The sequence below is a fragment of the Sinohyriopsis cumingii genome, chromosome 8 (assembly GCF_028554795.1).
Source record: "Sinohyriopsis cumingii isolate HCF-2022 chromosome 8, ASM2855479v2, whole genome shotgun sequence".
NCBI lineage: Eukaryota > Metazoa > Mollusca > Bivalvia > Unionida > Unionidae > Sinohyriopsis > Sinohyriopsis cumingii.
In genome coordinates, this window is record NC_142968.1 from 101,073,112 (window position 1) to 101,195,007 (window position 121,896).

Here is a 121,896-nt window from a genome sequence, read left to right on the forward strand (position 1 = left end):
GTACGTGACATAAACTCGATCACGTGACCCCTCCCTTTCGATTTCGAAATTCCATTATTGCACATTTTGTTAGATTTAATAGAGATGCGTAGAGAGAGATTTATCAGTTTGGGGCTTTTTACACTGACATCGAGTTATTTTGTTGATGACAGATTCTGAGTTAAAAGTTTCTTCAGATCAGTTGGATTTCAAAAGGATTAATTCTTTTTTCTCTGGAAATATTCTGAGGAGTGCTCACACAAAAGTTTTGGAAAGATATTGCTTACAAATTTAATTTGGATTTCCATCACCGGGGTGTCATTATTTGTATTTCTACAAGGAACTGTAAAAGACAACACAGTACAGACTACAGCATACGTCATCGTCATCCATCTTGGATTTTCCATCAGAATTCGAACTTGAAATTATTAGAACATTTATTACTAGGACATTTGCAATTTAATTCATGGATTATTCTTGAATTATTTTTGGATTTGATTCTTGAAACCGTAAGTTTTTGTCCTTTTTTCATTTTTACTGTTTATTCGAGTCTAAACACGTAACAATATATATATAGGAAGACAGATAAATAGACACATAGACTGATTGGCTGTTTGACTAGTGGATTGTATAGAGTAATCAAGCACAGACATACATACAGACAGACAAGCAGATATATAGATAGATAGATTTTATTGGAGTAATTAAGTACTAATAGATCACTCAATAATGTAAATGGGCGTTCGGATCCATATGTTGAGGGCAGAAAACACTATTAAATAATCTCGTTTGTCTCAAAAATTAATTTATTTTGGGTACTGAATGCTAAATGAATTGTTTGAAGCGTCCGATTTGATAATTCTATAATGTATATTGAAATTGTAAATAAAATGTGTAGTTTTGAGTATTCGTTATCGTTCTATCCAGGGACTTAGCTGCTATATAGCAAGAGTATGCAAGACATACGGACCCACGATTATTGTTTTTTTACACTGGAGATTAGGCAGGGGCCCATCGGCAAGCTTTGCACAGGTGCCCGCATTTGAGCCCAAATATCCTAGCTCGTTTTGCATTGTCAGCCCGGTTGGGACAATGCGACAAACTCCATTTGTTTACAGCCATGATTACTTCCATGAAATGATTGTAAAGTCATTTTGTTCCAATGATTTACATAGATGTGAAGTAGACGATACGAAGCTTGCTTGAAAGACTTGCAAGTGATGTAAAGTAGTCGGGTTCTTGTATATCAATGCATTTTCTTATCAAACGTCAGAGGGAATATTGCAATTAACATTTAGAGATATAAAGTATCAAAAATAATTAATGGAACGTACCCAACCCCCCAACCCCCAAAGAAACTAACACCAACCCAATAAATAACTCTGAAATTGTATATTCGATGTAAGAAGTATTTAAATACCAAAGCAGAAAGAAAATAAGTAGTCACGGACGAAGATTATTATTCATGTATGGATGTACTGCACTCATCCCATTTGTTTGTAACCTCGCCAAATATTTTAAAAGCAAAAAGCCTCTAAAATAATGCACAACACTTAGTCACTTCATTCACTCATTTATAATTTCTTACCTGTATGTCGCCAAGGGGCCACTAACACAGCTGACTTACTGGTGTTTCAAAGCAAATACATGCTCTCGATGTAAACAGGCAGGCAGACTGATCATTTTTTTTCCGGTTTCGAGAAGAGTCCGTTTAAACAAAAACTGCATCGCTTGCGTCCACTGTTTGAAATGTCTAGTTTTAATATTTCTAAAACAAACTGAAAGTGTTAACAGAAGGAACTCTTGTATTCGTGTGTTCAAGGAGACGTAACTCCAACATTTATGGAATTACTGGGATTATCAAACTACATCACGTCTGTTGCTTGAAAACATAGAGCCTCCTGTGCAAATATGGCGACCGTGTTACAAACGAAACTCCCGTTTCATTCGAAACGCCAACCATTTGACAGAGTTTGTTACCCCCCTGGCGACAATCAGGTTAGAAATTATAAATCAATGTATAAAAGGACTAAGTTTTGTGCATTTGCTTATATTCTTGAAGCTTTTTGTTTTTTAAATCGATAAAGTGTACAAACAAACGGCGGGGTCAAATGTGACATTATTCTATTAGAAATGATTTAGTTATATAACATATTGGAGTTTATTATTTAGGACAATTGTGTAATGTGATGATTAAAGCTTAATTTTAAAATATTAACATACTAGAGAGTCTGTTGTCTTCAATGTGTGAGCCGATATATTACAAAGACAAACGTATTATTTTTTATATCAGTTCCGAACCTTCGCAAAGTAACGAATTCAGTCTGGATCATCATTTATACGTCATCTTGGCGACATACCAGCACAGTATTCTATAAATTGTTACTCAGTCTCTCTTCTATCCCTCCCCCCCCCCCCACTTTAGATCAGTCACACAGGATATTCTAACTGACATATAACATGTGATTGTTCTGGTATTCCGATTCTATAAAAGCTGGCACATGCAGGAATCAGCTGGGTTAACTAGGGGTACTTTCTCTCCTTTTGACGCCATCTGTACCGCGTGGACAACCTGCAATAATGAATTGCATCTGCTAGAAAAAGTCATTCCAAGGCTCTGATATAAAGAACAACCCAGACCAGGCTATTACACCTTGACAATGGCACATGAGTCTACAACAAGCCAGACTAGACTATTACACCTTGACAATGGCACACTAGTCTACAACAACCCAGACTAGACTATTACACCTTGACAATGGCACACGAGTCTAAAATATTACACCTTAGACTTGACAATGGCACACGAGTCTACAACAGACAATGCACGCCGTGAAAAACAAAACGTAATTTGACTAAACTAGACCTTGTATTGTCGAAATAGTATGTAGCAAGAAACAAAAGCTTCATCTGTAAAACCTATTCATATTCAGATATGATAGCTGGAATATATTTACTTCACTGAAATATAGTAAACAAAGAGAGAGACTCGAGTTAAGAAACAAAATCCACTGGCAAAATGTTTGAACTTAAGGACGAGCTTGAATTTTTCTTTCGAAAAAAGTTTCAAGAAAACGGTGCCATAACTGTTACTACAACGGATCGGATCAAACGAAGAGACAGGAATAACCTCTTATATATATATATATATATATATATATATATATATATATATATATATATATATATATATATATAGGAACCATTCTCTTTTACATAACACAAAGACATTTCGGTCAGACTGTGAGAGGGTCATTTAAGGCCAGGCATGAGAGGGGTTCGGAATGCAGAAGATACAGTGGACAAATTAAAGCAGGCACGTGTCTTTATGCATACGGGGTTTAAACAACTAGAAAAGTGTAATTCTAGCCATCCATTGCACGTGTTATCTCTACTAAACAAATAAATATAAATAGTCGGTGCCAGTGTCAGTTGCAAAGAACAATCTATAAAAAAGAGTTCCGATATATATATATATATATATATATATATATATATATATATATATATATATATATAGAGAGAGAGAGAGAGAGAGAGAGAGAGAGAGAGAGAGATTAAAGAGGAATCCAAATATTGAAAAATGTTAACGAGATATTCAAACAAGAAGTATGTATACAATTAATAGCAAACATCATCTGATAAGTTTTTATAGCAGAAATATATTACCGTGTACTTAAAAGGAGACCTATAAAAAATGATGGTTACGGGTGGTAATGGTGGTAATGGTGGTGCGTGATGTGTGTATGTAATAGACTATTACTTTCATCTCAGGTATTATGCAGTAATTAGATACGTATTTGAGATACATCAGGTGTGTTTTTGAATATATAAATAATGCTTATGCAATTCTCTTAGTTATTACTATGTACATTTTGACAGTCTTAAAATAGTGTTAACTTGAGCATCTGCCATGAGTTACCCACTTTAGCGATGAAATTATTATGGGAAAATGTTCCAATTGTTCGGTTTCTGATAGTGAGATATTTTGAACATTTTCTGGTTCACTACACAAAGACCTATTTATAATTGACACGTGCCTAAAAATATTCTCCTTTAATAAGCCACAACCTACCAGAAGTCTTGTTCACTTAATCAGGGCTAATCTCTGAACTTGATGTAATAGAATCTTTTCTAGATAACAGTTATGTGGACTAAAAAGAGTGTAACGAAGGGTTGTTCCAGATTTACAAAGGAAGGAGATTCCATTCCGCAACAAATTTTGATAAAAATGAATGTTAGTATGGCTTTATATGTGGAATTTAGTTTCATGGCGAAGTATTCTATTAACAGCTGGACACGTGGTTAGGTTAGGATCCACGATTTAATGCATTTTAAAAAAAAAGTGTTACCATACTATGTTTGCATCTGTTTTTAGTCTTTCCCTATTTGTCTGCTTCCATTCTAGCACATCCTGCAGATTATCTTGCCCTATAAACGATTATACCCGCTTTAGTTTGTATTTGTTTGATTTCATCTTTTTCTTACAGTGATCCAGATAGTACTCCAAAATAGATATTACGGAGAGGAAATAAAGAAGTTCTATTTTGTTTTCTACCAGATTTGATTGTCAAATTTTGAAGCATATTTAACTTTCTCCAGGCTCTTGTAGTTATTTCCTGTACAGTGTTTATAGGTTACTGCATTTGTATGGGAAAATATGAACGAGTTTTCGGATGGATACTGCACGAATTTGTGAGTGCAGTATATCCTTCCGACAAAACGAGTTCATATTTTCCCATACAAATGCAGTAACCTTTTTATTATATGCTCATTTTTTTTTATTCTACTTAAGGTTTAATTATATAAACAAAATACACTACAAGAAACAACGTAAATGAATGAATGCCGTATTCCAAACTAAATACACAAGCGCAGATATGACATTACAAAATGACATCATTATTAATGCGCACATAGCTCCGCCCAGATAAATTTGAACTTAGTCGCGCGGTCGACATAACTTTCGAAAGAAAATGGCGTGTCTAGTTAAAATTGAAATGTGCAGTCATATTGTGAATGAATGCGCATTGGAACGACTTTTCCATTTGATCTGGAGTGAATATATTTTGGTATTTTGTTTCGATTCGACGAAAGTTTGTGATTTTGGACTGGATTCATCTGAGCAAATTATACATGAAATACATCGGATTGAAGTGGCGCGGGAGCAGCGTGTTTACGTCTGCAAATGTGTTTCTGTTTCTGTCACTGAATGTTTGAAATCATAATGTGGGAAAAATATGAAGTCTTTCAATTGCAATTATCAAAAAGACGCTATGGAATTTAATGTGTATTTCATTTTGAGTGCAGTAAGGGGGATGCAATTGCACTTATCATCGAAATTACAGCACAGTTATGAAATGTGTAATCCAGATTGAAAATCTATGACATGGCTCATGTAATTCGGATTTGCAGAATTAAGGAAAAATATTTTGAGGAAATTCAGGATGTAAAACTGTAAGTATATTTTATTTTGCCATTCTTATCACCAGATAAAGAAGACAGTATATGCCTTGTCACTTGTATGTTATTTGCAAGGACATAATCGTCCGTCTTTTATATAATGTAGCTAGCCTAAATCCGTAACATTGTATCAACGCGGAATGTGCCAAAACAGCTGTTTGTTTTTTTTTTGTTTTTTTTTTTTGTTTGTTTTTTTTTGCAGTGCACGAAACATGTTTCAGTTCATTCAGAAACAAATTTAAATAACCACAACGTAAAGAGCCTCTTACGCGAGTGTATATGATTTGTTTTCAAATCAAAAGTGCTGGTGTCTGCGTCATTGTTTGTTTACAATAGAAAGTAGTTCCTTTATTCACGTGAATGCTATATGTGTATTGTCGCGCGCGTTCAGTATCGGGGAATATTGAACGATTCTGACAATGTAAAGTTAACGGGGGAAAAAAAATGAGCATATAATAAATATTAATATACCAGGATCATGTTTCATCCGGTGCTAGGTACAAGTGTTTAAAAGAATTCTCATTCCTGATAATCGCTTCATTCATTAAAAGTTATGGATGATATTTCTTTCGAAATTTTCTGAATGTGTTCATTAATAATACAGATTTGTTACCTGCAGTACATATTATATTCGAAATGGCGTTACCTCAAGGGGAAAAGCAATGCATAAACATTACATTTAGATAAAGTATTCAGAGGAAGAAAGGTAATTCACGAGTAGAATCACATTCCTTGATATTGAAACTCGAAAAGAAAAACGTCTTAGACGACTCAATTTTGTCGTCTGCATTAGCCATACCTCTCATGCATAATCTGAAAGTCCTCTTTAACATTTTTATTGGCATAACATAGTGTTATGCGTCAGAAAGATGGGTATCCATGAAATAAATGTAATATCAGGTCGGAACAATTTTTTTCTGTCCTTCTTACTATTAATTTTTTTATATAACAAACTTTGTTCTTGTTTGCAAATGCATATAATGTCGATTCTCGTGAGAACAATGTTATACGATTTCTCCTAAAGTAAAAGAAGAAATATGAATTTCGATCTTTTACAAACAAAGCAAGGATTCTATGAAAATAGTAAGAAGACGTCATCATGAAGAAACATTTCAATTCGGAACGTGATCAAGAAAGCGTCTTTAACGTCAACCACTCGGAACGTGGTCAAGACAGCGTCTTTAATGTCAACCAAATGAAACGTGATTAAGACAGCGTCTTTGACGCCAGCCAGACGAGTCACCGATTGGGATATGTTGACATGGCCGTGCAGGCATGAGGCCCACTTTTCATATTTAGTTAAATACATGAGGACGTTTGAAGCGTCATGGGCATGACAATATATATATATATTTAACATATTTTTCAAGATGACGTTTCTATATCAACAGGACGAATCACCGATTGCAATGTGTTGACATAATTATGCAGATATGACGACAAATTAATATATCTGTGTTTTCTTACTGTCATGTTGCCACAATATCATATCTACGATATGTGAATGTTTTGTCTACACGATGGACTCAACATATTTCAATTCATAACACTTCAAGGGGACGTTAAAGACGCATGCTATATACATACATTTTCATGGCAACCCAATGTTTCCATAAATTTATGAACTTGATCAGATAACATCGATTTTTTTATATCACATGATCATATAAATACTTTGCAATAATAGATGTTGTGGAAGACAGCTCAAATTTGTAGATAGGATGCGTTTACCATAAAAGACTGAATATAGAAATTTATACTTTAGCAAGTTTATTATATAAAACAAAGAAACTATATACACTACAGTACGTATGTCCCAGTATGCCAAATACAGCCTCCTATTAATAAAACAAAAGAAGAGAAAAGCTCACCTCTTCTTCAACAGGATAGAAACCAGTTCTCCGCTTGGAAAAGATCATTCTGTCATCGATGTAGATTTCGAATGACCCTGTATACATAGGAAATAGTAACGCCATTGATTGATTGAGTACTTGGATTTACGTCGCGTGCGCCCAAAAGGGCATGTGCGACGGTAACGCCATTACATAATTTGAAAATATAAATATTTGCATCTCCTCAGTTTATATATAAAAGTATATGTATTTTATCTTTCCTCATATTGAGGATTGAAGCAACTAATCCAATGCATAAATGCTGTTGGCATCCATAAATAGCAGACCAGAAACTAGTTTAAAAAGTACTTAAATAAATAACTTTATTTATGAGCGTAAATGCTGGCCGTTGACACAGATCAGTAAAAAGATTTATACAAAATTTCATTATTTCCGATTCATTACTATCAATATCATTCACGATTCTGAGACTCTGACTTACAAATTATTGATGAAATATGCAATTAAAACGTGTGTGTGTGTGTGTGTGTGTGTGTGTGTGTGTGTGTGTGGAGGAGTCAGGTCAAGACGTACTTACTTGGACGGCCTATTTTTTCCTTGACCTTGGTTCCGGGGCAATAGGTGTGTATGGCGTAGCGGAGATTGTCAAACACACCTTGATTTATTCATCCTAACCTAAAATGAAAATTTTATGACCATATTTGGCACATGTATGTTTCAACTTTGCACAGTTTACACAGGCACACACACACACACACACACACACACACACACACACACACATATATATATATATATATATATATATATATATATATATATATATATATATATATATATATATATATATATATATATATATATATATATCGTAAATAATGAGTAAAGAAAGAGGATTGCAAATATTTAAAATGTTAACTAGATATTAAAACAAGAAGTATATAAAAAAAATATTCTAAAAATATCAAACATTACCTGATACGTTTTTATAGAAGAAATATGTTACTGTGTATGTAAAAGGCAAAATACAAAATATACATAGATACATACATACATACGCGCGCTTTAGGTCAAGTTTAAATTATTTATTCATTTCAAACATATTTTATAAATCATGCACAGCCATCCTGAAATCATGTCAATTTGCTTTACCAGTATTGTTGAGTACACACACTAGAATCTGTAATCTAATGAATACATTAGGTTTAAATGTGACACTATAGGGTGATACATGGTAGAATGATGATTGGCTTCGCATTGCTAATTCAAGTCTTTCGTTAAAGTCGTTAACCTTAAAATCTACAGCACAAAAACCCAAATTATATTTCAAATTTAACAATGCTGAAACAAGACGCGTGGAAACTTTTGTACATATTTCCTTCTTGATAGAATATCCGTTGTTAATGACACAAAATGAGCCCTCTGTGTGCGTATATGTGAGAGAGAGAGAGAGAGAGAGAGAGAGAGACGTACCCATGTTCAATTTCTACAAAAACTGTTTTTGGACCCCAAGACATTACTTTCCTTCTCTGATATATCAGTAAATCAGAACGACCTTTACGCGGAGACCGATATAACTAAACTAAAATGTCTTATACAATGCATTATATCTAGAGCACTTGACGGGAATAATTGTATAGACTCATTCTCAAAAGATACAAGTTATTTTACAGAGTATCCATGCATTGGTTGTGTATGAATTATCAATTAGCATTGGTTGTGTATGAATTATCAATTAGCATTGGTTGTGTATGAATTATCAATTAGCATTGGTTGTGTATGAATTATCAATTATCATTGGTTGTGTATGAATTATCAATTAGCATTGGTTGTGTGTGCATTATCAATTAGCATTGGTTGTGTATGCATTATCAATTAGCATTGGCTGTGTATGAATTATCAATTAGCATTGGTTATGTATGCATTATCAATTAGCATTGGTTGTGTATGCATTATCAGTTAGCATTGGTTGTGTATGAATTTTCAATTAGCATTGCGTAAGATGTTTCATTTGTTGCTGAAGTGTACAACATAATTCCACAAAAAGTAACCAATGTGACCTATGATTCAGTGACTTTTTTAGTTTTGTGTAGTCAAGTTCTTGTCCTATCCCCTCTTTATTTTTGTTGCTGCAGGGTGATTCAACCTCGTGTATGGAAACCTCTTGGCAAGTTCAACACCCTTTCCTCGAGGGACTTACGTTCTGCTGCCCGAAAACAATTTCCATAAAATCAGTATAACATCATTTATTCATTGTGACTGATGAGTGTTGAAATCATGGCTGATATTCTTGAACGAAAAGATTTTCCAAAATTAGCCGCTGTGGCAGTCAAATCCGATGGCAACTTTGGATGTAAGATTGTTATCATTTTCATATTGGAACAATTAGACATGGTAAGAAGTGTTCTGGCAAACCCCTATATCAATATGACGTCCCATTTAGGAGCAGTAGCGACAAGATCTTCAAGATGGCTACCATGGCAGCGATATTTGAGTTCAGATCGGCAATATTTTCATTCAAGTCCAACTGGATATCATAATTATTTTTCTGGTAGAAACACATGTCGACATGACTTTCCATCTAGGAGGAGCAGCAATAATATTTAAAGATGGCCACTGAGGCTGACCTCTCAATTTTCATTTATTCCTAACTTGACATCATAAGACGTTTCCTGGTGAAAAACCCATTCTGATATGAATCCGCTCAGGAGGAGTGACAATAACAAGATTTCCAAGATGGCTGATATGTCGCCATATTGATGCCAGATTGACACCCATTTGTATTTATGACCACCTATGCATCATATGAAGTTTTTAGCAAATACCCTTAGTTAGTATGACTTTTCACTCAGGTTGAGTAGCGACAACAAAAAATTTAAAGATGGCCGCTGCGTGGCCAAGAACCAACTAGACCTAAGGAATAGTTTTTAAATGAAAACAACAGGTTGATACAAGTTTCCAGTCAGACAACCGATAACAAGACGTTCAAAATAGCTGTCGTGGGGCCATATTGATGTCTGATCGGCAATACTTTTGTTTAGCGTCAACTTCCTGTTGGGATAAATGCGTGTACAAAGTTCCATGGCAATCCAGACCTGTTCTCACGGACGGAAGACAGCAAACATTCCATCCCATGATCTCTTCTTTGACACGTAGAGCTAAAAGTGTGTAAGTATGGCCTATACTTTGTAACAGTCTCAATTTCTTAAAGAAAGGATGGTGAATTATCAGCTTTCTATGAAAATGTCTACTTGAAATACGAAATTTCCTTAACAAAACGTTAAAAATGTAACCTACAGTAAAAAATAAACAAGTGAATATCAGTGTAGCAGAGATAAAGAAACCCTAAGGTAAATTTCAGATATATTTTGATTTTATTTCCCGTTAAAAGAATTGTATAATGTTGATTTTAGTCAGACACGTTTGAGAATTAAACCAGATAGATATAACACGCACCTTTTGGCCCGCAGTGTAGACTATTTCATGATTGTTCTGTAATTTGAAAAGAAAAATCAAACTGTGCTCTACCTCGTCTATAGAAAGTCAGCAGATTTACTTACATACCGATGCGAACATCGAATAAAGCATTCAATACAATAAACATGTGTGATCGATTATAGAAAGTCAATATCATATTAAGATCAGTCTTTGCTCCCCTTTGAAATAAAATGTGTGAAAGCCGAAATTACTGGACCATTTCCATAATCACAAGCCAAGGTACACATACTATGCACTACTTCAACAGTGCAGGTAATTTAACCCATCATGGTGATGATTTTTTATTTAATGACTTCTGAAATAAATAGAAGCGACAAAAGAGATCTGAATATTACAGATGAAACATCGCCCACGGGGACCAAATGAGATTGTTCAGTTTAAGGCAATCTAACATTTTAACGGGTCGTTTGTTTACTTTTAGGTGCGAGTCTAAAAATGGAGTCTTGTTATGTATTGTATAGAATCGTACAATATAAATGAAAACAAGTCGAGGTGGTTGATGATTTAAAAGATTTAAGAATTTAAACATATATCAGTGTATATACATCCACAAATTCCATATACATGTATATGGACTTTGTTGATCTATTCCGGTTCTCGTGTGGTCAAACTGCCGTACTACCATGTCTCGCGATTAAAGTACCTCAAAGTATTAGGCGACTGGGTTGTCAAAGGAAGAAACTGAGATGTTCTACCAATCAGGAAAGGAGTCATTAAGCAACCATCATAACGACTGGAAGACTCGAACTCGGGTCTCCAAAAAGTTGAGCAAGAATATCAAAGCACAGGGCTATGCAAAGTCGTTGCTTGTTATTAATATTCAATACAAACACTACAAACGTATTACCTGGTATATCAAAATAAATCCTCATCAGAGAGATGTTAAACTTACTGATGAATCCGATTAAACACAAAATGGTTAAGGAAAAGAATATTCTATTAATTCTAGTGGCATGCCTTTGTCTGACTAAGGGTACGGAGATGATATAGATGTGTTCTTTAATTTAAAAAAGTAATTACTCCCCGTACCACTATACATATTTCCAAATATAAACTTGTTCAGATTGATCTGCGATATTGAAGTTTGTCCAAATGTCTGTGCAGTTTGTGCGAGCTCTATAAAGATGTTATAGATACTAATGCTGCAAAGAAACATATTTATATTTTTAAAAATTCCAAGAGAAATCCGAAATTTATACTAGTCCTGAAATCGAAGGACAATATTTTGCACAGCCTGCATACCGTATTTGACCGTCTATTACGCTTCCAACAGTCCGGAATCTAACCTGCTGCAGCATAATGCGCAGACAAATCAGGGTCAACGCTGATTGAAATCACAAATGGAACGAACAGTCTAGACCCTAACTACTGGAAATTTGCGTACGGTATATCTGGATCTATGCGAATTATAGTTTGGTACACGTTATAAATAACCAGCATTATGTAAATTATATGTATTAAATATTAAGGTTCATGGATCTAAGCAACACAACAGCACGCCAACGTCTGAACCGTCACGAGTACGAAGTTATGATAAAATAATTTCTTACACAATCATCGTAAAATAGAGAAATTTTTTATTTTAAAAGGAAATTCCAGGAATTGATGTTACCCGTTGTTTATTGAAACAAGAAGAGTGTAGCATTTTAGGGGATTTTTGTTGTTGTAGGGTTTAACGCCATTTTTCAGCACACGATAGGCTATACATGGCGGCCAGTATTAATGGTGGAGGAAGAACCCAGGAAAACCCCGGAAAGAACCACCGACCCTCGAGAAGCTACTGGCAAGCTTTCTCACATACCCACATTGGCCTTTTTAGAGGAAGGTACATTGATAAAGGGAGACATTAACTAATGACAGAAAATACTGATAAGCAAACTCATGCGAGATCTCGTCAATATAAAGACGCGTGTAAAATTAAAATGACAACAATTTAAAAAATTATACCAGGAGAGTTAATGTGCTCAAAACAAAAGTATGTGGATTGAAACTTGTGCGTCATTAAAATTCTCAAAATGTATATCAATATAAATCTGTATTTAAAATTGGGAGAGATTGTCCGGAAACAAAAGTAGGTGGGTCGGGTCGGGTGAAATGCTGCAGAACAACGTAAGTCTACGCCAGTAAAGGTGCTATTAATATATATTTCCACATAATTTTTTGTTGAAATACAATACGAATAAAGTGAGCCACCAGGAAAGTGGGAAAAGTAACATAATTCGGGTCACTAACTTTGCTACATGATGATGTAGCATACAGAAAAATTATTGCGGAAACACTGACAACGTTACTTGTCCGAAATGAAAGTGGGCGGGTCTTGCATTAGAGGCCGTAACACTGCTAAACGATTCGGTAAAATATGGAAATCAATCTTGGCCGAGGTCCTGTCCTTATCAGTTTGAATTCTAAATTTTGTTGAAATATAGCCATAAATAAATGGTTTATTGCATGGAAATATAAGTGTGCGTGTGATTTGAATTTGTAACGTTGCTTTAACATTTTTTCAGTCATCCGATGTGTGGCAGTTCATAGTGATGTCTAGCACTGAAGCAGCATGCCATAGACATGTAGCACGATCTCCCACCCAGTCACATTATCCTCACACCAGGCCGACCAGTCCTAACATTAACCTCTTAATGCTGAGCACCTAGCGAGGCAGCTTTAAGTACCATTTTTATAAGTCTCTGGTATGACTCAACTCTGGTTCGAACCTGCGACCTCCTGCATCCAAGGCGGACGCTCTAACCACTAGGCCACCGGAGCGGACCGAAAGTGGGTGGGTCCCATCATCAGGGACTATCACTCTGACAAAGGATGACGTTGGAAACTGTCAACCAATCTCAGAATAGATCTTGTCAATATCAAAGCTCCGCACAAAATGTTGAGACTTATTGTGCAGATTTGGCCTGACCGTCATGTACTGTAACTTCGTTTTGCGATGACGTAGAAAGCTGACAATCTAATGCAGCCAAGACCTCATCTGTATCAAGCTACATTTAAATTCTGGTAGAAATCTAATAATAAAGGAGTTTCTTTTGCAGAATGAAAGTGAAAGGATTTAAAACCAGGTGCTATAACTCCGCCAAATGCTAACAGTCCAGTTAGTCAAGATTTAATCAGAATCATGTTGTGTACCAAATTTGCTTGAAAATCCATTATTAATGAAAGGAGTTATTGTACAGAGACGAAAGTTGGCGAGTATAACAATCGGCTATACGGAGATGTACAATGCTGACAATCAAACTCAGTCAAGGTCTTAACAATATCAAACAGTATATCGAACTTGCTAGAACGAAATAAAAACCCAAATACCGTAAAAACAATTCATTCTACACCCACCATGAGGCGACAAGTATTATATCCTTCAGTCAAGAAATTCCATTTGTCATTGGTCAATACTCGGCTATCCCGTTCAACTTATACACCAGGTAACTGTCGCGGTGACCTTTTTTTGTTTATCCCTTGACCACAAAATCAGCGTTTTCCTTCATCCTCTTCAAATCAGTCAAAACAGTTAACAAAAAATGCAAGCTTCTAATACCCTTTGGACAAAGTACTTGATTTAAAAACGATTATCTTGTAGTCTTAATGACTATGACATTCTACTGGTTTGATTCCGAAAGCGATTGGACTCGTCTTAAATGCAGATCAACAACTGAATGTCACCAAGGTAGAAGGCACAGAAGCCATTTTTCTTTAACTCTGAGAGATCTTGAGCTTTTACCTACTGACCCAATGTTTGATTGATGCCTTTATTGTCTCAAATGCAAAGAAATGCACACAGGTTGGTCATGGCTTGTGGTATAGACCTTTATTTTGTGGAAACTGCTTTCCTTCTTTGAATTCCAATGACCATGACTATTCAACCATGAAATCAATAGGTGTTTCCCTTGTCTCACATGTAACCCATCTGCAAAGTTCAGTCATGTGGCACAGAACTTGAGCACTTTTGTGAAAATTGCTGATCCTTTTCTCCAGTCTCTGAAACGTTTACCACTGACTTCTTGACCCCAAAATAAATGTCTTATTCATCTGTGTGCCATCCAAAGAGCTTGGTCAAAGTAGGTGATCAATTAAAACAAGACGCCCATATGAAAGTTTTTCTTCTTAGACTCTGATGTCCTTTTGACCTCAGTAATAACAGATGTCTTTTACATCTCATGTCATTCAGAAAATTTGATCTAGGTATGTTACACTAGTCATTGCTTGAGAAGTTTTCCTTCTTTTAGTCCTCATGACCTTGACCTATCACTTATAAGCCCAACATTGTCAGGTCTCTTCCTTGCCAATGTGCAACTTAAGTCTGAAAAGATTGGTAGCAACAGATGCTGAGATACTAGAGTTATTGTGCAGTAAAAAACAGAACAGATGGATGGGCATCACAATATATGTTCTGCAGCATGGTCAGCACGGCAATCTGGAGCTATACTAAGCAAATAAAACACAAAAAGGTCTCAATGTACTATAATTATTTGATGTTAGCCCCGCATTTGTTTGGTCCTTGGAAGTTTGCATTTAGCGCCGACTTCAATAACACATGCACCCTTCATCAATGCGTGCCCACTACACCATTCAATAAAAACAAAGCACCTTTCATCAAATGAAGTCAGTACCAAACTTTAAAAAAATAAATGATTATGCTTATGATCACGGCATAAAAAGCAAATTACATTTCAAATATTTTGAAACCATAGATATTTAAACACAAAATGTTAAACTGTTTAAATTTATTAATTTCCTTATTACCAACTTGTTGTATTAACAACTTGTTGTATCTCATTTGAATGATATTACATTAAATTTCACAATATATAGAAGCCACATTAAATTTCAAGGAAAAGATGTAACAGCACAGTCATTAGAATTTCATGATCCATGCAGAGATGATGTTTTAATTAAACTTTTCTTAAATTTATCTTAAGAAAATACCGATTTTGTACTTCTGAAACAAAATAAATCAACTGCAAAATGAACATTATTTATTTATGACAGAATAGAACATAAAAGAGTCTACAAAATACAAGTCATAAACATCCTGATTTTTCCTGTGCTTTCAATTGGATTAATGATGCATCCAGCATGATCATTTGTTCTTATATCATTATCAATTACTTAAAAAGCAATTTAGGTGAATACAATCTATGCTTTCTTATAAGTACAGATTACTGGCATTTCTTGAGCATACAACAAGAATCCTACCACCCAAAACTCTCACAGCATTAGGCAGATCCTTTTACTGCAAAAGAAGAACACAAAAGAACCAAGAACACATTCACGTTATAGGGATCTATTTATTTTATTTGCTTTTTTTTCCAAAATAAAAAAGTACTTTTTGTAATAAATATACTACTCTGAAATAAAAAAAACATTTACATAGATATACTGTGGATCCAACTTACAATAAAACATGGTTTTAGAACCTTCCAAGACACAAAACTGTGACAATTTCGATCACAATTGTTTCAGTATAATATTTTATCATATTATAAAAAATCAGTGTTATGCTGAGACATTAAATCTGGCAAGATCACACAGAACCTGTGTCAGAGCAGTTTTCAATGTTATTTGAGATACAGAATCTCCAACCTGTGTTAATCTGTTGAATAACACAATATACCACTAGCTACAAAGAGCTGTGGCATATCAATTTATTCAACTTTATAAATATCATACCAAATGAACACCAAATGTGAAATCCTCCAAACGATTCCATAAGCAGTTCATAAAATTTTGATGAGTTCCACCATATATATATATATCTTCTTGAGCTATACAAAAAACCCAAACATCCAAAGTGTAAATAATTATTACAAAAAATATTGATATCGAATGTTACTGATATTGAATTATTTGCATGACATTGATGCTGTATTTGCCAAATTTCATCAAAACTCATCAATAATTTCAGAGTCACATCCAATGTAATATCAGACAGACAATTAAGCAGCATGTACTTTTGGATTGACTGTCATCATAAAGGAAATAACTCTTCATTCATAAACAGGTTAGAGATGAAACATGAGAAAAACCTCCAGAAACACAATTATTGATACTGTTACTATTTGTCCACACACAGACACCATACTTTGTAACAACAAAAATGTAAACAAAAATCTAAACAAACATGATTTTACAGTCAAACCCGTTTCTTACCATCAATCTTGAGATATGTACAACAAAATCTGGCCTCTATATTGGCCCTTTATATTATTTAAGTATACTACTTTCTGTATAAATGGGGCCTTTGTAGCTGATCTGTGTACACAGATGGCTGTAAGTTGGAGGAGGTAGATCAAAACATTCTGACTGCACGAAGGACAGGTTGCAAAAAAAACTAACCTGACTGAACCAGTGCTCTTATCATTTCAAACAATAAGTGCTGAACATATTAGAATGTAGGCTTTTCTGGAAAATATTAAGCAGGAAATTTTACACTGGAAAAAGTTCATCTAAATTTCTAAATGACTTACATCATTCCAAATCTGACAGCAAAACATTAGCTTATGACTAACTGATTTAACAATCCATTAAATTATATTTTTAAACATGTTCAAGTAGAAAACAGAAAAGAAAATCTCCAACTTTTTGTATAACCATTAAACTAATGACTAGCAAATGAATAAGCTATAAATTTGGTTCAGTCTGTGATTCTGGAGTTGCATCCCTTGGGTCATGGATGGTATTACAAGAGGTTACATCCAGGACTTTCTGAATCCACTATCTCCTCTGCTTTCCCTCCAGCAGCAACTTTCCTGACCTCTTCCACTACCTATAAGAAAATATTGGAAATGATAAGCATTCAAATAAGTATAAAGAAAGATGACTGACAAGAATAGTTGACAAACTTACGACATAATCATGTGACTGAAAGCTGGCACCATGTTTGCTTTGCTGCAACATTTGTACATTCTCAACATGTACCAAAAAAAAACACCGACAATATATTGTGCTGCAAGAAATATATTTGTGTTAATAATGTTTAAATTTTACATGTCAAAATATTTATTTATTATATATAGCAAGCAATCTAAATAGTAAAAGTAACCTCGGTGACAATAGCATTCACAATAACTCAAATATTTGTGGAAATGTTATATGTAGCAAGCAATACAAATAATCAAAGTAATCTTAGTGACAATGGTCTTATGTTACGTGTTTAGGATCTAATAAACAGTAACAAAAAAGTGAAAACAATAAGCTTGAAAAAATAATAAATATATTACTTCCCTGGAAAAATGAAGAAAAAAAATAATCCAAGAATAATCCACAAATTAAATTGTAGAAGTCCTAGTAATGAAAAGTTCTAATGAAGTTCAAGTCCCGATGAAAAATCCAAAACGGAAGGCGATGACATATGCTATATCCTTTGTAGTACAGACATGTTAACAGTTCTATGCTGATTCACAAACAATATTCTGGTATTAGAATTTCCAAATAAGATTTAGAGAAATGTCTTTGTTCAAGAATTCCACATGAGCACTCAAATATTTCCAGGAAAAAGAATTAATCTTTTAGAATCGAAATTAAAATATAACTCCAAACTGGTCATAAACAAACACTTTCCAGTGTAAAGCCCAACTGAGAAAAATCTCTATAAACAAAGGTTATACAGAACTTGAGACGCAAAACACATTCCCTGATGAGGGTCGCCTGACCACGAGAAGCTACTGGCAAGCTTTCTCACATACCTATACTGGCTGAATCCGAGACTCAAACCGTTGCAGACAGAGGTGTCATACATATGAAGGAGGAAATACTGGATACAATTTCTATTGTTATCAGTACTGGAGCTTGATGCATCCATAGTTTGCTTCTTACTGGGAAACAAAAATTTAATTTTTTTCCACTCTTTTTTCAAGATCACTAGCAAACATTTGGCAGGATTTCTGTAGATAGCAATTTAATATCTGGTGTTAAATGATCATCAAATTAGTCCTATGTCATTATGGCACATAAAATGTGTTTCTCTTTCTAGCTTTTTCTCTGAAGTGAAAATAGACACAAACTTCAGAAGTTTATATTGATTATTAATGCATTAATTAATTATCAACTGAAACAAAAGGATGTTTTGAAACCAACCCAAGGCAAAGAAAACTTCATTTTTTTCCTTCTCTTTCTCAAGTTAATGACAGACTTGATGACTATTTTGCCTGAATTTACCCTCATTACATGGATCCTGGGCTATCAATTTATTTTAATGTCCCAAAAATTCCTTCCTTCACCAATGTGTGAATTAAAAGTGTATCAAGAATTTCAGGCAGAGGTCTTGCAGGATTTTAAAACTAGGAGTCCAGGACTCCCATTTTGGTAAAACTAGGAGTCCAGGACTCCCATTTTGGTAAAACTAGGAGTCTCACCATCAAAAGATGCAGTTCCTTCTTTTCTACAGAATCAACACAGATGTGAGAGCATCTCTTTTTAGATGGAGAGGTTTTCATAATGTAATCACTCACTTTAATATAGCTTCATCACAACAGTCCATTGACAGGATTGCAAATTAATGGTTTATTTATTTGTTTACGTCCTTGTAGTAATTTTAGGCAATGGTTAAATAGTATCTGATTTGCTGTTTTTTCCCTGTATTTTCACAAATATGTGTCAGGTCGGAAAACATCTTAGACCTTAAAGCGCATCTTGTGAATTCCACAACATAGCATTGTCCCATACGTTTCTGACCTATATAATTTGCATTGTAAAGTTAAATCTTTAAAAAAAATAATACCTAGGCTTTGCTTTCAATGATCTGTATATTTTTCTGAAAATATCTGCCCAATGAATTACGATAACTGACAATCTAATAAACTGGTACATCCCAGACTTAGCGAAGTCGGACACTGTTTCCTGTTAGGCCTACTGGTTCACTTTCAAACCAATTTTATGATGAAATAGTGTACAAGAGGCAGTTTATATATATATATATATATATATATATATATATATATATATATATATATATATATATATCCAGATTCTGATCTTAAAACACATGTTTCTATGTTTTAAAATCAAAGGATATCATGCAGGAAATTGATAGTTGCTACCTTACTCGGAAAAGGGTTAATGGTCAATCAGCTATCAAAACACGCTTGTGAATGGGCAAGAGTTTGTTTGTCAACATAATTGATATTCAAACTAGGCCTAGCTACAGATGTACTGATGAATACATTTCGCTACAACACTAGAACTAACCGGGCTAAGGCGAGCTGCATTTAAAATATGGTATGGTCAGTCAATGTACCTCTTAAATTGCTCTTGTTCGTCCATCAGAGTGATACTGAATTTGGTCAATCCAAGTAAGGACTTATTCCAAACACTAAGCTAGGCATCATGCACTTTATTACACTTAGCTACTGACCCATCTTAACTATCAATTCTAGCAGCGATAGCTCTGTTCGCACTCTCGTTACAATCTTCGTAAGTTTGCCATTTAACCCCAAAATACGTATTCAAATTTATGAATGGCATTTTGTCTAAGTCTCAACATGTCTTGATTCTGAGGTCATGTGCACTGCTTATTCCACTACATTTGGAAATGAACACAATAACAAAAGCTGAAGTTGTTTATTTGATGTACTTTTATAAATGACCACATGTACATCTCTGGGTCATTCTGACTCTGAATTCAATCACTGTAAATATCAGTACATTTTCGCATCTGCCAGCCAGTCAAAGCCTTTGAACTTGCTGCCCAGCTATTGCATCATGTTCTTCTTAATGTACTCTTATAATGGCAACAAATATGTACATTAAGGGGACTTTCAGTCGCTTAATTCTGTCATTGTTGTAGGGTTTAATGCCATTTTTCAGCACACCATAGGCTATACACGGCAGCCAGTATCAATGGTGGAGAAAGAACCAGTGAAATCCCAGGAAATGTTTCATACACTATATCAAATTCATTTATTACCCAAACTTGTTACACACAATAAAATTATGCAACCATAGATATTAAGCCTATGCTTTTGGCAGTTTTGTGTGCACTATGCATGGTTAAATATAATATTTAAGTACACATCTGGAATGGTCATCACATTATATTAATACCTACCTTCTTGGAATCTGGAAATCCATGAAGCTTCAGCTTGGAAAAGATGAGATGACCATTGACAGAAATTTCAAAAGAGGCTGTAAGAAAGAAATTTGAAAAAAGGAATAAGTAACAGATTAAAAATATGTAGTAATGTTAAATACTGTGAAATACATGCAGAAGCTCTAGTTTAAAAAGTATCTGAACATGTGAAAAGTATTGCATTCTTTGTCTTCAGTGGTAAATTATGCAAGTATCCCACGTTGGTGGCTGACAAGGTATGTGAACATCCCACATTGGTGGCTGATAAGTTAGATGAACATCTCATTGGTGGCTGGTAAATTATATGAACATTTCATACTGGTGGCTGGTAAGCTATCTAACATTCCTTAAGTCATGTCATATGAGCATGCCACAAATACATGAGTATTATTTTCATTGCAAAACTGTTCCAACTATAAAACTCAAGTTTACTGCTGCTTTTTATCCCCATTATGCACCACACAAAACAAACATGAGGCATAAAATACATATCTTGCTGCATTTTATTTTGAATCCAATCTTTACATACATACATACTCATATATACATATATGTGTGTACACATATCTACCAGAACCAGATATTAATTTTACCAGCTTTCTAAAATGAAATTAAGTAGCATAGTGTCCTTGAGATGAAATTTTATCAATATAACACACTATAGCTATAAATCATGTGTTATGTAGTTTCAAAGTTTCTGTGATAAGAAATATGGTGAACCTGATTTCCAAATGTTGAAAGCCCAGATATAGATACTCTGACAATATAAAATGTTTGTTTCTATTACGATGTAGCAGGAAATGATAATATTGAAGCCATGTGTAAAACAAGAACAGTATGATTAACCAAGTTCAGCACAGGAGCTAGTAGAATGGTTGGTTGAAACATTTTTACCGAGTGGGCTATAACATGATTCCATAACTTGTATGATTTTTTTTCAAAATACAATACTAATAAAAACTATTTTAAAAAGGATTATATAGATCTTGACTTGCATTGATAATAAATATATACATTTACTGCCTTGATTATTTTGTCATGGCTGTAGAAACACGCTAGTAAAAACTACAATCTTCACCTTCCCCAGCCCAAAAGTTAAACCATTATACATGACCTTGAACTATAACTTTTTAATCCCAGGATATATTTTATATCATATGGTATTTTTTTGGTTAATTTGTGATGTCAGTATGCATGGCAATGGAAGAAATACCAGATAAAAATCAATTAAATGACTGACCATCAACTTGAAACAAGTGTCTCCCATACATGCCAACCCTGAGAGATATGCCTAATTTTTGGTAATATAAGTGGCACAGAAAGTGTAATCTAAGCATAAAAAGTGAAATTTATACATTACATGCCATAATTACAGTAGACTGTATGAAAAATGTACATTTATTTTTGCTGCTTACCTGCATCTGCAGGTCAAAGCTCTTGGCAAATGGTCAAGCTCCATGTGGATTACAACCAGAATATAAACACAATACACAAATTATTTATATTCAAACCTCAACTACTATACATGTCTTATTTTCATTGAATGATCCTGAAGCCATCCACAAAATTCTTTTCACTCAATCTAAGTGCTGTATTATGTAATCCACGTACAGGTGAACATACAGGTAATCACTCATAATTGGTTGACAAAAACGCATAATGATTGTGCCAAAAGCAGAATGGTTGGCATGTATGGGCACCCTGTGACCATGATCTCTATGACATTTTCAGTTTTTGGGAGGTTACTTTTGTCCCATTGTACTTGTGGGCCAAGTCTGATAATAATCAACTGATGCAAACAAATGATTTTACTCTTTAAAAAAACCCAGAACAAGAACAAAAAAAACTTCCAACCAAGAGTTAAAGCTGGATGGGTGGAAGGATATTGTAGATACGCTTTTCTTCATTTTTCGGTTTTAACAGCAGGCAATGGAAAAAGGGGAATTTTAAAGCTGAATGTTTGATACATGGTTCCTAGGTGATTCTGAAATTCGTCAACCCTGAATCAAATAGACGCTAGCCAGACTATATATGTACTACAAATAACTTGAACTTACTTCCCCGCCCCACCTCTCCTGTGACTTCTGCACTCGGCACAGCCGACACAATTTCTTGCATCAAGGCTTCATACCGAGGATAGTAACCTCATCTGCCACTGAAATAATATATTAGAACTTAAATACAACAAAATAAAATAACCATGATCATTTTTATCTGCTAATGAAATACTGAAACCCTGCTGGTGACCTTGTATGCGTTCAAATATTTTCATGTTACTTCCCACATTTTCCTATGATTCAGGATCTAAATGCAATAAATCCACTGAAATAAGACAGATTACCAGACATTTTTCACATTATGTCATGGTTCACAAAGGTTGCTACAATATACATGTAAATCAGAGACAGAAGTTTGTGTGAACCAAAAATGTATGGTTCCTAGACATGGTTTGGCAGTACATCCGTGTTTCTCTCCGTACCAGAAACTGAAGGGTATTCACATCAGCATTTCTCTCCATACCAGAAACTCAAGGGTATTCACATCAGCGTTTCTCTCCGTACCAGAAACTCAAGGGTATTCACATCAGCGTTTTTCTCCGTACCAGAAACTCAAGGGTACTGATTCCAGAGCTGAAATTTCCAAGAGTCAAACTCCGAATACAAGTCAAAATCTTACACCAAAGAGTCACAAGAACATCATGGAAAAAGAAAACTTTCAACATTCATTTACATTTATTGCCAATCACAGAAAACACCAAAGATTAGTCTTTGATACACAAACAATTACATAACACAATATATTAAGAGACAAAATGGAAATTTGAACAACACAGATCATGCTGAAATACAGGAATTATAAACCACAACAGAAAACATTTGACTTCATATAGTATAATTGTTAATCACTAATAACAAGGCAAAACACACAAATCACTCAATTTTCTTTCATGCATCCCTGAGTTTTCTAAAACATTATGAAGGAGTGTTTTCTTTCCATTTTTGTTTAGATCCATGTTCATTGTCACAGTCTGATTTAGTGTCAATGCTAAATTTTTGCTGAAAAATAACTCAAATTATTTCTTTTATACATAATACTTAGATTTGAGGTTGGAGTTTTATAACATGCAAAATAAACAACAGAACAGCGTACACAGTGAAACTCTAATCTTATAAATGAGCAAATAGGATATAAATCCTGCATAGAGCAGAATCGGGGCCCCTAATATAGACCAGAAAGGTTATCTCACATATAGACTAGAAGCAAAACCAATTAATAGATAATACATTGAAATATTAAGTACATGAAGTTTTTGGGCATAAAGTAAAGCATTATCAACTCAAACATGTCATACTCAACCTAATCACATTTCATTTCTTTTCCATCCTTCATTTTCAATTGAGTCATCACAAGTCAAAATATATAACTTTTGTACTATAAGATGAAATGTATATGGTACTGATGTAGAAGAAAAAAAATTTTAATGACTCACATGCCAAACTTGCTCCTGAATAAAATCTTAAACTTCCTCTTCAGCACACCACACACACCCTCCTTTTTGTAATTTCATCTTACTTTTAACCATATGAATTTCACTGGGTCATCAATTATTTTTAACTTGTGATGACAGTATGATTGGGATGACCCAATTAAACTTTTTATATTTTGTCAACCATATGACCCTTTTTTTAAAACACAAACTGAGTGTAATTCAGCATTACTACAGATTTGTCAAGGTAGAAAGGAGTGTGCATGATTTGAACTTTTAATGCAGCTTTAACAAATTTTCAGTCATATCGCTACAATGTCTGCAGTGTGGCAGTTTATAGTGATGTCTAGCACTGGGGCATCATGCCGCAGACATGTAGCATCATGTCCCACCCAGTCCCATTTTCCTGATACTAGGCCGACCAGTCCTAATACGAACCTCTTAATGCTGAGCACCAAGCGAGGCAACTATCAGTGCCATTTTTATAAGTCTTTGACTTGGCCAGGGACTAAACCCACAGCCTCCTGCATCAGAGGCAGATGCTCTAACCACTAGGCCACCAGAGCGGTTCCAAGGTAGAAAGGAAAAAAAACCTTTACAAAGATAAACGTGGGCATGATGTCAAATTTCTTCAGAAAAATAACTGAGGTCTGTTTTTGCTTACATTGTGATTGGGGGCCCCGAGTGGCCGAGTGGGCTAACGTGCTCTCCGATATGGATCACTGCCATATCACCTCTGTTTGCGTGGGTTCGAGTCTAGGATTTGGCCAATGTGGGTACACGAGAAAGCTTGCCAGTAGCTTCTCGTGGGTCAGTGGTTCTTTTCGGGGTTTTCCCGGGTTCTTCCTCCACCATTAATACTGGCCACCATGCATAGCCTATCGTGTGCTGAAAAATGGCGTTAAACCCCACAACAACAACAACATTGTGCTTGCTATATGTAATGCAGGAACACACAATCCAGCATCATATGGCATGGTTTGAATTCATATTTTCACATGTGAAATACAAGATATTTCAAATGTGAAACTCTTGCCATGATCAAAAAATAATTTAGCCCATCGTTTTCTACATTTTTCATTTAAGTATACATAACACTAATCAACTTTCCTTGTTATAGCACCCTTCATTATAACGATTCCAGATGTAACACGGTCACACCATGAACCATCACAAAAAATTTAGAAAAAAGACCCAACTATTTCTCTTTACCCTCATTTGGGCCTAACACACACACACCCACAACTGTAATTTGACCCTGTTTTTTCTTTACTCAATCTAACCCCCAAAGTTCTGATAAATATGGAAATTTTTACTCTCTTCTCAACACTCCTTCATCTCCTGGCACCTAGCAATCACGTTGATGGAAATAATATTTTATGTTAGTCCTACAACGTAAGACGTGTCACAAGATATTTTTGTTTTGGTGCTACCAAAACAAAAATAATATGTAATACATCTTACCTTGCAGGACTAGGTTTATGTATCTACAAAGAGAACAATGTGAAATAAATGCATATTATAATGTCTGTAACAGCAGAGGAATCAGTGTGATTTCTAACCTTATATTTACTATATTATTTTCAGACTTGTCTCTATCAAGTATGTGAACTGTAATGCTACTTTGAAATCTCTTGTATTTATATTTGTGTATTCACTGGAAATTCAAAAATACTCGAGTTGAGTTTTGTGAATATGGAGTTACGAATTGGACAAAATATGTTCCATTTTGATGATCCCTGCAAATAATATTAAGGGACTGGTAAAACAAATTGGCCTAATGGGTCGGTAGGTGTGGTATAGTACAATATCACATATAGTACATAATGAGTTAAAGGTATTATTAACTTTAAAATAGTCATCTCAATGTTAAGTAACATTTTTTTTAATTTTTTTTTTTGGGGGGATGTATTTATATGAGCTAAAATAGGCAATTTAATATTGTATTTTATGCACAATAGATAATGGCATTAGGATAGTACAAAGCTATTGCACTATAATTATCTTGTTGCACGATGATTAATCAAGATGTAACGAGCGTTACTTTTTTCGTATTAATTTGGGCATTGCATACAATGCATGTGGCAAACATCATGATGCATTCATTGTAATGGAGGCTGCCATATTGGTCATCTTCCAGTCAACCTGGTCCCATGACTGACAGGCATATTAAAAAATGATCAGGTAAAATATGTGAGTAGTTGCATAGTTTACAAGACGGTACTTCGTAGAGCTCCAGTGGATGTTATGATCATCACCACAATCTTAACTGTTAAATGAAGTACCACAATCTTAACTGTTAAATGAAGTATAGCACAGCATGCTTAATGAATATAACATGTATTCATGCATATTTCCATTTGCTTTTCTATACTGAATTATATGGTGTGTCAAACAGGCAACATATCAATAAAGAATTGGTACTTATTTGTACAGTTAGTTATGCACCAGTTAGTGGTGATTTAGTTAGTTCTGCCTTCAATCCATTAACAGGATACCAAGAGAGTGGTTAGAGATTGAGGCTCAAGATTCAATAATTAATAAAGTTTAGAAAACTAACTAATAAGTTCAGTCAAGTATAAAAAGACACATGTGCAGTGACAATGCATACTCTAACTATTCATTTTAGGGAACATCACATTTGGGACTAGCATTATGTCACTATTATTGTTATTATTGCCAAAATACATGGAGAACTCTACTATTGTCTTTATCATAACGTGCTACTTATGGCCAATACAGGTCTTCATAGCTTTTTTAAATAATTACTGTCAAGGTTGTTCAGGACTAGAATCCATTATATTTACAAATGATATCTACAGAAAAACAGCTCATACTGAATTTCTCCAAGTTTTATTATAAATCCACTTCTACTTGCCACTACATGGATTATTCATAAGTGTTGGTGTCATTTCATACTCACTACATGAAACTCCCATATTGCTGTACACTGCATCAAAGTTTGATGAAAAAAGGTACGGATTTGTATTTATTATAAGATATTCTTTCACACACTCATTGTTAATTTCTTCTGACCATTGCCACCCCATTTTTTATATTTGGACATTTCTGTTGAGGTGCAGTGTCAGACACTGCCTATCGAAAAGTTGGAACTTGAAGACACCATTTGGTGTTGGCATAAGGTAGCCACTTACTAGTTGGCCACGCAAATGTAACTGACCTTTCATCAAGATATACCTGAATGAAATCATTAGAAATATAATTCATTTCCTCAGAAATTTTGAGTATATCAATCGTTACATCTTTAATCTGCTGACAGACTAGCCAAAATTATAGCGTTGATTAAATCTGGTCTGGACCCTGCCATCTGCATTCAGAGTCAAACGACTTCACAAATCTCACAAGTTACAAGTCAATCACAACAGAGTTCAAATAGTCAAGTGATATACTGTTGTTGCTGTTGTAGGGTTTAATGCAATTTTTCAGCACACGATAGGCTATACATGGAGGCCAGTATTAATGGTGGAGGAAAAACCCCAGAAAGAACCACCAACCCACAAGAAGCTACTGGCAAGCTATCTCACATACCCACATTGGCTGAAGTCACGCGATATCAACAATAAACCATTTCGAAAGATGCTTTATGAAAACAAATTGAACATATAAATAAAAGTCATGCAATATTTATTGAAAAATGAAAGAACATAAACTTCTTAAAATATCTGCTCTGAAAACAACCAGAAATCTAAATGTTGCAGCAATGTGGAGGAAACCAGATTCACAAGTGGAGAGAACAGGTAAATATGTGGTCACCTGATAATAACAAAATACACTGCTGACACGTGCTTTGTACTTGATGAATCTAGTTTTCTCCACCTTGCTGAATACAGTCAGGTTTCTGGTTGTTGTTTTCAGAATATATTGAGAATTAAGTTTGCCTTACATTTATGTACAAACATATTGTGACTTTTATTTAATATTTTCGAATTCTATGTACAACAACTCTGGAAATGGTTTATTCTTGATATCATGTGACTTTTTGACCTCTGTTGTCACTGACATGCAGGTTGCGATATGTGTGTAGTCATGTGACTTTGAATGCAAATGACGAGTTCCAGGTCAAATTTCATCAATGCTGTAGTTTCGGCTGATCTGTCTGTGCATTAATGGCATAACAAAGGTTACACTTGCAATGTCTGAGGAAATAAATCACATTCCTATAGAGTTCATTCAGGTATATCTTCATGAAAGGTCGTTAAAGTTTGCTAGTAAGCGGCTACCCAATACTAAATGATGTCGGCAAATCCAACTTTTCGATAGGCAGTGGACTCTGACCATACACAAACATAAATGTCCAAATATCAAAAATGGAGTGGCAAGGGTCAAAGGAAAGTCGGACTAACACAATCACTGTTAAACAGAGCATGATACTTAGCTGAAAGAGATGGCACATACCATAATTTGTAGCCATTTCTTCACAGAGCACTATACCCCACGCCCCACCCATCTGTCTTGAATTGTGCATTACCAATACTGTAGTCCTTGAATATACACTTTATCAGGTCGAAATTCGAGTTGAGAAAATGTGGGCGTGATACATTAGAGAAACCTTCGTCCTTAGTTAAGGGTAAATCCTTCATCTTAGGCTAACACGTTGTTCTCCGCCTTATTTTTGTTCTCACATGACTCAGCTTGCGCCATTAATCATTTGAAAATAATTAAAAAAGGCGAACATGTTTGTCTACCTTCATCTATACACATAATTTTCCCAACGTTAACAATTCATAAAAATATATTCAAACAGGCGAGGAATATATGGAAGCACAAATTATGTTACTGGTGTTAATCATAATAATACGCACCAATATTCCACATGTACCTTCACCGCCGCCATGTTGCATAAATTACAGCGCAAACATGACAAACCAACTCTTTATGTATAAAGCAGAGGACACCCCTAAGAAAGAAATAAAAACAACCACCCGAAAAAGAGGCTGGTGTAAACAATGTAAAAACCAGTACATGATCAATAGTGTATATTAACTGCAGCCTTTTTTTATGGTAGAAATTATAACAGTCAGTTGTTTAACAGGATCGTTTAAATAAAGTACTAAACTTAACTGCAAAAGAAGTAAAAGCTCATGTATCAAGACGGGGAAACAGTGTTATTAGTGTTAGTAGAAATTTGAAATCCCGGCCATTTTTTGACAGAGATTGTTAAGTGTGACAAAAATATTGACTCTAGATTTTGTTAAACACAACAGTTGAATAATTTGAAGGATGCATGTTTCTTCGTAATGCTTATCAAGTGACGTGCGAAGCAAAATACCGCCCCCCCCCCCCCGAAAAAAAACCCACACTAAACAAAAATAATCTAAAAATGTGCGAAAAGATATATTCAAACATGCATTGTGTGAAAATGATATAAGGCACGTTTGGTCGTTACTCAAGCGCCCTGTGCCAAATGTACATACTAGCCACCCACCTTTTCAGCCAGGTATTCATGTTATTCTGTTCTTTTCAATCCAACATACGAAGTTAAATATATCCAATATATCAGAGGAAGAGGTGAGAATCGCACTATCAAACCTGGAAAAACGAAAAAAATATGTAAAATAGATACTTAATCGATTGATTTGTTTTTAAACTAGCCATATTATTACTCCAATACTTACAAAATTATTTCGTAAATTATTTTATATTGGTTACTTGCCAATAAAACTGCTCAACATCAATAGTAACTCAAAGTTTCAAAGCAGGTACCACAAGGAACTCATCCAAGCAGACTGCATTAACACATAGGCTAATTTTTTATTCATAGACGTATGCCCTCTTTTTGTCCCTCCCTACTGAAGTAACAGCTAAGTGACCCTCCTTCCTACTAACCTTAGGCACTCATAACCTTAATCCGACTGTGAATCCTAATATAGAGAAATACATTAGTAGTATATGGGGATCTTATAGGGTCAATGGGACTTATCATTACAAATACCCTTGGGAACATATAGGGTCTATGTAAATTTAACATGGAGAAAAATCGTGGGAACATATAGGGTCTATGGGAATTAACATGGCCAAAAACCTATGGGACTGTATAGGGTCTATGTATAGTTTACATGGTCAAAAACCCTTGGGACTGTATAGGGTCTATGTAAAATTGAAACAGGGAGGGTCTCTATTTTTTTTTTAAAAAAATAAAAAAAATAAAATAAAAAAAGGGGTAGGCAATTCAAAGACTATCTCTTTTCGAGAAATATGGCTGGCCCTGAAAAGGGCCTTTGGTTTATGTTAATATGCCCTTAACATAAAGGGCATTTGCGACATCTTCTTGTCCTCAAACTTCGTCTTACAGCAGGGCCATACATCAGAGTCCTCTTGAGGCAACCTTGTCTCTCTATATAGACTCTTCTTATCCACAGGCTGCTGCTGGTCCTGTGGACAACGGTCCACTTGGATCGGACATACATGAGCATGTCCGTCCTGAACATCATTGTTGACACAAGGGTTGAAGATTCAACGTCGGTCCACATGTTGAGGCTCCTACAATAGGTGAATCAATGCACTGAACTGCGCTTATTTATAGGGACAGGTAGGATTGAAACGGATTGAGTTCATTCACCAATCCGAACACGCGTTACAGAATTCAGTCAGCCCGCATCCAATCCGAAGAGAGCAGTCTGTGACGTCACGTAGTCAATATAGATCTGCTAGCGCTTGTGTGCAGTCAATCTATGCGACAGTGATTCAACATGACGGAAACTCAGAAAACGATCCAATGGGGTGCACCAGCAGCGGAGACCGCCCAAGGGAACCCGGACTTACTTTCAGAAGAGGTGAATTGGGATTTTGTCGATTTTCTCTCCTCGCAAGAATTTGTTCCGGAACCTTCGTTACCTTCTTCATTACCGCAAGTGGAGAATTTTAGACAGAGACAGAAAGAAGAATTGGAGAAATTTATGCAACGACAAAAGGAAGCGGAACAGACTTTTCTCTTACAGCAACAGCAACAAGAAGAAGAGGTAAGAAAAAAACAACAGCAAGAAGAAGTAGCAGCAAAGAAACAAGAGGGTGAAAATCAAACGGTCACGGTACTGTTGGATATTTTAGCGGAGTTAAGAAGTCTGAAACAAATGTATCAGACTTCTTTATCACGACCGAAGAGAATACGACCTTCCCGAGCTAAACACGTCAACCCTGTGACTAAGCCTACCGTACCACCCTTAGTGATTTCAACCCAATCATTATCATCATCATCAACATTACGCAGTCCAGAAGTAGGCCTTGGCCGTGGCAAAGGCATAAGGCAGTTAAAGTTGATTGCTTAAACTCACCCCTACATCGTAAAAAAAGGCCCTTTTCAGGGCCACCCACATATCTCGAAAAGAAATACAATTTCAATTTGCCAATAACTCAAAAAAAAATAACCCACCCATTTTACCCTTATAGTACGTGTCTGTGTATGAGTGCGTGAGTGTAGCTTCTTATTTTAAAATCATAACTCAAAGACTCTTACCTTATATCATTCATTTATTCTTTTCTCCATTTTTTACAATCCAATTCACAATTCACATCACAACACTTTAATAAAAAGTTCATTTGATTTCTTCTTTTCTCCTTGTTTAGTCTCTCTGTTTTTTGAATTTCTTCACTGTCACACTCTTTTCCTCTTCTTCCTCCTCGCTTTCTTCCCTTCTTCTTTTTTTCTCCTGTTTCTTTTTCTTCACCTGTCTTCTTTCTTCCTCAGAAGAATCCCTCTCTTCCTCTGAAGAATTCCTCTCTTCTTCTGAAGAATCCTTCTTTTCTTCTGACTCCTCTTGTTTCTTTTTTGGGCAATCTGGAGACCAATGTCCTTTTTCTTTACAATAATAACAGGTATCTTTACTTTTGTCTTTTTTAGCTCCTGTTTTTTGACGGTCTGGACACTCTGAAGACCAATGCCCTTTCTTCTGACAGATATAGCAAGTATCTTGACTTTTATCTCGAAAGGAAGGAGAGTAGTCCGTAGGCTGGTCTGAAGAGAATTTTCTAATGACCCCTCGCAAAGCTCTGACGAAACGTTCCATCTGGTTAGTCTCTTCCATCGTTGTGCTCGGCTTGAGAGTGAAATGAATAGTGAAAGGACAAGACACACACCCTTTTATATACGCTGGTCTGCTATGACTATAAAGTAGTTTATGGTGTTTGAACTTGAGTCATTTGACTTTTTGCTTTCAAGATGAAACGATCCCATTCATTCGAGAAGAAAGAAGAAAGTAAGAGGCAGAAACGTGATCTATTGCCTCGAACCAGGGCTGAAATCTTGGCACAAATTCATGCCAGTGATTTTGAAGAGGACATGAGTGAACCAGAATTTGAAACCTCTAAACCAAGTTTACCACCCTTAGTCAACCCTGAAAAATACTATTCCATTCGAGAGACGGAAAAGCGCTCCTCTAGAAAATTTAGAACCACGGCTTACAAATACACGGTGAAGTTTAAAGATTTCAAGTCCGAAGTACCGTTAGAGAAAGCAGAAGGGTTCATCACCGGAGTGTGGGATTCTCTGCTCACTGCACTCAAGCGACAATGTCAACCCAAAGAAGACGATCGCTTGAGACTTTCCATACAACACGACGGTTTGAAATCCCCTGTTTGGATCGAGTTTAGCACCCCTGCAGAATTGACCGCTTCCAAAGTCATGGACAAGATTCAACACGTGCAACAATCTAATGACCAGTTTGACATCACCGATGGAAAAGCCACATTGGACATGACCCACGTCTCTCCTCCTCAAGGGACCGGACGCAAAAAGATGTTATTGGTGAACGACCTTCGCAGCATTAAGCGTAGCCTTGTCCAAATTCACAATCCTCATGACCAGATGTGTTTAGCCCGTGCCATCGTGGTGGGACGAACCTATGCCAACAAGAACGACACGGTAGAATGGAAAAGAGACTGGGAGAACATTCGACAATCGGACCGAGCCAAACAACGAAGTGAAGCAGAACTCCTGTTACGACAAGCTGGCATGTCCAAAGACACACCCTGTGGCATTCCTGAGATGCAAAAATTGCAAGATGCCCTAGCTCCACGATACACCTTGAAAGTGTACCCTCAAGAAGTGCGCGGGTCTCTGTTGTTTCGAGGGCAAGATTTTAAGGACGGAAAATACATTCACGTTTATCATCACGATGACCATTTCGATACCATTACCAGTATCACCGGATTCCTGGGATACGGTTATTACTGTGAGAAATGTGACCATGGTTATAATAATCGAGAGCAACACAAGCATTGTGGATCGAAATGCTCAGGATGTTTGGCCTCTTCACCCTGTCTGAGCGAAGAACCAGTGCCTTGTTCAACTTGTCTGCGCACGTTTGTCAGCCCTACCTGTTACCAACAACATCTGAAAACGCAAGGTTCACAGAAGAAATGCGCTTGTCAACTCCTGAGATTGTGCCCTACGTGTGGACAAGGCATACGTACCAATAGTGCCAAGGCACACGTATGTTCAGGAAAGAAAAAATGTCACATTTGTCACCACATCGTGGACTTGAAACATCAATGTTACATGCAAAAATACCAACCCCCACCAGAGGAAGATGACGGTCACAAGAAGAAGAAGAAAGGCAATTTCATCTTTTTCGATTTCGAATGCATGCAAGAGACTGGCATTCACATTCCTAATTTCTGCGTGGCTCATCGAGCGTGCGAGAAGTGTATTCAAGAACCTATCTTCAGTTATTGCCCTCACTGCAGCAAGATTCCTGGAGGGCGTGAAAAAATCTTTCGAGGACCAAAGACGCTAGACGATTTTGCCAAATGGGTCTTAGACCCCATCGACAAGACGTGGAGCCAAGAGGACATCGAACGTTACGGAGATTGTCATCGTCATGCCACGGTGATGGCTCACAATTTCTCCGGATACGATGGACAGTTTCTTCTCAGATACTATACGGAACATGGCACCGAACGTCCTAAAGTGACTTTGAACGGAGCCAAAATCATTTTCATGCAAGTGGGACAAGTACAGTTTAAAGATTCGATGAGCTATTTGGCCATGCCTTTGAGTCGAATGCCTAAAACGTTTGGAATGACAGAAATGGCTAAAGGGTACTTTCCACACTTTTTCAATACGGAAGCCAATCAACATGCCGTTCTACCCCATTTGCCTGAGGCTCACTATTACGACCCCGACAACATGCGTACCGAACAACGAGAAGCTTTCTACGCTTGGTACCAGGCTCATGCCTCTGACCCCTTCGACTTTCAGGAAGAAATGCTAAAGTATTGTCGTTCCGACGTGGACATTTTACGGCGTTGCTGTGGAAAATTTCGAGAACTGTTCATGGAACACGGAGGGGTCGATCCTTTGAAAGAAGCTTGCACCATTGCCAAAGCGTGTTCCTTAGTGTACCGCCAACGATTCATGCTTGAAAACACCGTGGCTGTCATCAGTCCTCAATCGACCCACTATGTCAAGCGTCAATACTCGGTCAAAGCCCTACGTTGGTTACATTCCTTGTGCGACAAGGAAGACAAGTGGATTCAGCATGCCCGCAACGGAGGGGGCGAAAAGACCATCGGAACGTATTCGGTCGATGGCTGGGACTTAGAAAACCCCAAGATCGTGTACGAGTTTAACGGTTGCTTATTTCACGGATGTCCCGTTTGTTATCCTGACCGTGGCACTAAAAATCAGTTTTTGCAACGAACCATGGAAGACTTGTACCAGGACACTTGTCAGCGACGCCTAAAGTTAGAACAGCAAGGATACCAAGTGGTGGAAATGTGGGAACACGAGTACGATCACCGTATGAAAACCGATCCCGAGTTTAAACGCCTCGTGGAAAGTTACCAGTTCATGGACCCGCTGAACCCGAGGGATAGTTTGTACGGAGGAAGGACCAATGCCACCTGTTTGCTGTACCAAGCCGACGAAGAGAACGGAGAAGAAATCAAATACTTGGACGTGTGTTCGCTGTATCCCTACGTGTGCAAATATTGTCGCTTTCCTGTAGGGCACCCGCAATTGTTCACGGAACACATCGACCTGGTCAACATTCGACAATACGAAGGCTTGATCAAGTGTAAAGTTTTGCCTCCCACGAACCTATACCATCCCGTCTTACCTCACCATTGTCAAGGCAAACTGATGTTTCCCTTGTGCCGTACTTGTGCCGAAACGTGCAACCAAGACCAGCCTTGTCATCACAGCCAGGAAGAACGGGCCTTGACGGGAACCTGGGTCAGCGTAGAATTGTTCAAAGCTATGGACATGGGATACCAACTGTTAGAAGTGTACGAAATTTGCCACTTTCCCAAGACACAACAATACCACAAGGGTGACCCCACTCAGAAAGGCATTTTCGCAGACTACGTGGATGCCTTTTTGAAACTGAAGCAAGAAGCCAGTGGCTATCCTTCCTGGTGTCACACTCCCGAAGACCAAATACAATTCAAAGAGAAATACTACGAACAAGAAGGCATCACTTTAGACCACATCGAGAAAAACGAAGGCAGGCGATCGTTTGCCAAAGTGATGTTAAATTGCTTGTGGGGTAAAATGGCACAACGCCCGTGTTTACCCAAGACGGAATATTTGACAGAACCTTCCCGCTACTTTCAGATGATTCACGACAAAACCAAATTCATGAAACACGTGGACGTCGTTCGCGAGGATTTGATCTTAGTCAATTACGAAGAAGATCTGAACTTTGTACAAGACGACCCCTTTGGAAATGTCATCATTGCGGCTTACGTGACAGCCCATGCTCGCTTAAAATTGTACGAAGCTTTAGAACTGTTAGAAGAACGCGTCCTGTACTTTGACACGGACAGTTGCATTTACATCCATCACCCGATTCAACATCACCCTGACATCGAAGGAGACCGTTTAGGAGCCTGGACAGACGAGCATCCCGACGACAAGATTCTAAGTTTCGTCAGTGGCGGTCCCAAAAATTACGGCTACGAATACCGGGACAAACAAGGAGAAGTGCACACGACGTGCAAAGTGAAAGGACTGACTCTGAATTATCGTACCAGTCGAGTGGTCAACTTTGGGGTATTGAAAGAAGCCTTGCAATCGGGAGAGGATGGAAACTTTAAAGTGACCACCTATCAACCGAACAAGATTGTACGTTTACCCACTCACCACATCGTCAGTCGACCTTTGGAAAAAGTTTATCAAATCGTGTACCAGAAGCGAGTTCGACTTCCCAATCATTTCACCTTACCGTACGGTCACGTCGGTATTGGTCTGTATATAAAAAGGAACCCTAGGCAAGATCGATAGTTCATTGTGACTACCAAGACCGAGCAAACAAGATGAATACTTTGAAAGAGACATCGTTCCAGTTTGGGGATTGTAAAAAGTTGTATCTTCCTCTAGTGTGACTAATACTGGATGGATAAGACCCAGGCATTGCGACGGAAAATGTCCGGAAGGAGACTGCGATTGTCCATGTGGTTACCATTGTAATTGCGTAACGGAGTTTGCAGACGAGTGCGATTGTGAGCCTTGCGATGGATACGATGCTGTACGTTGTGACCTGAGCGATGCCGTAAAGCATCATGGGAACTTTAGTACCCCTACCCCTATCATGGAAAGTGATGCTGTGCGTGTCAAACCTGTCGGATGCGAAAGTGATGCCGCTCGTCCTCTTGGACATTTTACTGGGTTTCGTTTTAAAGGGGAATGTTCACCTTCACGTCTACCCCCCTACGGATGTCATCCAGCCTTGAGCAAACTCCTACCCATGTCACTCAACCCTCATCGAAACGAACCTGTGAAAAACGAATATTCGTTTCCTGTGCGTTTGTCGGAATACTGCGACTTTGAAAATCGTCTTCAATCGTTCAAAGGAAAATGGCCAAAGTATCTGGGAGGACCGACCCCCGAAGAATTAGCCAGAGCCGGATTTTTCTACTTGGGCGAAGGAGATAAAGTCAGGTGCTTCAGTTGCGATGTGACACTTCACCACTGGGAACCGCAAGATTCGGCCTACGTAGAACATGCTCGATGGTCACCGAATTGTCATTACTTACCCTTAGTGGGACCGAGACATTGAAGTAACTTCTTACCATAATAATCTGTTCATGGATACTTTACAAGAGAACATTCGTGCTTTGCCTGTGGAGTTGAGAGAACGCATTTACCGAGAGCTGGTCAAAATACAAGTGAAACGTAAAGAACAATTGCATCCGTTACGTCACCGGTGTTTGAACCACTGGTACCTGAAGGCTATACAAGGATTGATTCAATTGAAAGTGTTCCATCGGACAGACATTGATCAACGATCCTCTAGTTTTAAAAAGGATTGGTTTGGTATGGACGATTCTACCTACATCATTGTAAACGTACTGCATCGAATTCCAGAGGAAGAGTTAACGAATTACCAACATCTTGAACACAATGTCAACTTAGTGAAAGAGGAAACTTCTGAACGAATTGTAATGTGTAGATTAGTGACTCAACGATTTAAATTCGACACTGAAGTGAAACCATGTTTGTGCAAAGAGTACATTTCTTGTGTCAGACCAAAGAGGATTTAGTATGACCTATTCATGGATACTTTGCAAGAGAACATTCGTGCTTTGCCTGTGGAGTTGAGAGAACGCATTTACCGAGAGCTGGTGAAAATACAAGTCAAACGTAAAGAACAATTGCATCCGTTACGTCACCAGATCTTTAACCACTGGTACCTGAATGGTATAAGAGAACTGATTCGTCAGAAATTGTTTCAGTGGTCAGACCTTGTTCAACACTTTGAGTTAGTGAATGATCGAAATGTTCATTATTTTGGTTACTTCGAGATTCACCTACAGCAATACATTGAGGAAGACAAGTTAAAGGATTATCAACATATTTTACGTGGAATCTACTTAGAGGAAGAGGAAACTTCTAAACGAACTCTGAAGTTTCGGTTACAGTATGCAAGATTTAGATTCCCTACTGGAGAACGAAGATCTCTGGCTAGAAAGTACGTGTATTGTTTCCGAAACAAAGAGACTATAAAAACAGGCTGTCATGCCACGACTTATGTCACATGTCATCCAACAGATTCCGTGGAAGGAACTCAATGACCATATTCAAACCGTGGATCATTACCATCGATTATTACAAGAACTGTATCCATTCAATTTGGGACGACAAGTGGTGTGTGTCTTAGTGACTTGTTTTTTGGGATTTCGTTTACCAGCCGATTCTTTGTGGACTCTTTACGATCAGTACTTACCACCTCCATGGCCTTAAATGGTCACGAAAAACTCCTTTTGCTCAAAGCCTTGCGTTTTCATCTGGATACTTCTCGACCTCTACGGGAAAAAAAGATTCGTCAACTTTTAGCTACCCAAGACGTGTATGACGATGTGTGTGTAGCTTGTGACTTACATCCCCATTGGACAGATGTCCGTGCCTGGAAAGAATGGGATTTTGAGGCTTGGACCCAAGAAGTGGACCAGTATGCACGAGAGTTGTTCAAGGAAAAAAGTTACTTTTCAACCCGTGTTAGTGACGGTGCCAGAAGAACCCGTCACCCAGGACAGGACTGTCGTGGACAGACCTGAAAGACCCTTTCGGGAGGACACTTGTGTGACCTTACCCCCTGTTGAACTGGTTAGAACATTACCCAAAAGATGTGATTGTTGTACAGACACTTGTGTTTATTCCACGTTCATCGTTATCATGTGCCTTTTATCCTTGTACTTAAGCCTTTGGCTTTTATGTATTTTTGTCTTTCGTATTCATGTTTGATAAAAAAAACATTCAATAAACGTGTTCTGAAAAAGTATATAAACTCTTGTCTTGTTCGTTTTCGTGTCACAAGTGACATTTCTGACACCATGGCTACCTCTACTGTCTCTGCTCCCTCTTCCTCCACTGTCAAAGTCATCGACGAACACTTAGATCGTGCCAGTTGGGAGGCTTTGTATCTTCGCCATCCCTTTAACATGCTCATTGCTGGACCTAGTGGTTCAGGCAAAACCGAATTCGTCAAACGTTTGATCGAACATAAACATCATTTGATCGATCGGCCCCCTCAACGGATCGTGTGGTGTTACAAAGAGTGGCAATCGGCGTACAGCCTCTTGCGAGAAAGTCAAGGTGATTCCATCGTGTTTGTGGAAGGCATTCCTAAAGAAGACGACGGCATCGTCTCTGACTCCCGTCTAACCCATTTGGTCATTTTCGACGACATGTTAGGAGAAGACGAAGAAGAAATTAAATTGTGGTTCACGCGCAAAGGGCATCACCGTAATGCCAGTGTCATTTACATCACCCAAAATTTGTTTCAACAAAGTAAAGCCCATCGCACCATCAGTCTCAATGCGCATTACGTGGTCTTGTTTAAAAGCCCTCGAGATAAATCGCAAGTGCAAGTCTTAGCCAAACAGTTAGGAACGCCTTGGCTGACTCAGGCGTACGACGATGCCACTCAAACGCCACACGCCTATTTACTCGTCGATTTGAAACCTACGACCCCCGAGGATTTGCGATTTCGTACCCACTTGTTTCACCACTGGTGCCAAGACGGAGGGCCTGTCCTGTACACGTCTCCGTCCTCGACTTCATTTCACTCCCCATCAAAAAATCTATAAAAACCTCAGACCCTTTTTCGTCGGTCTCACACAGTGTGAACATGACGTCCCTTCAGTCGCATCTTCCCGTCAAATTGATTCGTGCCTTGTATGGCATCAGTCGAGAAAAAAATCCACAAACACGAGCCCGTGTCTTAGAAGCTAGTCTCAAAGAAGTCTTACGATGGTTCACGGTGACGGCACGTCAATTACTCCAAGGAATCATTCAGATTCCTCATCAAACCCAACGCTTTTTCGATCGAAACAAAGTCGCTTTGGTCCAATTGGCCGATCCCCGCATCGACACTCAAACCAAAAAACAAATCATTTTGAAACCTGGAGGGAGCGGTACTCTAGGAGGGGTCATCATTCGCTCACTCTTAAGATGGGATCCTAATGCCCCCAAAGTTATCCCCAAGACAAAAGTCCAACGAAGCCCCAAGAAGAAAAAGAAGAAGACCAGGTCCCCAAGAAGAATAACTTCTCCAGTGGCAGGACCCTCCTCTTACCAGACACCACCCCGGAAAAAGAAAAGAAGCCCCCAGAAAAAGAAACAGAGAAAAAGTCCCCAGAAAAAGAAAAGTCCACAGAAGAAAACTAGTCGCAAGAGAGGCACTTCGGCCAGGACGCAACCTTACACTCGCAAACCACGACCTGCCACGGTAGTGACTGCGTCTCCGGCATCCTCACGTTCATCCACTTCTCCGTTGATGACACCCAGAACTGAAGAGTACTTGGAGACGTTGATCACACCAAGAACATCTCCGTTGATGACCCCCAAAAGAACTTCCCCAGTGGCAGGACCCTCCAATTTAGTGGCAGTGGCTGCTGCTCACAAAGTACCTTCTCCCAAAATCAAAGTCCAAGAAAGATCGGGCATGTTACAAAGTTTACTGGATTTGTCCAAGCAAGAACTGGCTCGATTTAGTCCGTTGCGTACCCCTGCACGACGTGTCATGCCTGTCCTCAAACTGATAAAACGTAAAGACAATCAGTGGCGACGCGTTCCAGTATAAAAAGAGCCTGTGACCAAGTCGGGGTATCAGTGAACTTGTAAAAAAGATGTCACCTCCAAGAAGCCACAAAAGAAAGAGACAAAGGCAGACGCGTCATCCGACAAAGCGCTTAGCCAAGCATCGACATTACCCTAAGAAAAGACACAGTCGTTCCAAGAAAAAGAGGCGTCAACAAAGGGGAGGATTCCTTGGCGATTTTGGGAAAAACATTGTCACCTTTATGACAAAGCGATAGTCCCAAAAAAAAAGATAAAAGGGTGTGCGTTAAGTCATCGACGTTAGTGTCTGTTCGGTGAATGTCCCGGAACCCACAAGCAAAAAATGTCACCCTCCAGAAAACCCCAAGGAAAGAAAAGGAAAGGACTGCCACCACGTTTAGCTAAACATGGGGACCTGTTATCTGTCCTGTCCAAAGCTTCTTCACCCCTACGAAAAAAACTCATTCAAACGGCCTCCAAAGAGGTCATCGATACCGTGTGCGAATGTTGTTTGAACGTTTTGAAAGGCACGATCCCTTTGTCCAAACACCAGAAACAATGCTTAGGCAAACATCGTCACGTTCTTCGCCAAATGGTTCAAAAGAAAATTCCCATTCGTCAAAAAAAGAAGATGTTGGTCCAACGTGGAGGTATTTTACCTCTCTTGTTAGGCCCCATACTGAAAGGAGTCTTGGGAACCATGTTGGGAGGACTGATGGGAGCAAGATAAAAAGGCCTCGGAAGTTCCAAGATCTCAGAATCGACCCCTGACAACCCCATGGAAGGACGAAAACTAGCTTTAGTGCCTTACAAACGATGGATGGAATACCATCGGTGGCAAGAACAACGCACCCCGCATTTACCTCCCAATCCCCATTTGAGCGAGATGTCCCAGTTACAACACGAATTGCAATCCTTGATGGATCGCCAAGATTTGTCCGAAACAGAAAAATCGCAAAAGTACGGTCAACTCTTGCAAAGACTGCAACTCTTTCACCAGAAAGCTTTAGACGAAACAGCTTTACCCACTCTAAAAGATTTTAAGACCTTGATGAAAAGTCCAGCACCATCATCATCATTACCACCACTACCATCCCCATGGGTCACCAGAGATGCTACCCCACAAAGACCTGAGGAAGAAGAGATGCGCGAAGTGTTTCAAACACCGTCAGCAGCTCCCATTTCGAGTAAGATTGCAGCATCCTTGTTGACTCCGTCCCCCACACCCCAACGAGAAGAAATGAAAGCTTGGGTTAAAAAGATGATGTCCACGCCTCCTTCGACAGAAGTGAAAAAGAAAGAAGGGAAACCAGAAGCGAAAAAAGAAAAGAAAACCAAAGCCATTCCATTGCCACCTCCACCACCACCACTACCTTCTACTTCTACTCCCGTAGCCCATCGGACACGTAAATCCGTTTCCAAACCACCCTTTCGACCCACCCAAAGTAGCATCACCGAAGAGTGGGTGACTTATTAACACAGCAAAAAAAATGGAAAAAGTCTTAGCTAGCATTTACTACGATCCCTCGCATCCTGCAGGTTACGCAGGAGTTCAAAAATTGTATCGTGCTGCCAAAACGCGACTGAAAAGTCTCCGTTTACCTCAAGTGCAACGATGGTTACAAGAACAAGCTACCTACACTTTGCACAAACCCATTCGACGCAAGTTTGCCAGAAGTCGCACCCAAGTGGAAGGCATCGATCATCAATGGCAAGCCGATTTAGCCGATGTCTCTCATTTGGCCAGCTACAATCGTGGCTACAAATATTTGTTCTGTGTCATCGACGTCTTTTCCAAATTTGCTTGGGTCGTGCCCTTGACTTCCAAATCGAGCAGCGAGTTAGTGCGAGCCCTGCAACGGGTGTTGAAACAAAGCGGTCGTCACCCTCTTCGATGGCAAACGGACAAAGGCACCGAATTTCTGAACCAAGCTTTCCAAAAAGAATTAAAGAAACGTGACATTCATTTTTTTACCACCGAGAATCCCGAAACCAAAGCCAGCATCGTGGAACGTTTTCAACGCACTTTGAAAGAACGCATGTGGAAATATTTTACGCATCACCACACTCTGAAGTACATCGACATCTTACCGCATCTGGTGCAAGCGTACAACCAATCTTACCATCGAAGCATCGGACGTGCCCCGCAAGACGTGACTCCCGACAACGAAGTGCTGGTGTTCGAGCGTCTGTTCGGTACGTCCCCGACGAGGGCTGTCCCCAAGAAAAGTGGAGAGTTGACCGTAGGAGATTGGGTGCGCATTGGCAAAACCAAACGCACTTTCGACAAAGGTTACTTACCTAACTGGACGACCGAATTGTTTCGCGTCACTGGACGAGTGCATGGCCGTCATCCTGCCGTCTATAAATTGGAAGACATGAACGGAGAAGTGCTCAAAGGAACGTTTTATTTGCCCGAGTTACAACGTGTCACCAAAAAAGAAGACGACGTGTACGACATCGAAAGCATTCTCGAACGCAGAACCCGTAAAGTGGGCAAACGACGTGTCAAAGAAGTCAAAGTACGTTGGAAAGGATATCCACCCAGTTTCGATTCTTGGATCGACGCTTCGCAAGTCATCGACTATAAAAAGAAGTGACCATCATGCCCTTTCACACAGCAGACGCAGCTACGTCGACCACTCCTCCTTCACCTAGTTCTTCTGTGCAAGATTTACAAAAACAACCCTTGTGGGTGTGGTGTGGAGAACGTGTGCCTAAAACGCAAATCGTCTTTTTCTGCCAAATCTTCGTGGTGTATTGTGTCATCGGGGCAGCCATCGCCAATTTGAGTTTGCAACAAGGAGACAAACAATTGTGGACCATTTTATTGAGCAGTTGCATCGGTTACCTGCTTCCCAATCCCTCCCTGAAATTCTCCTCGAACGGGAACGTTGTGTCCAGTGCCAGTGCCAGTCACCACTCCAACAACCACAACCAGAACCCCATTTTGGGCGGAGACACACCTCTGACGTCCAGTAATATCCCCTCGGACAGCCACAGAACTCTGGAATTATGAGTCACCAAAACCAATTTTACTTAACTTTACCCAGTGACAGTTCCATGGAGGTGTTTCCCCACAACACGTTGTGCTGTTACACGGCCAAATTACCTCAAGCCATCCCCTTAGATCACGAAGCCCATTGGGAAGTGGCTTTAGTAGAAATGATTCACCCTACACAAATCCAAAACATCACCGAAAAACAAAACTTTTTTGAGGTGGAAATCCTGAACCAACAATTACAAGAAGCCATGACTGACATCGGGTTTTCAGGGATCACAAGACCAGCCAGCAAACCAACCTTCAGTATCTACACCGTGAAAATTCCAGCAGGGTTTTATTTTAGTGGTCAACATTTGGTGGACACTATTGTGGACAGGTTCGAGTTCGCCTTTGGCAAAGCCCTGAACAAAGCCAAAAAAAGTGTCACCCTGGAGTACCATAAAGTGGCTCGTCGCTTACTGATGAAATTTCCAGATACGGACACATTGTCCTTCAGGTTCAATGGTATTTTGTTTGAAATTTTGGGTGGACATTCAACAATGGTCACAAACAATTGGAGCCCCAAGATCAACAGTAATATGGATTTTTACAAAGCTTTTGGAAAACCGGTAGAACTGAACCAAGGAATGAATTTAATGTTCGTGTACTCCGATGTGGTGGAGTATAACGTGGTGGGACACACCTCTGTGCCATTACTGCGTGTCATTCCTTTCAAAGTGGATTCTACCACGAACGTTGACGAGGAAGGTGGAAACACTTACCACGTCCACCGCGAATTTGTCCATCCTCACTATTTGCCGGTCAGCAAGTCGTATTTGGACACGGTCAACATTACTATAAAAGGAGATTTGGGACAAAATATTCCATTCACCAAAGGAAAAGTCACGGTGAAACTCCATTTTCGAAAACGGTTCTCTCACGACTCGTAAGTCATGTATCCAGTGTACCGAGGGGTGGCTCAGCAGCGAGGACACGGTTTAGGAGACATGTTAAAATCGGCCTTTCGTTCGGTGGCCCCGGTGTTGAAACCGATGGTGACACGCGGATTGCACGCCTTGAAAGATGCGGCACTGACGCAAGGCAAAGAATTTCTCCAAAATGTCATCATCGACAAACAAAACCCTAAAGAAGCCTTCATGAGGGCAGGCAAAAATGTCTTGCTGCAAACGGGCAAAGACATTTTAGGCCGACGAGACACACCTATAAATGCCCTGCACGCTACCGAGTCAAGCATTCAGCAAGGACAAGGCAGAAAGAGACGAAGAAGAAAACACCCTTTCACCAGACTTCAAGCTAGAAAGGCCAAGAAAAGAAGAACCGTTCGAGACTTAGACGTTTTCGATTATTGAGAAAAGAGACAAAAAAAAATGATGCACCGAGAATCTTGCGCTTGTTCCAAGACGGAACTGGATCTGTTTGCCATGCCCCCTACCATGATGACGATGCAAGAATCCCAATGGGTGGAATTTCACCCCGTCTCCTCATTGACAGCCTCAGCTCCCATCGAGTTTGAAATCAAAGGACAGCCCGAAGATTACATCGATCTGAATAGCAGTTACTTGTACTTGAAAGTCAAAGTTGTCGATGAGGACAATTCGACCCTAGATGGCGATGAGGTAATAGCTCCCGTCAACAATTTCATGCATTCCTTGTTTAGCGGAGTGGACTTGTACTTGAACAACAAACTGGTCAGCAGCAGCATGGATACTTACCCTTATCGAGCGTACCTGGAAAATCTCTTGACGTACGGAATAGATGCCAAGAACACTCATCTCAATGCCTGTGTGCTATGGGAAGCTGACGAAGCAGGCCAGTTTGAAGAATTCGAAATTATTACAAAGGATAAAGATAAACCATACAATGAGGGATTTACAGAACGAAGAAAGAGAATCATGGGAGTCGACAAAAGTTTAGAACTGATGGATCGTTTGCATTTGGACATGTGGTTACAAGAGAAATATTTGCTAAACGGGGTGAATGTCCGCCTGAGACTGAATCGTAGCAGTACTGCTTTCCATTTGATAGGTAAAACTGCTTGCAAAACTGTCATCGAGGAAGCCAGGCTCTACGTACGACGCGTAGAAGTGTTACCTAAAGTGGGTAACGACATCAGTCAAACATTGAGCAGAACGACCGCCAAGTATCCCATACGACGCGTGGAAGTGAAAACGTTCACCATTCCCAAGGGACAGCGATCAATGATCGAAGATCATTTGTTCCAAGGACAGTTACCCAAACGTTTGATCATTGGTATCGTCGAGAATACAGCCTTCAACGGAGATTTAGGTAAAAATCCTTTTAACTTTCATCACTTTGGCGTGTCCAAAATCGAAGTCAGTCGCGATGGCAAGACCTTGTGTACCCGACCTTTCGAGCCTAACTTTACCCAGAACAATTACTTGAGATCGTACTTGTCCCTGTACGAAGCCACGGGACAGTTAGGGACCAACACCAGTCACGGCATTACGTACGACGATTATGCAGGAGGCTATGCTTTGTGGGTTTTCGATTTCACTCCAGACCAAGGCAGCGACGAGGGACATTTCCACCCTATAAAATCTGGCCAGATTCGTGTGGAAATTCAATTTGCAAACCGAATCCCTGATGAAACGGTGAACGTCATTCTGTATGCAGAATTCGACAATACCATAGAAATCAACAGTTTGAGAGAAGTCATTCTAGATTACTAGAAACCATGGAAGACTGTTATCCCTCTTTACCTAGTGGAGAAACTTTGGACATGAAATGTGAGGAGACTGTGGAAGAAGTGATCATGATGAAGTCAAGATGGCCAGAACAAGAAGCCCATTTAGTCTCCTGTTTTGCCAAACACTTGGTCGACAAAATGACGGAATTGATCAAGAAAAATTGTTATGGATGTCAAAACGATCATCCCAGTCAAATTCAACACGATAAATGCCTGATGTTGAGTCAAGAAGAAAAATTGGACGAGTATCTGGACGAAGCTTGGAGTCTCATCTCGAACAAAGACGTGTTGCACCAGTGGTATAAAGACTTGCGTGAACATTCTTGTCCACCATTAACCACTCAAGAGATCCATCGTATCGAAGCTCTCCTGAATCAGAGTGAGGAAACAGAACGAATAACCGTTTATTCGTCAGACATTTTCAAGCAAAAAGTCAGGATCGAATTGACGACTTATTATTACCTGTGAAGAAAAAACACAAAAACAATGGATACCTGGGAACTTTATTACCTTTTGAACCACAGTTCGTATACGGCTTCTTGGAATCCTGTCGTCTGTGCTAAAGATGAACTCCCTCATCGCAAACCTAAAGACCATCAAGCTTACGTGATCAACACGGACGAAAGTCATCTCCCAGGAACCCACTGGGTAGCCGTCTACTTTCCTCAAGAAGGATGTGTGGAATATTTCGATTCGTACGGATTGCCCCCTTTGGAAGACGATATCATCGACTTTATGAGAAGAAATGCTCAAACCACCCGATTCAATAACGTGAAATTACAAGGCACAGATTCCTTGGTGTGTGGACAGTACTGTGTGTATTTTCTGCATCATCGCAGCCTGGGCTATTCCTTAGAACATTTAGTGACTCATTTTGATCCTCGTTCTTCTGCTAGAAACGATGTGAAAGTAGATCGATGGTTTTGTGACCATTATGCTTATCTTTTGTCTCAAGCTAGGAAACGTAGTGTCCATCAATGGCCTAATGATTTCCAACAGTGGAAATCACAATTTCATTCACAACGTTGTCAGCCTTGTTTAAAGTAGATTGTCCATTGAGAAAAAATGTTAGTGATTTGAAAAAAATGGTTTGATGTTATAGTGTTGGATTATTGTTAAAAAATGTTAGAGTTGTTGTTTAGTGTTAAGTGATTTTTGAATAAAAAATGTTGTGTTTTGAAAAAATGCTTTTGTCTTTTGTTTAGCTATAAGAAGGTTGAATTGATGCTCTTTCATTTCTTACTATCCCTCTCATGACAATCACTGAACGTTGCGAATCGAAAACCGTGTGGGGATGTTTTCCTTCACGTCCGCGCTTTCACTATAAGAACCGGGGTTGTTTCCAGTCTAACCATCCATTGTCGACTCATCCTCCTAAGAAGATGTGTTCCAAACTAGCTAAGCTCAACGAAGCCTACGTGAATTTGCATAGGGTCAGACACAGTCTGATACCGAAGCCAGAAGAAATAGAGAATGTGAGAATGTTAAAAATCACTGAAGACCTGATAGAAGAGCTCTTCAGAGAAGAAGTGAACAGGGAAAAAGAAGAATGGACGGAGAAGTACAGACTTCAGAGACAGCAGCAACAGCAGCAACAACAGCAACAGCAGCAGCAACCTGAAGCTGACAGAGGCTTTGTCGATTGTCGTATCGACACCAAAGAGTTCTTCTTCTCTTTCCGAAGAAGCAGACCTATCGCCAGAAAGTCTATCCTCAGAGGACATCGCATTCTTAGAAACTAAAAAAGAATGCCATAGCAAAACAAAAAAACAGCCCTTTTCAGGGCTACCCAATACTCTAGAAAAGAAATAACTATTAATTTGCCAATGTGAGTAGGTAGAGTAGTGTGAAAATAAACACTAACTCTTTATTGATAGTGAAAGTGTATGTGTTGGTGTGTTTGTGTTTGTAAGAGCTCAAGTAAGTTGGTGTGGATAGTAGATTAAAATGATATCTTTTCTTAGTGTTTGAGGTATATATTTGGAGTTAGATTGAATTGCTTTGAGTATGTGGATAGTCTATTGAAGTGATTTATAAAAAATTTTAAAATAGTGATGGGTAGCATAAAAAAGTGAGTGAGTGTTTCTTTTAGGTCCGCGCGTTGTTGTTGATTTCAGTCACGATATAGGTAAGATGAATTTTATGTTATTAGGGATGTTTTCCTTCACGTCCGCGCTTTCAGTATAAATTGAAACTCGTTCGGCAGTCCAGCTACCCTTGTTGATTGATCAACACCAAAAAATGAACACGAGACTTGAGAAACTGTTGGAGCTTCATGTGCATCTGGAATATGCCAGGCGCATATTAAATGAACTGGCCGCGGAAGCCATTGTCGAGGAGGGAAGGATAAGAGAGGAGGAAAGAAGAAACAAAGAAGAGGAGGAGAGAAGATATAAAGAAGAAGAAGAAAGAAGATATAAAGAGGAAAGAAGAAACAAAGAAGAGGAGGAGGAAAAGGAGAGAAGAAATTTCAAAATCCCAGAGAGCGAAAATTGGGATTCTGAAGCGACATATCCTGCCTCTGCTCTCTCCCCCCAAAAGGTAAAAAGTAACTGGGGGATAAGATGTGTATGTGGCGCCAGGCCTGGAAGGTGCCACCATTAACCAGGTGTCCATGAAGTTCCAAACAAAACAGCCCTTTTCAGGGCTACCCAATACTCTAGAAAAGAAATAACGATCGATTTGCCAATGTGTGTAGGTAGAGTAGTGTGAAAATAAACACTAACTCTTTATTAATAGTGGAAGTGTATGTGATTGTGTGTTAGTAACTAATAAAGTAAGTTTGTGTGAATAGTAGATTATGGGTTTCTTTATTGTTTCTTAGCGTATGTGGAGAGTATAGTTTGGGTTATATTATATGAAATGAGAAAAGTGGGGATGTTTTCCTTCACGTTCGCGCGTTGTTGGGTCATGATCTAGGTAAGATCCATTTTATGTTTTTTAGGGGATGTTTTCCATCACGTCCGCGCTTTCACTTTAATAACCCACCACGTTCGTCGTTCGAACCATTCTACGGAATAATAAAAACGAAGATGGTGGTTGCAAGTGACTTGTTCAACAATTTGGTACATATATACAACTGGATAATAGATGGTATCTATGTAGTGGAGAGACTGGAAAAAGAATGGAAGATAGCAGAGTACCTGGACTACGCTAAATGTCTAAACATAGCCAAAGAAGTGATAGCAGGAATGATTGAAGAGGAGGAAAAAAGATTGAGAGGTATGATAAATCCCACCTATGTCAGAGTGGGAAGCCTAAAGGAAGCACTTGACAATGCAAGCAAAGTCAGGTGCTTTCTTGAAAAAATGTCACATGGGACAGAGTGCTCTTATGTGGAGAGAGGCCAGGAAAGACTGAGGAAAGGAGAGGAGTTGATGAGAAAAGTGATGGAGGTAGAAGTCAAGAAGATTAAAGAGAGATGGTATAAAGAAAGAAAAGAAGAAGAAAATAGAAAAAAAAGGGATGAATTTGAAAAACTGAACACAAACTGGATGAAAATCCAAGAGAAGTTCAGGGCCATGGGCCACCCGGACTGGCTGCCGGAAACAGAAAAGAAAAAGAAGAAAGGAATGATGGACAAAATAAGAGGATGGTGGAAGAAGTTAAGAAGTTAAAAAGAAGAAGAAAAAAACCCAAAGGCCCTTTTCAGGGCCAGCCATATTTCTCGAAAAGAGATAGTCTTTGAATTGCCTACCCCTTTTTTTATTTTATTTTTTATTTTATTTTTAAAAAAAAATAGAGACCCTCCCTGTTTCAATTTTACATAGACCCTATACAGTCCCAAGGGTTTTTGACCATGTAAACTATACATAGACCCTATACAGTCCCATAGGTTTTTGGCCATGTTAATTCCCATAGACCCTATATGTTCCCACGATTTTTCTCCATGTTAAATTTACATAGACCCTATATGTTCCCAAGGGTATTTGTAATGATAAGTCCCATTGACCCTATAAGATCCCCATATACTACTTACATTTTTGGGGGGCCAGTCCTAAGTAAAGTATTTTCAGCTCGTACAAGTAACGAATTACATAACTAGGTTGTACAAAATGAATTTCTGGAAGAGAAGAACAGCCTGTCTTCAGGTCTGGATAATCAGTATTTGACAAAATGGTCATAATATACACATTACTAAGCAAATATCTTAGGAAAGCACGATGGATATTTTATGGCCCTTTTCTCTATTCTTTAAAATACCAAGTCTCTTTTATAATATTGATTTTTGAAACGTTTTGGATCTAGTAGAACTATTACTCTTTTGCACCTTAAATATTTAATTTATAATAAAAGTATTTTTAAAAAATCATTTTACAGGCCATTAAAGCAATCTATAACACAAATGCTGAAGTCTAATAACTCATCAATGTTTTTTATTGTCCAACTGGAGTACGGCAAGGATGTGTTTTATCCCAATTTCATTTTGCTTTACGATCTTTAGAGTACTATGGCAGATACTTCTGGGGTAATATCAATATAAACAATAGAAATGCTTATATTGTTGTAAGCCAATAATTTAATCCCATTCTGATGCACAGCGTTTCAGCTCCAGCAAACAGTAAATATACACAATGAGATGTCAATCAATCTAATCAAGATGGCCGCTATGGCTTAACCGGCTTGAAGCAGCTGTTCCGTTTTTTAGTGCCGTTTTCATGATATTTGTGCTTGTTGCCTGTTTTCATCTTCGTTATTATGTTCATTATGTATTGGCCGTTACATTCGTATGTGTTTCTTCATCTCCTTGTTTTGGAAACGAGAATAATTAGACTTTTTCTCAGCTGTCTTGCTCCACTGTTTTTTAACAAACCGCCATCACGTGATACTCGCCAGCCAACCCGTTTATGCTACGATGGATCCTCATTAACTGCTTTAAATGATCACTCCTTGGATCTCACACTACATTGTGCTCTAGACTAAACGAACTGACACTACATTCATCATTACCTAAATGTAAACAGAAGCGAAAAAAGAAACGTTGTTTCAAAGCTGGCCGGCGTAGAACAGGAAGAAGAATCCCAGTTATCTCCCTTTTTTCGGCACAACCATTAATTTTTTTTTCGACCGTTAATTTAGATAACCTAATTCGAATCCCTATTAATTCATGAACCTTTGTGTAAACTATCCAAGAAATACCCCTGCGCATTGCATTATTCAATGCCCAGTCTGTAGGACCACCGGAAAAGCGCACAGAAATAGTTAATTTTATCAAAGACCAGAATGTTGACATGTTTCTTGACAGAAACATGGCTAAAAACATCAGGTGATGAGCCCAAGTGTGCGGATCTAACACCCACTGGTTACTCCATCAAGTCGTTCCCCCCTAATTCTCGCGGAGGTGGAATTGCTGTCATCACAAAGAACTCCATGATAAAACGTCTTAACTACACCACAACATTCAATTTCGACCACACGTCGTTTGAACTAGTCCAAACCACACTCACACTGGAGCAGAGGTGAGTCCATTTTTTCTGCCTATACCGCCCTCCTCCTAGTAGAGAAAAAAAAACAAGCTGGCTGACTCTCTCTTTTTGGAGCAGTTTCCAAATCTCCTGGACTATGGAAATTCGATAGGTGGCAACCTGATTATTCTTGGAGATTTCAGCTTTCACTTTGACTGTCCCGGAAAGTCAAATGCATCAAAACTCATAGATTCCATTAATGTTTTCAACCTCAAACAGTCAGTTAACCAACCCACCCATGAACATGGTCACATTTTAGACCGGATTCTTCATAGACCTGATGATAACATTCTACGGTCCCCCCTGGTATCCCATGACCTTGCATCAGATCACCTCTGCATTATATGCCATCTTGACGTATCAGTCCCTAACCCTCCACCTTTATCTGCTACTAAGAGAAACCTCCGTATGATAAATAGAACCAAACTAATGCACGACATCCAAGCTAACCTAACAACATGCTTACCTCCTACCGCAGAACAACTCGATAACTGTCTGCGTTCATTACTTGACAAACATGCCTCAGCTAGCAAGTGCAGTGTATTAAATCAAACGTGTTCTCCGTGGTATAGCAGTGTTAGGGACCAGCTTCGCATTGCTAAAAGAGACCGCCGTAAAGCCGAGAGGCTCTGGCATTCCAACAGACCCACTATTCATAAGCAAATCATGAAGTCGATAAGAAGAATGTCACAAATATAGTCCATGCAGCGAAATTAGCCCACTACACTACTAAGATCATGGAAAGTTCCAGCTGCAAAGAGCTCTTCGAGATTACTAACAAGGTAATGTCAAGGAACGAATCAACACCACTTCTAACTACCTTCTCTCTAGACGACCTTCCGAACATGTTTGCAAATTTCTTCCATGACAAAGTACAGACCATTAGAGATAAGCTTGTCACCACAATTTCAATTGACTCGTCGTCACCATACAGCTGGGATACAGAATTTGAGCGGCAACCATTAGCAGCATTTGAACCTGTCTCTATGGATTTCGTACGTACAATCCTGATGAAGAGTACACAAAAGTCATGTGAACTTGATCCAATTCCAACATCACTGCTGCTTGAGTGCTTAGATCCAGTATTGCCTTCACTAACTGATGTTACTAATACCTCTCTCTCATCCGGGGTATTCCCATCATTTTTCAAAACTGCCATTGTAAAGCCTCTGCTGAAGAAACTAACACTAGACCATAACGATTTAAAGAACTACCGCCCAGTTTCTAATCTCCCATTCATTTCAAAAATCTTAGAAAACGTTGTTCTATCCCAGCTTGTATCTCATCTAAATTCAAACAGTCTTTTTAGCAATGTGCAATCTGCATGTCGCCCTTGCCACAGTACTGAAACTACTCTTCTAAAAGTAGTTAATGACATTCTCTCTGCGTTGGATAGCGGAAAGATTACAGTCCTCACCCTCCTTGATTTGTCTGCAGCATTTGACACAATAGACCACGATATATTACTTTACCGTCTGCAGCATGTATTTGGCATTCATGATACAGCCTTACTGTGGTTCAAGTTCTACTTGGTCAACAGGACACAAATTGTATCTGCAAATGGAATACACTCCAGCCCAGTGGTGTTCCACAGGGGTCTGTTCTTGGACCTGTTCTCTTCATTTTGTACACTCAGTCGCTCGCAAGTGTCATAGATCATCATCCCGTATCTCACCAATTGTACGCTGATGACACCCAAATATACAAATCTAGCCACCTAACTGAAGTTGATGCTACCATCCAAGGTGTAGAGAGGTGCATTTCTGATGTGAAATCATGCATGACATGTAACAAGCTGCAGATGAATGATGATAAAACTGAGGCCATTCTGATCACAACCCAAAGACTTTCTCATTCACATCCTTTGCCTCAAACAGTAAATATCAGCAACGCCAACATTAAATTCACACAATCAGTACGAAACCTAAGTGTTACTCTGGACAGTACTCTCACATTGCACCAACATGTCATGAACATATGCAAGGTTGCATATCTTGAGCTGAGACGCATCAGCTCAATTTGCAAATATCTTTCAGTTGATGTCACTAAAACACTTGTGTGTTCATTAGTACTTTCAAGACTGGACTATTGTAACTCAGTTCTGTCTGGTTCATCTCAATACCTACTCCAGAAACCTCAAAAAGTTCAAAACACAGCTGCTCGGATCATACTTAGAGTACCACGACCAGAGCACACCTCCCCGCTGCTCTGTACAATATGCTGGCAATCCATTCGATCCAGAATCAAACACAAAATTTGTTCTCTGTGCTACGTTTCACTGTCGGACTCTAGTCCAACATACCTATCCGACCTCACCCATGTGTACACACCAGCAAGATACTTACGCTCCTCTTCTGACAATCGTATACTCATTATTATCACTATGAAAACAAAGTCATATGGACAGCGTTCTGTTGCATACCAGGGCCCAGCAACGTGGAATGAATTGCCCACTGAACTTAGACACAAAGACACAGTGATCACATTCAAGAGGGCTCTCAAAACTCACTTATTTCGACTGCAAGAACAATCTTAAAGACCTAATAATGTTTCCTATCTGAAATATTCTCAGCATGTTTTTTTTATTTTTTAATGTTCTTTTCTCTAATTTCATGTTGTTTGTTTTTGTAATAATATTATTATATGTTTTTTATCTTATAGGTGTTGTCTAATGTTGTAAAGCGCTTAGAGCTTCTAAAGATAAGGCGCTATACAAAGTCATTATTATTATTGTTATTATTATTATTGCTTGATTTTGCTACACACTAGATAGAGTTGCACTACCTAACACATTGCGATATTAGTTAAGTGGGATACCTTAGCCTCAATGAAAATCTCAGTCAAAATGGTCGTGAGAACATTTATCCTCAATACTTTTCAGACCTCCATGGGAACGTTTAGCCTCATGGGAAATTGAACATGGGGAATATTGGAACTATATAGCGTTAAGGGAAAGTGGGATTGTTGTATAAGGACACTATTAATGGAACAGGTGAGGTAACGTCATGGTACTGGAGACAGGTAACAATGTTGCAAGGGATTGACGTCAATCGGACCAAACAGCGGAGAAAAACCCCACTCCCAACACACACACACACACACACACACACACTAAATATCAAACTTAACATGCAGTGCAGAGGGCATCGCCTAGGTCTTATTCTCTTTCTTTAACTTCTTCTGACTTCTGGACCATAGACGAGGACTCTCTTCAGACAGAACTGTCTCCACATAGATTCTTCTTTTCCAAACGCTCGTATGATTGTCCATGATGATTTGACACACATTGGTAAGTCCATACGGAATAGCATTGGCGATACCAGAGTAGATGATTCAACGTTAGTCCACATCTTGTGACGAGAACAGGTGAAGGGAATGAAATGAACCGCGGTTATTTATAGTGGAAGAGCGGATCGAAACAGATTGAGTGTTTTTCACCAATCTAAACACGCGTTACAAAATTCAGTCACAGTACAGAGTCTCTTCAAATCCGAAGAGAGCTGTTTGTGACGTCACAGTCTCTATATACATGCGCAAGCGTCTATGCGCAGTGAATCAATGCGTCAGAGTTGTCAAACAGGACGAAATCTATGAAAACGATGAATTGGGGTGCACCGGCCGTGGAAACGAGAAGCGATGGCATAGTAGCGGCTATCAAAATAACACAGTCCTACTCCCAGAAGAGACCGATTTTAATTGGGATTTATTGGATTTTCTCTCTTCCGCGCAAGAATTTGTTCCGGTAACAGTGCCTTCACCATCTTCTCCTTCCTTACCACACGTCGATGATTTTAAACAGAGACATAAAGAAGAACTGAAGAAATATTTACAGCAGCAGAAAGAAGCAGAACAAGTTTTTCTCTGTTAACAGCAACAGTGAGAAGGAGAAGCAAGAAGAAGGCAACGCCAGGAAGAAGAAGAAGAAAAGAAGAAGAAGAAGAAGAAACAAGGTCTAGGAGAAAAGGAGGACAGTGAAAGTCAAACGGTGACGGTACTCTTAGACATTTTAGCAGAGTTAAGTAGTCTGAAGGAGTCTTTAATACAACACAAGAGAAAAAGATTTTCACGAGCCAAACCGTCCAACTCTGTTACTATGCCCAAGATACCCACAATAGTGATTTCTATCAAATCATTGACAGGAGCAAGTCCAGAAGTATGGATTGGCCGTGGCAAATTGTTAAGGCAGTTAAATCTGATTACGTCCCGTTTCTGAGTTTGTTTGTTTAAGTGCGTGAGTGTAGGTCCATATGCTTAAAATCAAAACCGAGAGACAATTATGTTTTCTATCTGGTCTATTCTGGCACACATTGTACAATCTAATTCACAATCACTTTAGAAAGTTCATAGACTTCTTCTGTGTCTTTGTTCACTTTCTCTTTTTTTAAATTTATTCACTTTCACAGATTTCTCTTCCTCTTCTTCAATTTCTCGTCGTTTTCTTTTCTTCTCTTTTTTTCTCTTTATGGACGTGTCTGGGTTCTTCCTTTTGGGAGGGTACCTCTTTTTCTTCCTGTACTGAACCCATCTCTTCCTCTTGCTCCTGTTGTTTCTTAACGCAGTATGAAGACCAATGTCCTTTCTTTAGACAATGATAACAGGTATCTTGACTTTTGTCTCTTCTGACAGCTGTTTTGCTTTTTTGACGGTCTAGACATTCTGTAGCGCAATGCCCTTTCTTCTGACAGATATAGAAAGTATCTTGATTTTTGTCTCGAGAGCCCGTCTGATTGTCTGAAGAAAACATTTGTATGACACCTTGCAAAGCTCTGATCAAAAGTTCGATCTGTGTGGGCTCTTCCATTGTTCTAGTCGGTTTGAGAGTGGAATGAATATTGGAAGGGAATACACTGACCCTTTATATAGGGAAGACACTGGTCTGGAATGGATATATTGGACCATGTCGTTTAAAATGTAGCCATTTTGTCTTTTTGCAATCAAGATGAAACGATCGCATCATTTCGTGGAGAAAGGAGAAGAAAGTAAGAGGCAGCTAGCTATACGGCATCAGTCGTGAAAAAATCCACAAATACATGCTCGTGTCTTAGAAGCCATTCTCAAAGAAGTCTTATGTTGGTTTACGTTGACAGCACGTCAATTATTGCAATGTATCCTTCACATTCCACAAACAAAACGCTTTTTTGACAGAAACACAAATGGCAGATCCTCGCATCGACATTCAAAGCAAAAAGCAAATCATTTTGAAACAAGGAGATAGAAGGTGTCGTCATTCGACCCCTCTTAAAATGGGATCATTTTGCCCTAAAGTATTCCCAAAGAAAAAAGCCACTCCCAAAAAGGACAAACGGGGTAAAAAGATGATGTCCACTCCTCCTTCGACAGAAGTGAAAACGAAAGAAGGGAAACCAGAATTCAAAAAAGAAAAGTAAACCCAAGCCATCCCATTACCACCCCACCCAACAGCCACAAATACCACCGACTTCTTCTCCCGTGGTTTGTCGGAAACCGAAAGCCGTTTCCAAAACACCATCTCACCCCAACCAAAGTAGCATCAGCGAGGTGTGGATGACTTATTAAAAGATGGAGAAGGTATTAGCATTTCCTACGATCCATTCCATCCTGCAGGTTACGGAGGAGTTCAGACGTTGTATCGTGCTGCCAAACCTCGATTGTAAAGTGTCCGTTTACCTCAAGTGCGATCATGATTAAAAGAACAAGCTATGTACACTTTAATAAACCCATTCGACGAAAATTTTCCAGAAGTCACGCCCGAGAGGAGGGCATTGATCATCAATGGCAAGCAGATTTAACCGATGTCTCTCATTTGGCCACCTACAACCGTGGCTAAAATATTTATTTTGTGTCACCGACGTCTTCTCCAAATTAGCCTGGGTTGTACAATTAACTTCCAAATCACGCAGTGAGTTAGTGTGAGCCCTGACACTGGTATTGAAACAAAGTGGTCGTCACCCTCTTCGATTGCAAACCGACAAAGGGCACCGACTTTCTGAACCAAGCTTTCCAAAAAGAATTAAAGAAGCGTGACATTCATTTTTTCACCACCGAGAATCCCGAAACCAAAGCCATCATCGTGGAAAGTTTTCAACGCGCCTTGAAAGAACACATGTGGAAATATTTTACGCATCAACACACTTTCGAGTACATCGACATCTTACCGCTCCTGGTGCAAGCGTTCAACCAATCTTACCATCGGAGCATCGGATGTGGCCCCCCCCCCCCCAAGAAGTGACTCCAGACAACGAGGTGACTGTTTTTGAGCGCCTGTTTGGTATGTCCCCGACGGTGGCCGTCCCTAAGAAAGGTGGTGTGTTGTCAGCAGGAGAATGGGTGCGCATTGGCAAAAGCAAACGCACGTTCGACAACGGCTACTTACCCAACTGGACCACCGAATTGTATGGTGTCACTGGACGAGTGCGTGGCCGTCATCCTGCCGTCTATAAATTGGAAGACCTGAAAGGGGAAGTGTTAAAAGGAACGTTTTACTTACCCGAGTTTCAGCGCGTGACCAACAATGAAGACGTAGTGTACGACATCGAAAGCATTCTCGAACGAAGAACCCGAAAGATTGGGATAACAAAGTGTCAAAGAAGACAAAGTACGTTGGAAAGTATATCTTCGAAGTTTTGATTTCAGTCCTGACCAAGGAAGCGACGAGGGACATTTCCACCCTATAAAATCCGGCCGAATTCGACAATACCATAGAAATCAACAGTTTGAGAGAAGTCATTCTATACTATTAGGAGCTATGGAGGACTTTTATCCTTCTCTGAATAGTGGAGAATCTTTGGAAATGGAATGGGAGGATAACGTGGAAACAGAATCCAAATACAAAGACGACGAGATATAGTCATGAAGTCCAGATGGTCAGAACAAGAACAACATTTATTCTCCAATTTTGCCAAACATCTGGCAGAATAAATTACGGAATTGATTAAGAAAGATTGCTATGGATGTCAAAACGATCGTCTTAGTCAAATTCAACACGATAAATGACTGATGATGAGTATCTGGACTTACGTGATCATTCCTCCCCTCCATAGATTGCTATAGAGATCCATCACATCGAAGCTCTCTTGGCCCAGAGTGCGGAGACGAAGCGAAGAAACGGTTACTTATCAGAGATTTTCAAGCAAAAGGTCAGGATTGAATTGATGACATATCATTACCTGTGAAAAAACAAGAAGAAAAAAAAAGACATCACAAAAATGGATACATGGAAACTTTATTACCTCTTGAACCACAGTTCGTACACTGCTTCTTGGAATCATATCGTGTGTGCTAAAGATGAAATGCCTCATCGCAATCCTCAAGAACATCAAGCTTATGTCATCAACACGGACGACAGTCATCTCCCAGGAATCCACTGGGTAGCGTCTACTTTTCCCGTGATGGTTGTGTGGAGTATTTTGATTCGTATAGATTGCCACCTTTGGAAGACGATATCATCGCTTTTATGAGAAGAAATGCCCAGACGACACGATTCAACAATGTGAAATTACAAGGTACATATTCCATGGTGTGTGGACAATATTGTGTTTATTGTCTTCATCAACGCAGTCTTGGATATTCTTTAGAACATTTAGTGACTTGTTTTGATTGTCACACTTCTAGAAACGATGACAAAGTAGATCGATAGTTTTGTGACCATTATGGCTATCTTTTGTCTGTAGCTAGGAAACGTAGCGTACATCAGTGGCCCAATGACTTCCATCAATGCCAAAAATAGTTTACTTGAAAAATTGTTTGGTTGTTTTTCAAATATTTTATTGTTAATTACTGGTTGTTCGTTGTTTGAATAAAAAATGTTGTGCTTTGAACCAATTGTGTCTGTCGTTTGGTTTCAATTTTTATCATTATACATACTCTTTGACTTCTCTCTATCCCTCTCCCTAAAATCAACAATCATAGCGTTCCGACCCAACAAAACAATCGTTGAAATGTTTGCTATTGCGTCCGCCCTTGAACACAAAGAGAGGCAGTCTCCAGTATGACCATCCATTGTTGACTCATCATCCTATGAAGCTGTGTTCAAGACTAGCCAAGCTGAACGAAGCTTACCCGAATTTACACTGTGTCAGGCAAAGCCTGATACCGAAGCCCGAAGAGATAGAGAATGCCAGAATGTTAAAAGTAATCGAAGACCTGATAGAAGATCTCTTCAGAGAGGAAATCAACAAAGAGAAAGAAGAATGGACTGTGAAATAAACTTTATAAGCAGAGAGAGAGCAGAGGGAACAGCAGCTGCAGCAACAGCAGGAACCAGACAAATAATTGGTTGACTTTCGTGTAGACACGAAAGAGTTCTCTTTTCGAAGAAGCATACGCTATCCCGAGGGAAAGCCTGCCGCCAGACGGGGACGCAATCACAGAAGATCAGAAAAAATTGCCATAATCCCTGTCCACAAAAATATCCCTTTTCAGGGCTACCCCAATACTCTAGAAAAGACACACAAGTTCAGTTGCCAATTGTATGTTAGTAAGATAACAAAATAGAAGTGTGTATATAAGCTCTTCGTTTCCCTAGTTTGTCAAATAGTCCCTCTGTGTGAGTGTTTTTGTTTGTTCGCGTATGTTTGTGTGGATAGTAAATAATATGTGAAGTGAGTGTAAGGGATGTTTTTCTTCACGTCCGTGCTTGACAAATATAAAGTCAAGCTGGTTGAAGCATAGAAGAAACTAGAAGAACAAAAAGAAACCCAAAGGCCCTTTTCAGGGTCAGTCATATGCCTCTGAAAGATACGTATTCTCTTTGCCATATATGTGTGTTTGTGTGTCTTTGTCGATATCTCCCCTGTATTTGTCTCTCCCTAGAGTAGCGCGTATTCAGGCCAGCCCCTTGCTACATTGTTACCAATGTCCAGTACCATGACATCAACTCACTTGTTCCATTCCTATTGTCCATATACAACAAATCCACTTTCCCTTGACGCTACACAGACCCAGTATTCCCCATGTTCAATTTCCCTTGAGGCTAAACGTTCCAAAGGGGGTCTGAAAAGTTTTGAGATAAACGTTCCCACGACCTTTTTGACTAGGATGTCCATTGAGGCAAGGTATCCCACTATATTACGTGTGATACTCTACAGAGTGAATATGTCGGCCACCATAAAATCTAAACGACCTTAAATTTTGTTTTAGTTCAAAGTCAACAATTATATCTCTCATTATCAATGAAATCTGGTACTTTTGTCACATTCCAATTTCTTAATGTATTTGCTAAGAAATCCCTTCGCCCACAAATGTTATCAGTTGATTTTCCCAGCGTCTCAAGTGGCTTGCTTAATCTTCGCAATCTGTGTTAATTAGGTCCAATATTTTCAATTTCCTAGCATATCAACTCTGACTTACGGGGAGTTGGGGCAGCCCGGTAGGGCCGAGTGGTGTAAATAGTTCACCTTCACCGATCACTGCCATATCACATATATCCGCGTGGGTTTGACGAGATTCGCTCTCGGAAAATGTGGGTATTTGAGAATGCTGTCAAGTGGCTTCCCGATGGTCGGTGGTTCTTACAACGGTCTTCCCGGGTTCTTACTCCACCAGTCATACTGGCCGCCAAGTATTGTCCATCATGCTTTTAAAAATGGAGTTAAACTGAAAACAACAACAATAACTCTGGTTTGAGCCTCGAATTGTCAAGACAGATTATTTTAAGTTTATTCAGTTAATCATCTGTAAAGACTAATCCTCTTCTTTGGCGGGTAATGTATCGCGGTACAGAAATGTGAACCGCCTGCAACGCCACTAGCGCAATTGTGAAAAGTAACAATTTTGGGCGAGGGCTAAAGCTAAAACAAAGATTGTTCGCGGTATATCCGCGAGCTGTAGCTAAAGAAATTCACAGGTAAATCCCAGAAATTTATTTCTAAAAGTTCAGACAAAATCACATATTTTGTCATTCTAATGTATGCAACTGCAGATTGATAGAAAAGTAAATATGTCCATGACAGGTACGAAGACATACCGGAATGAATGCAGATTCTATGCAGAATTTCGAAAGCGATATTAATATAAAAATTAGATTTATGTATGCAGAAAAATGTAGACTAGATTTTGAAATTGTCATCGATGGGACAGTAACTCTAGGTTCTCAAAGTAAGGAGCTATGAACCAAGATTTATTAAGAAATTGTCAAATATTTCTGATAAGCACCACACTTTTGGACAAATTTATGGAAATATTTTATATATAGCTATTTTTGATAAATATGTAACCATACTTAAATGCACCCATTTCACACAAGAGTAGTAAGGTAGGACGATATTGGGTCTATGGGACTTACCATTAAAAACACCCCTGGGACGATATGGGGTCTATGTAAATTTAACATGGACAAAACCCCTGGGACGATATAGGGTCTAGGGGAATTAGCATTACAGACTTTCCTGGGACTGTATAGGGTCTATGTAAATTTAACATTAACACCCCTGGGACTGTATAGGGTCTATGTAAATTTAACATGGACAAAAAACCCTGAGACTGTATAGGGTCTATGTAAATGTAACATGGGAATTTGGAACTGTTGAGCATCAAATGGAACAGGGTCGGGACCCTATTTTAATAGGGTCCCGACCTGATGGGTCTATGGAAAGGGAACAGGCGAAAATTGAAACAGGGAGGGGTCTCTATTTTTTTTTTAAAATAAAAAAAAAATAAAAAATAAAAATGGGGTAGGCAATTGAAAGTCTATCTCTTTTCGAGAAATTGGAGTGGCCCTGAAAAGGGCCTTTGGGTTTATGTTAATGTACCCATTAACATAAAGGGCACCGCATTGGTCTTTTTGTTGTCCTTACGCTGCGCCTGACTGTAGGACCGTAAATGAGTACTCTTTTGAGACATCCTTGACGCTCCACATAGATTCTTCGCATCCACAGACTTGTGTCTGTCCTGTGGATAACTGTCCAGTTGGATCGGACATACATGGGTATGTCCGTCCGGAACATCATTGAAGACACAAGAGTAGAGGATTCCACGTCGGTCCACATCTTGAGGCGGCGAGTAACAGGTGAGTGATTGCACTGAACTGCGCTTATTTATAGTGAGAGAAAGGATTGAAACGGATTGAGTTCGTTGACCAATCCAAACACGCATTACAAAATTCAGTCAGCCCACATCCAATCCGAAGAGAACAGTCTGTGACGTCACGTAGTCTATATAGATTCGCTATCGCCTGTGCGCAGTCAATCCATGCGACAGTTTTTCAACATGACGGAAACTCAGAAAACGATCAACTGGGGTGCACCAGCCGTTGAGACTACACAAGGGAACCCGGACATACTTTCAGAAGAGGCGAATTGGGATTTTGTGGATTTTCTTACCTCGCAAGAATTTGTTCCAGAACCTTCGTCACCTTCATTACCACACGTGGAGAATTTTAGACAGAAACAGAAAGAAGAATTGGAGAAATTTATGCAGCAGCAAAAGGAAGCAGAACAAGCTTTTCTTCTACAGCAACAGCAGCAAGAAGAAGAGGTAAGAAAAAAACAGCAAGAAGAAGCAGCAAAGAAACAAGAGGGTTAAAGTCAAACGGTACTGTTGGACATTTTAGCGGAGTTAAGAAGTCTGAAACAAATGTATCAGACTTCTTTATCACGACCGAAGAGAATACGACTTTCCCGAGCTAAACACTCCAGCCCTGTGACTAAGCCTACCGTACCACCCTTAGTGATTTCAACCAAATCATTATCATCAGAAGTAGGCCTCGGCCGTGGCAAAGGCTTAAGACAGTTAAAGTTGATTGCTTAAACTCACCCCTACACCAAAAAAAGATACACTTTCAATTGCCAATAACTCAAAAAAAGCCCCATTTTACCCCTATAGTACGTGTCTGTGTATGAGTGTGTGAGTATAGGTTCTTATTTTAAAATCAAAAACCCAATCACACTTACCTTTTATAATTAATTTATTCTTTTGTAAATACTTACAATTCAATTCACAATTCACAACATAACACTCTAAAAAAGTTCATTGACTTCTTCTCTCTCATTATTTACTCTCTCTGTTTTTTAAATTTCTTCACAAGCTTTTCCTCTTCTTCCTCCTCACTTTCTTCCATTCTTCTTTTCTTTTCCTGTTTCTTTTTCTTTACCTCTTGTGAATAGAATTGTCTTCTTTCTTCCTCTTCTTCCTCTGAAGAATCCCTCTCTTCTTCCTCTGAAGAATCCCTCTCTTCTTCTGACTCCTCTTGTTTCTTTTTTGGGCAATCTGGAGACCAATGTCCTTTTTCTTGACAATGATAACAGGTATGTTGACTTTTGTCTTTTCTAACCCCTTTTGTTCTTTTTTGACGGTCTGGACACTCTGAAGACCAATGCCCTTTCTTCTGACAGATATAGCAAGTATCTTCACTTTTATCTCGAAAAGAAGGAGAGTAGTCTGAAGGCTGGTCTGAAGAAAATTTTCTACTGGCCCATCGCAAAGTTTTGATGAAACGTTCGATCTGGGTAGTCTCTTCCATCGTTCTACCCGGTTTGAGAGTGAAATGAATAGTAAAAGGACAAGACACATACCCTTTATATACGCTTGTCTGCCATGACTATAAAGTAGTCCATGGTGTTTAAACTTTAGTCATTTGACGTTTTACACTCAAGATGATGAAACGATCCAATTCATTTGAGAAGAAAGAAGAAGAAAGTAAGAGGCAGAAACGTGATCTATCGCCTCGTACCAGGGCTGAAGTCTTGGCACAAATTCATGCCAGTGATTTTGAAGAAGACATGAGTGAACCAGAATCCAAACCCTCTAAACAAAGTTCACTGCCCTTAGTTAACCCTGACGAATACTATTTCATTCGAGAGACGGAAAAGCGCTCCTCTAGAAAATTTAGAACCACGGCTTACAAATACACGGTGAAGTTTAAAGATTTCAAGTCCGAAGTACCGTTAGAGAAAGCAGAAGGGTTCATTACCAGGGTGTGGGATTCTTTACTTACCACACTCAAGCGACAATGTCAACCCAAAGAAGACGATCGCTTGAGACTTTCCATACAACACGACGGTTTAAAATCCCCTGTTTGGATTAAGTTTAGCAGCCCTACCGAATTCACCGCTTCCAAAGTCATGGACAAGATTCAACACGTGCAACAATCCAATGACCAGTTTGACATCACCGATGGAAAAGCCACACTGTCCTTGACCCACGTCTCTCCTCCTCAAGGGACTGGACAACGTAATAAGGTGTTATTGGTGAACGACCTTCGCAGCATTAAGCGTAGCCTCGTCCAAATTCACAACCCTCAAGACCAGATGTGTTTAGCTAGGGCTATCGTTTTGGGACAAACCTATGCCAACAAGAACGACACAGTAGAATGGAAAAGAGACTGGGAGAACATCCGACAATCGGACCGAGCCAAACAACGAAGTGAAGCAGAACTCCTGTTGCAACAAGCCGACCTGTCCAAAGACACACCCTGTGGCATTCCTGAAATGCAAAAATTGCAAGATGCCCTAGCTCCACGCTACACCTTGAAAGTACACCCTCAAGAAGTGTTGTTTCGAGGCCAAGACTTTAAGGACGGAAAATACATTCACCATTTTGATACCATTACCAGTACCACTGCATTCCAAGGATACGGTTATTACTGTGAGAAATGTGACTATGGCTATAACAATCGAGAGCAACACAAACATTGCGGATCGAAATGCTCAGGATGTTTGCCCTCTCCACCCTGTCTGAGCGAAGGACAAGAACCAGTGCATTGTTCAACTTGTCTGCGCACGTTTGTCAGCCCTGCCTGTTACCAACAACATTTGAAGACGCAAGGTTCACAGAAGAAATGTGCTTGTCAACTGCTGAGATTGTGCCCTACGTGTGGAAAAGGCATACTTACCAATAATGCCAAGGCACACGTATGTCGAGGAAAGAAAAAATGTCACATTTGTCACCACATCGCGGACTTGGGACACCAATGCTACGTGCAAAAATACCAACCCCAGCCAGAGAAAGAGGACGGTCACAAGAATAAAAAAGGCAATTTCATCCTTTTCGATTTCGAATGCATGAAAGAGACCGGCATTCACATTCCTAATTTCTGCGTGGCTCATCGAGCGTGCGAGAAGTGCATTCAAGAACCTATTTTCAGTCATTGCCCTCACTGCAGTAAGATTCCTGGCGGGCGTGAAAAAATCTTTCGAGGACCGAACACGCTAGCCAATTTCGCTCGATGGGTCTTAGACCCCATCGACAAGACGTGGAGCCAAGAGGACATCGAACGTTACGGAGATTGTCATCGTCATGCCACAGTGATGGCTCACAGTTTCTCCGGATACGATGGAACAGTTTCTTCTGAGATACTGTACGGAACATGGTACCGAACGTCCTAAAGTCACTTTGAACGGAGCCAAAATCATTTTCATGCAAGTGGGACAAGTACAGTTTAAAGATTCGATGAGTTACTTGGCCATGCCTTTGAGTCGAATGCCTAAAACGGTTGGAATGAAATGGCTAAAGGGTACTTTCCACACTTTTGCAATACGGAAGCCAATCAACATGCCGTTCTACCCCATTTGCCTGAGGCTAAAGACTACAACCCCGACAACATGCGTACCGAACAACGAGAAGCTTTCTACGCTTGGTACCAGGCTCACGCCTCAGACCCCTTCGACTTTCAGGAAGAAATGCTAAAGTATTGTCGTTCCGACGTGGACATTTTACGGCGTTGCTGTGGAAAATTTCGAGAACTGTTCATGGAACACGGAGGGGTCGATCCTTTGAAAGAAGCTTGCACCATTGCCAAAGCGTGTTCCTTAGTGTACCGGCAACGATTCATGCCTGAAAACACCGTGGCTGTCATCAGTCCTCAAACGACCAACTATGTCAAACGTCAATACTCAGTCAAAGCCCTACGCTGGTTACATTACTTGTGCGACAAGGAAGACAAGTGGATTCAGCATGCCCGCAACGGAGGGGGCGAAAAGACCATTGGAACGCATTCGGTCGATGGCTCGGACTTAGAAAACCCCAAGATCGTGTACGAGTTTAACGGTTGCTTATTTCACGGATGTCCCGTCTGTTACCCTGACCGCGGCACTAAAAATCAGTTTTTACAACGAACCATGGAAGACTTGTACCAGACTACTTGTCAGCGACGTCTAAAGTTAGAACAGGAAGGATGCGAAGTGGTGGAACTGTGGGAACACGAGTACGATTACCGTTTGAAAACCGATCCCGAGTTTAAACGCCTCGTGGAAAGTTACCAGTTCATGGACCCGCTGAACCCGAGGAATAGTTTGTACGGAGGAAGGACCAATGCCACCTGTTTGCTGTACCAAGCCGACGAAGAAAAAGGAGAAGAAATGAAATACTTGGACGTGTGTTCGCTGTATCCCTACGTGTGCAAATATTGTCGCTTTCCTGCAGGGCACCCACAATTGTTGACGGAACACAATGACCTGAAAAACATTCGACAATACGAAGGTCTGATCAAGTGTAAAGTCTTGCCTCCCACGGACATGTACCATCCCGTCTTACATCACCATTGCCAAGGCAGACTGATGTTTCCTTTGTGCCGTACTTGTGTCGAAACGTGCAACCAAAACCAGACTTGTCAGCACAGCCAGGAAGAACGGGACTTGACAGGAACCTGGGTCAGCGTAGAATTGTTCAAAGCTCTGGACATGGGATACCAACTGTTAGAAGTGTACGAAATTTGTCACTTTCCCATGACACAACAATACCACAAGGGTGACCCCACGCAGACAGGCATTTTCGCAGACTACGTGAATGCCTTTATGAAGCTAAAGCAAGAAGCCAGCGTCTATCCGTCCTGGTGTCACACTCCCGAAGACCAAAAGACATTCAAAGAGAAATACTGGGCACAAGAAGGCATCACTTTAGATCACATCGAGAAAAACGAAGGCAGGCGATCGTTTCCCAAAGTGATGTTAAATTGCTTGTGGGGCAAAATGGCACAACGACCGTGTTTACCCAAGACGGAGTATTTGACAGAACCTTTCCGCTACTTTCAGATAATTCACGACAAAACCAAATTCATGAAACACGTGGACGTCGTTCGCGAGAATTTGATCTTGGTCAATTACGAAGAAGATCTGGACTTTGTACAAGACGACCCCTTTGGAAATGTCATCATTGCGGCTTACGTGACAGCTCATGCTCGCTTAAAATTGTACGAAGTTTTAGAACTGTTAGAGGAACGCGTCCTGTACTTTGACACGGATAGTTGCATTTACATTGATCACCCGAGTCAACAACACCCTGACATCGAAGGAGACCGTTTAGGAGCCTGGACAGACGAGCAGCCCGACGACAAGATTCTAAGTTTCGCCAGTGGTGGTCCTAACAATTACGGCTACGAATACCGGGACAAACAAGGAGAAGTGCACACGAAGTGTAAAATGAAAGGATTGACTCTGAATTATCGTACCAGTCGAGTGGTCAACTTTGGGGTATTGAAAGAAGCCTTGCAGACTGGAAAAGATCAACACTTTAAAGTGACCACCTATCAACCCAACAAGATTGTACGTTTACCCACTCACCACATCGTCAGTCGACCCTTGGACAAAGTCTATCAAATCGTGTACCAGAAGCGAGTGCGACTTCCCAATCATTTCACCTTACCGTATGGACAGGTCGGTATTGGTCTGTATATAAAAAGGAACCCTAGGCAAGATCGATAGTTCATTATAACTACCAAGACTAAGCGAACAAGATGAATACTTTCATCAGACAGGCACACTTCAGGTGTGGGGCTTCTGAAGTAGAATGCGATTGTGAGTCTTGCGATGGGAACGATGCTGTACGTTGTGACCTTAGCGATGCTGTAAGGCATGATGGGAACTTTGTTTTCACTACCCCTATCATGGAAAGTGATGCTGTGCATGCCAAACCTGAGGGATGCGAAAGCGATGCCACTCGTCCTCTTGGACACTTTACTGGGTTTCATTTTAAAGGTGGATGTTTACCTTCACGTTTACCCCCCCCCCCCACGGATGTCATCCAGCCCTGAGCAAACTCCTGTCCATGTCACTCAACCCTCATCGAAACGAACCTGTGAAAGACGAATATTCGTTTCCTGTGCGTTTGTCGGAATACTGCGACTTTGAAAATCGTCTTCAATCGTTTAAAGGAAAATGGCCTAAGTATCTGGGAGGACCGACCCCCGAAGAATTAGCCAGAGCCGGATTGTTCTACTTGGGCGACGGGGATAAGTCAAGTGCTTCAGTTGCGGTGTGTCACTTCACCACTGGGAACCACAAGATTCAGCCTACGTAGAACATGCTCGATGGTCACCGAATTGTCATTACTTACCCTTAGTGGGACCGAGACATTGAAGTAACTTACCATGTCGTTGAAGAAGAAGAAACCAGATTGGTTAGGAATCAAATGTTGGACATCACCGAGACCAGTATTTAAACTCCATTTCAAAAACGATATTGAATCATTACCTAAAGAGCTGCAAGAGAAGATTTACAAGGAAGTTTGGCAGGGACTTGCCAGAGTGAAATCTCAATGGGTAACCGTAGAACTTTTATGCCGAGAAATTCACAAGAGGAAAGTGAAAAAAATTAATCAGTGTGTTAGATTTCTCTGGGTCAAGTGTGCATTCGTCCTATTATATCACTCTAGACCGTTTACATCAAAAGAGTTCAGTGAGATTCTTGGACGTTATCCTGAATGGCAGTGGTCAGAAATTACTCACTATGTGAATTACTTTTGCTCTAGAAGATTGTGAATTGTACTGACTGACCTGTTTATGGATACTTTACAAGAGAACATTCGTGCTTTGCCTTTGGAGTTGAGAGAAAGGATTTACCGAGAGCTGGTCAAAATACAAGTGAAACGTAAAGAACAATTGCATCCGTTACGTCACCAATTTTTAAATCACTGGTACCTGAATGCTATAAAAGGACTGATTCGTTTGAAAGTGTTTCATTGGACAGACCTTCATCAACTACCTTTTGGTTCAAACAAATGGTTCATTGTTGATGATTCTATTTGGTACCAGGTCGACTTACTGCAACAAATTTCAGAGGAAGAAGAGTTAAAGGAATACTAACATCTTTTACAAAATGTCACCTTAGTGGAAGAGGAAACTTCTGAACGAATTGTAAAGTGCAAGTTAGTGACTAAACCATTTAGATTTGCTACTGGAATAAAACCATATCTAACCAGGGAGTACACATATTGTCTGCGAGAAAAAAGTTTTTTTAGTATGACCTGTTTATGGATACTCTACAAGAGAACATTCGTGCTTTACCTGTGGAGTTGAGAGAACGCATTTCCCGAGAGCTGGTCAAAATACAAGTGAAACGTAAAGAACAATTGCATCCGTTACGTCACCAGATCTTTAACCACTGGTGCCTGAATGGTATAAAAGAACTGATTCGTCACAAATTGTTTCAGTGGTCAGACCTTGTTCAACACTTTGAGTTAGTGAATGAACGAAATGTTCATTATTTTGGTTACTTCGAGATTCACCTAGAGCAACGCATTGAGGAAGACAAGTTAAAGGATTACCAACATATTTTTACGTGGAATCTGCTTAGCGGAAGAGGAAACATCTAAACAAACTCTGAAGTGTAGGTTACAGTATGCAAGATTTGAAGAACGAAGATTTCTAGTTAGAAAGTATCTTTATTGCTTCCGAAATAAATAGAGTATAAAATCAGGAATCCATGCCACGACTTATGTCACATGTGATTGAACAGATTCCGTGGAAGGAACTCAATGACTATATTCAAGCCGTAGATCATTACCATCAATTATTACAAGAACTGTATCCATTTAATTTGGGTCGACAAGTGGTGTGTGTCTTAGTAACTTGTTTTCTGGGATTTCGTTTACCAGCCGATTCCTTGTGGACTCTTTACGATCAGTACTTACCACCCAATGGCCTTGAATGGTCACGAAAGACTCCTTTTGCTCAAAGCCTTGCGGTTTCATCTGGATACTTCTCGACCTCTACGGGAATAAAAGATTCGTCAACTTTTAGCACCCAAGACGTGTATGACGGTGTGTGTGTAGTTTGTGACTTACACTCCCATTGGACAGATGTCCGTGCCTGGAAAGAATGGGATTTTGAGGCTTGGACCCAAGAAGTGGCCCAGTATGCGCGAGAGTTGTTCAAGGAAAAAAGTTACTTTTCAACCTGTGTTAGTGACAGTGTCAGAAGAAGAAGAACCGGTCACCCAGGACAGGACTGTCGTGAACATGCTTGAAAGACCCTTTCGGGAGGACACTTGTGTGACCTTACCCCCTATAGAACTGCTCAGAACCTTACCGAAAACATGTTGTACAGACACTTGTTTCTATTCCACGTTGATAGTTTCAATGTGCCTTTTATCGTTGTACTTAAGCCTTTGGCTTTTATGTATTTTTGTCTTTCGTATTCATGTTTAAAACATTCAATAAACGTGTCCTAAAAAAAGTATATAAACTCTTGGCTTGGTTGTTTTCGTGTCACAAGTGACATTCCTAACACTATGGCTACTTCTGCTTCCTCTTCCTCTACTGTCAAAGTCATCGACGAACACTTAGATTGTGCCAGTTGGGAGGCTTTGTATCTTCGCCATCCCTTTAACATGCTCATTGCTGGACCTAGCGGTTCAGGCAAAACCGAATTCGTCAAACGTTTGATCGAACATAAACATCATTTGATCGCTTGGCCACCTCAGCGGATCGTGTGGTGTTACAAAGAGTGGCAATCGGCGTACAGCCTCTTGCGAGAAAGTCAAGGCGATTCCATCGTGTTTGTGGAAGGCATTCCTAAAGAAGACGATGGCATCGTCTCTGACTCCCGTCAAACCCATTTGGTCATTTTCGACGACATGTTAGGAGAAGACGAAGAAGAAATTAAACTGTGGTTCACGCGCAAAAGGCATCATCGTAATGCCAGTGTCGTTTACATCACTCAAAATTTGTTTCAACAAAGTAAAGCCCAACGCACCATCAGTCTCAATGCGCATTACATGGTCTTGTTTAAAAGCCCTCGAGATAAATCGCAAGTGCAAGTCTTAGCCAAACAGTTAGGAACGCCTTGGCTGACTCAGGCGTACGACGATACCACTCACACTCCACACGCCTATTTACTCGTCGATTTGAAACCTACGACCACCGAGGATTTGCGATTTCCCACCCAATTGTTTCACCACTGGTGCCAAGACGGAGGGCCTGTCCTGTACACGTCTCCGTCTTCGACTTAACTTCACTCCAAAAAATCTATTTAAACCTCAGACACTTTTCGTCTGTCTCACACAGTGTGAACATGACGTCCCTTCAATCACATCTTCCCATCAAATTGATTTGTGCCTTGTATGGCATCAGTCGAGAAAAAAATCCACAAATACGGGCTCGTGTCTTAGAAGCTAGTCTCAAAGAAGTCTTACGATGGTTCACGGTGACAGCACGTCAATTACTCCAAGGGATCATTCAGATTCCTCATCAAACCAACCACTTTTTCGATCGAAACAAAGTCGCTTTGACCCATCTGGCCGATCTCCGCATCGACACTCAAACCAAACAACAAAATCATTTTGAAACCTGGAGGGAGCGGTACTCTAGGAGGGGTCATCATTCGCTCTCTCTTAAGATGTGATCCTAATGCTCCCAAAGTTCTCCCCAAGAAAAAAGAAGTCAAACGAAGCTCCAAGAAGAAAAAGAAAAAGACCAAGTCCGCAAAGAGACCCGTGTCTCCAAGAACTTCTCCAGTGGCGGGACCCTCCTCTTACCAGACACCACCCCGGAAAAAGAAAAGTCCCCAGAAAAAGAAAAGCCCCCAGAATAAAACTAGTCGCAAGAGAGGCACTTCAGCCAGGACGCAACCTTACACTCGCAAACCACGATCTGCCACGGCGGTGACCGCGTCTCCGGTAGCCTCAGGTTCAGTCACTTCTCCGTTGATGACAGCAAGAACTGAACAGTACTTTGAGACGTTGATCACACCAAGAACTTCTCGGTTGATGACCCCAAGAACTTCCCCAGTGGCAGGACCCTCCCATTTAACGGCAGTGGCTGCGGCTTACAAAGTACCTGCTCCCAAAATCAAAGTCCAAGAGAGATCGGGCATGTTACAAAGTTTACTGGATTTGTCCAAGCAAGAACTGGCTCGATTTAGTCCGTTGCGTACCCCTGCACGACGTGTTATGCCTGTCCACAAGTTGATACGACGTAAAGACAATCAGTGGCGACGCGTTCCAGTATAAAAAAGGCCTGCGACCAAGTAGGGGTATCAGTGAACTTCCAAAAGATGTCACCTCCAAGAAGTCAAAAAATGAAAGAGACAAATGCAGACTCGTCATCCGAGAAAGCGCTTAGCCAAGCATCGATGTTACCCTAAGAAAAGACAAAGTCGTTCCAAGAAAAAGAGGCGTCAACAAAGGGGAGGATTCCTTGGCGATTTTGGAAAAAATGTTGTCACCTTTATAACCAAGCGATAGCCCACCCCAAAAAAGATAAAAGGGCGTGTGTTAAGTCATCGATGTTAGTGTCTGATTGGTGAATGTCCCAGAACCCACAAGCAAAGATGTCACCCTCCAGAAAACATTCCTCTTCTAAACCCCAAGGAAAGTAAAGGAAAGGACTGCCTCCACGTTGAGTCAAACATGGGGACATGTTATCTGTCCTATCCAAAGCTTCTCCACCCCTGCGAAAAAAAAACTCATTCAAACGGCCTCCAAAGAAGTCATCGATACCATGTGCGAATGTTGTTTGAACGTGTTGAAAGACACGATCCCTTTGTCCAAACACCAGAAACAATGCTTAGGCAAACATCGTCACGTTCTGCGCCAAATGGTTCAAAAGAAAATCCCCCTCGGACAAAAGAAGAAGATGTTGGTCCAACGTGGAGGTATTTTACCCCTCTTGCTAGGTCCCTTACTGAAAGGAGTCTTGGGAACCGTGTTGGGAGGACTGATGGGAGCAAGATAAAAAGGACCTCTGGAGTCCCAAGATCTCAGAATCGACCCTTGACATCCCATAGAAGGACGAAAACTAGCTTTAGTGCTTTACAAACGATGGATGGAATACCATCGTTGGCAAGAACAACGCACCCCACATTTACCTCCCAATCTCAATTTAAACGAGATGTCCCAGTTACAACACGAATTGCAGTCCTTGATGAATCGCCAAGATTTGTCCGAAACAGAAAAATCGCAAAAGTACGGTCAACTCTTGCAACGACTGCAACTCTTTTACCAAAAAGCTTTAGACGAAACGGCTCTTCCAACTCTGAAAGATTTTAAGACCTTGATGAAAAGTCCATCCCCGACATCATCACCACTACCACCACCACTACTACCATCCCCAGGGGTCACCAGAGATGCTACCCCACGAAGGCCCAAGGAAGAAGAGATACGAGAACTGTTTCAAACACCGTCAGCAGCTCCCATGTCTAGTAAGATTGCAGCATCCTTGTTGACCCCGTCCCCCACACCCCAACGCGAAGAAATGAAAGCTTGAATTAAAAAGATGATGTCCACTCCTCCTTCGACAGAAGTGAAAACGAAAGAAGGGAAACCAGAAGTGAAAAAAGAAAAGAAGACCAAAGCCATTCCATTGCCACCTCCACCACTACCTTCGACTTCTACTCCCGTAGCCCATCGGACACGTAAATCCGTTTCCAAACCAACCTTTCGTCCCACCCAAAGTAGCATCACCGAAGAGTGGGTGACTTATTAACACACACACAAAAAATGGAGAAGGTGTTAGCCAGCATTTACTACGATCCCTCCCATCCTGCAGGTTACGCAGGAGTACAAAAGTTGTATCGTGCTGCCAAAACGCGACTGAAAAGTCTCCGTTTACCTCAAGTGCAACGATGGTTACAAGAACACGCTACTTACACTTTACACAAACCCATTCGACGCAAGTTTTCCAGAAGTCGAACCCGAGTGGAAGGCATCGATCATCAATGGTAAGCCGACTTAGCCAATGTCTCTCATTTGGCCAGCTACAATCGCGGCTACAAATATTTGTTTTGTGTCATCGACGTCTTTTCCAAATTTGCCTGGGTCGTACCCTTGACTTCCAAATCGAGCAGCGAGTTAGTGCGAGCCCTGCAACGATGGCAAACGGACAAAGGTACCGAATTTCTGAACCAAGCTTTCCAAAAAAGAATTAAAGAAACGTGACATTCATTTTTTTACCACCGAGAATCCCGAAACCAAAGCCAGCATCGTGGAACGTTTTCAACGCACTTTGAAAGAACGCATGTGGAAATATTTTACGCATCACCACACTCTGAAGTACATCGACATCTTACCGCACCTGGTGCAAGCGTACAACCAATCTTACCATCGAAGCATTGGACGTGCCCCGCAGGAGGTGACTCCCGAGAACGAAGTGCTGGTGTCTGATCGCCTGTTTGGTATGTCCCCGACGACAGCTGTCCCCAAGAAAAGTGTAGTGTTGACCGTAGGAGGTTGGGTACGCATTGGCAAAACCAAACGCACTTTCGACAAAGGTTACTTACCTAACTGGACTACCGAATTGTTTCGTGTCACTGGACGAGTGCATGGTCGTGATCCAGCCGTCTATAAATTGGACGACATGAACGGAGAAGTGCTCAAAGGAACGTTTTATTTGCCCGAGTTACAACGTGTCACCAAAAAAGAATTCGACGTGTACGACATCGAAACCATTCTCGAACGCAGAACGCGTAAAGTGGGCAAACAACGTGTCAAAGAAGTGAAAGTACGTTGGAAAGGATATCCATCCAGTTTTGATTCTTGGATCGACGCTTCGCAAGTCATCGACTATAAAAAGAAGTGACCATCATGCCCTTTCACACAGACGCAGCTACGTCGACCACTCTTTCACCCAGTTCTTCTGTGCAAGATTTACAAAAACAACCCTTGTGGGTGTGGTGTGGAGAACGTGTACCTAAAACGCAAATCGTCTTTTTCTGCCAAATCTTCGTGGTGTATTGTGTCATCGGGGCAGCCATTGCCAATTTGAGTTTGCAACAAGGAGACAAACAATTGTGGAACATTTTATTGAGTAGTTGCATCTGTTACCTGCTTCCCAATCCCTCCCTGAAATTCACCTCGAACGGGAACAACGGGAACCTTTGCCAGTGTCAGTCACCACTCCAATAACATCAATCCCATTTTGGGCGGAGACAAGCCTCTGACTTCCAGTAACCCCTCGGACAACCACAGAACTCTGGAGTTATGAGCAATAACAACCAATTTTACTTAACCTTACCTTGCGACAGTTCCATGGAGGTGTTTCCCAACAACATTACCTCAGGCCATCCCATTAGATCACGAAGCCCATTGGGAAGTGGCTTTAGTAGAAATCATTCACTCAACCCAAGTCCTCAATGTCCTTCCCAATCAAAATTATTTTGAGGTGGAAGTTTATGACGAGCAAGTGCAACAGTACTTGGATACCCTGGGCAAATATAACATAAAAAAAACCATCACCAAAAAGAGATAAGGTATACCACCTATGTCTTGTCCATTCCTTATTATTTTAGTGGTCAACATTTGGTCAGCACCATAGCTTCCAGGTTGAATGCTGTGTTTGGGAAAGCTTTGGAGATTGCCAGAAAAAGTATCACCCTGGAGTACCACAAAGTAGCTCGTCGCCTCCTGACGCAATTTCCTGAAAGTAAAATCGTGGGTATCTTATTTTGTCCTGAATTGTTTGTCATGTTGGGTGGGGACATGGAGCTGAGGAAGCACGTAGAACAACAAAAAAAAGAAAGAATCAACAGTCATTTACGACAACGAAAATTTTGCCAAGTATTTTCGTACCCCGGTAGAACTGAACCAAGGACTGAATTTGATGTTTGTGTACTCCGATGTGGTGGAGTATAACGTGGTGGGACACACCTCTGTGCCATTACTGCGTGTCAATCCTTTCATAGTGGATTCTGTCACGGCCGCTGACGAGGAAGGTGAAAACACTTATCACGTCTACCGCGAATTTGTACATCCTCATTATTTGCCTGTCAGCAAGTCGCATTTGGACACGGTCAACATTGCTATAAAAGGAGATTTGGGACAAAATATTCCATTCACCAAAGGAAAAGTCACGGTGAAACTCCATTTTCGAAAACGGTTCTCTCACGACTCGTAAGTCATGTATCCAGTGTACCGAGGGGCTGCTCGACAGCGAGGACACGGTTTAGGAGATATGTTAAAATCAGCCTTTCGTTCGGTGGCTCCGGTGTTGAAACCGATGGGGACACGCGGACTGCACGCCTTGAAAGATGCGGCACTGACACACGGTAAAGAATTTCTCCAAAATGTCATCATCGACAAACAAAACCCCAAAGAAGCCTTCTTGAGGGCAGGCAAAAATGTCTTGCTGCAAACGGGTAAAGACCTTTTGGGCCGACGAGAAACACCTATAAATGCCCTGCACGCTACCGAGTCAAGCATTCAGGAAGGACAAGGCAGAAAGATATGACGAAGAAAACACCCTTTCACCAGACTTCACACGTCTAAAGCTAGAAAGGCAAAGAAAAGAAGAACCGTTCGAGACCTAGACGTTTTCGATTATTTAGAAAGAACAAAAAAATGATGCACCGAGAGTCATGCGCTTGTTCCAAGTCGGAACTGGATCTGTTTGCCATGCCACCCACCATGATGACCATGCAAGAATCCCAGTGGGTGGAATTTCACCCCGTCTCCTCTTTGACGGATTCAGCACCTATCGAGTTTGAAATCAAAGGACAGCCCGAAGATTACATCGATCTGAATAGCAGTTACCTGTACTTGTAAGTGAAAGTGATCGAACCACCCAACACTAACCTAGACGCTGATGATGTAGTAGCTCCTGTCAATAATTTCATGCATTCCTTGTTCAGCGAAGTGGACTTGTACTTGAATAACAAACTGGTCAGCAGCAGCATGGATACTTACCCTTATCGAGCGTACCTGGAAAATCTCTTGACGTACGGAAAAGAAGCCAAGAACACTCATCTGGATGCTTGCGTGGTATGGAAACCTGACAAATCGACTAAGTTCGACAGCATTACAGTTGCTGGGGATGCTACAAATTCAACGGGATTTGTAGAACGACGAATGAAAATTGCACTAAGTCGCACTTTAGAACTGATGGATTGCTTGCATCTAGACATGTGGTTACAAGAGAAGTATTTGCTGAACGTTGTGGATATCCGCCTGAGACTGAACCGTAGCAGTGCCTCTTTCCATTTGATAGCTGATGCTGATGCCACTTACAAAACTATTAGTGTTGCCTAAAGTAGGAAACGACATCAGTCAGACGCTGAGCAGAACGACCGCCAAGTATCCGATCCGACGAGTGAAAGTGAAAACGTTCATCATTCCTGCTGGATAGCGATCCATGATCGAAGATCATCTGTTCCAAGGACAGTTACCCAAGCGTTTGATCGTTGGTATCGTCAAGAATTCAGCCTTCAGCGGAACCTAAAATGAAAATCCTTTCCAGTTTCAACATTACAATGTGTCCAAGATTGAAGTCAGTCGCGATGGCAAGACACTGTGTACCCGACCGTTTGAGCCTAAGTTTGGTGACAGGAATTACTTGAGGTCGTACTTGTCCCTGTACGAAGCCACCGGACACTTAGGAACCAACACCAGTCACGGCATAGGATTATACAGGAGGCTACGGTTTGTGGGCGTTTGATTTCACTCCAGACCAAGGCAGCGCCGAGGGACATTTCCATCCTATAAAATCCGGCCAGATTCGTGTGGAACTTCAGTTTACTACTCCTCTACCTGACACAGCGAACGTCCTCCTGTATACAGAATTTGACAATACCTTAGAAATCAACAGTTTAAGAGAAGTCATTCTAGATTGTTAGAAGCTCTGGAAGACTGTTATCCCTCTTTACCTAGTGGCGAAACTTTGGACATGAAATGTGAGGAGACTGTGGAAGAAGAATCCCAAAACAAGGACAAAGAAGTTGTCATGATGAAGTCGAGATGGCCAGAACAAGAAGCCCATTTAGTTTTCTGTTTTGCCAAACACTTGATCGAAACAATTAAGGAATTTATCAAGAAAGATTGCTATGGATGTCAAAACGATCATCCCAGTCAAATTCAACACGACAAATGTCTGATACTGAGTCAAGAAGAAAAATTGGACGAGTATCTGGACGAAGCTTGCAGTCTCATCTCGGACGAAGTCGTGTTGCACCAGTGGTATAAAGACTTGCGTGAACATTCTTGTCCACCATTAACCACTCAAGAGATCCATCGTATCAAAGCTCTCCTGAATCAGAGTGGGGAGACGAAGCGAAGAAACGGTTATTTGTCAGACAATTTCAAGCAAAAAGTCAGGATCGAATTGATCACTTATTATTACCTGTGAAGAAGAAGAAAAAAAACCACACAAAACACGGATACCTGGGAACTTTATTACCTTTTGAACCACAGTTCGTACACTGCTCCTTGGAATCCTGTCGTCTGTGCTAAAGATGAACTCCCTCATCGCAAACCTCAAGGCCATCAAGCTTATGTGATCAACACGGACAACAGTCATCTCCCAGGATGTGATGTGATTTTGATTTTTAACGTAGCTTTAACATTGTTTCAGTGATGTCGCTACGATGTCTGCAATGTGGCAGTTTATAGTGATGTCTAGCACTGGGGCATCATGCCGCAGACATGTAGCATGATGTCCCACCCAGTCACATTATCCTGACACCAGGCCGACCAGTCCTAACACTAACCTCTTAATGCTGAACGCCAAGCAAGGCAGTTGTTAGTACCATTTTTGTAAGTCTCTGGTATGACTCGGCCGGGGATCGAACCCACGACCTCCCGCATCCGAGGCGGACGCTCTAACCACTAGGCCACCGGAGCGGTCATCTCCCAGGAACCCACTGGGTAGCCGTCTACTTTCCTCAAGAATGATGTGTGGAATATTTCCATTCGTATGGATTGCCTCCTTTGGAAGACGATATCATTAACTTTATGAGAAGAAATGTTCAAATCACCCGATTCAATAATGTGAAATTACAAGGCACAGATTCCTTGGTGTGTGGACAATATTGCGTGTATTTTCTGCATCATCGCAGTCAGGGCTATTCCTTTGAAGATTTAGTGAATCAGTTTGATCCTCGTTCTTCTTCTAGAAACGATGTGAAAGTAGACCGATGGTTTTGTGACCATTATGCTTATCTTTTGTCTTTAGCTAGGAAACGTAGTGTCCATCAATGGCCTAATGACTTCCAACAGTGGAAATCACAATTTCATTCACAACGTTGTCAGCCCTGTCCAAAATAATGTGTGAGTTGAAAAATAATGTTTGGTATTTGAAACAAAATGTTTGATGTTATATTGTTGGATTATTGTTAAAAATGTTAGAGTTGTTTGTTAGTGTTAAGTGATTTTGAATTAAAAAAATGTTGTGTTTTGAAAAAAAAATGCCTTTGTCTTTTGTTTGGCTTTAAGAATTTTGATTCATGCGCTTTGACTTCTCTCTATCTCTCTCATGACACTCATTAAACGTTCCGGCTCGAAAACCGTGTAGGGATGTTTTCCTTCACGTCCGCGCTTTGACTTTAAGAACCGGGGTTGTTTCCAGTCTAACCATCCATTATCGACTCATCCTCCTACGAAGATGTGCTCCAAACTAACTAAGCTAAACGAAGCCTACGTGAATTTGCATAGGGTCAGATACAGTCTGATACCGAAGCCTGAAGAGATAGAGAATGTGAGAATGTTAAAAGTCACTGAAGACCTCATAGAAGAGCTCTTCAGAGAAGAAATGAACAAGGAGAAAGAAGAATGGACAGAGAAGTACAGACTTCAGAGACAGCAGAGAGAGCAGCAACAGAAACAACAATAAAAACAACAACAACAACAACAGCAGCAGCAGCAACCTGACAGAGGCTTTGTCGATTGTCGTATCGGCACCAAAGAGTTCTTCTTCTCTTTCCGAATAAGCAGACCTATCGTCAGAAAGTCTATCGTCAGAGAACGTCGCATTCTTAGAAACTAAAAGATCGCCCTAGCTTCAACTTCACGCAAGCAAAAAAACAGCCCTTTTCAATCTCTCGAAAAGAAATAACAATCGATTTGCCAATGTGTGTATGTAGAGTAGTGTGAATATAAACACTGACTCTTTTTTCTTAGTGTGAGTGTATGTGCTTGTGTTTGTAAGCGCTCAAGTAGGTTTGTGTGGATAGTAGATTATGATCATGGTTGTTTTTTTGTTGTTTTTTTTGCTGTTTGACGTGCGTGGATAGTAGAATTTGGGTTTGATTTGACTGCTTTGCGTATGTGGATAGTATATTATTGGTTTAATGAAATTTTTTAGAATAGTGATGGGTGGTATAAAAAAGTCAGTGAGTGTTTCTTTTAAGTCCGCGCGTTGTTTGGTCATGATATAGGTAATATAAATTTTGTTTTAGGTGGATGTTTTCCTTCACGTCCGCGCTTTTAGTATAAATTGAAAACTAATCGTCAGTTAGGCTACCCATCGTCGACCTGTTAACAGCAAGACAATGAATACAAGGACTGTGAAACTGCTAGAACTCCAGATGCACCTGGAATATGCCAGGCGCATAGTAAATGAACTGGCTGCGGAGGCCATAGTAGAAGAGGAAAGAATAAAGAAGGAAGAGGAGGAGAGAAGACAGAGGGAAGAGGAGGAAAAGAAAATAGGAGAGAGGGTGGCTTACAAGATACCAGAGACAGAGGATTGGGGTGCTGAAGCCAATCATCCTCCCTCTGCGCTGTCAAGAAAAAAAGTAAAAGGAGACTGAGGAAGAAGATGTGTGTGTGGTGCCAGGCCTGGAAGGTGCCATCATTAACCAGGTGTCACTGGAGTTCAAAAACAAACAGACCTTTTCAGGGCTACCCAAACATTTAGAAAAGAAATAGTAATCGATTTGCCAATGTGTGTATGTAGAGTAGTGTGAATATATATACTGACTCTTTTTTCCTTGTGTGTGTGTGTGTGTGTGTGTGTGTGTGTATGTGTGTGTGTGTGTGTGTGTGTAAGCGCTCACGTACGTTTGTAAGGATAGTAGATTATGGATTTCATTTTAATGCTTTGCGTGTGTGGGTAGTAGATTTGGGGTTTGTTTATTGCTGCTTCACGTATGTGGATAGTAGATAATATGAAATGAGAAAAGTAGGGGATGTTTTCCTTCACGTCCGCGCGTTTTAAGTGATGATCTAGGTAATATAAATTTTGTTTTAGGGGGGATGTTTTCCTTCACGTCCGCACTTTAACTATAAGAACCCACAAAGTTCGTCGTTCGCACCATTCTAAGGAATAAACAAAGAAGATGGAGGTGACAAAATTATTCAACAATTTGAGAGATAGCTATTTTTGGATCATGGATGGGACTTGTGTAGTAGAAGGATTGAATAAGGAAGGAAGATTTGAAGGTAGCCTGAACAATGTGAAGAGTCTTGGAGTAGCAAAAGATCAAATAGGGGGAATGATTGAGGAAGAAGTAGAAAGAATCAGAGGATTCATTGACCCACCTTACGTGAGAGTAGGTACTTTAAAGGAAGCCTTGGATCATGTCATAGAAGTTAGGAGCTTCCTAGAAAATAGCTTTCATTGGACTGACTGGTGGTACGTAAAGTGGGGTTGTAACCAGTTGATAAAAGCAGAAGAACTAATTAGAGAGGTAATGAAAGTAGAAGTGATGAAGATAAAAGAAAAATGGAGCAAAGAGAGAAAGGAAGAAGAGAATAAGAAGAAGAAATTGGACTTTGAAAGATTAAATAACAACTGGATGAAGATCCAACAGAAATTCAGAGAGATGGGCCATCCTGATTGGATAACAGAGGAGGAGAAGAAGAGGAAGAAGAAAGGAATAATGGAAAAAGTGAGAACTTGGTGGAAGAAGTGGAGGAGTTAGAAGAAGAAGAAGAAGAAGAAGAAGAAACCCAAAGGCCCTTTTCAGGGCCACTCTAATTTCTCGAAAAGAGATAGACTTTCAATTGCCTACCCCATTTTTATTTTTTATTTTTTTTTATTTAAAAAAAAAATAGAGACCCCTCCCTGTTTCAATTTTCGCCTGTTCCCTTTCCATAGACCCATCAGATCAGGTCGGGACCCTATTAAAATAGGGTCCCGACCCTGTTCCATTTGATGCTCAACAGTTCCAAATTCCCATGTTAAATTTACATAGACCCTATACAGTCCCAGGGGTTTTTGTCCATGTTAAATTTACATAGACCCTATACAGTCCCAGGGTGGTTAATGTTAAATTTACATAGACCCTATACAGTCCCAGGGGTTTTTGTCCATGTTAAATTTACATAGACCCTATATTGTCCCAGGAAAGTCTGTAATGATAATTCCCCTAGACCCTATATCGTCCCAGGGGTTTTGTCCATGTTAAATTTACATAGACCCCATGTCGTCCCAGGGGTGTCTTTAATGGGAAGTCCCATAGACCCTATATCGTCCCGCCTTACTACTCACAAGACTACATACAAGTTTAATACAGAATTTTTTAAACCTTCCGATTTACTGACATTAGTTACAAGAAAACGAAAACCTGCTTCTGATTTAAATTCACTATAATAAATGCACGGTTTCGACAAAGCACCGCCATGTTTCTCGTTTCTTAATAAATACTGGACTTTTAAAGATAGCATCCTTTCTTTCCAATGATCTTATCAATAACGCTGGCAGGTGCAAAGTGATAGTAATTCTATAAACGACAGGTTGTAACCACTGTGACGCCTCTTCATAGTTTGCCCATCTCTAACTATGAATAAGCTTATCGAGCACACGAAGTTTCAGGATATCGATGACTTTTGAAAGGTGAACTGGGTTTTAAATGCCGATTCCTGCCTAAGTCCGGCTAATTCATGTTTACATTGTCATTTGTGCTCAGGTTCCGACCCTAAAACTCAAGGTCGCATCTGGGGCGGAGTGTCCCTCCCGCGGAAAAAAAAAAAAACTCCGTACATACACAAACGTAAATTCACTTTAAATTTGACCATCCTATTATTCTTGCGCACGTTTATTGGGTATTATGCACACTTTGAGTAAACACGTATACTTTTGCTTTGGTGCGCTTTCGAGGAAAATCAATGCCGTTTTGAAATTTTGGACTCCACCCTAACACTTGACCTGATCCGGCCCTGAAAGTTATGTTCTAAATTTCAGCCGAAGTCATAAAGCTATATACAACATATTTGGTGTATACTATCAGGATAATGTGCTACGTCATAATAAGAACCCGTCAATACTTTGAAACTTATAATGCAGAATGAAGTGTTGATATGTCCTTTAATCCATACCTATAAACAGGGCCGGCGCCCTAGGCAAGGTTAGATTCTGGCGCCCTCCCCCCCCCCCCCGGGAAAATATCAATTTCAAAATTTATAAACAATAAATTTTTTAATTTTTTTTCTCAAGATTTGAAAGTTTCGTATACGCGCGATTTCCACTCACTCATTTTGCTTGTTCCGGTCAGCTTTGTTTTTCAGTCAGACTGAATCTACCCGATTATTTGTCCCTGTATGAAATAAACCAGGATAAAAAACGAACCTCAATAAAACTGAAATTTCTTTATTTATTTTTCAAAACTTTTGTTGATTTAGAGAAATGCGCCCCCTGAAATCAGCTCCCTAGGCGGCTGCCTAGTTTGCCTATATGGTAGCGCCGGCCCTGCTATAAAGTATGAAATGAATCGTAGGTTTGTAAAGAGTTAATATAATTATAAGCAAACCATACCGCAACGGCAATACGGGACCGTGGGGAGTTCAAGAGTTACACATGTTGTTTCCATATGCACTTGTTGTTTCTATTTGCACTGTTTTACACTTGTGAATCTATCAATATGTCTGTCCGCATGCACATAGGTAGGTAGGAACATTTACATGTATACACATTTTACAGACGTGGTGAGGGCATTACAATAAATGTATAACTAGTTTCTGAATTTGGTTTTTATGACAAATCTTCTGCACGACATTTCTTTTTCTTCTTTTAGTTCATTGCCTGTCCGGACGCTCTTCGCTTGTTTAAACGTTATTTTATTTCCGTCGATAGAGCAAGTTCTGCGAACATGTACGACACACTCTCCATCCACTCGACAGATGAGATGTTGAAGTACAGTAGACTTTGGAGGTGAAGGAAACTAGAGCACCTTTAGAAAAGCACCGATCACCAATGTCGGAACTGAAGGTAGAATCTGGGGCTATAATGTGACTATTAATATATCGTTTATGAGTAATTGGTTTCCACCTTCCACTTCTTTTTCTCTTAATTGCTGAACTTGAACAAAATTCTAATGTTTCATGTTAAAATACTAAATCAATGATATGCATAGCTCTTCATGTCTTTGGCATATTATTGTATATTATTCTATATTAATGGCATAATATTGCATGGCATTTTCATGTATTTGGCATACTATTTTCAAATCTTTGGCATAGTATTTGATATTATTTTCATGTCGTTGGCATAATATTCCACACCAACTGTTTTCTTATTATTATTTTTTAATTTAGAGAACTGTTAAATAAGAATTTTACAAGACAAAGATACTCGAACATATCGGTCACTAAATATGGCGCATATCGCCATGATATCGTTTTAACAAAGGATTGGCGAATAGTGACAAAATTTCGATAAGATTAAACCCTTAGAAGCACGCTTCTCGTCACTGTAAAGAAAACCTCTTTGTTTGGAGAAATAACAAAATGCAATGAAACGATTGGATGCAAAATGTCCGATTTGCAGCTAGAAATGTTATTTGTTGCATGACGATAGTATTTCCATTTGAACCAGAGCATTCTAATGATAAAACTTCATATGCCTCCAATTTTACGTACTCCACGGATCGTTGTTATGTTATGTGACAGAACACAACAATGTGATAATAGCTAAATTTTAAGTCATTAGACAATGCAGAACTTTATTTTTGTAATATTACAAGTGTATATCATGCTGAGAACGCTGATTCCAGTGCAAGGTAAGATTTTAATAGTGTGTACATATTTAGTTCTACAGTTTTTTATATGTACTATAAATGTTTGTAGTGAAGATTTTCGTTACAGTCGTCTATAACTTTTAGATGCATGAGACGTAAGCCTTCCATCTCTTATTTATGTGTTGTGGGTGATATGGATGGGGGGTGGGATCACATCTTAACAATATGTATCGGTTCTCAGAGCATGCACGTTATAAAAAAAATACAAGCTTTCTTTAATAATTTTTAAACGATAACAAAATAGTGGAATGTATTTTCAGTACCGTCTCACATCCGGTTGTAAATAGTTGTAATACTACCTGATGAATTTTCCATATGATTTATAAATGTGTTTTGCTAGGTAAAAATGAACAAATTATTTTCAAGTTAAATATCTACTTATATCTGGATGTCACGCCAAGAAATAGATAATCGTCAGAAAATCTGAAAACAAAGCAGAATATAAAATGGCTTTGTCTGAAATATACTGTCTTGCAACGTTACCACAAGCTTGTTTTATCCTCAGAATTAAACATATAACACATTTTATTTTACGATGCCAGACCTTTCTGAGAAGTTTCCGCACGAATGGTATCAGAATATTTTTGAAAAAGTGGTAAAATTTTGTGACCATGTCTTAAACTTCACTACAACTCCTAATATGACAGTCTGTAAAAGATTCTTAATCTACTTCACTTCTTACATTTTGTTAATTACTATTATTTAAAAATTCTCTAAAAGTTTAATTGTTTAAAAATTAATAATAAAAGATTTCTCTAACGAGCTTGCTGTGAGAACTGATACCGATCCGGTGGCCTAGTGGCTTGAGCGTCCGTCTCGGATGTGGGGGGTCGCGGATTCGAACCCCGGTCGATTCATACCAAAGACTGTTAAAATAGTACTAACAGCTCCTTCGCTTGGCGCTCAGCATTAAGAGGTTAGTGCTAAGACTGGTCGGCCTGGTGTCAGGATAATGTGACTGGGTGGGACATCATGCTACATGTCTGAGGCACGATTCACCCAGTGCTAGACATCACTATAAACTGTCACACTGCAGACATGATAGCGATATGACTAAAGCTACTTTACAAATCCAAATCACACATACCATTTCAGTTTTCTCTTATTGACGGCGGTGAGGAGGTCTTTGTATTGGCCTACTTTGCGCCTGTCGGTGTTACGCACTTCTCCATTTGTGATGTGGTCCATGTAAGAGATGCCAAGAATGGTTATGTAGCATCTTATTTCAAGTGTCTGGATTCTTCGTTGTAATTCTGCTGTCAGGGTCAAGGCCTCACATGAATACAAAAAGATTGAGATGACTAGTGCTCGCAATAGTCTGAATATAGTTTTCAAACATATTCTTGTCTCTCCAGACGGGTCTTAGCTTCGACATAGCTGCAATTGTTTATGCTGCTCTTGACAAAATTTGTGCTCTTGGACCTTCTTCGGCGATTATGGAACCAAGATATCTGAACTGGCTCACTGTTTCCAGTTCCTGTCCTCTGACTTTAATCTTAGCTGGAAATTGTTTGCCACTATTTGTCATGAACTTTGTCTTCTCAGCGCTTAACTCTGGAAGATTTTACGTCCAGGTTCTTCACTAAGGTGGCAAGCTCGCCTTCACTGCCTACCAGCCCATCAATGTCGTCTGCAAAGCGGAGGTTGGTGATGTTACGCCCTCCAATGCTGACTGTCCCACAATGGTTTTCCAGCGCTTCGCTCATGATGCGCTCTAAGTAGATGTTGAAAAGCGTGGGTGACCGGACACAGCCTTGACGTACTCCGACTGTTGTCTGGAACCAGTCCCCCACAGAGCCTTGGGCAATTATTGCACTGGTAGCCTTGGCGTACAGCTGCTTGATGGTATTGGTCAACTTTTGACCCATGTTATACCTCTTCATTGTGGCCCACAATACCTCATGCCACACTCTGTCATAGGTCTTTTTTGAAATCTATGAATATGTGATAGATGTTGTGTTGATGTTGCGAGTACTTTTCACACAGAACCCTGAGACTGAATATTTGTTCTGTTGTGCTTCTTCAACTCCGGAACCCGGCGTGTTCTTCGGCGATTATTTCTTCTGCTTGTGGTTCCACTCTGTTCAAGATGATCTTCAGCATTACCTTACTAGCATGCCTGATAAAACTGATAATTCTGTAATTTTGGCACAGCTGGAGATTGCCTTTTTGGGGAGTGTTATAATCAGTGACTGGGTCCACTGTATTGAGTCCAAGACGTATTAATTAGCACTCTGTAATTCCGGTGAATTAAATAAATAAATCCTCTGAAATATTAACTGAAACACAACAAAACTGACTCCTCTTAAAGAATGACATTCAAATTGGAATGAGTAATTATGTTTACTTCTCCCTTATATTAAGACCTAAGCCACAAAATTAGCACCAGAATGAGGGTCAAAGATCAATTCTTGAACATTGTCAGTTGTCAATAAGATCGGGAATTTCCAGGTGAAAAACTAATACCCTAAACTACGATACAAGTAAATAAGTTTACCGCCAGTATAATTATCTTAATATGTAATCTAAAACATTGAGAAATATTAACTATGTAATATGAAGAAGGTAGTCCCTAAACTCAGTTAATGACTACGGTCAGTTACACAATATAGATATACATTACATATAATCATGGAGAAAAACCGACACAAAATATAATTTAAATATACATAAGTAGTGAAAGGGGCCACCCTACGTACAATGGGAATTAGCATTACAGGGACCCCTGGGCCACTCTACGTACAATGGAAATTTAACATGGCAAAAAATCGTGGGCCACTCTACGTACAAGGGGAATTTAACATGGCAATAAATCGTGGGCCACTCTACGTACAAGGGGAATTTAACATGGGGAATAGAGTTTGGGCTTGTTTAGGGACAAAGGGAATGGAACATGGGATTTTTTTTAAAAAAAAATTTTTTTAAAAAAGGGGTAGGCAATTCAAAGGCTATCTCTTTTCGAGAAATATGGGGGCCCTGAAAAGGGCCTTTGGGTTTTTTCTTCTTCTTCTTTTAACTTCTGAACTTCTTCCACCATCCTCTTATTTTGTCCATCATTCCTTTCTTCTTTTTCTTTTCTGTTTCCGGCAACCAGTCCGGGTGGCCCATGGCCCGGAACTTCTCTTGGATTTTCATCCAGTTTGTGTTCAGTTTTTCTAATTCATCCCTTTTTTTTCTATTTTCTTCTTCTTTTCTTTCCTTTGACCACTTTTCTTTGATCTTCTTGACCTCTTCGGTCAGCACATTCCTCATTAGTTCTTCAGCTTTCTTAAGTTTTTCTAACCCCCACTTCGCGAAACACCAATCTGTCCATTCTACAATGTCTTCTAGAAAGCACCTTGCACTCGTCACATGATCTATCGCTTCTTTTAACTTACCCACTTTGACATACGGTGGGTTAATTAAACCTCTGATTCTCTTCTCCTCATCCTCTATCATTTCTTTTACAATATTTACGGATAAGTGGAGGCTGGTTACTTGTCTTGAGACGAAGTCTTTTGTCACTGCATACCTCCATTCCTGTTCAACCCTTTCTACTACACTCAATCCATCTACCATCCAATACCAACTTCCCATAAGATCGTTGTATAAAGCTGAAGCTGCTGGCATCTTCTTGTTTGCTTATTCCGTAGAATGGGTTCCAATGGCCAACACTGTTAGTTTTATACTCAAAGCGCGAACGTGAAGGAAAACATCCCCTAAAAACATAAAATGGATCTTACCTAGATCATGACCCAACAACGCGCGGACGTGAAGGAAAACATCCCCTACTTTCTCATTTCATATAATAAAACCCTAACTATACTCTTCACATACGCTAAGAAACCCATAATCTACTATTCACACAAACATACCTGAGCTCTTACAAACACAAACACACAAACACACAAACGCATACCCTCACACTATCTTAAAAAAGAGTTAGTGTTTATATACACACTACTCTACCTACACACATTGGCAAATTGATCGTTATTTCTTTTCTAGAGTATTGGGTAGCCCTGAAAAGGGCTGTTTTTTGAACTCCTGATGCACCTATCTAATGGTTGCACCGTCCTGGCCTGGCGCCACACACGCATCTTCTTCCCCAGTCTTCTTTCACCTTTCTTCTGGGGAGCGCAGAGGGAGGATGATTCGCTTCAACACCCCAATCCTCTGTCTCGGGAATATTGAACGACATCCTCTCTTCTCTTTTCTTTTCCTCTTCTTCGCTCTCTCTTCTCTCCTCCTCTTCCTTCTTTACTCTTGCTTCTTCTACTATAGCCTCCGCTGATAGTTCGTTTACTATGCGCCTGGCATATTCCAGGTGCATCTGGAGTTCTAACAGTTTCACTATTCTGCTATTCATTCTTGTGTTGATCAATCAACAAGGGTAGCTTGACTGCCCAGCGAGTTTCAATTTATACTGAAAGCGCGGACGTGATGGAAAACATCCCCTAAAAACATAAAATTCATCTTACCTAGATCATGACCAAAAAAAACAACAACAACGCGCGGACCTAAAAGAAACACTCACTCACTTTTTATGCTACCCACCACTATTGTAAAATTTTTATGAATCACTTCAGTAGACTATCCACATACTCAAAAGCAATCCTATCTAACCCAAAATATATACCTCTAACAGCCAAAAAAACTATCATTTTAATCTACTATCCACACCAACCTATTTTATCACTTACAAACACAATCACACAAACACACAAACACATACCCTCACATTTTTTAAGAAAGATTTAGTGTTTATTTTCACACTACTCTACCTACACACATTGGCAAATCGATGGTTATTTCTTTTCTAGAGTATTGGGTAGCCCTGAAAAGGGCTGTTTTTTTTGTTTTGCTATGGCATTCTTTTTTAGTTTCTAAGAATGCGATGTCCTCTGAGGATAGACTTTCTGGCGATAGGTCTGCTTCTTCGGAAAGAGAAGAAGAATTCTTTGGTGTCGATACGACAATCGACAAAGCCTCTGTCAGCTTCAGGTTGCTGCTGCTGCTGTTGCTGTTGTTGCTGCTGTTGCTGCTGTCTCTGAAGTCTGTACTTCTCTGTCCATTCTTCTTTCTCCCTGTTCATTTCTTCTCTGAAGAGCTCTTCTATCAGGTCTTCAGTGATTTTTAACATTCTCACATTCTCTATTTCTTCTGGTTTCGGTATCAGACTGTGTCTGACCCTATGCAGATTCACGTAGGCTTCGTTGAGCTTAGCTAGTTTGGAGCACATCTTCTTAGGAGGATGAGTCGACAATGGATGGCTAGACTGGGAACAACCCGGTTCTTAAAGTTAAAGCGCGGACGTGAAGGAAAACATCCCCCACACGGTTTTCGAGCCGCAACGTTCATGAGAGGGATAGTAAGAAATGAAAGAGCATCAATCCAACATTCTTCTAGCTAAACAAAAGACAAAGACATTTTTTCAAAACACAACATTTTTTATTCAAAAATCACTTAACACTAAACAACAACAACTCTAACATTTTTTAACAATAATCCAACACTATAACATCAAGCAATTTTTTTCAAATCACCAACATTTTTTCTCAATAGACAATCTACTTTGAACAGGGCTGACAACGTTGTGAATGAAATTGTGATTTCCACTGTTGGAAATCATTAGGCCATTGATGGACACTACGTTTCCTAGCTTGAGACAAAAGATAAGCATAATGGTCACAAAACCATCGATCTACTTTCACATCGTTTCTAGCAGAAGAACGAGGATCAAAATGAGTCACTAAATGTTCTAAGGAATAGCCCAGGCTGCGATGATGCAGAAAATACACACAGTACTGTCCACACACCAAGGAATCTGTGCCTTGTAATTTCACATTATTGAATCGGGTGGTTTGAGCATTTCTTCTCATAAAGTCAATGATATCGTCTTCCAAAGGGGGCAATCCGTACGAATCGAAATATTCCACACATCCTTCTTGAGGAAAGTAGACGGCTACCCAGTGGGTTCCTGGGAGATGACTGTCGTCCGTGTTGATCACGTAAGCTTGATGGTCTTTAGGTTTGCGATGAGGGAGTTCATCTTTAGCACAGACGACAGGATTCCAAGAAGCCGTATACGAACTGTGGTTCAAAAGGTAATAAAGTTCCCAGGTATCCATTGTTTTGTGTTTTCTTCTTCACAGGTAATAATAAGTCGTCAATTCGATCCTGACTTTTTGCTTGAAAATGTCTGACGAATAAACGGTTATTCGTTCTGTTTCCTCACTCTGATTCAGGAGAGCTTCGATACGATGGATCTCTTGAGTGGTTAATGGTGGACAAGAATGTTCACGCAAGTCTTTATACCACTGGTGCAACACGTCTTCGTTCGAGATGAGACTCCAAGCTTCGTCCAGATACTCGTCCAATTTTTCTTCTTGACTCAACATCAGGCATTTATCGTGTTGAATTTGACTGGGATGATCGTTTTGACATCCATAGCAATTTTTCTTGATCAATTCCGTCATTTTGTCGACCAAGTGTTTGGCAAAACAGGAGACTAAATGGGCTTCTTGTTCTGGCCATCTCGATTTCATCATGATCACTTCTTCTTCTTTTTCCAGGGTCTCCTCACATTCCATGTTCAAAGTTTCTCCACTAGGTAAAGAGGGATAACAATCTTCCATGGTTACTAATAGTCTAGAATGACTTCTCTCAAACTGTTGATTTCTATGGTATTATCGAATTCTGCATACAGGATGACGTTCAACGTTGGATTATCTTCAGCACCGGGGTCTTTGATTGCAAACTGAATTTCCACACGAATCTGGCCTGATTTTATAGGGTGGAAATGTCCCTCGTCGCTGCCTTGGTCTGGAGTGAAATCGAAAGCCCACAAAGCGTAGCCTCCTGCGTAATCGTCGTACGTAATGCCGTGACTGGTGTTGGTCCCTAACTGTCCCGTGGCTTCGTACAGGGACAAGTACGATCTCAAGTAATTCTTCTCTTTAAAGTTAGGTTCGAAAGGTCGGGTACACAAGGTCTTGCCATCGCGACTGACTTCAATCTTAGACACGTCAAAGTGTTTAAAGTAGAAAGGATTTTTTTCGATAGCTCCGTTGAAGGCTGTATTCTCGACGATACCAACGATCAAACGTTTGGGTAGCTGTCCTTGGAACAGATGATCTTCGATCATGGATCGCTGTCCCTTGGGAATGGTGAAAGTTTTCACTTCCACGCGTCGTATGGGATACTTGGCGGTCGTTCTGCTCAACGTCTGACTGATGTCGTTACCTACTTTAGGTAGCACTTCCACACGTCGCACGTAGAGTCTGGCTTCTTGGATTTTGGTTTTGTAATCGTCAGCACTAGCCAATAAATGGAAAGCGGTACCGCTCCGATTCAGTCTCAGGCGAACATTCACTCCGTTCAGCAAATATTTCTCTTGCAACCACATGTCCAAATGTAAACGATCCATCAGTTCTAAACTTTTGTTGTCTCCTTTGATTCTGTCTCTTCGTTCTACGAATCCCGCATTGTGGTCTTTGGTTGTATCAATTTCAAATAATTCAAACTGACCTTCATCGTCAGCTTCCCATACCACACAGGCATTGAGATGAGTGTTCTTGGCATCTATTCCGTACGTCAAGAGATTTTCCAGGTAGGCACGATAAGGGTAAGTATCCATGCTGCTACTGACCAGTTTGTTATTCAAGTACAAGTCCACTCCACTGAACAAGGAATGCATGAAATTGTTGACGGGAGCTACTGCTTCAGTGTCTATAGCACCTCCTGTCTTATCTACAACTTTGACTTTCAGGTACAAGTAACTGCTATTCAGATCGATGTAATCTTCTGGCTGTCCTTTGATTTCAAACTCGATGGGAGCGGAATCGGTCAATGAGGAGACGGGGTGAAATTCCACCCACTGAGATTCTTGCATCGTCATCATGGTGGGGGGCATGGCAAACAGATCCAGTTCCGTCTTGGAACAAGCGCAAGACTCTCGGTGCATCATTTTTTTGTTCTGTGTCTCAATAATCGAAAACGTCTAAGTCTCGAACGGTTCTTCTTTTCTTGGCCTTTCTCGCTTGAAGTCTGGTGAAAGGGTGTTTTCTTCGTCGTCGTCTCTTTCTACCTTGTCCTTGCTAAATGCTTGATTCGGTAGCGTGCAGGGCATTTATAGGTGTGTCTCGTCGGCCCAAAAGGTCTTTACCCGTTTGCAGCAAGACATTTTTGCCTGCCCTCATGAAGGCTTCTTTAGGGTTTTGTTTGTCGATGATGACATTTTGGAGAAATTCTTTGCCTTGCGTCAGTGCCGCATCTTTCAAGGCGTGCAATCCGCGTGTCACCATCGGTTTCAACACCGGGACCACCGAACGAAAGGCTGATTTTAACATGTCTCCTAAACCGTGTCCTCGCTGTCGTGCAACCCCTCGGTACACTGGATACATGACTTACTTACGAGTCGTGAGAAAACCGTTTTCGAAAATGGAGTTTCACCGTGACTTTTCCTTTGGTGAATGGAATATTTTGTCCCAAATCTCCTTTTATAGTAATGTTGACCGTGTCCAAATACGACTTGCTGACAGGCAAATAGTGAGGATGGACAAATTCGCGGTGGACGTGGTAAGTGTTTCCACCTTCCTCGTCAGCGTTTGCGGCAGAATCCACTTTGAAAGGAATGACACGCAGTAACGGCACGGAGGTGTGTCCCACCACGTTGTACTCCACTACATCGGAGTACACAAACATCAAATTCAGTCCTTGGTTCAGTTCTACCGGGGTACGAAAATACTTGGCAAAGGTCTCGTTGTCGGCAATGATTGGTAATTCGGGTTTTTGTTCTACTTTCTTCCTCAGCTCCATGTCTCCGCCCAACATTTCAAACAATTCAGAACAAAATAAGAAAGACATCATTTTACGCCCATCAGGAAATTTTATCAGGAAGCGACGAGCTGTTTTGTGGTACTCCAGGGTGACGATACCTTTATTGGCACTTTCCAAAGCTTTCAGAAACACGCCATTAAACCTGGTGGCTATGGTGCTGACCAAATGTTGACCACTAAAATAATAGCCTGGGGGAATGAACAAGTGATAGGTGGTGTACTTTTGTGTACGGGTTTTCTTGTCATATTTGCTATGGTCATCCATCCACTTTTGCACTTGCTCGTCATAAACTTCCACATCAAATTTATTTTGATTGGGAAGGAAATTGAGGACTTGGGTCGGGTGAATCATTTCTACTAAAGCCACTTCCCAATGGGCTTCGTGATCTAAGGGGATGGCTTGAGGTAATTTAGCCGTGTAACAGCACAACGTGTTGTGGGGAAACACCTCCATGGAACTGTCACTGGGTAAGGTTAAGTAAAATTGGTTTTCGTGACTCATAATTCCAGAGTTCTGTGGCTGTCCGAGGGGATATTACTGGATGTCAGAGGCGTGTCTCCGCCCAAAATGGGGTTCTGGTTGTGGTTGTTGGAGTGGTGACTGGCACTGGCACTGGACACAACGTTTCCGTTCGAGGAGAATTTCAGGGAGGGATTAGGAAGCAGGTAACCGATGCAACTGCTCAATAAAATGGTCCACAATTGTTTGTCTCCTTGTTGCAAACTCAAATTGGCAATGGCTGCCCCGATGACACAATACACCACGAAGATTTGGCAGAAAAAGACGATTTGCGTTTTAGGCACACGTTCTCCACACCACACCCACAAGGGTTGTTTTTTTAAATCTTGCACAGAAGAACTAGGGAAAGAAGGAGTGGTCGACGTAGCTGCGTCTGCTGTGTGAAAGGGCATGATGGTCACTTCTTCTTTTTATAGTCGATGACTTGCGAAGCGTCGATCCAAGAATCGAAACTGGGTGGATATCCTTTCCAACGTACTTTGACTTCTTTGACACGTCGTTTGCCCACTTTACGGGTTCTGCGCTCGAGAATGCTTTCGATGTCGTACACGTCGTCTTCTTTTTTGGTGACACGTTGTAACTCGGGCAAAAAAAACGTTCCTTTGAGTACTTCTCCGTTCATGTCTTCCAATTTATAGACGGTTGGATGACGGCCATGCACTCGTCCAGTGACGCGAAACAATTCGGTCGTCCAGTTAGGTAAGTAACCTTTGTCGAAAGTGCGTTTGGTTTTGCCAATGCGCACCCAATCTCCTACGGTGAACTCTCCACTTTTCTTGGGGACAGCCCTCGTCGGGGACTTACCGAACAGACGCTCAAACACCAACACTTCGTTGTCAGGAGTCACGTCTTGCGGGGCACGTCCGATGCTTCGATGGTAAGATTGGTTGTACGCTTGCACCAGGTGCGGTAAGATGTCGATGTACTTCAGAGTGTGGTGATGCGTAAAATATTTCCACATGCGTTCTTTCAAAGTGCGTTGAAAACGTTCCACGATGCTGGCTTTGGTTTCGGGATTCTCGGTGGTAAAAAAATGAATGTCACGTTTCTTTAATTCTTTTTGGAAAGCTTGGTTCAGAAATTCGGTGCCTTTGTCCGTTTGCCATCGAAGAGGGTGACGACCGCTTTGTTTTAACACCCGTTGCAGGGCTCGCACTAACTCGCTGCTCGATTTGGAAGTCAAGGGCACGACCCAGGCAAATTTGGAAAAGACGTCGATGACACAAAACAAATATTTGTAGCCACGATTGTAGCTGGCCAAATGAGAGACATCGGCTAAATCGGCTTGCCATTGATGATCGATGCCTTCCACTCGGGTGCGACTTCTGGCAAACTTGCGTCGAATGGGTTTGTGTAAAGTGTAGGTAGCTTGTTCTTGTAACCATCGTTGCACTTGAGGTAAACGGAGACTTTTCAGTCGCGTTTTGGCAGCACGATACAATTTTTGAACTCCTGCGTAACCTGCAGGATGCGAGGGATCGTAGTAAATGCTGGCTAAGAGTTTTTCCATTTTTGTGTTAATAAGTCACCCACTCTTCGGTGATGCTACTTTGGGTGGGTCGAAAGGGTGGTTTGGAAACAGATTTACGTGTCCGATGGGCTACGGGAGTAGAAGTCGAAGGTAGTGGTGGAGGTGGCAATGGAATGGCTTTGGTTTTCTTTTCTTTTTTCGCTTCTGGTTTCCCTTCTTTCTTTTTCACTTCTGTCGAAGGAGGCGTGGACATCATCTTTTTAACCCAAGCTTTCATTTCTTCTCGTTGGGGTGTGGGGGACGGGGTCAATAAGGATGCTGCAATCTTACTCGAAATGGGAGCTGCTGACGGTGTTTGAAACACTTCGCGCGTCTCTTCTTCCTCAGGTCTTTGTGGGGTAGCATCTCTGGTGACGGTTGGGGATGACAGTAGTGGTGGTGGTAATGATGATGATGGTGCTGGACTTTTCATTAAGGTCTTAAAATCTTTCAGAGTGGGTAGAGCTGTTTCGTCTAAAGCTTTCTGGTGAAAGAGTTGCAGTCGTTGCAAGAGTTGACCGTACTTTTGCGATTTTTCTGTTTCGGACAAATCTTGGCGATCCATCAAGGATTGCAATTCGTGTTGTAACTGGGACATCTCGCTCAAATTGGGATTGGGAGGTAAATGCGGGGTGCGTTGTTCTTGCCACCGATGGTATTCCATCCATCGTTTGTAAGGCACTAAAGCTAGTTTTCGTCCTTCCATGGGGTTGTCAGGGGTGAATTCTGAGATCTTGGGACTTCCGAAGGCCTTTTTATCTTGCTCCCACCAGTCCTCCCAACATGGTTCCCAAGACTCCTTTCAGTATGGGGCCTAACAAGAGAGGTAAAATGCCTCCACGTTGGACCAACATCTTCTTTTTCTGACGAATGGGAACTTTCTTTTGAACCATTTTCCGAAGAACGTGACGATGTTTGCCTAAGCATTGTTTCTGGTGTTTGGACAAAGGGATCGTGCCTTTCAAAACGTTCAAACAACATTCGCACACGGTATCGATGACCTCTTTGGAGGCCGTTTGAATGAGTTTTTTTCGTAGGGGTGGAGAAGCTTTGGACAGGACAGATAACATGTTCCCATGTTTGGCTAAACGTGGTGGCAGTCCTTTCCTTTTCTTTCCTTGGGGTTTTCTGGAGGGTGACATCTTTGAGTCTTTAGGAGCACCTAAAAACACTGATACCCTACTCGGTCACAGGCCTTTTTTATACTGGAACGCGTCGCCACTGATTGTCTTTACGGCGTATCAGTTTGAGGACAGGCATGACACGTCGTGCAGGGGTACGCAAGGGACTAAATCGAGCCAGTTCTTGCTTGGACAAATCCAGTAAACTTTGTAACATGCCCGATCTTTCTTGGACTTTGATTTTGGGAGAAGGTACTTTGTGAGCAGCAGCCACTGCCGCTAAATGGGAAGGTCCTGCCACTGGGGAAGTTCTTTTGGGGGTCATCAACGGAGAAGTTCTTGGTGTAATCAACGTCTCCAAGTACTCTTCAGTTCCTGGTGACATCAACGGAGAAGTGGACAAACGTGAGGCTGCCGGAGACGCTGTGGCAGGTCGGGGTTTGCGAGTGTAAGGTTGCGTCCTGGCCGAAGTGCCTCTCTTGCGACTAGTTTTCTTCTTCTGTGGACTTTTCTTTTTCTGGGGACTTTTTCTCTGTTTCTTTTTCTGGGGACTTCTTTTCTTTTTCCGGGGTGGTGGTGTCTGGTCAGAGGAGGGTCCTGCCACTGGAGAAGTTATTCTTCTTGGGGACTTGGTCTTTTTCTTTTTCTTCTTGGGGCTTCGTTGAACTTTTGTCTTGGGGATAACTTTGGGGGCATTAGGATCCCATCTTAAGAGTGAGCGAATGATGACCCCTCCTAGAGTACCGCTCCCTCCAGGTTTCAAAATGATTTGTTTTTTGGTTTGAGTGTCGATGCGGGGATCGGCCAGTTGGACCAAAGCGACTTTGTTTCGATCGAAAAAGCGTTGGGTTTGATGAGGAATCTGAATGATTCCTTGGAGTAATTGACGTGCCGTCACCGTGAACCATCGTAAGACTTCTTTGAGACTAGCTTCTAAGACACGGGCTCGTGTTTGTGGATCTTTTTCTCGACTGATGCCATACAAGGCACGAATCAATTTGACGGGAAGATGCGACTGAAGGGACGTCATGTTCACACTGTGTGAGACAGACGAAAAAGGGTCTGAGGTTTTTATAGATTTTTTTCATGGGGAGTGAAATGAAGTCGAGGACGGAGACGTGTACAGGACAGGCCCTCCGTCTTGGCACCAGTGGTGAAACAAGTGGGTACGAAATCGCAAATCCTCGGGGGTCGTAGGTTTCAAATCGACGAGTAAATAGGCGTGTGGTGTTTGAGTGGCATCGTCGTACGCCTGAGTCAGCCAAGGCGTTCCTAACTGTTTGGCTAAGACTTGCACTTGCGATTTATCTCGAGGGCTTTTAAACAAGACCACGTAATGCGCATTGAGACTGATGGTGCGATGGGCTTTACTTTGTTGAAACAAATTTTGGGTGATGTAAATGACACTGGCATTACGGTGATGCCCTTTGCGCGTGAACCACAATTTAATTTCTTCTTCGTCTTCTCCTAACATGTCGTCGAAAATGACCAAATGGGTTTGACGGGAGTCAGAGACGATGCCGTCGTCTTCTTTAGGAATGCCTTCCACAAACACGATGGAATCGCCTTGACTTTCTCGCAAGAGGCTGTACGCCGATTGCCACTCTTTGTAACACCACACGATCCGTTGAGGTGGCCGATCGATCAAATGATGTTTATGTTCGATCAAACGTTTGACGAATTCGGTTTTGCCTGAACCGCTAGGTCCAGCAATGAGCATGTTAAAGGGATGGCGAAGATACAAAGCCTCCCAACTGGCACGATCTAAGTGTTCGTCGATGACTTTGACAGTAGAGGAAGAGGGAGCAGAGACAGCAGAGGTAGCCATGGTGTGAGAAATGTCACTTGTGACACGAAAAACAAACAAGACAAGAGTTTATATACTTTTTTCAGAACACGTTTATTGAATGTTTCAAATATGAACACGAAAGACAAAAATACATACAACCCAAATAGTGATGTACAGGAATATAAAACACAGCAAAGCGATCAAAGTGGAATATAAACAAGTGTCTGTACAACATGTTTTGGGTAACCAAGATGTCCTAGGGACAGTGTGTAATGTTCTTACAGTCTCTACATGAGGTATTGTCACACAAGTGTCCTCCCGGAATGACCTTTCAGAAATGTCCATGACAGTCCTGTCCTGAAGCGAGTGGTTGTTCTCGGTGACGGGTTCTTCTGGCACCGTCACTAACACAGGTTGAAAAGTAACTTTTTTCCTTGAACAACTCTTGTGCATACTGGGCCACTTCTCGGGTCCAAGCCTCAAAACCCCCCCTTTTTCCAGTCACGAACATCTGTCCAATGAGGGTGTAAGTCACAAGCTACACACACATCGTCATACACGTCTTGGGTAGCTAAAAGTTGACGAATCTTTTTTTCCTGTTAAGGTCGAGAAGTATCCAGATGAAACCGCAAGGCTTTGAGCAAAAGGAGTTTTTCGTGACCATTTAAGGCCATGGAGGTGGTAAGTACTGATCGTAAAGAGTCCACAAAGAATCGGCTGGTAAACGAAATCCCAGAAAACAAGTCACTAAGACACACACCACTTGTCGTCCCAAATTGAATGGATACAGTTCTTGTAATAATCGATGGTAATGATCCACGGTTTGAATATGGTCATTGAGTTCCTTCCACGGAATCTGTTGGATTACATACGACATAAGTCGTGGCATAGCTGCCTGTTTTTATAGTCTCTTTGTTTCGAAAAGAATACACGTACTTTCTAGCCAGTGATGTTCGTTTTCCAGTGGGTAATGTAAATCTTGCATACTGTAACCGAAACGTCAGAGTTCGATTAGAAGTTTCCTCTTCCGCTAAGTAGATTCCACGTAAAATATGTTGGTAATCCTTTACCTCGTCTTCCTCAATGGGTTGCTCTAGGTGAATCTCGAAGTAACCAAAATGATCAACACGTGAATCATCGGGGGCCTGGAAGTATTGAACAAGGTCTGACCACTGAAACAATTTCTGACGAATCAGTTCTCTTATACCCTTCAGGTACCAGTGGTTAAAGATCTGGTGACGTAACGGATGCAATTGTTCTTTACGTTTCACTTGTATTTTGACCAGCTCTCGGTAAATGCGTTCTCTCAACTCCACAGGCAAAGCACGAATGTTCTCTTGTAAAGTATCCATGAATAGGTCATACTAAATCCTCTTTGGTCTGACACAAGAAATGTACTCTTTGCACAAACATGGTTTCACTTCAGTGTCGAATTTAAATCGTTGAGTCACTAATCTACACATTACAATTCGTTCAGAAGTTTCCTCTTTCACTAAGTTGACATTGTGTTCAAGATGTTGGTAATTCGTTAACTCTTCCTCTGGAATTCGATGCAGTACGTTTACAATGATGTAACTACAATCGTCCATACCAAACCAATCCTTTTTAAAACTAGAGGATCGTTGATCAATGTCTGTCCGATGGAACACTTTCAATTGAATCAATCCTTGTATAGCTTTCAGGTACCAGTGGTTCAAACACCGGTGACGTAACGGATGCAATTGTTCTTTACGTTTCACTTGTATTTTGACCAGTTCTCGATAAATGCGTTCTCTCAACTCCACAGGCAAAGCACAAATGTTCTCTTGTAAAGTATCCATGAACAGATTATTATGGTAAGAAGTTACTTCAATGTCTCGGTCCCACTAAGGGTAAGTAATGACAATTCGGTGACCATCGAGCATGTTCTACGTAGGCCGAATCTTGCGGTTCCCAGTGGTGAAGTGACACACCGCAACTGAAGCACTTGACTTTATCTCCTTCGCCCAAGTAGAAAAATCCGGCTCTGGCTAATTCTTCGGGGGTCGGTCCTCCCAGATACTTTGGCCATTTTCCTTTGAACGATTGAAGACGATTTTCAAAGTCGCAGTATTCCGACAAACGCACAGGAAACGAATATTCGTTTTTCACAGGTTCGTTTCGATGAGGGTTGGGTGACAGGAACAGGAGTTTGCTCAGGGCTGGATGACATCCGTAGGGGGGTAGACGTGAAGGTGAACATTCCCCTTTAAAACGAAACCCAGTAAAATGTCCAAGAGGACGAGCGGCATCACTTTCGCATCCCACAGGTTTGACACGCACAGCATCACTTTCCATGATAGGGGTAGGGGCACTAAAGTTCCCATGATGCTTTACGGCATCGCTCAGGTCACAAGGTACAGCATCGTACCCATCGCAAGGCTCACAATCGCACTCGTCTGCAAACTCCGTTACGCAATTACAATGGTAACCACATGGACAATCGCAGTTTCCTTCCGGACATTTTCCGTCGCAATGCATGGGTTTTATCCATCCAGTATTAGTCACACTAGAGGAAGATACAACTTTTTTACAATCCCCAAACTGGAACGATGCCTCTTTCAAAGTATTCATCTTGTTCGCTCGGTCTTGGTAGTCACAATGAACTATCGATCTTGCCTAGGGTTCCTTTTTTTATATACAGACCAATACCGACGTGACCGTACGGTAAGGTGAAATGATTGGGAAGTCGAACTCGTTTCTGGTATACAATTTGATAGACTTTTTCCAAGGGTCGACTGACGATGTGGTGAGTGGGTAAACGTACAATCTTGTTCGGTTGATAGGTGGTCACTTTAAAGTTTCCATCCTCTCCCGATTGCAAGGCTTCTTTCAATACCCCAAAGTTGACCACTCGACTGGTACGATAATTCAGAGTCAGTCCTTTCACTTTGCACGTCGTGTGCACTTCTCCTTGTTTGTCCCGGTATTCGTAGCCGTAATTTTTGGGACCGCCACTGACGAAACTTAGAATCTTGTCGTCAAGATGTTCGTCTGTCCAGGCTCCTAAACGGTCTCCTTCGATGTTAGGGTGATGTTGAATCGGGTGATGGATGTAAATGCAACTGTCCGTGTCAAAGTACAGGACGCGTTCCCCTAACAGTTCTAAAGCTTCGTACAATTTTAAGCGAGCATGGGCTGTCACGTAAGCCGCAATGATGACATTTCCAAAAGGGTCGTCTTGTACAAAGTCCAGATCTTCTTCGTAATTGACCAAGATCAAATTCTCTCGAACGACGTCCACGTGTTTCATGTATTTGGTTTTGTCGTGAATCATCTGGAAGTAGCGCGAAGGTTCTGTCAAATATTCCGTCTTGGGTAAACACGGTCGTTGTGCCATTTTACCCCACAAGCAATTTAACATCACTTTGGCAAACGATCGCCTGCCTTCGTTTTTCTCGATGTGGTCTAAAGTGATGCCTTCTTGTTCGTAGTATTTCTCTTTGAATTGTATTTGGTCTTCGGGAGTGTGACACCAGGAAGGATAGCCGCTGGCTTCTTGCTTCAGTTTCAAAAAGGCATCCACGTAGTCGGCGAAAATGCCTTTCTGAGTAGGGTCACCCTTGTGGTACTGTTGTGTCTTGGGAAAGTGGCAAATTTCGTACACTTCTAACAGTTGGTATCCCATGTCCAGAGCTTTGAACAATTCTACGCTGACCCAGGTTCCCGTCAAGGCACGTTCTTCCTGGGTGTGCTGACAAGGTTGGTCTTGGTTGCACGTTTCGGCACAAGTACGGCACAAGGGAAACATCAGTTTGCCTTGACAATGGTGAGGTAAGACGGGATGGTATAGGTTCGTGGGAGGCAAAACTTTACACTTGATCAAGCCTTCGTATTGTCGAATGTTGACCAGGTCGATGTGTTCCGTCAACAATTGCGGGTGCCCTGTAGGAAAGCGACAATATTTGCAAACGTAGGGATACAGCGAACACACGTCCAAGTATTTGATTTCTTCTCCTTTCTCTTCGTCGGCTTGGTACAGCAAACAGGTGGCATTGGTCCTTCCTCCGTACAAACTATCCCTCGGGTTCAACGGGTCCATGAACTGGTAACTTTCCACGAGGCGTTTAAACTCGGGATCGGTTTTCATACGGTGATCGTACTCGTGTTCCCACATTTCCACCACTTGGTATCCTTGCTGTTCTAACTTTAGGCGTCGCTGACAAGTGTCCTGGTACAGGTCTTCCATGGTTCGTTGCAAAAACTGATTCTTGGTGCCACGGTCAGGGTAACAGACGGGACATCCGTGAAATAAGCAACCGTTAAACTCGTACACGATCTTGGGGTTTTCTAAGTCCCAGCCATCGACCGAATACGTTCCGATGGTCTTTTCGCCCCCTCCGTTGCGGGCATGCTGAATCCACTTGTCTTCCTTGTCGCACAAGTAATGTAACCAACGTAGGGCTTTGACCGAGTATTGACGTTTGACAAAGTGGGTCGTTTGAGGACTGATGACAGCCACGGTCTTTTCAGGCATGAATCGTTGTCGATACACTAAGGAACACGCTTTGGCAATGGTGCAAGCTTCTTTCAAAGGATCGACCCCTCCGTGTTCCATGAACAGTTCTCGAAATTTTCCACAGCAACGTCGTAAAATGTCCACGTCGGAACGACAATACTTTAACATTTCTTCCTGAAAGTCGAAGGGGTCAGAGGCATGAGCCTGGTACCAAGCGTAGAAAGCTTCTCGTTGTTCGGTACGCATGTTGTCGGGGTCGTAATAGTGAGCCTCAGGCAAATGGGGTAGAACGGCATGTTGATTGGCTTCCGTATTGAAAAAGTGTGGAAAGTACCCTTTAGCCATTTCTGTCATCCAAACGTTTTAGGCATTCGACTCAAAGGCATGGCCAAGTAACTCATCGAATCTTTAAACTGTACTTGTCCCACTTGCATGAAAATGATTTTGGCTCCGTTCAAAGTCACTTTAGGACGCTCGGTGCCTTGTTCCGTATAGTACCTCAAAAGAAACTGTCCATCGTATCCGGAGAAATTGTGAGCCATCACCGTGGCATGACGATGACAATCTCCGTAACGTTCGATATCCTCTTGGCTCCACGTCTTGTCGACGGGGTCTAAGACCCATTGGGCAAAATCGGCTAACGTGTTCGGTCCCCGAAAGATTTTTTCACGCCCTCCGGGAATCTTGCTGCAGTGAGGGCAATGACTGAAGATAGGTTCTTGAATGCACTTCTCGCACGCTCGATGAGCCACGCAGAAATTAGGAATGTGAATGCCGGTCTCTTGCATGCATTCGAAATCGAAAAAGATGAAATTTCCTTTCTTCTTGTGACCGTCCTCGTTCTCTGGTGGGGGTTGGTATTTTTGCACGTAACATTGGTGTTCCAAGTCCACGATGTGGTGACAAATGTGACATTTTTTCTTTCCTGAACATACGTGTGCCTTGGTATTATTGGTACGTATGCCTTGTCCACACACGGGGCACAATCTCAGCAGTTGACAAGCGCATTTTTTCTGTGAACCTTGCGTCTTCAAATGTTGTTGGTAACAGGCAGGGCTGACAAACGTGCGCAGACAAGTTGAACAAGGCACTGGTTCTTCGGTCAGACAGGGTGGAGAGGCCAAACATCCTGAGCATTTCCATCCACAATGTTTGTGTTGCTCTCGATTATTATAACCATAGTCACATTTCTCACAGTAATATCTGTATCCCAGGAATCCAGTGATACTGGTAATGGTATCGAAATGTTCATCGTGATGATAAAGGTGAATGTATTTTCCGTCCTTAAAATCTTGGCCTCGAAACAATAGAGGCCGCGCATTTCTTGAGGGTGCACTTTCAAGGTGTAGCGTGGAGCTAGGACATCTTGCAATTTTTGCATCTCGGGAATGCCACAGGGTGTGTCTTTGGGCAATCCGGCTTGTTGTAACAGGAGTTCTGCTTCGTTTCGTTGTTTGGCTCGGTCGGAACGTTGAATAGTGTTCCAGGTTCTTTTCCATTCTACCGTGTCGTTCTTGTTGGCATAGGTTCGTCCCACCACGATGGCACGGGCTAAACACATCTGGTCATGAGGGTTGTTAATTCGGACGAGACTCGTTTTGGTGTTGCGAAGATCGTCCACCAATAACATCTTTTTGCGTCCTGTCCCTTGAGGAGGAGAGACGTGGGTCATGTCCAGTGTGGCTTTACCATCAGTGATGTCAAACTGATCATTAGATTGTTGTACGTGTTGAATCTTGTCCATGACTTTGGAAGCAGTCAATTCTGCAGGGGTGCTAAACTCGATCCAAACAGGGGATTTCAAACCGTCGTGTTGTATGGAAAGTCTCAAGCGATCGTCTTCTTTGGGTTGACATTGTCGCTTGAGTGCAGTGAGCAAAGAATCCCACACCTCAGTGATGAACACTTCTGCTTTCTCTAACGGCACTTCAGCCTTGAAATCTTTAAACTTCACCGTGTATTTGTAAGCCGTGGTTCTAAATTTTCTAGAGGAGCGCTTTTCCGTCTCTCGAATGGAATAGTACTTTTTAGGGTTGACAAAGGGTGGTGAACTTGGTTTAGAGGGTTCGGATTCTGGTTCACTCATGTCCTCTTCAAAATCACTGGCATGAATTTGTGCCAAGATTTCAGCCCTGGTACGAGGCGATAGATCACGTTTCTGCCTCTTACTTTCTTCTTCTTTCTTCTCGAATGAATGGGATCGTTTCATCTTGAAAGCAAAAAGTCAAATGACTCAAGTTCAAACACCATAAACTACTTTATAGTCATAGCAGACCAGCGTATATAAAAGGGTGTGTGTCTTGTCCTTTCACTATTCATTTCACTCTCAAGCCGAGCACAACGATGGAAGAGACTAACCAGATGGAACGTTTCGTCAGAGCTTTGCGAGGGGTCATTAGAAAATTCTCTTCAGACCAGCCTACGGACTACTCTCCTTCCTTTAGAGATAAAAGTCAAGATACTTGCTATATCTGTCAGAAGAAAGGGCATTGGTCTTCAGAGTGTCCAGACCGTCAAAAAAGAACAAAAACAGGGGCTAAAAAAGACAAAAGTCAAGATACCTGTTATTATTGTAAAGAAAAAGGACATTGGTCTCCAGATTGCCCAAAAAAGAAACAAGAGGAATCAGAAGAAAAGAGGAATTCTTCAGAAGAAGAGAGGGATTCTTCAGAGAAAGAGAGGGATTCTTCTGAGGAAGAAAGAAGACAGGTGAAGAAAAAGAAAGAGGAGAAAAAAAGAAAAAGGGAAGAAAGCGAGGAGGAAGAAGAAGAGGAAAAGAGTGTGACGGTGAAAAAATTAAAAAAACAGAGAGACTAAACAAGGAGACAGAAGAAGACAATGAACTTTTAAATTAAAGTGCTGTGTTGTGAATTGTGAATTGGATTGTAAAAAATGGAGAAAAGAATAAATGAATGATATAAGGTAAGAGTCATTGAGTTTTGATTTTAAAATAAGAAGCTACACTCACGCACTCATACACAGACACGTACTATAAGGGTAAAATGGGTGGGGGTTTTTTTTTGAGTCATTGGCAAATTGAAATTGTATTTCTTTTCGAGAAATGTGGGTGGCCCTGAAAAGGGCCTTTTTTCTTCATGGTGTAGGGGTGAGTTTAAGCAATCAATTTTAACTGCCTTAAGCCTTTGCCACGGCCAAGGCCTACTTCTGGACTGCGTAATGTTGATGATGATTGGGTTGAAATCACTAAGGGTGGTACGGTAGGCTTAGTCACAGGGTTGACATGTTTGGCTCGGGAAGGTCGTATTCTCTTCGGTCGTGATAAAGAAGTCTGATACATTTGTTTCAGACTTCTTAACTCCGCTAAAATGTCCAACAGTACCGTGACCGTTTGATTTTCACCCTCTTGTTTCTTTGCTGCTACTTCTTCTTGCTGTTGTTTTTTTCTTACCTCTTCTTCTTGTTGCTGTTGCTGTAGGAGAAAAGCCTGTTCCGCTTCCTTTTGTCGTTGTATAAATTTCTCCAATTCTTCTTTCTGTCTCTGTCTAAAATTCTCCACTTGCGGTAATGAAGAAGGTAACGAAGGTTCCGGAACAAATTCTTGCGAGGAGAGAAAATCCACAAAATCCCAATTCACCTCTTCTGAAAGTAAGTCCGGGTTCCCTTGGGCGGTCTCCCCTGCTGGTGCACCCCACTGGATCGTTTTCTGAGTTTCCGTCATGTTGAATCACTGTCGCATAGATTGACTGCACACAAGCGCTAGCGAATCTATATTGACTACGTGACGTCACAGACTGCTCTCTTCGGATTGGATGCGGGCTGACTGAATTCTGTAACGCGTGTTCGGATTGGTGAATGAACTCAATCCGTTTCAATCCTTTCTGTCCCTATAAATAAGCGCCGTTCACTGCATTGATTCACCTATTCTCGGAGCCTCAACATGTGGACCGACGTTGAATCTTCAACCCTTGTGTCAACAATGATGTTCAGGACGGACATGCTCATGTATGTCCGATCCAAGTGGACCGTTGTCCACAGGACCAACAGCAGCCTGTGGATAAGAAGAGTCTATATAGAGAGACAAGGTTGCCTCAAGAGGACTCTGATGTATGGCCCTGCTGTAAGACGAAGTTTGAGGAAAAGAAGATGTCGCAAATGCCCTTTATGCTAAGGGCATATTAACATAAACCAAAGGCCCTTTTCAGGGCCAGCCATATATCTCGAAAAGAGATAGCCTTTCCATTGCCTACCCCTTTTTTAAAAAAATTTTTTTTTAAAAAAAATCCCATGTTAAATTCCCCTTGTACGTAGAGTGGCCCACGATTTATTGCCATGTTAAATTCCCCTTGTACGTAGAGTGGCCCACGATTTTTTGCCATGTTAAATTTCCATTGTACGTAGAGTGGCCCAGGGGTCCCTGTAATGCTAATTCCCATTGTACGTAGGGTGGCCCCTTTCACTATTTACATAACCATATTATTTCATTAAAATAAATCCTATGCAATTTAAAAGACGGACATTTTCTAAAACTTGTTTATATTCATAAAAATACATTCGGTGTTTGATACTTTGTGATAAAAGGCTGAAACATAGTAGGAAATAAATCCATCAAGTCTTGGAAAATAGATTCAAGCAGGGCATCCTAGTCTTATGCCCCTTAGTGCTCCGTACAGGTGGCGCTCTACAGTTTCGTATTTTGCGTAGGGAATTTTAAAGAAAAAGAATTTCCCCGGCTTTCCTGACTGGTTATACTGGCTATTTAAAAAAATACCTTGCATATCTTAGGTATAGTTCAAAGAACCGTTAATTTCTTCTTTTTTTTTGTTGGTGTATGATTGATTGGTGTAATATAGGTTATAGATTATACAGCTTGGCCTTACTCCAGATGTGCATCTTTCAATAAAGTGCTAGCTCCACTTGGTCATTTTCACTTCCTGAACTTCAGAGGTAAATCGTATTTAAAAAAAGAGCCGATAACTTTTTTACATTTTATATATTTGGTAATTCATTCATTGCACTTTCAAAAGCTGGTATTGTCTAGTCTAGCAAAATTCATTTTCCCTATTTTAATAGCTGCTTCGGATAGTGTACTTTAGACTAATTGAGGCTGATTTGTTTTGCACAAGGGAGCAGTCATTTCAGTTAGCAGTGCGCTTAGATCATGTACAATTTCCAAAAGTACAATATCCAAAGAAATGTCAGCCACATTAGTAGCATAGAGGTATGCCAACATTCTCTCCACTGTGCATGTTTCAAATGCAAACAACTTCACATTACACACGTCACTCTCTCAAAAGTATATAACATCTGGTGAGTGCCCCCATAAGCAAATATTTGACACCGTGGTGTTCTAACTAGCTCTTCTTGATACTAACATATTTTCGTCACAGCCAGAACTCCTCGTGGATAAGGGAAATCGAATTGCTCCCTGGTAAAGTAGATAAATAACGTCGCTGCAGGTAAACGCTATTAGACCATGGATGTAGCCGCGTTTTTAGCTGTTATCTCGGTCATTTTTGCATTGAGTGTGTTAAAAAATAGAAAAAGATGAAAAGTTAATAAAAACTGAGCCAGTGTTGTTGGCTAAAATATTAAAATATCTGTATTTTTCGCTACTTTTTGAGAATCTTTTGAAAACTGAGAAGTGAAAATTGGAGGTGAATTCAAGATGTTTGTACAAACATTTTGAGAAAAGCAAGTTCGCCACCTTTGGATCAGTTTGCTGAAAAAAAATTCAATTGGTTAGTACAGCGCAAACGGGGGACAACTGTGTAAAGAAACATCGCTAATTTACATTTGCATTGATCTCTTTATGTGGATGTAGCATGTTCGAGTTGGTAAACCCTTCCAGTTTCTGAAAAATAAAGTTTAGTAAATTAAAAATGATAACTACAAGCCTTGATAATGCCATGGACTCAATTATATCGAAGATGTAATGTAATTAAATTTAAGTTATGTCTATAAATTGTGGCAGACAACATCATACACAGAACTTCAATTAAAATAGGTAATTTGTATTGTTGGTAATATTCTGCAATGCAATATTATACATTGCAAATTGATTTTGTTATGTCACTAAAGACTTTACATATCCCTTTCCCATACCGACTATGAACAATAATTGAAGGTTTAAGTCTCCGTCGTACTATGCCACAGGAGGGATGGGAGGGCGCGGGTTGTTAGAGCGAGACAAAATGTCCCCAAAGTGAATGGATCAGTTTATCATATAATTCATTGTAAGATATTGAATTATATTAGTGGGAGAAAAAAATGATCGCAACACAGTGGCGGTATCCCATTTTCGCCACAGTGGCGATATCTCTTTTTGAACTATTTTCTTTTCCATTTAGGAAGAATTTCTGCCTTTATGTGTGTTATTTAGACCTGTATTTAGATATTTAGGCCTATTTAATTTTTCTTCTTCTTCTGATCCCCCCCCCCCATCTCTCTCTCTCTCTCTCTCTCTCGCCACATCAGGATGTACAGTTCTTAAAATGTGTTAGTTGTAAGTTTCTAGTATATATTTATGCAGTCGATATGGTGCCAGCAAGAAATATATCAAAACGAACTCGAAATAGCAAAATGTAGACTTCAAGTATTACATTTTTATTGTTAGATTTCTACATGAATACCTGTAATACTCTATGGCCAGGGACGTCCGTAGAATTAAATTTTACGTATGGAGGTCAAAACATATTTAGAGGTGAAATCGGTGGAGGTTGGGGGTGGTGGCAAATGCCCCCTACCCCTCCTTTACCCTTATATGTAGGCACCCATGTCGATGACAAACGGTGCACATATTTTAGGGGAAAAGTTCTGAGTAAGTCTAATAATTCGCATCATGATAAAGTTTGAAAATAATGGATAAATCAGGCTTTTGTTGACTGCAAACCGAAATGTATCGACAATGGAAAATGGGTACAGCGTCTGCTACTGAGTTAGACTACAAACTTGCCAAGGTCGCACAAAATTTATGTTTAAATGTAGAAATAAACAAACTGATGAGCCATAATCATGACAAGTAAACCCATAATCATTTGAATCGTTTGTTTCAAGATATTGCGTTCCGAAGTCTGTCAGATACAACCGCTCTGTGATGTTAATGTTACTCCACCCCAAAAGTGTAAATCTGGGAATGAAATGTGTTAACAAAAATAAAAATTGTCTTGGTACGAAGGCATTCGTTATTTTGATAAATTACACAATTTGAAGCATGATATGTACACGATAAGTTTGTAAAACGTCGCTGTCCCAATATAATTATAAAATTTAGGAGTTTTTTTTATCCATGTAGTAATGCAGGTGTTAATCGCACTGGCACAGAACAGTGAAGGAAAAAAAAGCAAATTTACGTATTTTTCCTTTCAAAATATATAATAAGAAGAAAGTCAACTTTTAGAGTAGTTTTACTGGAGAAGTGTTATCAATTTGTATAGATATTAACCAATGTATTCAACACCCAATCCAACAGAGTCCACACACTCTATCCCATCAATCGACATGGTCCATTGCTTATAAATCCACGACTATATGCCATCAATCGGTATAGTAAAAATGCACACAGATCCACACACTCTACACATCAATCGACATAGTCCAATGCACACAAATCCACACATTCTATCCCATCAATCGACACAGTCCAATGCACACAAATCCACACATTCTATCCCATCAATCGACACAGTCCAATGCACACAAATGTATACACTATATCTCATCAATCGACACAGTCCAATGCACACAACTTCACACAATCAGTCCATTCAACCGACATAGTCAAATGCACACAAATGTATACACTGTATCTCATCAATCGACATAGTCCAATGCGAACAAATCCATACACTCTATCCTATCTCCTTTTTCATGGCAAACATTACATATCTGAAACTGTATTTAATACTAATAACAATAACCCTATGGAAGTATATATATATATATATATATATATATATATATATATATATATATATATATATATATATATTAGTATAGATACAGCCATGATGCAAGCTTCAACATCATATGAGCTGTTGCATATGTTGACATGAGTGTGTACGGTACGAAGCACTCGTTTTCAGCTACACACCTAAACAGTCAGGCGCTGCTTACAGTACTGAGTGGTCCTAAGTCAGTTCTGTATAACGACTCTGTGTGTGTGTGTGTGTGTGTGTGTGTGTGTGTGTCTGTGTGTGTGTGTGATTATAATTTTTAACGTGGCTTTAACAATTTTTCAGTCATATCGCTACGATGTCTGCAGTGTGGCGTATAAAGACTGCAGTTGCATCAATAGAGTATTGTCTGTTTTTTATTCAGTTACAAATAGGATAAGTACAAGCAAGATATTTGTACTAACATTTTATAGTTGAGTGTGAACCAATCCTGGCCCTCCAGGCCTGTATAGATTCTATTTTTCAATCAACGTTCTCGCTAATTTCTGTGAGACAAAAGTATGCCTTATATATATGTCGTTCAGTAATTTACAGAAAAAGGATATATTTTGATCAACAGAAATTTATCAGCAAAGAAAGAAAGTCCAATCGGTTCGGACTACCTCGTCAATTTCTAATATTGGAATAACTGCAGGATTGTCAGAGAAGTTACGGATACAGAAATAGTTCCATGCTTTCGCAACTTCCCCGTCTATCCTTGTTTACAGGAGGTGCGAATGATCTGTGGGATTAACCGCGAAGTTGCGACTGTCTATTTTGGGTTAATCCATTTTTTGACTGGTTCCAAATTTTCGATATAATTAGTACCGTTAGTTCTGAAGTATTTGTTTGAACGAAACTAGAAATGATGCCAGGCATGTACAGAGAGAAGCTGTAAGCTCGTGTATATGTGGAACTTCTGGTACAAATTTTACGTTCGACCAATCAGAAAGCGCGTAACATTATACTCGTGTTACAATCACGCATTGTATTTATTGTCGTTTCCGTACTTAACCGAGGCACTCGCAAAGTATGACTCGTAGTGATGTTTTGTTTAACATGTGCCGATTTTAATGCGTTGTGTGTCCTTCGTGAGTCTCTTTTAAATTTATCCCCACGGTCTTGCTTTTAATAAACTGTACATTATTTTATATACAGTGCTTAAGCTGTTTAACTCATAAAAGCAAAGCTACTTTTCTCCTTAAAACTCCATGTTAACTGTAGACTTCACTCTGCGTGATGTGATGGACACGTCTCGGTTCTATCTGGCACCTGGGTAGGTGTTTCTGTTTTCCAAAACATGAAGAAGATTTTTTTGTTGTTGTAGGGTTTAACGCCATTTTTCAGCACACGATAGGCTATACATGGCGGCCAGTATTAATGGTGGAGGAAGAACCCGGAAAAATCCCGGAAAGAACCACCGACCCACGAGAAGCTACTGGCAAGCTTTCTCACATACCCACATTAGCCGAATCCGAGACTCGAACCCACGCAGACAGAGGTGAGATGGCAGTGATTCGTAATGGAGAGCGCTTTAGACCACTCGGCCACTCGGGGCCCCTCATGAAGAAGAGCGTTCTGCAGTGATGCGCATTTCATCAGTTTATTACCATCTGTAAATCACATTAGGTTGTGACATTCTTGATTGCACAAGAGAATAGTTTATATACCCATATGCCCATATGCCCATATACCCATATGCCCATACAACTGCTATTTTTAAATAAAGAGAATTCGCTGGAATAAGATGTTAACAAGAGCATTACCTACTTCTGTACGTTGAGAATGCGCCACCTAGCGTTCAGGCATAATGAGTCCATTTCAGCTCACCTCGTTGTAAGACGAAGTAAGCGTATAGTTTGGTCCTGCGTCCGTCGTGTGTTGTCCATGAACATTGGCTGCTTTAAACTTCCCAAAAAACACCGGACAAATTTCAGTCAAATTTTGCAGTGCTCATTCTCACATGAAGACCTTTTCAGATTTGAACACATTATGTCGATTGTATCAAATACGGCAATCTTCAAGACAACTGCGAAAGATTCAGGCAATTTCTTTTCAAATACAGCTTAAACATAATTTGACCAAATTGACAGAAAATATACTGACATAAACACTTTAAATTTTGTTACTGATGAGCTTATCCTCGATCAAGATGGCTACTACTGCTAAAAATAGAAAATATCTGTACTGATTTTAACCGAATTTTCATCCAACAGGTTAGAAAACTTGGTGATATGAAGTACATTCTCTTTTGTAGATACGATGTCGAGTTGCTATAAAAATGACAGATGTTAGTGAAAATGGAAAATATTGAAATGACTTCTTTAAAACCGCTCAACACAATTTCATACAATTTTGACACGAATATTCCAGCACAGTGGTCTTTGCCGCTCCGCATCAGATATTGTCGCCTTTACTAAAAACAGTAAAACTTTCAATGTTTCAAAATCGGCACAAGATACTTTGTACAAAAGATGTCGTTTCGCAATCAACAAAGCCCCCACCCCTTTAAACAACATATCAGAAACCTGCTCAACATGGTTTAATCAGGCTTGATAGGATACACCTTGGCATAAAGGGCTCTTAGCTTTTGATAAATGATGCTTATTTGACATCAAATATGGTCGTTGTAAGAACCCCTCCGCAACAAAGAAAGCACAACGCATGTTCCCCCAACCCAAGAATCAAACAAACAAACAAGCACAAAACCGTATATCTAAACGACTTCATCGGACATTCGCCCAACAGATTGATACAACCAAATTTAGCATGACGTATTATAGCATACAGAGATGTAGAACTTGTTTAAATTATTCCAATTCTCTATCCAATATGGCCGCTATTACTAAAGCAATAAAGTCCTTAAATAACATCTTCACATGAATACATAACATAGCTTTAACTAAATTAGACGGAAAACATCCAGCCATAGACGGCTTTCAAGCTTTTATTCATGATGGAGATTTGCTTACAAATATGGCCACCGACACTTAGAGTATACATATTTTTAAAAGACAAAACAAAACAGAACACAAAAAGCAACAAAACAAAAACAAAAACAAACACAAAACAGAAACAAGAATAAATTGCTCAGTATAATTTGAACAAATATCACGGACTACATTATAGCATAGGCGACTTTCATGATTTGTACAAATGATTCTGACGTGTCTTTAAATATGGATGAAGATACTAAAAATAGAGAAACTTTGAAATAATGGTATTGGTAATGCGTACAATAACATCATTGGAAAACATCATACTGACTCAAATGTTTTGATTATTAGGTCGATATCCGTCAGGTGAGCGATCTTAGGCCTGTTTGAATCTCTTGTTTTACACGTAATTACTATATCCGTCAATGAAGTATATTGCTTGCTGATTACAGGCACATATTGACAGTGCTCACTGTCTACACAACCGACACCAAAGTTTGAAATGATGCTTAAATGTTTTGACGTCGTCATAAGATCATAAAACTGGAAAACTGTCTGAAAGGAAATGAAGTTTTCTAAACCCTTAAAATTTCGTTGACAACAACGTCAATAAATGTAGACGTATATGACTTTTTCTGCATGGCGAGTTATTCGATCTATAGGTGGCCCTGGGTGACTAAGTTGTCTAGACATTCGCCTTAAAGTTAATTGACATGTGGTGATCTCTGTCTGAGTGGGTTCGCATCTCCGCTCGGCCAACGTGGGTATGTGAGAAATCTTGCCAGTAGCTTCCGGTGGGTCCGTGGTTTCTCCCGTGGCCTTCCTGGTTTCTTCCTTCGCCAAATATACTGGCCGCCATGTATAGCCTATCATGTACTGAAAAATGGCGATCTTAGTCTTCCTTTTTGTGTTTACTTGGTATTGATCTTGCAGCTTTTGCTTTTGCTGCTTTGAGTTTTGATGTTTACGATTCACATCATCACAATAAAATTTGTCTCTTTCCTCAGGTCAAGCCGTCCCATCCTCTCCAAGAAATGTTACCATTCTGGTGAAACCACACCATTTGTTAGTCACGTGGCATCCGCCAATCGAAACATATGGCGAAGTCACGATGTATATTGTGTCATATTCCATTTTGCCCGATTCGAGAATTACGACAAATAACGTTGGAGGTGGTTCGTCTTTCTCCCTGATACCTGTTGAAGGAAATGAGGGACGGTTGTTCAAGATTCAAGTTCAAGCTCAAAACCAGGTTGGAGTAGGAAATCCGTCTGCAGCCAGATATGTACGGATAGGTAATTCGATTAATCTCTGTATGTATGTATGTATGTATGTATGTATGTATGTATATGTGTATGTATGTATGTATGTATGTATGTATGTATGTATGTATGTATGTATGTATGTATGTATGTATGTATGTATGTATGTATGTATGTATGTGTGTGTATGTATGTATGTATGTATGTATGTATGTACGTATGTATGTATGTATGTCGACATATGAACATCAATGTACGGATAGGTAATTCGATTAGTCTCTGTATGTATGTATGTATGTATGCATGTATGTATGTCGACAAACCCGTGGTCATATGAACATCAATGTACGGATAGGTAATTCGATTAATCTCTGTATGTATGTATATATGTATGTATGTATGTATGTATGTATGTATGTATGTATGTATGTATGTATGTATGTATGTATGTGTGTGTGTATGTATGTATGTATGTCGACAAAACCCGTGGTCATATGAACATCAAAATTTGTCATTTATTTTGAGGTTTAATGCTTCATAAATAATGTTTATCATTTTAGAATTTTTCCCTAACAAATGAACAAGACCCATCTCACCGTCCTTATACAAATAATTATATTTGAGATCAGCTATCGAAATAGACGCAGAAGGGCGAATTTTCCTTCTGCTACGATGACCTAACCACTGACAACTATTTATGTTGTTTGCCTCTAAATGTAAGGCTGTAAACGACCACTTCTGAATGTAAGGCTCTAAGCGTACACGTCTAAATGTAAAGCCCTAAACAAGCACGTCTAAATGTAAAGCCCGAAACGAGCACGTCTAAATATAAAGCCCTAAACGAGCACATGTGAATGTAAGGCTCTAAACGAACACCTCTGAATGTAAGGCTCTAAACGAACACGTCTGACTGTAAGGCCCTAAACGAGCAAATGAACACGTCTAATGTAAAGCCCTAAACGAACATGTCTGAATGTAATGCTCTAAACGACCACGTCTGAATGTAAGGCTCTGATAGAACATGTCTGAATGTAAGGCTCTGAACGAACACGTCTGACTGTAAGTCCCTAAACGAGCAAATCTAAATGTAAGGCCCTAAATAAACACCTCTGAATGTAAGGCTCTAAATGAACACGTCTGAATGTAAGGATCTGAACGAACACGTCTGACTGTAAGGCCCTAAACGAACACGTCTGATTGTAAGGCTCTGAACGAATACGTCTGATTGCAAAGCTCTGAGCAAACACGTCTGACTGTAAGGCTCTAAATGAACATGTCCGAATGTAAGGCTCTGAGAGAACATGCATAAATGTAAGTCTCAAAACGAACGCCTCTGAATGTAAAGCTCTGAGCAAACACGTCTGAATGTAAAGCGCTGAACAAACACTTCTGAATGGTCTCATACTTCATCAGTGCTATCTACTATTTTTCTTGACTCGGACATGATTTTTAGTTTGACCATGCTGAGGTTTCCACTGTCAGATCAAACCATGGATTCACTTTTTGACAAAAATTGAAACACTCACTATGTGATTCGGTTTTCTCCGTTTCTTTAGTCATATAGAAATTAATAATAGTGCGTGAACTGTTTTGATTATTCCAGCACAGTTAGTTAAGCAACAGTGTGAAAATACGTACATTTTTTGGACGTCAACTTTCTTTTTCAATGGAAGAAATAGACTGTAAGAGACAGTTTTTAAAGAAATTGTGGAATTTAATATTTTTCAGGTTGTGGTAGAACAATTTGGCTGGATCCCTCAGCATCAACATCTTTATTTTTTCCGGAATTGGGAACTACTTACAGTGCTGGGATCCTTTGCAAATGGACATTATCCACCAACGACACATATTCACTGGCATTCATGTTTGCAACCATTCAGCTGGGAGTACACAGTAATGATCCCTGCATTGACGCTTACGTCCGCATAGGTAATGAAGGCCGCTTTTGTCATGCGCAGGAGCAGGGCAAAGATATGGTCTCGCGTGACAGTAATGTGACTGTGATATTCAGTAGTGGCACAGGGGCCACCGGGACAGGGTTTTATTTAAATATAATGTCAAGAGGTAAGTGGTACAGTAAAAAAATTATTTTAATTTAGAGGTACGTCTCTTGATTGAGTTTTAGGTATTATATTGTTGTTAAGAAATTTAATTCTCCCAATCGTTTATTTGAACATATTTCTGCATATTGCGAGGAGACAATCTAACACGACTTTTCAATATTCAAAGTTGCATTAACGCACCGAAAATGATTACGAGAACAATGAAAGCTCAATTAATCAATCAAAATCTATCTCTGTATCAGATTCACATTGTTAACTTGCATATACGTTTTGTCAGTAGTATTTACTAGCGGAATTATAGTCTTAATTTGATACCTTTCAGTGAAAATACCAGGTCCTCCAACATCGATCATAATGAAATCTAGTGACAACGCCATTATATTGACTTGGGCACCACCAACAGAGTTAACCTTGCCAATCACATCCTACATCGTCCACTATTCAGTTCTTCCAGATGGTCCGACGTTCAGTATAGTTCTAGGACCAAATAAATTTTATTTTGCCATTGGCACGACACGTTTTGAAGGCAAACTCTTGGTGATTAGTATTACTACTAGAACTGAGAGCGTCCAGGGCGATGCTTCAAAACCACTGTACGTCAGAGCCCGTAAGTAACTTTAAATCAGAGCTAGTAATTAACTTTAAGTCAGGGGTCGTAATTAACTTTAAGTCAGGGGTAGTAATTAACTTTAAGTCAGGGCTCGTAATTAACTTTTTATGTCTTGCTTTTAGTGATCTGAATCCATGTCCGGTTCTTCGGTAAATGGCCACTAAAAGGCTTGGACAACTATTGCGATGTAATTACATTTGATCCAAGACAGGAAAGTTTGTGGGAATCATAGTGATGATATTAACTACTCAAATATTAAGATTTAAATTGAGGGACATAATTATCAAACCTCCCAACATGCCTAACAAATCTTTTGTTATTCTTTGATTCAACAAGAAGGGGTGTCCAATTTTAGGTTTTCATCAATACCCCTGTGATAGAAGTTGCGAAATAAAATTTCATTTTAAAACAAATCTCACAAATTAAAATGTATTAAGAATAATTAATAATCATTACGGATGATCAATTAATTAATTATGCTAATAATTCATTCATGTGCAAAGGCTTGATTCGCAAGTTAGCTACTACTACTTTTATCTAATGGTCAGCTTGCGGTCATCTTACTTCAGAGCAGTAGCCAAAAGCAAAGTTATATATATATATATCTGGGTGTAAATATTTTTATTTCAGCATGTCACAGAACTATAGATATTGAACCCGGATTTGAGAAAAACATATCCTCCCCTAATTATCCCAATCAGTATCCAGCTGGTATTATTTGCACATGGAGTATTCGAACAAGTATGGAAGCGAGGGTATCGGCCAAGTTCTTGGATTTTCAGTTGCAAGACAGTTCTTTTTGCAGCAGTGACTATATTACATTATCGATAAACCCGGATCAAAGATCATGCGGTGTTATTACACCTTCTGGAACATTCGAAACCGATGGATCAACATTGGATGTAAAGTTTGTTTCCGACGGTGAGAAGCAGGAAAGCGGCTTTCTTCTACAGGTACAATCTAAAGGTAAGTCTCAAAAGGATCCTTAGAAGTACCGTGGAACAGAAGATCTCAATTAATGTGGATTTGGATTTGCAATCATGTTTAGTTTAGACAAAGTTCAGACTTTAAGTATGAACAGGTTCAGATAATCTGTATAAGAAACATTGTTTTTAATCCTTTAATTACATGTAAACATCAATTTAGCGTTACTGAAACACAGAACCAGTCTGCAGGATATAGTAGAAACTAATAGCGACATTATGTGAATCTGGAATTAGACTTCCCTTTATATGTCTTTTACGATCGACTGCATAAAATTGCAGAAAATTAGATTTCGAACAAGAGTCATTGATTTACGACTGAAAGCAATTCATTGCGATAAAGTTCACTTTTTATTATTATCGGCAAAAGTGCAGGGCTTCAAATCTTTTGGCGGGGTTAGAGGAAACTTTCCCATCGCAAGTTTGTACCTTTTGAAAATTAATATTTATGAATTATTTGGCAAAAAGTGGAGTACTGGCTATGGTATATTTTTGTCATCCAGTGTAATTTATCCATTTTAAACGTTACGGTCATTAGTGGACAGAGCTACTGAAGCTCTCATACGGAAAGCAAAGTATTCAAGAATAAAGTCAGCCTTATGTGGACATAACACTTTCAGGGATCTTCACGATTCAAAAGTAACCGATAACTGTGTATGCTCTCGACCAATGAAACCAGTGGATTCCAATCAGCTTTAATCCGGTATAGTGTGGCACTTGGAGACAATAATAACACTTGGGAGACAAAGGGAAATTAATTTAACTCATCATACATTTCTTAATGACCATTTAGGAGTAATAGGAAGTTAACATTACGTTCCTTAAACCTTTGTTTAAATGACACAATGATGACAAGGGGAAATGAGCAGTACGGCTTTCTATTTTTGACATTTTGTTTGGTGGAGATGTGGTAATGTAATATTAAAACTACGTCTGCCAACCAACACCTACTCCTACTGAACAACGTCCATGCATACTGACCAGCACCTACATCTACTGCCCTACACGCCGTCTGACTGACCATCACCCATCTCCACTGACTAGCGCTAATACCTACTGAGCAGCACCCACTTTTACTGACCAAAACCCACATCTGCGCACCAACACACTATTACTGACAAGCTCTCAAATCTACCAACAACATTTACTAACCAGTGTACAGTATCAGTGGCTAGTATCCTCACCTGATATCAGATGTGTAATATTAAAATGAGAAGCTAGGAAATAAACCTAATTTCAGATAAATAAAATAACTCACCATCGCCATCTAACATTTACCTTTCTTCAGACCAGACAGAGGAGTGGAAATCCGTTATATAAAATGCTGCCTAGTGGCTACTTTCATATATCAGGGGTTTATATATAAAGCATTACCTATACCTGATATTATCTTACCTCTGTCTGTAAATTTTATGCAAGGCAACCATATCATAATAACATTGAAATGGACTTTACATGACAAAAGTAATACTAAATTATGCAAATGTCAAGGAATTTAGCGGTGACTAAAAAATAATGGTGGTTTGAGTAAGATGTTGGAGACTAAACGTAAAACTACAATTCCGATGCTAATACTGATTTTAGAGAAATCACCGCCAAAATATAAAAAGATCGCTAAATCCGCATCATAATGTTGATTTTATATATATATATATATATATATATATATATATATATATATATATATATATATATATATATATATATATATATATATATGAATAGTGTGTGTAATTTTTTTAAACGTTCGTACATTGTAAGGGTAATTTTGTGAACAACATATTAAATAGCTAATATGTTTTATAGGATTGTAGATTCTATTTTAAGATATTATATCACTTTAAGTAAACATATTTACTTGGATCTGAGTTCAGGACCTTGACTTACTGTTTGGAAATTCATTGTCTACCTGATTTTGTCAGGGTGATTAGTTAAAGTTTAACTAAAAGGCCTGGCTTTATTTACATCATAGAATAGTCTGGAAATGAACTCCTGGTCTTCATTTTGTTTCTTAGGTTTTTAC

General features: G+C 40.2%; 2 protein-coding genes and 1 long non-coding RNA gene across 3 annotated transcripts; 1 reads left to right on the top strand and 2 right to left on the bottom strand.

Annotated features, from left to right (window-relative positions):
- Positions 1-653: 653 nt before the first annotated feature.
- LOC149794249 (uncharacterized) lies at positions 654-8,901 on the bottom strand. The gene is made up of 4 exons (XR_016422981.1): positions 8,769-8,901; positions 7,873-7,970; positions 7,314-7,390; positions 654-2,551 (listed from the first exon to the last, which is right to left on the bottom strand). It is a non-coding gene; the product is annotated as an uncharacterized LOC149794249 (long non-coding RNA).
- Positions 8,902-16,070: 7,169 nt separating this feature from the next.
- LOC149794250 (migration and invasion enhancer 1-like) lies at positions 16,071-29,294 on the bottom strand. Its single transcript, XM_089968378.1, has 4 exons — positions 29,173-29,294; positions 22,920-23,017; positions 20,838-20,918; positions 16,071-17,558 (listed from the first exon to the last, which is right to left on the bottom strand). The coding sequence occupies exons 2-4, from the start codon at positions 22,978-22,980 to the stop codon at positions 17,476-17,478; spliced, it is 225 nt and encodes a 74-aa protein (XP_089824504.1). The 5' UTR covers positions 22,981-23,017; positions 29,173-29,294; the 3' UTR covers positions 16,071-17,475.
- LOC149794251 (uncharacterized) lies at positions 28,005-118,895 on the top strand. The gene is made up of 4 exons (XM_089969095.1): positions 28,005-28,107; positions 115,963-116,250; positions 117,946-118,281; positions 118,603-118,895. Exons 1-4 carry the CDS (start codon positions 28,005-28,007, stop codon positions 118,893-118,895), a joined length of 1,020 nt encoding a protein of 339 aa, XP_089825221.1.
- The last annotated feature ends 3,001 nt before the right edge of the window (positions 118,896-121,896 follow it).

Excerpts from the sequence above, each read along its gene's own strand:
- LOC149794250 (XM_089968378.1), bottom strand. The coding sequence starts at position 22,980 with ATGCAAGAAATTGTGTCGGCTGTGCCGAGTGCAGAAGTCACAGGAGAG. Across the intron at positions 20,919-22,919 it reads AGGAGAGGTGGGGCGGGGAA|CCTCTTTTGAAATTTCTGTC; the intron begins GTAAGTTCAAGT and ends TCTTTCTTACAG. Across the intron at positions 17,559-20,837 it reads TCCAGATTCCAAGAAGGTAG|TGGAAGAGGTCAGGAAAGTT; the intron begins GTATTAATATAA and ends TCTTATAGGTAG.
- LOC149794251 (XM_089969095.1), top strand. The coding sequence starts at position 28,005 with ATGAAAGAACATAAACTTCTTAAAATATCTGCTCTGAAAACAACCAGA. Across the intron at positions 28,108-115,962 it reads TTCACAAGTGGAGAGAACAG|GTCAAGCCGTCCCATCCTCT; the intron begins GTAAATATGTGG and ends CTCTTTCCTCAG. Across the intron at positions 116,251-117,945 it reads AGCCAGATATGTACGGATAG|GTTGTGGTAGAACAATTTGG; the intron begins GTAATTCGATTA and ends AATATTTTTCAG.